The sequence below is a fragment of the Temnothorax americanus genome, unplaced genomic scaffold (genome assembly GCF_048541705.1).
Source record: "Temnothorax americanus isolate GAGA-0224 unplaced genomic scaffold, ASM4854170v1 Scaffold137, whole genome shotgun sequence".
NCBI classification, from domain to species: domain Eukaryota; kingdom Metazoa; phylum Arthropoda; class Insecta; order Hymenoptera; family Formicidae; genus Temnothorax; species Temnothorax americanus.
The window spans coordinates 1-144179 of NW_027509272.1; the positions used below are offsets into that span (position 1 = coordinate 1).

The window sequence follows — 144179 nt, forward strand, 5'->3', positions numbered from 1 at the left end:
AAAATGAGAGCTTTGAAATGAATTGTCGGTAATTTGGACGGCTTTAGCATCCCCTTAACTGTCAAAATTTCCATCGAAATAACAGCTTTTTAGGGAAACAATCTTTCATGGTATTCTGTTTTGTTAAACGGAAGAATTTACTATATCTGTCAAGATATAATTTTTCAATTAATTTCAGATTATGTATACATCTACATGTATACAATACATATATAGACTGAGAGCTGGCTACATAAAAATGCAAGGTATAAGGTACATGAAATATTTATAGCTAGAGAGGTTTTTTTTTTTTTTTTATTGAAATATAAGAAATATGACCATGGGAGGAGCCCATATGGTCTGTTTACATGGGTTGAATCACAGATTAAGTGTTGGGTACTTATCTTAAGGTCGTATCACACGCACACCTCAATAGAGGTGCTCCAATCCTAATCTACATTTATTTAAAGCTACAGGTCTATTCAAAATAGCTATCTCGAGAGGGAGTGTCGTTATGACACCCACGCGGCCGCGCGCAAAGCCCTACAAGTATTAGGAGGAAGATCCTCCTTGAAACCTAACCTAAAACTTATAAATTTTATAATTCGACACGCCATTCGAATCTTTATGTGAGAAAATTAAGAATCGCACAACAAATAAATAAATAAATATGAAATTTTCTATCGTGTTGCACTTTAAAATTAAAATTAAAATTAAAATTAAAATTTAAGACTTAAGCTTACAATTCTCGTAAAATTACGCCCAGATAACAGTGGTAATCAGTTGAGCGTTAACTAATTTAAACAAACAAAATAAAATTGTCTTAAAGATAAGACAGAGCACACCTCGATTGCATCTATTCGTACAAATCCTTCAATCATCTTTAGGTATAATTATCTGTTAAATTCTAATAAGAGAGTCCTTAATCATATAAAGATCGGCAATGAACATATAAACTTTTCCAAAATGAATGCCACTCTCGGTGAGGGGAGCTGAAGTAAAAACTCCAACGAGTAGGGGCCATAACCGAATAGTCCAGATAAAGCCTTTATCAGGGTTTCACGCTGATCATCATATTTAAAGCAAGTCCAGAAAACGTGTTCTGGAGTCTCCAACTCTCCACAGTATGGACAGTCCGGGGAATCCACCATGAGGAATCTAAACAAACTATCATGCAGGGACGAGTGTCCACATCTCAAGCGGTTAATAGAAGTAAATGCCCTTCTCTTAATGATAAATTCATCAAACCATGCCTTTTTAAAGTCAACGTTATTCTGATCATAGAAGAATGAGAAGAACCTAGACCCTCTGAAGATCCTTTCCTCAAAACACCATTCTATTGATTCTTTGTTAATTTCATTTTTCCATAAGCGCTTTAACTCTTTATGAGGAATTTCTTTGAAATCTCCATTTGGGCCATTATAGGCTGCCTTGGCGGCCCCATCTGCAAGTTCATTCCCCCTAATGCCCACATGCGATGGGATCCAAACAAGATTAATATTCCAGTTCCTTTTTACAAATTTAACCAAAAGGTTTCTTATTTCTAAGATCAAGAAAGAGATCTGGGAAGACTTAAAGCAAGAAGAGATAGCCAGTAAGTTAGATAGTGAGTCCGAGAAAATAAAAGCCTCAGACCATTCATGTTCCTCACAGATCTGAAGGGCTTTTAGAATAGCCATTGATTCCACCGTAAAGGAGGAAAGGAAACCAAAGGAGGATGCGCTGAATAATACCTCACCGGACTGCGAAACGACCGAAAAACCAGAGGAATTTACCTCCCTCATGTTAGTAGATCCATCCGTGAAAATAGCTTGATTAGAGAGCAAGACCTGACCAAAAATCTCATTAAATTTAGCCATGGGAACAGAATCCTTTTTTAATTAAATCACCAGAGACCCTGTCTACCTCTATGTGGGCGAACAGAGCTTCAAAGTTCTCAGGATAGCAAATCGGATGTTTCCTCTGAGGGATATATTCCATATATTCTTTAAAAGAGGAAAGAGCCTCCAAGAAGGGGTCACTCATGCGTTTACCGTGCTCGATCAGTCTGCTGTTGCTTAAGTGTATTAATCTTTCCTTCAGGGGATGTGATACACTGGACCAAACTCTAAAGAGAAAACCCAATGCCAGATATTTGAATCTAAAATAAAGGGAGGGTTCACGAAGTTCTGCAAGCATAACATTAAGGGGAGTTGAACATCTGTAACCCATAACCAATCTAATTGCTCTCATCTGAATTTTGTCCACCTTCGTAGACAGGTCCCTGGAGACAGAACCCATAAGGAAACCTGCATATTCAAGTCTAGAACGGATTAACGCCCTATAAACCTTCCTAAGGACGTATGGGTCAGAGCCCCACCACTTCCTACCTAAACATTTAAGAGTTCTGATTGAGTTTGCACATCTCTTTTCTAGCTTCAGCATATGAAACTTCCAATTTAAATTTTTATGAAAGGAGACTCCTAGAAAAAGTACCACATCAGATGGGTGAATTAAAGTACCAGAAACGTTCAAAGGGGTGCTCATTTTCATTCTAGTCTTATTAAAGATACAAAACTGTGTCTCTAATGGAGATAATACCAACCCAATTTCTTTTAATTTCTTCTCAATATATTTAATGGCCTGTTCTAAATTCTTTATTTCAATAGCCAGCGACGGGGAGGTTGAGTAAAGACAAATATCATCTGCGTACTGAAGCATATGCACATCTCCGTGACTCATATTATCTATTTCAGTAACATATATTGTGTACAGTATCGGGCTCATTACACTACCCTGCGGAAGACCCCGATAAGCGAACCTCCTTTCATCCAACTCATGAAAGCTACATGAAACCCTTCTAAAAGAGATCAGATTATAAATAAATGTTTTGCTCTGTGGGGGGAGACCCAGAGTAGCCAACTTATCAATGAGAATATCTGGGAGGACGGAGTCATAAGCTGACTTCACATCTAAAAACGCAGCTGGAGTAGCCCTTTTCTCTTCAAATCCTATCAAAATGTCCGTGTATAAAATTGTTAAGTTGTCAACAGCTTCTCTGTTGACAGCTTCTCTGTCTTCTAAACCCATATTGCGAATCCGGGATAAGTTTATTCATTTCCAACCACCAAAGAAGTCTATTCGTCACTAATCTTTCCATGACTTTACATAAACACGATGAGAGTGATATAGGTCGAAATTTAACATTGGTTCCTTGTTTTGGAATAAAGAAAACCAAGTAATCTCTCCATTCCTCCGGAAAACTGCCCTCCTTGTAAAGGAGATTGTAAATTTTTAAAAGAAAAGCCTTGCCCAACGGGGAAAATTTCTTAATAATTCTATAATCGATTCCATCCAGTCCAGGCCTGGAACCTAAATTTACCGATTCCAAAGCCCAATCAAGTTCCTCAGGCAAAAAGGGCAAGTCCAGGAAAGGATCCGTTCCCGGAGAACTCAAGGATTCGTCTGGTCGAGGAGTGGGAGCCCACGGGGGGAAGAGTTCTTCAATTTGATTACGGACATTGTCGATTTTCTCTGCAGGAATTGCTCTACCTGTCTCCGTCCTATTCCATCTCGAGTCAAACTTCTTCATGGTGTCCCAAACCATTTTGGGGTTCGTATCTCTTTTGAGGGATTCTGCGAAACCCCTAAAAGCCTCAAGTTTAATCCTCCTTAACCCTTTCCTTGTTACCTCACACTGATATCTATAGGCCTCATAATCTACAGCTCTACCCGTTTCCATAAAAATCTGTAATTTTAACTTTCTTTCCGCTATCCATGCATCGCATTCCTCGTTCCACCAAATACACGGAGGACGAGGAGGAGAGGGAGGGGGGCTCCGAGGATTCCCCGGGGTAGCCTCCCCCACTGCCCCCTCCACAATTGCCAAGAACGAAGAATACAAGACCGAGGGGCTAAGCAGATCCGACGACATCAAGATTCTAAGATCTTTGTCCATAATAAAGCTAAACTGATTCCAATCTGTGTGTTTATTGTATAATTTGGTTCGCTTACGTGGAAAAGAGGAGGGGCCTCTGTTCATTGATGACGTAATCAAAACCGGATAATGATCCGATCCCCAGGCGTCATCTAAAGTCTGACATCTCAGTCTAGGAGCAATGGAAGCATGACAGAACGCCAAATCAATGGTTGAAGGGACGCACGAAGCGTTGCCCAAGAAGGACGGGGCACCGTCACTTACTAGGACGAGTTCAGTATCCTCAATCGCAGACGACAGTGGCCTACCCGATTGACAGAGGAACGAAGACCCCCACACCGGGCTGTGAGAGTTGAAATCACCTACGAACATACATCTACTACGACCATTATTGTTATCAAATTGAGTGAAAAATCTTACCCACTCGTTTTCAGAAATTTGACCACTCTGAGGGGGTCTATAGCAAGATATAATAATAAGATTAAAATCGGACAAAAAAACTTCAATTGCACATGCTTCTATTCTACCTGCGCAATCCTCCAGCACAGAAATCTCTCTGTATTTAAGGGCATGACTAACCAAAATAGCCACCCCTCCGCCTCTACCTATAACCCTATCCCGTCTTATCGTATCGAACCCTCTCAACATGAAATTAAATTGTGGTTTAAGCCATGTTTCCGAAATTGCTGCGCAATCGAATAATGTACTCTGCCTTTCCAATTCTTGAAAACGCTGTAACAAGGAATGTGCATTCCAATGTATCAACCTAAATTTATCCATTTCGAAATATGGAATGAGAAAAAACCAGAAAGAGTAAATTAAGAAAAAGTAAAAAAAAATGTAAAAGAAGAAGATTTACCTATTCAGTAAAAATATAAAAATAAAGAAGTTTTTAAAATTAAGAAAAAAATGCAAAGCTCTAAGGCAAAGCAAACTGGTTAAGCTACTAAGCTATTAAAGATTCTGTAGTTATAATAATACCAGAGAGCGTTAACGCGTAAAAATGTAAAAAGAATAAAAAAAAAAAAACTTTTGACAAAACTCTATTCTTTTATGTTCTCCTCGTGGAGCTTCATGGTTCTCTCTAATCTAGTCACCAGTTGGTCCAGTTGCTTCATGGTAGACGCCTTTTCCATTATTTCCAAGAGTTTGGATGAGATCTCCGGAGCCATCTTCCCAAGGCTAGCAGCAAATGTTCTTCCTCTCGAACTGGATTGTAGACTTGTCGAAAAGTTAGACGCAGACGTGCCACCCCTCGGCGGAAGAAGAGGGAAGTTTCTTGAAGAAAACGCTGGCGGACGCCGATCCTCATATAACGGGCAATTTTTATTTTCCCTTTTCTGAACTAAGGCCCTTGCCTCCATAAAGGGAAGATTATCAACGGCCATAACTTTTGCAATCTCGAGATTCTTTATATATTTAAGGCATTTTCTATCACTAGTAGCGTGTTCTTCCTCGTAGTTGATACATTTCTTTGGTTCGGAGCAAGGTTTCTCCTTGGAGCTAACATGGTTCTCACTGCCACATTGCAGACATCTGGGATTCCTTTCGCAAAATTTAGATAGATGACCACCAAATAGGCCGCAGTTGAAACAGAGTCGTACCGACCTTTGAAACGGTGATGTATGAGCAATTGTTTTATAGATCTTTACATGGTCCGGTAATTCTTCACCCAATTTCTGGACACAGACCGCCTCCGAGTCCGACCAAATACCAGTGGTGCGATCCCTCCTCTTCAGCCTGAAGAGGTCCGAGATTAGGATATCCTGATTCTCTTCCTCGATTACAGTCTTTAGCTCAGTCAAGGATATGTCGAGAGGAATACTTCTTATAACAAATTGACGAGTTAATTTGTATTTCGGAATGTATGTTATAAATCCTTCATCCTTAATGAACTTGTTCCTCAAAGCCATATTAGCCGCGGCCTTTGACGGAAATGTAACCCTCCACGTGTTGAATGAAGAAGGCGCAACGCTATCATATTTTACGTTCGCTGACCTGAGTTTTTTAGCCATTGTAATCATTGAGAAACGTTTCCTGGGTTGATCCTTAGTCGAAGGGATGCGGAACAAAACTATAAAGGGGGCTTTTGTGTAAGCTCCATATAAAGTAGTCGACTCAGTTGACCCGGACTTGCTGTCCTGATTCTTAATTGGTGGGATAACCTCTCTTTTCGTATTTGACTTACTCGTAGTCGTCGGGGCTTGTTTACCTGATTTCTTCGCGGTGGAAGACATAGTACTCAAGACGACTTGTCTCTTCTTGCTGCTCTTATTATTCACCATGGATCCTGCAGCCTCCTCCTCTTCAGTGGAAGAGGGAAGGGGACGCTTTCTTGATTCATCTTCAAACTCCATATTATCCGTCATTTCACCCTGATAATTCTTTGGTTGCGATAAAAAAGCTTGAAAATCTTCTCTAGCATCTTCAAAAGTAGGCGAAACGAGGGACGGGGGGTTGCCCCCAGCCGACATGTCGGCCGAAAGAGGTTAACGCCCCTCTCGTCAAGAAATATTCCTCACACGCAATGGACCGAACAGTAGCCCCACACAAAAAGACTCCCGGCAGACAGCGGACGCGCCTGTGCTCACACAGGGCGCACAAAAATGACTCAACTATCCGCAAATTATAATCACTCACAATTTTAGGCGGGAGATAACTCGCCACCGTGCGCACGCCACGATGGCGAAACCGGAAGTCCGCTAGAGAGGTTCCATTAGCACTCCCAAACACTGAGTGACCAGTCTACCTGCGCACTTAGGCTGAAATCCCATGGTGCGGAATGCAAGTGCGGAATAGAGAATGCGTCATAGACACAGCCAATCAGAGCTATGCCGCAGTGATATGATTTTTCCTGCATGCGTTCGTGGCGCAGTTGCGTTAAAGATTTGCGTCATAGAGCCATAACCTTAGAGTTCTCATTCATTAAAACTTTAATAGACTCTTCAACCATCATTATTTTGGTTTCCGTATTCACACACAACAGTTTTAGCCAAAAACGTCAACAATACTGTATAGCGTGTATGATTGAGACCAACAGTACTGTGCCGAGGTTGTATCACGCATTCCGCATTCCGCAAGTCTTTGACCGTACTGTTCACATGGTGCAGAAAAATGATCAAAAATGCGTCAATGCAGTTCAAAAATTTAAAAATATTGTTTTTAACTTTTTTATATTCAATATAAAATTTTATTTAATGTTATATTAATAATTATTATTGCTATTACAAAGATTATTTTTTATAAAAACGTTTGAATTATTTTAATAAAATGTTTATTATATCAATTATTTTCATTCCGGATGCGTCATTGCTCGTCTATGACGCACCATGTGCACAGGGCGGGAGACATTTGCAGAATGCGTTGACGCGGCATAGCTCTGATTGGCTGTGTCTATGACGCATTCTCTATTCCGCACTTCCATTCCGCACCATGGGATTTCAGCCTTAGGAAGATTAAAGGCTGATTTATAGAGGCCGTAACCGTTGATTTAAGCCGTAATCTTTAAGAAATTGACCAATTACAGTCGAATGTGAGAAGAACAATCGACCGTGATTGGTCAATTTCTTAAAAATTTCGGCTTAAATCAACAGTTACGGCCTCTATAAATCAGCCTTAAAGGATGTATTAATACCTATACCTTCCCAGCCAAAAGTACAGTAATCTGAGAAATCCAATATACATATATCGGTTGTATGCATACTTTAACGGCTTACTACTATTTAATATCATAACAAGGACATTAATGTTACTGATTTAAGTGATTTTAACAAGTTTTTATGATTATTAACAGCGTATTTGTAAATATTCTTAATAGAGGCTCAAAACTTTTGCCTGGGAATCTTCCCTGAATCTAACTGCTAGAAATAAAAATCATACACATGTATAATGTGGATAAAGACAGAAAGTAACGGTTAAATATGATCAAAAATATCACGCAATAGTATAAAATATTATTCTAAAATAAAAATAATACGCTAAATACGAGAATAAAAAATATAAATATCGAGCAAATAACACAAGAAGACGTGGAAACACCGCTCGATTTTAACTGTTGGCTGCACTGAACGCCCGACTGCTATCACATGAAGCTCAAGACGTCGTTGTAGACGATCCACTTTCCCTTGTGATTTTCCATTTCGGATCTCTGAGACATCGCTACTCGACTTTAACTTCACCCAGTCGCGTCCCATTTCGTCACCCATCCATTGCGGGGTTAACAGCCCTTAAATCGGCGTTGGCCGCGATTTCTTCAAACGAATCGTGTCGCGATAATTGCTGCACTATATATTCACGTAAAGAACCTTAAAAGTAAGTAACCTTAAAAAAAAGAATAAATATCGTGTTTTTAAATATACTTGTACTTTTTAAATAATTTGTTTGCGTGTCAAAATAGTAGACAGTAGACACCCATACAGCACACGATATCCTGAGTATCATCCCATTTTGATACTGATCATACTACGATCATCCGTATCAGCCTAGGGTCATCCTGAGAATATCGCTTTTCAGGATATCCGCGTACGTATATGCACAGGATTGACGCAGGATATAAAACTAATACGTACGTGTTTATTCGTGCTCGTATATTCTCAGGATTGACTCAGGAAGTGCTACTGATACGTATACCCAGGTAGCAAAATGATATCTAAAAGATATCTAAAAGTTAACCGAAAAAGGACTAGGATGACTTTTTAGTTGGCTAAAAAGATTCCTCTTTGACAACAAAATTGTGTCTCATGATTACTTAAACGGTACGTAATGGATATCCGTACGCTAACTGTCGATGTCCATATGCTAACTGTTTAGGCAACTTATAGCGTTTACCAAATTAGCAACATATGGTCAACCTGTATCAGTTGCCAATAGGTCAACGTAAAGTTACCGAATTGCTATACCAAAATGCTGTACAGAAATGACTGTCATTCAACAGATGTCTTATAGATGTCCAAAAGATTAACGAAATGGCATCTAAACGGCACTAATAAATGATGTCCAAAAGATATCTTATTTATGGTATATATAGGACAGGGACAGGTGAACAATAAATGATAAAAGTTTATTGTTATCTGAAATCTGGATGTACACAATATAAAGTTAATTGTATTATCTAAAATTATGAGTACACAGTTAACAATCAACTAGTATATTTTATAACATAAAGTTGATATAATTATAATTAATATAATATATATTATATCAACTTTATATTATATTATAAAATATACCAGTTGATTGTAACCTGTGTACTAAATAATTTTAGAAAATACAATTAACTTTACATTGTGTACATCCATATTTCAGATAACAATAAACTTTTATCATATAGTATATAATACAATTAATATAAATCCATATTTCACACTATTATTTATATATATATTATATATATATATATATATATATATATATATATTTGGAACTTGATAAATATTACTTATTAAACATCCTTACATCTAGAAGCTTAATATTATTTCGCGTGGTAAATTATCGTATCGCATTTTATTCAACTAATGAGCAACATGGACATTTAGAGTAAACTTATCGCTATGAGCAGTGTTACGTGATGTGGGCGCTAACATTCGTATAACTGGACGGGCTACGGAGTAAAATGTCATTATCTCAGGCCAAATTAAGCCGCCTTCAATTCTACGACAATAATCGGACTCTTCTTAAAGTATTAATTCACTCTATTAATAAACAGAATTTGTGATGCCGTTAATCGTCAGTGACAATCATTAATAGAATCTATTAATATCTATTAATCATTAATATTATTAATATCTATCAATGTATTAATTAATTATAATTTATTTATTATTAATCACTAATCAATGTATCGTCATTAATACGCCAACAATATAATCTTAATAATAATTTATTATTATTAATAAAATCTGCGATAAACATAAATTTATATTAATTATATAACTCATTAGAAAATCTGACAATTTTTACGAATGTTAGCTCGCGTTATTATTATATTCGTGAAATAAACGATTAATTCTTAGCTAATTGGACACTATCGTGCTGACGAAGTTACGACAAAGTTACAAGTATCAAATCGCCGTGTAGTGTGAACGAGTTGTACCTATGGCAGAGATAAAGCTTGTTTATTAGCAAAGATTTGAAGCATACTTCCATTTATCGACTTTTCGTTGATGTAACAACGAGCAAAGATGAATTCGAATATATATATATCTACCAAATACAATGCTGAATCCATATCACTGATGTTGAAGATTTTGACGTTCACGACGTTTATTTTCTGCTTTTTTTCGATCGCCCCCACGGCGAAGCCACTCGGCAATTCGGTCTTCGACAGTTTTGATTTTTGTCCCTTCAAATGTGTTACGTACAACATCTGAAAAAGTAGACTATGAGACGTGGTAACTTTTTTACGGCGAAGAACTTAACAAAAGTGTTATATGCCATGTACATACCAATTATGACATATGGAAACGTGAACTTGGAGATTTTTGGTTTGTTCTCAGCTCCAAGGGTCCAAACGACTTGTTGAGTCAAATCATCCGTCATAACTACTTCCATTGCATATTTCACTGCTTTTTGAACTGATTTTCCGCCGATGTCTTGAATTTTTTTCATCTAGAAAATATCAACAATTTAAGAAACTTAATTAAATATTGACGAAAGGATGTATCAGCACAGTTTCACAATACTCGTATACGTACAAATTGATCTCGCATTTGTCCATTGTCTTTGAGATCACGATCGAATCTTTGTAATTCGTTAATATCAGTGAATGGCATCTGGGGGAGAAGTGCATAATGATGACGATCTATACGCTCCACTGGGTTATCATTTCTTCGCCCTACTTCTAGCAACTCATTTAGTTTTTGTAGAATGCAATTCTCAAAATCCTTTCGTTCCTGTCTACAACCATCTGAAAAATAATATATCGATATTAATGTTAATTTGGAGAATCACAGAAATTTCCGTGTCAAAATTACGCTGCAGCAATACATTATACTTTCTTAACTGTTCCTTCAGTGCCCTCTCTAAGCCATAATGAACATAAGTGCCTCCAGCGAGAGCCTGTATATATCAGTTCTGTTTGGCGTGTCACATAATGTCCTAGCATCAGACGGAAGCCCAGGTTGACCAAAGTTCTTTAACCCTCTCAAAAGATCGTTCACAACGGATTGAGGTATTTTGTTTTGGATTGCCCAATGAGCAAGAAAATCTTGAAGATTAGTTATACTAGTGGGACGAGTGATAGTCGATTGAGCCTGATTCTCTAACTGGATATCTGTATTAGTCAGTGTCGGTCTTTCATTAATTAGCAAATTGAGATCTTCTGCGTCATCAAAGCGTTCAAAGAAATCATCAATTTGATGACAAACGTCACCAGGAATATTAGAAGCACGAGCTGTTGGCGGTGAGCATGAGGGAGGACGAGTAGGACTAGACGCAGCATTATTTGCTGCATTTGCCAGGTAAGCGAGATCTGCTTGCACAAGGGCGCGGATTCGTCGCTTTTGCTGTTGTTGTGAGAGCTTAAGGAACGGTTTCATCCGTCTCAACGGAGGTCCCATAATGGCATAATCTATAATTTATCGCAATTAACCCTTCAACTTCAACTATTAAATATAATAAAACACGGAATAGATAAGTATTACTGTATATACTCACAACTTTTTCCAGATGTAGAGAAAAATATTATAAAAATAGTGTACGTCCCTTTACTTTATTTATTACTGCGTGTATAACTCGGTATAACCTGAAAAGTACACGTGTATTTTATATAGTCACGCTTTATGATATATGCATGTATATATATACTAAAAATATAAAAAAAAGCGAAAGTATATACTTACACGTTATTAATTACACACTTTTTATCAATTTGTCTCTTTCGTGATGGAATAAAATATCGCATATACGTACGCGCGGCGCAATAAAATCTCGACTTATTCTAGATATTTCCATAATCAAGAAGACGTCGTAAAAATGATAACTTTCCTACATCGTTTTAATGACGTCAATAATGCCACTACAACATGATATCTAACTGGTAACATCTTTTGGACTACAACAGAAGGCAGAAACAGCGCTACCGATAGATACCTTTTGGACAACTTTTATGAAGATACTTTTGGATAACATTAAATTGATGATATTTCGATGCCTTAAAACAGTCATCTATCGGATAAAGTAAAATGGTGACTTTAGGATAACAGGTTTTCCTCTCCATTAAGATATCATAAAAAAGACATCATTCGGATAACAGTAAACGAGATATCGATTTAAAGGCATCCATTGGTCATCTTATGGTAAAATCATAAAGGCAACCTTAAAACGACAACTTATAGATACCTTTTTGAAATTAATGCTACCTGGGTATGCACAGGATTGATACGCTTTTATCCACGCATCTTAATTACGAAATAAACAATTAGATATATATGTTTTATTATCTTTATTGTAAGATTACGATATTATCTTTATTAATATATAAAATAATTAATAATTAATGTAATAAAATACAATTAAAAAATTTATTAATACAATTAATTATTAATTTAATTATTAATAATAAATTAATAATTAATAATTTATTATTTTATCTTTTTAAAATAATGTTACTTGATCGCGTTTACAATAATCTCAGCGCCATCTGCTATGTTTTTTGTTTCGGTTTCTTCTTGCTTGGCCATTGTTGGTTATGCTGCTGACTTTTGATCTATGATCCGCTATTCCTGCATAGAGCAGTGTGTTTGCGTACCGGTAGCAACAGTGTGTTTGTGAAATCCAGTGTGAAAAGTTTCGTGGTACGTATAATATACATTTCAGTAATTAGACAATTGGAATTGTAATATGAAATGCGTTCCGTGTCACGCATGATGCGCATAAGGCATATATCCGGCCTTATTATTGTTCACTGATTATTACGAGAATAAAAAATGCATTATGCGCATTATTCGTATGGCCATAACGTTCCTGCTGGGGAACGAGAGCCAATATTGATTGGATTGAATGAGCATTATTTGTGAGACAGAACGTAACCTATATGTCGGGTGCTCGGAAAATCACCGGTTTGCGTAAAGAGGCTTTACCGCATTTTCTATATAACTCGACAATTTTGGTTGTTCCGAAGATCATTGTCAGTACTAAAAATGTATAGTTTACGTTACGTATGTTATAGAATTTTAGTATTGGCAGCAAATTTTGGCCTTTATATTTTGGCAGTGAATGCAGCCTTTAATGTACATTATTAGTACGCATTAATTAATTTCTTATTTTGTTGGAGCACAGATTCCGTGACATCTGTCATTCGTCCAAAGACATTCTTTGGTGTTTAATCCCGGCCTTGTGACTCTTCAAATAGTCTCCAAGTAAGTATCCCGACATTGCAAATATTATACAAATATTTCACAGTTAAAAATTTCGTTTTTTAAATAACTGTAAAATATTTGTATTTAAAATATGATTTTCTGCATTTATGATATTTATGTGTTGATATTGACTCATTGTATAAGTACATATTATATTTTAACAGAAATGAATCGAAAGAGACCAATCTAAGTACAAGGGAATAACATTAAAAGCTGGGTCATTAGCGGATAATTGTTGTGGCTTAACATGTGGTGCCATTGTATCAGTACAAAATATTGCTTTTTGTACAGAACGAAATATTCCAATGATCATAGGTCACGAATTCTTAGATAAAGAAGATCTGTATAATATTCCTTGTCCTTCGTCGCTACTTGGTATTTATATCGTGTGCTCACAGTCCAATTTAAAATCGTGGCCATTACATAACATTATAAACAAATATGTAAAATTACCTTATGAAGATGAAAAATATGCAGTTTTTCCATTAATTCATATGGAAACATAAATTGTATGTTTATTGACACAGAATGACCGAAAAGACGTGTTATGCGGTCGTAGAGTTTATGGATGGTCTACAAGTTATCCCTACAAATTGGTTAAGTCAAGATCTACGAAGTGCCCTTTGGCCTAATTTCACAAATAACAAGAGTTATGATAAAGCAATCAAGCAGATGATAGATCCGGAATCAACGTGGGCGAGCCATTCTATAAAAAATATATTTGGGACATTTGGTAAGCGACGTTATATGTCTTTAGTGAATGTATTATTTTTGTATATGTTGCTATTCCTTAACAATATAGTTTAACAATACAATTTTATTTTAATTATATTATTTTGTTGCAGTTTCTTACGTAAGAGCAATGAAGAAGTTAAAAGAGGCCGAAGATACATCTGATTTGAACTCTGGCACCGAAAAAGAAAAATTCTTGAAAAAATCAAGAAAAGTTAGAGCCGCAAAACCTATTGATTCGAGTAACGACGAAGAAGAAGAATCTGATGACAGTTTTGTTTCGGAGCTCCCAACTTTTCCTAAAAAACGTTGTCACGAGATAACACAATGTATGTCGAAAAATAAAGTGGGCAGGCCACGAAAAGGTAAGAGAATTAATACATATCATTATAATTCACTGCTGTGTTTCTATTAAAAGTATTAATAGAAACACAGCTAGTGAATTGTAATAATACAGTGAAAAGAAATATTTCAATAACATAATTTTATATTTGTATTATAGACATTAACTACATTGGTGTTGAAGATAACGCCAATAAAGAGAACAACGATCAAAATGTTGCATCGTATGACATAACAAAAAAAAAATTCTCGTAACAATTATAACGCCAATAAAGAAAAAAGTGCATCAAAATATTGCATCGTATACAACGAAAAAGAAGATTTAAAAAAGCGTAAAGCTTATCGCAGATAAATTGTCAATTGATATTATTGACAAAAAACAGGAAAACATGGATACGACAAAAGATTTTCCATTGAAAAATCAAACCGAATTGGATACTTTAGAAGATAAGCTACAAAATGATGAAGGTTATCGAAATGAACTGGTAGGTCAACGTTCATATTACTGTAACAAATATATATTTATAAATATTTTTTTACTGAAAAATCTAAATCGATAACGGTCTCTTTATTTTAGAAGATCGTACACCCACGGTAATCGATTCTGTCCCTCAGACAATTTTCCAAACTGAAAAGTCGCTATTTTTTTACATACTTACAGTTCATGATTAACGTAACGAGCAATAAGCTCTAGTCGTTACTTTAATCATGAACTACAAGCATGTAGAAAGATAATGGTGACTTCTCAGTTTGGAAAATTGTCTGAGGGACAGAATCGATTACCGTGGATGTACACTAACAATAGCTGTTAGAAAATAATATTGTGGTATTACAGTTATATTTCTTATTTATATAATTACAACATATTAATGCAAATTGGAATTTATTTTAGATTAAACAATTGTGTCGCGCAAGGAGTGGCAATATGAGAACTTTTTGCATTCGATTAATGAGACGCATATTTTCAAATGAACTAGCTACAAAATATAGTTGGCTTGGAACCAAAAAAAAAGAAATTTTTTCAACTTTGCATATATGCAAAGTTATTATGAGTAAGTTCAATATTTAAAAGCAATCTTCATTGTTTTATTATTGTTAAATCTGTAACTTATGACTTATACAATATTTTTGTAATATTATAAATATGTATAACATTTGTTACAATACTATAACCATATTACTTTGAAATTGTCAAGAAATTTTACAGAAGTAATACAAATATCTTATTTTTTAGGTGTGATTCGAAAATCACATTCAGATGTTTCCGACGATCAAATTGCAGCGCCAATTAAAATATGGTTAGCTCATGCTCCTGAGCGTTTCAACAGACAAAAGATAAACAATAACCAAGAAGATAACCAAGAAGAGAACAGAGAAGAGAACCGAGAAGAAAATCAAGATGAAGAAAATTGATCCTGAAAGGAAAAAATACCAGATTTGTATCAGTGGGATCAGTGCATTACTGCAATAGCCGGACCAAAGATAATATATAGCAATAAAGGCTAATGAAATACATTTAAAGATAGAAATGTTTTTATATAACGTTCTTATATATAAAATAAATCTATTTGTTAATTGCATATTTAGAGTCCTTTAATCTAACCTTTAAATAAAATTTCATGGATACTTGAAATTTTATTGGGTTAGATTAGGTACACGTATTTTTGAATAAAATTACACATTCTCGTGAAATTTTATTGAAAGATATACAGGAGACAGAAATGCCTCATACGAAGTTGCACGCATATAGAAGCATATTTAGTGTGTGTTCCATCTCTTTTTGTAATGCTCGATATTATGCATTGTAAAAGAAGGCCGGAACACGCGTACCGAGTATACTCCAATTTTCTGTGCAACTTTGAGTGATAAGGCATTCCTCTTTCCCGCGTGTATGTACACGTACCTAACCTAATCCAACACATATGAGCACGCGCACGCAATGATGCGTAAATGTATGCGTGTATACATGAGCTACTGAGCCTTGACCGTTCCCATCCTCTGCGCATACTGCGAGATATCCTCAGGATTTACTATTGATCAAATCATGCGGGACATAGGAACTTGCCCAGCATTTCCCATAGTATATCGCAGTCGGGATCTCGTAAATCCCCAGGATATACGGAACTTACTGTTGCGATATCCTCAGTATAAGCTCAGGATGTCCCTGTGCTGTATGGGCATATAAAATATTCTTTATGTTATTGAGAATATTTGACAAATTATTCGAGTAAAGTGTACAAATAAATGTTATTTACTTGTACGGCATATCCTCTATCATATTTTCTTGATTTAACCAGACTGACTTCAAAGCAAAAAAACCTTTTGGGTAAACTCGGGTTAGATGGCCATACAGGAAAGATGGCCACCTATGTCCATTCGATGTTTCATGACGAGCTAGATTGAAAGAACATATAGGTTGGCCATCTTACCCGAGTTTACCCTATAGGGTTTAAGGCATGTAGTTTAAGGGTTAATATGCATGCTCGCGTGCGCATGAAAGGCACAATCGCACAACTGGTAATACTGACCCATCAGGGGCACATCTGCGCGCCACGTGGTGAGAGCTGTTGTTTGGTCCCCTCGTTCCCCGTTGATCAGAGAAATGGATGTCAGGCAGCACGTGGTTAACGACGGCCGAAAGATGATTTCTCGGCACCGTCGTCCACGTTCCCTCGTCCGATTTCTACCCTTTGCCGTCACTTTTGATGGTTCATGTACGCAATTTATTCGACGATAAGATGTGCCTGAGATTGACATGTAACATTTAAGCTGCACTAGTGCAGCTTAAATATAAAAAAATATAAATATTAATATAAATAAATATTTATATTAAATATTTAAATATTTAAATAATCTTACTAACCTCGCGCAACTGGCGTTGATCGATTAGCTCGATCCTCCTCCTTACGACGGCGACGAGGGGCGAATGGCGAGGCGCGGACAGGCGTGAGACCGCGCGAGCGGAAGCGTCCCGTTGAGATATATAGGCTGCAGTCCATTTAATGCTATAAATGCTTGGAATTCTCTTCTCTTTTCTTTCAGTGAAGAAAGAAGAAGACAAAGAACGCTTCGAAGCATTTGTAACATATCAAATGGATCGCAGCCATAATCGACCGGCCGGTCGCGCGCGGACACGCGAGATTTTTAAAATTCACACCGCCAGACGGATAGGCAGGCTCGATGAGGATAAGCCAGGAAGGCGTGGATGGCCCGTGAAGGCAGAAATGGGTACACGGGAACTATTATTTAAGCACTCGGATACAGAACACGCGGAGCACGCAAAATGTTACCGCGAGGACATTCGGATCACGAAGGACGACAAATGACAATCCAGCCGCTGCTGTCGAGCGTCGAGCGAGTCACGTTGGCGGGCGAACAATGAAAGCATGCGGGGTCGCTTAGGCGTGATTATCACACCGTGCATGCACGAACGCATCATGCTCGCTTCACGAAGTGATTTTGGCATACGTACCCGAATTTATACGTATTTGTAACGTTTTTGCCATTTTATCTGATATTTAAATATTATTTTTATATGTAGTGCGATCTTTTACGATCAATATTATAATTCATCATCAATTATATATTAATCGTAAAAGATCGCACTATGTCATCATGTGTGTGTACAATATGCCATCACGTGTGTGTAATCACTATCCCATCACGTGTGCGTAATCACTGTACCATCACACGTGTAATCACACGTGATGGCATAGTGCGACCTTTTATACGCGCACGTATGCCAAAATCACTTCGTGAAGCGAGCATGATGCGTTCGTGCATGCACGGTGTGCTAATCACGCCGTGAAGGTAATATGACCCCGCACGAATTGTTATCTGGGAAGACGCTGCGCTCAAGCCACATCGTGCAAACGCTACGCTAGAAACGAATATATCAATATAAGTATGTCGAATATAAAATTGGGAGACATATCGGAGGTGAATCGTGAAAACTTACATGTTAAGTGCGTCAAAAGAATAAGATAATGAATTTCTGAGAGTCGCAATGTAAAATCTAAAAATAAAGACTTACCCATTTTCTCCACCAGCTCCGTTCCGTGCCATATTCAAAGTCACAATGATACACGCATTATACACAATGACAAATTACAATAAGTGTGTTCCGAAAGTAAGGACGTATGACCAACAATCATAAACATATTCCAAAATACTACAAAAACAGATCAGACTCTATTACATGTTATACCGACTCAATAACTCGATCGTACATTGCGGACAAATTCTCCGTATTCTTCTGGAGGTTGACAGTGCATTTGTTCTTTTTAATGAAAAACATTTCAGAAATCTGTTTTTTTCTGAAATGTCTTTCCTTATGTAAAATTTTCGGATTCTGCCAATCAAAATCGTGGTTTTGTGTAAGACGATGTTTAGTTACAACCGAATGATTATCGACATGCTTTTTGACATCGCTCCGATGTTCCTTTATGCGTGTCTCTAAAATATCTCCCCGGAGGACATATGTAATAAGACACGCAAATAGTCTCTCTCCCTTTCTCTCTCTCTCTTTCTCTCTCACCCCTCTCTAAAATGCTATAAATTGAAAAGTATTACTTTTTTATCGACTAAAGTTCAATTCCGTCGTATACAATTTTTTAAGATTCACTCAATTATTTCCTAAAAAATTGGCAAAATTTTGTAACCGATTTCCAAAAAAATACCGCTTCCCAAAAAGATCCAATAATTTATTCCATTATTTTTTATAAACGTTTGCCGCGAATGCAACACGGGAAGGAAGAATTCTTCGTAAACAATTGCGAGCAGCTGCCCAGACAGCACACAATATCCTATGGATGTCCATGTTATGTCCAGAATGCCTATTACTACGTTTACGCGAGCGTTACTTCTGTAGTAACTTACGATATTCACCCGTTTACGCGGAGTAAATTATCGTAAGTTACTACAAAATCCCGTTTACGCGAAAGAAAATCCCGTTTACGCAAAGGAATTATCATAAGTTACTACAGAAGTAACGCTCGCGTAAACGTAGTATATATGCAAGTTTGTCTGGATAGACCTTAAAGATTGTTACTACGTTTACGCGAGCTTTACTTCTGTAGTAACTTACGATAATTCCTTCGCGTAAACGGGATTTTGTAGTAACTTGCGATAATTTACTCCGCGTAAACAAGTGATATATCGTAAGTTACTACAGGGCTGCGTTCCAAAATGCATTTTAGTTAACTAAAATGCTATAGTGTACGTGACGTAAATTATAGATTTTAGTTACCCAGATACTACGTTTACGCAAGCTTTACTTCTGTAGTAACTTACGATAATTCCTTTGCGTAAACGGGATTTTTCTTCGCGTAAACGGGATTTTGTAGTAACTTGCGATAATTTACTCCGCGTAAACGATTGATATATCGTAACTTACTACAGAAGTGAATCTCGCGTAAACGTAGTAAGAGTGAATTTTGGAACGCAACTAATACTACGTTTACGCGAGCGTTACTTCTGTAGTAACTTACGATATATCACTTGTTTACGCGGAGTAAATTATCGTAAGTTACTACAAAATCCCGTTTACGCGAAGGAATTATCATAAGTTACTACAGAAGTAACGCTCGCGTAAACGTAGTACCAGAAGTAACGCTCGCGTAAACGTAGTATGTGAGCCGTGAACTACAAATAACTATTCCCAAATTTTAGCCAAATTAATTAACGAATCTCATTAAACTTATGCTCGTTTTCATCAGTAAGATTAGCCGCAACCCGGTACAAAGCCAGATTTTCCACTTTGGGGGCTCTTAAAAATTTATATAATAAATAAAATACGGAGTTAAAGTGCAGTTTAAAGTACACTTATACTACGTTTACGCGAGCGTTACTTTTGGGTAAATCTGAAGAATAGTGGCCTCCTCACCGATTTCGCTCAACTTGGATCGACGCGTTTTTGCACGAAACGAATGAATCTGGCAGAAATAGTGTCGCTCTGCCCCGCGAAGCGTGATATCAACGGTTAAAGTTGACAGGAATCAGGTTATGATTCCTGTCATACCGACGAGATATAGCGACTACGACCATGCCCTGCGGCCACACGCGCATGCTCAGTGGTCGCACGCGCATATAAAACTGCGCCAATTTTAAATGAATCAATCGTGCAGAATAATTATGTGTGGGAAGCACACACACACACACACACACACACGGGGGGTGCGAGGGAGGGGGCTTTCGGCCTCCTCTCTTCCGCACCCACCTCGCCGCTAGGCAGCGTGGACCTCGCTTTACAAGATAAAGTACATGTTAAGTTGTAAAGCGAAATTATAAAGTACATGCATGGGGGGGGGGTGCAGGGGAGAAAAGCCTTCCTGTTCACGTGCGCTCACGCATGTAAGCCCCCTTGCACCCCTCCATGCATGTGCTTTATAATTTCGCTTTGCAACTTAGAATGTACTTTAAGTTGTAAAGCGAAGTCAACGCTGCCTACCTAGTCCAATCAAATTAGACAAAAAAAAGGCTTTTGCTCGGAAGTGAAGCGGTATCAATGAAACCTTTTTAGGGTTGTTGGGGGGATGTAGAAGAGCTTATTTCTGAGTTGTCGGGCTAATCGAACCGATGGGTTTTTAAGGCGGGGAGGGGGAATGAAAAATTTTGTTTTTTTGCAATAACTCGGCGAATTTTGACCGTACATGATTTACTAAAGCCTCATTTTGTAGCTCTTTTAAAGCCCTACAATTCATTTTCTGAAGACCCTAACTTAAAATCAATATTTGTCGAGTTCTAGCGAGTCTCGAGCGCACTCGACTCGACACGCGCCGTCGCATGGCCGATCGTCATCGCGGCGGCGCGCCGCGCGTTAAACGCGCGACTTCCAGAGGCTTCCCTGGGCTCAATTTTTAACGAATCTGAAGGACTGACCCCTCGTTTTGTAGGTCTTTTTAAGCCCTACAACTTTGTCAGTGGCGGCACATTTCTATCTATTAATGGAAACGAGATAAACGCAAAAAACCGCGACAAAATATATTTTTTCCCACTTTCACCGGCTAGAACTCGACAAATATTGATTTTAAGTTAGAGTCTTCAGGAAATGAATTGTAGGGCTTTAAAAGAGCTACAAAATGAAAGGTTAGTAAATCATGTACGATCAAAATTCGCCGAGTTATTGCAAAAAAACAAAATTTTTCATTCCCCCTCTCCCCCCTTAAAAACCCATCGGTCCGATTAACCCGACAACTCAGAAATAAGCTCTTCTACATCTCCCCAACAACCCTAAAAAGGTTTCATTGATACCGCTTCACTTCCGAGCAAAAGCCTTTTCTTTTGTTTAATTTGACTGGACTACGGGAAAAAAAAAGATTGATGTTGTAAATAATATATTACAAGAAGAAACATTTTGTCATCTTCTTTGATTTTATGACAATAAAAACTTCTCGCATGTTCTCTTTCTCATGTGTGTACAAAATATTCTTTGATTCAATAAAATATCGATTCTGTACGTTACTATATTTTCGACAGTAAATTTCACATGAAAGAATTACATGATTATTTTAATCTGTCCTTTCTTGTAATTGCCCACTTATGTATCTAGTAGATATATTGTTATCCGAACTTCCAAACGAATGACTCATTCGTCCACCATTGATCGAAGATAATAGATTCTAATTTAGACTAATATATCATCGACCTCCGCTCGATTGATCTCCCGTGTGCTAAAATACAAAATCGAATCGCTTGAATGAAGAAGGAAAAGGGCACTTGCGTTCTCGCGAATAAACGTCTAAAACTATAAAAAATCTAAGAGAACAATCGAACTTGGAAATGCTTATTGAATTTTCACGCAGGACACCTCCCAGAGACGCGAAATTCTCACTTCTCGTTTGAATTTTGTAATTCGGAATATATACGGAAACGTTGCCGCGGAAACGAGATGAAGGACGAGGATTAAGAAAAGGCGCCCTTTTTCTTCGCGTGAGGGTTCTAGCGAACCGTCGCTTATATCGCGAGGAGATTAAATTAGAAAGCGAAAGAGGATTGGGCAATGTACCTACACTTTCGTTTGTCCCTTTAGCCGATGACTGCTTGATTACATATTAGATCGTTTATGTTCGTAATAAAAATTTCCATAAGTTCTGAGCTGCTTGAAGCTGTACGTGTCAACAGCTTTAACTCTTAGCGGCCGCTTTCGTTTCGTAATCATCTTTACATTAAAATAAATATATTTTTATATCCATCTAATTATTTATTTTAATGGAAAGATATATAAATTAAATCCTGAAAATTAGTATTGCGATAAAAATTGATCGAAACAATGAAACTAAATTTAAAGAAAATGAATATATTAATCTAATAAGCAGATCGATAATTATGGAATTGACAAAAAATCGACGTTTATGTAAAATAAGCTTAAAATCGAAGCCTACACCGCGAAGAGCTAAAGTTTTTTCTTTTCTTATTTTACAGAAGCTTGATTATATCACGTAGAACACTCTTCGCCAATAGAGGGTGTGTCGCAGACACTCCTCCAAGTCGAATTTAGTTTAATTCGCTTTTTTGTAGAGCATTCGCTATGGCTTCTAATTAGAGATAACGATCTCTCTCGCGTGTGGTTGCCCTTTCCCTTTCAAGTCTCCGCGAGATAATCGTCTTATCATCAACTAACGTTACATTCCTGTAAAACAAAACAGAACAGCTGGACCGGATCGAGGAGGGCATGGACCAGATTAACGCCGACATGAAAGAGGCCGAAAAAAATCTTACCGGAATGGAGAAGTGCTGCGGCCTTTGCGTTCTTCCCTGTAACAAGTACGACACAACTATTTTAGCATTTTTTCTTCTTTTTGTGCTGTCGCTCTTCTTCCTTTAAAAAAAAAAATCGAAAAAAATTCTCTGCATACTTCATCGTCCCATTAAATTTACTATTATTATAATAAGCTACACGATTAGACCGCACACACACGTGTGCTAAGAGATAATTAAATTTAATGCGCCTCATCCATATTTAAGAGATTAACTTAAAAGATAAGTTGAATATAATTGAAGACATGTTGACCAATCACACACACACACACACACACACACACACACACACGCACGCACGCACGCACGCACGCACGCACGCACGCACGCACGCACGCACGCACGCACGCACGCACTCACGCACGCACTCACTCACGTACTCTCGCACGCACGCACGCACGCATGCACACACTCACGCACGCACACACGCACGCACGCACGCACGCACGCACGCACGCACGCACGCACGCACGCACGCACGCACGCACGCACGCACGCACGCACGCACGCACGCACGCACGCACGCACGCACGCACGCAGCCACGCAGGCCGGCCCGCACCCCGGCACGCACGCACGCACGCACCGCACGCACGCACGCACGCACTCACGCACGCACGCCCGCGCACGCACGCACGCAGCCACGCCCGCACGCGCACGCAGCACGCACGCACGCGCACCAGCACGCCACGCACGCACGCACGCACGCACACGCGCACAAGCACACACAACACAACACACACACGCACACACACACCAGCACACGCACACACACACGCGCGCGCATCACACACACACACACACACACACACACACACACACACACACACACACACACACACACACACGCACACACGCACACACACACACACGGAATATTAAATTATAAAAAATTGTTTAAATTTAACTCGTATATTACTTATAAACTGTAATGAAATTATATCATATTGTTATATAGCTGTTAGGTATAAGTTCCGAATTTTATATCAGAACTAAATTTTTACGAAAATTGCAAGTCAAAATAACGAAAAAAAGCGCATTAAAATTATTAAAATAAATAATGAATTATTTATCTCTGTAGAACCAGTTGCAAAGTGCAATTTATAAATTAACTAGCGCAAATTTGCAGAATTAGTTAAATTAATTTTATTGAACGTGACTACTCATTTCCGATTTTTAAATCGATCTTCCCCGCTGTCTATTGAACGTTAGTTCTTAAACTTTCTTCCCGAAACTGACTTAATTGCGTCGCTCACGCGCGACAATCTTGCGCGCACAGAGGCGCCAGCTTTAAAGAAGATGAGGGCACGTGGAAGGGCAACGATGACGGCAAGGTCGTGAACAACCAGCCGCAGCGGGTGATGGACGACCGCAACGGTCTCGGGCCGCAGACCGGCTATATCGCCAAGATCACGAACGACGCGCGCGAGAGTGAGATGGAGGATAACATGGGCCAGGTGACCACGATGATCGGCAACCTGAGGAACATACCGATGGACATGGACAACGAGCTCGCGAATCAGAATCAGTATTACGACATGATTCATAAAAACCGCAAGGTGAGTAATAAAAATCATTCTGGCATATCAACATCCAGTTATCGCCGCTATCACCCTCACCCTTGTGATCCCCGTAGGCGGAGACCTCCTTCCCAGTGAACACATTTTATGAGAGCAATATGACATGGAAGTTATTACGTGTAATGTCACAATGTTATTCTTGTGATATATAAGAGCTACATAACAATAAAGTAACTTGCAATTTAACATTTGTTATATGCAGGTAACATAACTGTTATACATCTTTTTTGCGTTACAGTTATGTAACAAAAATTGTGTAATTGTTACGTAACACGCTTGTATCAATGTTAGTATAACTACTAATATTCTGGTAATATTAATGGAGTGTAACGGAATAACATATACAATATAAGATATTACTGTTTATTTGCTTACTGCTCACGTTTTTCTATGTGCCCGGGCTCTTAAAACCCTGCATTGTTTTATTTTGCTAGAGCTAATAATGGTCTGCGCTTTTCATCATAAATTTTCAATTGTTTCTAAATATATATTTTTTGTTTGAAATAGGTTATTTAATATTGTGCAGAGGCCTGCTTTTAAGTTTGCCTTAAGGCAAAAATTATAATTTACAAAATACATAATTTATAATTTAATATATAATTTATATTATAAATTATATATTATAATTTAATTTTTATAATTTATATTTTAATAATTTACTAAATTATGTTCAATTCCAACTATAGAATAATTGAGAAACAGAGTGTGTGAGCATTATTACGCAGTTTCGTAGTTAATTAAAATATTATTGACGTCGTAGCGCTAAATACACAAAATTGTTAATATTAATAAAATTAAACATTTTCTAATTTATCATCCGGAATTTAGAGTCTAGAAACATGATAAAATTAATAGTAAATCGATAACAGCGATAATAAACAATTTGCGCATTTTCAGAATAAAACATAGAAACTGCATAATAATAAAGTGATTTGAATGACCCGCGCTCGTAGCGCATCACAAAACTTCTTAGCGCGTGGTGATATTACTATCCGCGCGCCGCGCAATCGGCGCAATCGCGAAAGTTAAGGTTGGCGAGATCAGGGGGTACAAACTCCCATGCTAAAACGAAGGACGGATGTACATTATCGCCATCTGCACTATGACCCGGAAAATGGAACTAAAATCGGTCACGTGATATGGAGTGGGGATAGTTTCTGGTCTTCTTCTTCTTCACATTTCCTTGTCGGATAGTATCGGTTATCGGTTATTATTCGAGAGTTTCGAGACAGTACAAGACCGAGACCGTGTTTGAACGTGTGAAAGCGATACTTTTTTCTGTTAGATTCTTTCGTTTCGTGCAAACCGAGACCGTGTTTGAACGTGTGAGAGCGACACTTTTTTTCTGCCAGATTATTTCGTGCAAAAACGCGTCGATTGAGCATAATTACATCGCCAGGTGAGGCCCCTAAACTAAATAATTACCGAACGTGTTTTATTCTGAAAATTTTCGAGGATTGCTGATCCAGTCAACCGTCTTTGCGTCAATTTTAGTCCGGGTGTTAGCCATAAGAAACAGCGTGCTTTCACGTGCTTTCACGTGCTTTCACGTGCTACCACGTGCTACATCAAACAAGAACGAGCAAGCCAAAGCAAGGTAATTGCATGTTATAATTATACTAACAGAAATATTAGAAGAAGAAATAGATTAACCTAACCTCTGTATATACATACAGGGTGCCCCACAATTGTTGGTACTTTTTTCATATTTAGATAGAGCGAGCCAAACTGAGTCGAAAAGTCATGTACCATTTTGCAATTTTCGCAATAGTTGACGAGTTATTAATGATTAAAAATCGACGTATTAGCCCGCCCTCCGCCAAATCCAAGCGCGCGGCGAGATGCGGCCGCCCCGCGGTCGGCGCGCGGGCAGTTGTTTACTACAAGCGGCGCGTAACGCCGGGCCCCTGTCCTATAAGCGATGATAGTTTCTCGCCTTTTTTAAATAGAAATAAAATTTTCTAACAACATAGAAAATTTTTTTGTGCGTACGTATGTACATATGTGTGCACATGCATACACCAGGAAAATATCAATTCTACTGCTTAAAAAAGCGATTACTCAATTTACCTTTTTTTTTAGTAAGTAACGGTTGTCTTTAAGCAAGAATATTTTCTTGATATTAGTCTTAAAATGTACAAATTTTAGAAAGAGTCTTTATTATGTACTCGAAAGGAGAATTTATACTTCTTCAAAGAACATAATAAAATTTTATCAAAGAAAAGTCAAAATAATAAATAAAATAATATGAGGACCCTCGAGATTAAAATAGGAGAAGGCTATGAGGGTCAGACGCAGATCACAGTGCGTAATATCAGAAATAAGTGATTTATTCGTCGTTTTGATACATTACATCGATCCGTACGTTTCGGCTCAGTTTTGAGCCATCTAGGCTTCAGCGGTATAATAGTTACAGAAATTAAGTTACACGTTCTCCGTACCGTATGGTGAGTTTACTGATTCAAAGTATTAGAAACATAGACCAATTGACCCATATCTGTAAATTTGTTCAATTAATGTTGAGATATTAAAAAGATCCCTTAGGAAACTCACCATTTGGTCTAAAAAACGTGGAATACAGAGCCATGTATACATAATGAATACTCTCTGGCTGAGAAGACTTGACGATCTTTATCGACACGACACATGCACAGCAATGATATGAAAGGTCTTGCAAGAAGAGGCATGTCGTAGGTCAACACACCGGCGAGGATTATAACAAAGCACGATCTGACACCATCTCAAAATGACACGGTTTTCTTGCATCATGCATATGTCACGGTTTTGAGCAAATTGTAATCCATGCTCATGAACTTTGGTCGTTGGCAAATCGGCGTTTTACTATTGGTACATGCAATATTGTGACAGTGTCAAATCGTGCTTTGTTATAATCCTCGCCGGTGTGTTGACCTACGACATGCCTCTTCTAGCAAGACCTTCCATATTATTGTGTGTCGTGTCGACAAGATCGTCAAGTCTTCTCGCAGAGAGTAGATATTCATTATGTACGCATGGCTCTGTATTCCATGTTTTTCAGACCGAATGGTGAGTTTCCTAAAAGATCTTTTTAATATCTCAACATTAATTAAACAAATTTACAGATATGGATCAATTGGTCTATGTTTCTGATACTTTGAATCAGTAAACTCACCATACGGTACGGAGAACGTGTAACTTAACTTCTGTAACTACTGCTGAAGATGGCTCAAAGCTGAGCCGAAACGTACGGATCGATGTAATGTATCAAAACGACGAATAAATCAGTTATTTCTGATATTACGCACTGTGATCTGCGTCTGATCCTCATAGCCTTGACTTCTCCTATCAAAATAATTAGCAAATTGAATTTTTGTTTTAATTTTGTATTCTTAACTGAAGAACTGAATAATTAGAATGTAGAATATTATTTATTTTAAGTAATATTATCAAGAAAACATTTTTTGTAAAGATCATCGTTACTTAAAAGAAGAGAAAACTGAGTAATTGGTTTTCTTAGCACTAAAATGATATTTTTTTACGTGTGCGTATACGGCACGCCATTTTACTATTTAATATCATTATAAAAATTCTATCAAATTAAATCGATACTTAAAGAAAAGAAATTATTATTATGTCTAGACATACTTATAATTTATCGAATTATTATTAAGCTATAATTGAAAATGCAGAATTACAATTATGTCTAGACAAAATATTAATTCTGAATTTATTTTACGTTATGACATAAAAAATTTTTGGGAATTAAAATTATGTACATAATTGTAATTCCCGAATTTTACTTATGTACGCAATTTTAATACTTGAATTTCTATTATGTACAACACAATCGTAATTCTGGAATTACTTTTTTTCTTTTAGTAAGTAACGGGGTTCTTTAAGAAAGAATATTTTCTTGATAATAATCTTAAAATGTATTTATTACAAATTTTAGAAAAAGTCTTTATTATGTACTGGAAAAAAGAATTTATACTCCTTCAAAAAACATTATACTATTTTATCAAAGAAAAGTCAAAATAATAAGCAAATCAAATTTTTGTTTTAATTTTATATTTTTAATTGAATAGTTAAACAATTAGAATTTAGAATATTATTTGTTTTAAGTAAAGAGAGTGATGAGTGTATTTTAAGATTATTATAAAAATGAAATATTCTTTGCGAAGATGCGACCGTTAAAAGAAGGGAAATGGAGTAATTGGTTTTCTTAGCACTGGAATGATATTTTTTGAGCACTTCGAACAGTTCTTGCATTAAAATATTTTTATAAAGTGGATTAAACCTACTGGGGACACTACTTAAAAAAAAATGCGCCATGTTATCTACCGCAAGGTGGTGTGGAAATGATAGCGCTCTATCATTTTTTTGCCACAGAAAAAAAAATTATTTTTTGACTCGCGATCTTATATCGCGATTGCTATTCATGCACAATTCACGCGCAAAAAATATCATTCCAGTACTAAGAAAACCAATTACTCCATTTCCCTTCTTTTAACGGTCATCTTCGCAAAGAATATTTTATTTTTATAATAATCTTAAAATACACTCATCACTCTCTTTACTTAAAACAAATAATATTCTAAATTCTAATTGTTTAACTATTCAATTAAAAATATAAAATTAAAACAAAAATTTGATTTGATTATTATTTTGACTTTTCTTTGATAAAATGGTATAATGTTTTTTGAAGGAGTATAAATTCTTTTTTCCAGTACATGATAAAGACTTTCTCTAAAATTTGTGATGAATACATTTTAAGATTATTATCAAGAAAATATTCTTTCTTAAAGAACCCCGTTACTTACCAAAAGAAAAAAAGTAATTCCAGAATTACGATTGTGTGTACATAATAGAAATTCAAGTATTAAAATTGCGTACATAAGTAAAATTCGGGAATTACAATTATGTACATAATTTTAATTCCCAAAAATTTTTTATGTCATAACGTAAAATAAATTCAGAATTAATATTTTGTTTAGACATAATTGTAATTCTGCATTTTCAATTATAGCTTAATAATAATTCGATAAATTATAAGTATGTCTAGACATAATAATAATTTCTTTTCTTTAAGTATCGATTTAATTTGATAGAATTTTTATAATGATATTAAATAGTAAAATGGCGTGCCGTATACGCACACGTAAAAAAATATCATTTTAGTGCTAAGAAAACCAATTACTCAGTTTTCTCTTCTTTTAAGTAACGATGATCTTTACAAAAAATGTTTTCTTGATAATATTACTTAAAATAAATAATATTCTACATTCTAATTATTCAGTTCTTCAATTAAGAATACAAAATTAAAACAAAAATTCAATTTGCTAATTATTTTGATAGGAGAAGTCAAGGCTATGAGGATCAGACGCAGATCACAGTGCGTAATATCAGAAATAACTGATTTATTCGTCGTTTTGATACATTACATCGATCCGTACGTTTCGGCTCAGCTTTGAGCCATCTTCAGCAGTAGTTACAGAAGTTAAGTTACACGTTCTCCGTACCGTATGGTGAGTTTACTGATTCAAAGTATCAGAAACATAGACCAATTGATCCATATCTGTAAATTTGTTTAATTAATGTTGAGATATTAAAAAGATCTTTTAGGAAACTCACCATTCGGTCTGAAAAACATGGAATACAGAGCCATGCGTACATAATGAATATCTACTCTCTGCGAGAAGACTTGACGATCTTGTCGACACGACACACAATAATATGGAAGGTCTTGCTAGAAGAGGCATGTCGTAGGTCAACACACCGGCGAGGATTATAACAAAGCACGATTTGACACTGTCACAATATTGCATGTACCAATAGTAAAACGCCGATTTGCCAACGACCAAAGTTCATGAGCATGGATTACAATTTGCTCAAAACCGTGACATATGCATGATGCAAGAAAACCGTGTCATTTTGAGACGGTGTCAGATCGTGCTTTGTTATAATCCTCGCCGGTGTGTTGACCTACGACATGCCTCTTCTTGCAAGACCTTTCATATCATTGCTGTGCATGTGTCGTGTCGATAAAGATCGTCAAGTCTTCTCAGCCAGAGAGTATTCATTATGTATACATGGCTCTGTATTCCACGTTTTTTAGACCAAATGGTGAGTTTCCTAAGGGATCTTTTTAATATCTCAACATTAATTGAACAAATTTACAGATATGGGTCAATTGGTCTATGTTTCTAATACTTTGAATCAGTAAACTCACCATACGGTACGGAGAACGTGTAACTTAATTTCTGTAACTATTATACCGCTGAAGCCTAGATGGCTCAAAACTGAGCCGAAACGTACGGATCGATGTAATGTATCAAAACGACGAATAAATCACTTATTTCTGATATTACGCACTGTGATCTGCGTCTAACCCTCATAGCCTTCTCCTATTTTAATCTCGAGGGTCCTCATATTATTTTATTTATTATTTTGACTTTTCTTTGATAAAATTTTATTATGTTCTTTGAAGAAGTATAAATTCTTCTTTCGAGTACATAATAAAGACTCTTTCTAAAATTTGTACATTTTAAGACTAATATCAAGAAAATATTCTTGCTTAAAGACAACCGTTACTTACTAAAAAAAAAGGTAAATTGAGTAATCGCTTTTTTAAGCAGTAGAATTGATATTTTCCTGGTGTATGCATGTGCACACATATGTACATACGTACGCACAAAAAAATTTTCTATGTTGTTAGAAAATTTTATTTCTATTTAAAAAAGGCGAGAAACTATCATCGCTTATAGGACAGGGGCCCGGCGTTACGCGCCGCTTGTAGTAAACAACTGCCCGCGCGCCGACCGCGGGGCGGCCGCATCTCGCCGCGCCCTTGGATTTGGCGGAGGGCGGGCTAATACGTCGATTTTTAATCATTAATAACTCGTCAACTATTGCGAAAATTGCAAAATGGTACATGACTTTTCGACTCAGTTTGGCTCGCTCTATCTAAATATGAAAAAAGTACCAACAATTGTGGGGCACCCTTATAATATTAACACACACATACTTACACACATAATAATATTGTATACAACAATATGTACATGCAACAAATACACATATTTTGGAAAAGGATTAATTTATTTTGTCTGTTATATATATATATATATGTATACATATATATATATATATATATATATACATATATGTATGTATATATATTTTTATGTATATGTATATTGTATATGTATGTTTTTATTTTAATATATTTATTTACAATGTATATATTTATTTTAAGAAAAGCTACAATGGTGTGGAAATGCTGTGTGCCAGGGTGCACATCATCAGCAAATAAAGTTCCTGCTCATATGTTACCACGAGATGAAACAAAGGCTCAGGCATGGTTGAGAGCAATCGGAAGAAGTGATGTAATTGGTAAGTTTTTAAGAATTGATATATGTATTAATAATATAGAATACTTTTTCGTACGTACTTATGTTGCATTTATAAATTGCATATTCCACATGTATAAAAAAATTAAATTAAATTAATATTAGATATGTATTTTTTTCGCCAGTGTATGAATTCAAAATAAAAGTCGTTTCTACTCGACCGGACTGGCCAAAAATTAAGAAATTTATTGCTTACTGTGAGCAATAAATTTCTTAATTTTTGGCCAGTCCGGTTGAGTAAAAAAGACTTTTATTTTATGTATTTTTTTATTTATAATGATTTATAAAAATATATACTACAATGATAGTCTTGTATTGATAATTTTTATATATATTTTATACCATAAGGTATTTCTTATAGTAATATGTTTCGATATGTATTTTTTTATTATAGATGCAACAAAAGAAGCAAAGGACAAATTAAGAATTTGTTCCTTACATTTTTCTGAAAGTATGATAATACCTTATGGGCAGAAGCGGCGTCTTAAGGACACTGCAATGCCTACATTGTATTTGTACTCAGTGGAACAGTTGCAAGTTGTGTTGAGATGCTGACAAGAGCACAATGTAAGTATTTTATACATATATATATATATATATATATATATTTATTATATATATATATATATATATATATATATATATATATATATTTATAATAAAGAGAAAAATAAAGAGAAAAACGTATTTCTTTTAAAAATAAATGTTTATAATAAATTATTTTTACTTTTGCAGGTACTACACAAATTAAGGACCAAACGCTTAAAATTGACTTCGAAGAAGGAATTGCAACTGCGGAAATCGTGAATTTCTTCAATGACTTGTTTGACTCGGTTAATAGCGTTAACATAGTGGATAATAATAATTTACAATCTCCCGTAACGGAAGAAAGTGTCCATCATGAATTCTGGACGAATGCTAAAAATGTATTTCGAAATATGACATTTATAGATAAGGTAACACATAAAATTCAAAAAAATATCCCAAGTTTAAAAAATTGGTTATTCACTATAGATGGATTTCAAAAAATTTGGAACGTACTTAATAAAAAATATGATTTTAAATCTTTGAACACGCGCTTTTGCAATCAGGATCCACTTGAAAATTTGTTTGGCCAAATTAGAAGTCATGGAGTTCGTAATGTAAATCCGACACCTCGACAATTCGAAAATTCATTTATAACTTTATTGGTGAGCAACATGAAATCTTTTAAAATTAAAGGCGGTAATTGCGAAACTGTACATGATAGCTTCATGTTGTTTTCGCTAGAAAAATGCTTGGAAGATAATCTTTCAAATGCTGAGGTGTTTGATGTTAGTTGCGAAAACAATGATGAACCTGATGAACCACATGAATTGATAAGTAATGTAACTGTTCATGAAGAATCAACCGTAGATTTTGCATCAGAATATTTACAAGAAATTATCACTGCTATTTTAAAACAATTCAATTATTGTAAAGAATGTAATACCTGTTTGACATATAGTGAATTTCCAATTTTCATAAAGTACATATTAAGCAGGCTTAATAAATTGTTACAAACGCGAGCTCATCGACGAGGTATATTAAAAATATTGTTAGAGCATTTTGACAATTGGCATGTTAAAATTGATTGGTATGATTGTGTCGAGCATCATAATAATGCGTTTAAAACGATGATACGAATAATTATTAGCAAATTCTTGATTTGGTGGTGCAAAAAAAAAATATACTTATATGTAGTGTTAATGAAGAAGATACAGATTCTAATTGTGTACAGGACATTATAAAAATGAAAAAAAAGCGAGAGATGTTTAGAGAGGAAAAATGTAACAGAAAACGCATGTCAAATGATTATAAACAATATATATCAAACAAAAAAAAAGAAATAAATTTTGTCATTTATTGTATTTACATATAAAATGAAAAAAGCGAGAGATGTTTAGAGAGGAAAAATGTAACAGAAAACGCATGTCAAATAATTATAAGTAATGTATATCGAAAAAAAAGAAATAAATTTTGTCATTTATTGTATTTACCATATGTATTGAAATTCTTTATTACTATAAATAATTTTTAGAACATTTTGTATGTATGTATGTATGTACATATGTACGTATGTACGTATGTACGTATGTACGTATGTACGTATGTACGTATGTACGTATGTACGTATGTACGTATGTACGTATGTACGTATGTACGTATGTACGTATGTAGGTATGTACGTATGTACGTATGTACGTATGTACGTATGTACGTATGTACGTATGTACGTATGTAGGTACGTATGTACGTATGTATGTACGTATGTACGTATGTATGTAGGTATGTACGTATGTATGTAGGTATGTACGTATGTATGTACGTATGTACGTATGTATGTACGTATGTACGTATGTATGTACGTATGTACGTATGTATGTACGTATGTACGTATGTATGTACGTATGTACGTATGTATGTATGTACGTACGTATGTACGTATGTATGTATGTATGTATGTACGTATGTATGTATGTATGTATGTATGTATGTATATATATATATATATATATATATATATATATATAGGTTTGAATGCGCGCTCCTGAATCCCCACTCTTTATCACGTGACCTATTTTAGTTCGCCTTTTCCAGGGTCAGAGAGCAGATGGCGTTGAAAACCGTCCCTGCTTTTCTCAAGAGGGAGTTTGTTGGGCGAGATTTTGAAGGGAAACGAGCTCTGGTCTTTCCTTTCTCAACCTTTGCCGGGTTAACATCGTGTCACCCGTGTACGAATCGTTCAACAGTATTCAACATCCGATGAGAAGGAAAAGTATCCCACCCCACCCGGGAGTGTATGCGCCTGGCCGCAAACGGATCGCAGGTTAGGGCCTAAGCAGAATGGCTGTCTTATAACCTTAGGGCAGTGTTTTATGCCTTAAGTCTTTGTCTTATGTAACGCACAATACTGTGTTAATGTTTCCTGTCTTGTGTAGTATTCGCGACGTGACGCCACGTTTTAAGGAATAAACGTAAAACGTATGTATATGTAAATAACAATTCTATTATGCAATTAATAATGAATATTTTATAAATAGTTATGACATAATACATTTTAAACTTATAAATATGTAATAATAATATTTCATATTTGAAATATATTTCAATAACTGTGAATATAACCTAACTTTTTTGTTCAAAGAAATTTATCTAATGTACTTATAAATAAAATGTTCTACTTAATTAAATATTATTTGATTTAATAGTATTATATATGTTTAAAAATCTTGTTAATTATTTTTGTATAACCTTTAACAAAATCTATATGTATGTACGTATATTATCTAATGTTATATATGTATATCCTTTTATTATTATTTTTTAGTAAAAATGGAAGATCATCACTATTTTGAATTTAATAATACATATTGTACAGACAATGAAGTGTCAAATGAAAATGAGAATAATATTTCTATAGAAGAAAAAGACAGTGATGCTTTTCTAATTGAATTATACAGAGAACGACCATTTCTGTACAATATATATATATATATATATATATATATATATATATATACTGCAGCGTTTTTTTTCTATTTCTATATCGCAGCCTCTACTTGCTAGCATATGACTCGTGCACTCTAATCTTATATCTCTATGTTTTAAACAGACCACGTATATCACAAGTAGGTATTAATTATTTAATTTGACAGATTTAAAAAAAAGCAAAACAGATAATATTATGTTGTTCAAATAATGTACCCGCAATTTGGCGAGAAATGCTTTTATAGAATCTGTTGGTCCGCTCACGATAAAATTAGAGGAACTATTGTAACAAGCTACATCAATATCCGAAGGACATATATTTCTTATAGTTTCAAGATCAAGATTAATTTCAGCCATGGAACCATTAATTATTTTCGATTCATGAACTGCTAAACCGATGAAATATGCTGACAGAATCGTTTCTTCGATTGTTAAACATCTATCGGCATATCCACAGGTTAGTTCACCAATGGAATGACCGATTATAAAATCCGGAACTATACCAATGGATGTTAAAAGATCGACTATTCAAATCTGTAATATAAATATATTATACTATACGTATAAAAGAAATATCTTCCCATTTGTTTTAAATAAAAAAAATTATAAAATAAAAATTTAATCATATTTGATACCTATATACAAAATATATTTATGAAGTTTAAACAAAAAGTTTTCCTTTTTTACCTGCAGTCCAACGAGTGCTAAAAATAAATTAATGATATTGTTGTAAATATTTTTATTATCACTTAATAAAATATCTGTAAGAAATATGCCATAAGATCTCAAAACAATATCACATTTCTGGACTGCCTTGGCAAATACTGGGAATTTCATTAGAGCTCGACCTGCTAAAGTTTTAATAGAAATTTTCAAATCCGTTAGCTTTAATATACAAATATGTATATGCACGCGCGCTTACGAACACACCACACTCACTCATTTTAGACCATTGAGATCCTAGTCCAGAAAATATAAAACAAATTGGTCGCTTCATATATTGATGCCCTATTTTATTAATTGTATCATAAGATTTTTTAGATCCAGTTATCATGTATCCTCTATAAAGGTGTCCTTCTATGTTATCATTATGAATATGGTGTAATAAAGAGATGTATTCTGTATCTATAGTTCGACTTCGTACCTGCACATTCAGTATAAAAAAATATTTAGACGCCCCATCTTTTCGTAAAATAATTTTACATAAAAAAGAAAATTGTTATCATTTTATCTTGCAAGATAAGTATTTCTAATAAAATACTTTCTTATTACTTAATTCACTGAACAAGATATTTTAATTGTTTGGATATTTAATTTTAAAAATTTCTTTGAACAACTGTAAAAAAACATAATTGTTTTTTTTTTAAACAATTATGTTTGCAAAAATATTTTTTAAGCTCTATGTAAGTATATAGTAAGTAAGTTAAGATTGTCTTAATTATCAATTATATTTTTAATATAGGAATATATATAATACAAATAAATAAATTTCTTATTACAAAAATTAAGAAAAAAAACAAGAGTAAAGATAGTAGATATAATAAAGATAGGTAGATATAACAATTTTTGGTAAGTTATCGGCACAATTTTAATTTATAGTTAGTTTATAAATATGTCCACTGTGTGTATCTCGAATTATATACATCTGTAACTGTTAAATCTTACCTGTATCTGTATTCTTTTAAGCTAAAGCTAAAACTTTATTTCATATGTTTAAATTAGTATTAACAGTCAACATATTTCTATGTTAACAAACATTGCTAAAGTTAGAAATTATTGTTAAAAAATAAATAATTAAATTATTGGTTTAATAATCCAGATATTGGTTCTAATAATAATACAATTGAATGAACTACTTATGTGTTTGGCACCCTGTGATAGCACTTTAATTGAAGCAACAGCTTTTTTTTCTCAGTGTGGTTCGAGAGAACTCTCTCATTCTGTTAATTCGAGGATATTTTTATTCTTCTTCTAATAACAGCGGATAAAACTTTTCGAAAGTTCTTAGACTATGTAACAAGTATAAGTTAAAATATTAATTTCTATCTTTACTTTCAAGAAATATCCTTAAGAAATTCTCTTTTATTAACAATAATTATAATTGTGTAATTGCTGTATGGATTACAATAAATAACTATTAATAAAATAAAGAAATATTTTCCCTGATTACAGAAAGAAAAGTTATGTTCAAACATTTTGTTACAAATTTATATAAAAATGTTTATAACTTGCATAAATGAACATTATGTCATCAATCTACCTCAACCGATAACTGTGTTGTTTATTCCGTCTTGTATACACATATTGATTGTAATCTTCTTCTTAACCCTTTAAGGGCCTGTGTACATAATCATGTACATAAAAAAAAAAGTATAGTTTTAAACTTTAACCAACAACAAAGAACTAGAAAAAAAAAACTAAAAAACTCATCAGGGATGTCTTTTAAGACTATCTTATAAATTATATCAAGAGACACGGTAGTGTCTCGCGCCAAGTACACGCGGAGCGAGACCGACCGTGACTCTTTTACGCGACGCGACGGGTTGCGAGTAGTCGAGATGTTGAGATCTCGATAACGAGTGAACGGATCAAGTTCTAAGTAAACTTGATCGACAGCTTGGGGTCCAATTAGGAGGGGGGTTTCTCTCATAATATTCCGCTACGTGCCCTACGAGCGGAGATATTGCGACGCAAAGTCCAAATGTGAAAATTTATTTTTAAGATACTACTTCTAACGCCGACGTCTGATATGATGACGTCATAATCAGAAACGTTACTTTCACTTTTTCGACGCTGGCGGCGCAGGTATCGCCAGTTTCGATATCGCGCGCGTATTTCGAAATTAGGTCGATAGACTTATCGGTCAGGAGGAAGATTTCTATTTAGGTAAAAATTAGGTATATATATAAATAATATATATTGAGTCAACAGAAAAGAAGATTCTCTACGCTTGGCAGAAAGTGCCGCTAGGGAATTTTTAAGTCGATTCTTATGAATCAAGCTTGAATTCGATGTCTAGGTATCCCAGGTTGCCGATGACGAGGTCCAGATAGTGCGCTTCATAGTTTTCGGTGTCCAGGTGTAATAATATGTTGAATTCAATGTCTACGTGTCCCAGGTTGCCGATGACGAGGTCCACATAGTGCGCTCCGTAGTTTTCGGTGTCTACGTGTATTAATACCTTGATTTCGATGTCCACGTGTCCCAGGTTGCCGATAACGGGATCCAGATAGTGCGCTTTATAGTTTTCGGTGTCCAGGTGTAATCGTACGGTGAATTCGATGTCTAGGTGTCTCAGGTTGCCGATGACGAGGTCCACATAGTGCGCTCCGTAGTTTTCGGTGTCTACGTGTATTAATACCTTGAATTCGATGTCCACGTGTCTCAGGTTGCCGATGACGGGATCCAGATAGTGCGCTTCATAGTTTTCGGTGTCCAGGTGTAATCGTACGTTGGATTCGATGTCTAGGTGTCCCAGGTTGCCGATGACGAGGTCCACATAGTGCGCTTCGTAGTTTTCGGTGTCCAGGTGTAATAATACGTTGAATGCGATGTCTAGGTGTTCCAGGTTGCCGATGATGATGTCTAGATAGTGAATTCCGTAGTTTTCGGTGTCTACGTGTATTAATACCTTGAATTCGATGTTTAAGTATCCCAGGTTGCTGATGACGAGGTCCAGATATCGCGCTCCGTAGTTTTCGGTGTCTACGTGTATTAATATTTTGAAATTTATGTCTAGGTGTCCCAGGTTGCTGATGACGAGGTCCAGATAGCGCGCTCTGTAGTTTTCGGTGTCTAGGTGTAATAATACCTCGAATTTGATGTCTACGTGTTCCGGGTTGCCGATGACGAGGTCCACATACTGCGCTTCATAGTTTTTGGTGTCTAGGTGTATTAATAACTTTAAATCTAAATGGGTGCGTTCAGCCGATACTCCGCTAGCCTAGCAATCGTGAGCAGTCGCTCGTTTTCGCTCGTTTCCTCTCCTTTTAATCCATTAGGTCAAAAGAGAGGTAACGAGCGAAAAAGAGCGACTGCTCACGATTGTTAGGCTAGCGGAGTATCGGCTGGACGCACCCAATGTAGGACACGTAGATATCGAACTCGAGGTATTAATACATGTAGACACCGAAAACGCCATACAACTAACACACACGGCACACTACGCTTACAGCCAATCAGAGTTTTCTCCGTGCGCTCCACCTATATTTGTTACTAGCCGGTTGGTAGCGGTAGCAGTTCTCGAGTAACAGTTGTACACGTAACACGCACGCTCTGAATAAAAGTAAAGTTTTACAAAGAATCACGACTCAGAGACAACCCACTTATTCCTCTCCTTCGAGTATACAACACTTGGGGTCCAATTAGGGGGGGGGGGGTTTCTTTCATAATATTCCGCTACGTGCCCTACGAGCGGAGATATTGCGACGCAAAGTCCAAATGTAAAAATTTATTTTTAAGATACTACTTCTAACGCCGACGTCTGATATGATGACGTCATAATCAGAAACGTTACTTTCACTTTTTCGACGCTGGCGGCGCAGGTATCGCCAGTTTCGATATCGCGCGCGTATTTCGAAATTAGGTCGATAGACTTATCGGTCAGGAGGAAGATTTCTATTTAGGTAAATTAGGTATATATATAAATAATATATATTGAGTCAACAGAAAAGAAGATTCTCTACGCTTGGCAGAAAGTGCCGCTAGGGAATTTTTAAGTCGATTCTTATGAATCAAGCTTGAATTTGATGTCTAGGTATCCCAGGTTGCCGATGACGAGGTCCACATAGTGCGCTCCGTAGTTTTCGGTGTCTACGTGTATTAATACCTTGATTTCGATGTCCACGTGTCCCAGGTTGCCGATGACGGGATCCAGATAGTGCGCTTCATAGTTTTCGGTGTCCAGGTGTAATCGTACGTTGAATTCGATGTCTAGGTGTCCCAGGTTGCCTATGACGAGGTCCACATAGTGCGCTTCGTAGTTTTCGGTGTCCAGGTGTAATAATACGTTGAATGCGATGTCTAGGTGTTCCAGGTTGCCGATGATGATGTCTAGATAGTGAGTTCCGTAGTTTTCGGTGTCTACGTGTATTAATACTTTGAATTCGATGTTTAGGTGTCACAGGTTGCCGATGACGAGGTCCACATAGTGCGCTCCGTAGTTTTCGGTGTCTACGTGTATTAATATTTTGAAATTTATGTCTAGGTGTCCCAGGTTGCTGATGACGAGGTCCAGATAGCGCGCTTTGTAGTTTTCGGTGTCTAGGTGTAATAATACCTCGAATTTGATGTCTACGTGTTCCGGGTTGCCGATGACGAAGTCCACATACTGCGCTTCATAGTTTTTGGTGTCTAGGTGTATTAATAACTTTAAATCTAAATGGGTGCGTTCAGCCGATACTCCGCTAGCCTAGCAATCGTGAGCAGTCGCTCGTTTTCGCTCGTTTCCTCTCCTTTTAATCCATTAGGTCAAAAGAAAGGTAACGAGCGAAAACGAGCGACTGCTCACGATTGTTAGGCTAGCGGAGTATCGGCTGAACGCACCCAATGTAGGACACGTAGATATCGAACTCGAGGTATTAATACATGTAGATTACAATTATGTCTAGACATAATAAAAATTGAATGAATTAAAATTATGTCTGACGTAAAAATAATTATCAAAAATATCTATACCTGAAGATATCGGTACATATACAGTTGCGAACAACATTCAGTAAGACACGCAAATAAAAATAAATAAAGAATTTTACAGTTAACGACTTATTAACATTAATCATGCTTTATTGCGATTATGTTTTATGTTGAAATTAAAAAATATATACAAGGTGTACAACTAAAAGGGTTACAGATTATTATTTAAAAAAAACTAAGCAAAATATTAAATTGTTGTTTTCTTTAGAAATAATAGTCCGTAACACTTTTAGCTTCATACCTTGTATTATATACTGTTTATAAGATTATAAGATATATTGTTTATAAGATTAAAATGCGTAACACTACAAAAAGGCGTGATATCCGTGCAAAATTACCTTTCTAAAAAAAGAAAGTACACGCATAGTAGTGTATTATTGTATATGTATTATGTTGTTACCCTGTTATGTTGTTACCTCGAAAAAAAAACAAAGTGGTAGTATTATACCTCCAAATAGCTTTATCCTGTACATACTGTTTATAAAATGCGTAATATACTACAAAAAGGCGTGATATCCGCACAAAATTACCTTTTTTAAAAAAAGGTAAAAAAGGCGCCAAGTACACGTATAGTAGTGTATATGTTGTTACCTAAAAAAAAAGAAAGTGGTAGTATTATACCTCGAAATAACCTAAGTAACAAGTGGTAGATCTTTATATCTCGAAAAATTTCGAAAAAATCTAAGCAGTTAGTATCTTTATTTCCGAAAAATTATAACCCAAGTGATACACGTCACAAAATTATGTTACCTTATCAAAAAGAAGAGTCGCGCTTCAAGTGATCTATTACCATTACAAAAAAGAAATGATATCTCTTTAAATTAGAGCGCCAATTACAGAGAAAACATGTATATTAATTGTTGCACTACTTTGAAAAATTTTTACATTGTGTCAATTAGAAAAGAATGTATGATAACAATTTTATAAGATTAACAAATTTTATTTAAATTTAACGAGGGAATACAAGATATTTAAATACAAAGTTTACATGTGTATTTTTTAATGGTCACAAAGAATTACAGAGGTAACAGTACACAAAATACAAATATTTTATTAAAATATTTAATCCAACGAGAGAATACAATTTGTATTTAAATATAAAGTTTATATATGTATTTTTCAATAGAATAAATGATTTAATCACAAAGAATTACAGAAGTAACAGTACAAAATAAAAATATTTTATTAAAATACATGAATTTTTCTTGTAAAAAAACTTGGCGCTGTTAAACCTCAAAATTTTAAATAAATAAGGACAACAATAAATAAAAATAATTCAGAGAAGAATGCGATGGGAGTAATATTAAATGATTATCAGCGTGGATGTGGGAGTGAATGATATGGGTGTGCGTGACGACGCGGACGGCAGATAATGCGGCTTATAATTAGGTATAGAATAAGTTTATTTATTTATTTAAAATTTCGAGATCTAACAGCGCCAAGTTTTTTTACAAGAAAAATTTATGTATTTTAATAAAATATTTTTATTTTGTACTGTTACCTCTGTGTAATTCTTTGTGATTAAATCTTTTATTCTATTGAAAAATATATACATATATAAACTTTATATTTAAATACAAATTGTATTCCCTCGTTGGATTAAATATTTTAATAAAATATTTGTATTTTGTACTGTTACTTCTGTAATTCTTTGTGACCATTAAAAAATACACATGTAAACTTTGTATTTAAATATCTTGTATTCCCTTGTTAAATTTAAATAAAATTTGTTAATCTTATAAAATTGTTATCATACATTCTTTTCTAATTAACACAATGTAAATATTTTTCAAAGTAGTGCAACAATTATTTTTTGAGGCAATATACATGTTCTCTCTGTAATTGGCGCTCTAATTTAAAGAGATATCATTTCTTTTTTGTAATGGTAATAGATCACTTGAAGCGCGACTCTTCTTTTTGATAAGGTAACATAATTTTGTGACGTGAATCACTTGGGTTATAATTTTTCGGAAATAAAGATACTAACTGCTTAGATTTTTTCGAGATTTTTTGAGATATAAAGATCTACCACTTGTTACTTAGGTTTTTTCGAGGTATAATACTACCACTTTCTTTTTTTTTTAGGTAACAACATATACACTACTATACGTGTACTTGGCGCCTTTTTTTTACCTTTTTTTTAAAAAAGTAATCAAGAGACACGGTAGTGTCTCGCGCCAAGTACACGCGGAGCGAGACCGACCGTGACTCTTTTACGCGACGCGACGGGTTGCGAGTACCCGAGATGTTGAGATCTCGATAACGAGTGAACGGATCAAGTTCTAAGTAGGCTTGATCGATAGCTTGGGGTCCAATTAGGGGGGGGTTTCTCTCATAATATTCCGCTACGTGCCCTACGAGCGGAGATATTGCGACGCAAAGTCCAAATGTGAAAATTTATTTTTAAGATACTCCTCCTCCTCCTCCTCCTCCTCCTCCTCCTAACGCCGCGATCTATCAGAGAAACGTCACTTTCACTTTTTCGACGCTGGCGGCGCAGGTATCGCCAGTTTCGATATCGCGCGCGTATTTCAAAATTAGGTCGATAAACTTATCGGTCAGGAGGAAGATTTCTATTTAAGTAAAAATTAGGTATATATATAATAAATATTGAGTCAACGGAAAAGTAGGTTCTTTATGCTTGGCAGAAAGTGCCGCTAGGGAATTTTTAAGTCGATTCTTATGAATCAAGCTTGAATTTGATGTCTATGTATCCCAGGTTGCCGATGACAAGGTCCAGATAGTGCGCTTTATAGTTTTCGGTGTCCAGGTGTAATAATACGTTGAATTCGATGTCTACGTGTCCCAGGTTGCCGATGACGAGGTCCACATAGTGCGCTCCGTAGTTTTTGGTGTCTACGTGTATTAATATCTTGAATTCGATGTCCACGTGTCCCAGGTTGCCGATGACAGGATCCAGATAATGCGCTTCACAGTTTTCGGTGTCCAGGTGTAATCGTACGTTGAATTCGATGTCTAGGTGTCCCAGGTTGCCGATGACGAGGTCCACATAGTGCGCTCCGTAGTTTTCGGTGTCTACGTGTATTAATACCTTGAATTCGATGTCCACGTGTCCCAGGTTGCCGATGACGAGGTCCACACAGTGCGCTTCGTAGTTTTCGGTGTCCAGGTGTAATAATACGTTGAATTCGATGTCCACGTGTCCCAGGTTGCCGATGACGAGGTCCACACAGTGCGCTTCGTAGTTTTCGGTGTCCAGGTGTAATCGTACGTTGAATTCGATGTCTAGGTGTCCCAGGTTGCCGATGACGAGGTCCACACAGTGCGCTTCGTAGTTTTCGGTGTCTACGTGTATTAATATCTTGAATTCGATGTCCACGTGTCCCAGGTTGCCGATGACAAGATCCAGATAGTGCGCTTCATAGTTTTCGGTGTCCAGGTGTAATCGTACGTTGAATTCGATGTCTAGGTGTCCCAGGTTGCCGATGACGAGGTCCACATAGTGCGCTCCGTAGTTTTCGGTTACCTACGTGTATTAATACCTTGAATTCGATGTCCACGTGTCCCAGGTTGCCGATGACGAGGTCCACACAGTGCGTTTCGTAGTTTTCGGTGTCCAGGTGTAATAATACGTTGAATGCGATGTCAACGTGTCCCAGGTTGCCGATGACGAGGTCCACACAGTGCGCTCCGTAGTTTTTGGTGTCTACGTGTATTAATATCTTGAATTCGATGTCCACGTGTCTCAGGTTGCCGATGACGGGATCCAGATAATGCGCTTCATAGATTTCGGTGTCCAGGTGTAATAATACGTTGAATTCGATGTCTACGTGTCCCAGGTTGCCGATGACGAGGTCCAGATATCGCGCTCCGTAGTTTTCGGTGTCTAGGTGTAATAATACCTCGAATTTGATGTTCACGTGTCCCAGGTTGCCGATGACGGGATCCAGATAGTGCGCTTCATAGTTTCCGGTGTCCAGGTGTAATTGTACGTTGAATTTGATGTCTACGTGTCCCAGGTTGCCGATGACGAGGTCCACATAGTGCGCTCCGTAGTTTTTGGTGTCTACGTGTATTAATATCTTGAATTCGATGTCCACGTGTCCCAGGTTGCCGATGACAAGATCCAGATAGTGCGCTTCATAGTTTTCGGTGTCCAGGTGTAATCGCACGTTGAATTCGATGTCTAGGTGTCCCAGGTTGCCGATGACGAGGTCCACATAGTGCGCTCCGTAGTTTTCGGTTACCTACGTGTATTAATACCTTGAATTCGATGTCCACGTGTCCCAGGTTGCCGATGACGAGGTCCACACAGTGCGTTTCGTAGTTTTCGGTGTCCAGGTGTAATAATACGTTGAATGCGATGTCTACGTGTCCCAGGTTGCCGATGACGAGGTCCACACAGTGCGCTCCGTAGTTTTTGGTGTCTACGTGTATTAATATCTTGAATTCGATGTCCACGTGTCTCAGGTTGCCGATGACGGGATCCAGATAATGCGCTTCATAGATTTCGGTGTCCAGGTGTAATAATACGTTGAATTCGATGTCTACGTGTCCCAGGTTGCCGATGACGAGGTCCAGATATCGCGCTCCGTAGTTTTCGGTGTCTAGGTGTAATAATACCTCGAATTTGATGTTCACGTGTCCCAGGTTGCCGATGACGGGATTCAGATAGTGCGCTTCATAGTTTCCGGTATCCAGGTGTAATCGTACGTTGAATTTGATGTCTACGTGTCCCAGGTTGCCGATAACGAGGTCCACATAGTGCGCTTCGTAGTTTTCGGTGTCCAGGTGTAATAATATGTTGAATTCAATGTTTAGGTCCCAGGTTGCCGATGACAAGGTCCACATATTGCGCTCCGTAATTTTCGGTGTCTACGTGTATTAATACCTTGAAATTTATGTCTAGGTGTTCCAGGTTGCTGATGACGAGGTCCACATAATGCGCTTCATAGTTTTTGGTGTCTAGGTGTATTAATAACTTTAAATCTGAATGGGTGCGTTCAGCCGATACCCCGCTAGCCTAGCAATCGTGAGCAGTTGCTCGTTTTTGCTCGTTTCTTCTCTTTTTAATCCAGTAAGTCAAAAAAGAGGAAACGAGCGAAAACGAGCGACTGCTCACGATTGCTAGGCTAGCAAAGTATCGGCTGAACGCACCCAATGTAGGACACGTAGATATCGAATTCGAGGTATTAATACATGTAGACACCGAAAACTACGAAGCGCACTATGTGGACCTCGTCATCGGCAACTTGGAACACGTGGCCATCAAATTCAAGGTATTAATACACCTGGACACCGAAAACTATAGAGCGCGCTATGTGGACCTCGTCATCGGCAACCTGGGACACCTAAACATTGAATTCAAGCTTGATTCATAAAAATCGACTTAAAATTTCCTTAGCGGCAGAATTAAAATTATGTCATGACATAATAAAAATCGCTGAATTAAAATTATGTCTAGACATAATAAAAATTGGACAAAAATTATGTTTAGACATAATAAAAATTGGATGAATTAAAATTATGTCTGACGTAAAAATAATTATCAAAAATATCGATACCTGAAGATATCGGTACATATACAGTTGCGAACAACATTCAGTAAGACACGCAAATAAAAATAAATAAAGAATTTTACAGTTAACGACTTATTAACATTAATAATGCTTTATTGCAATTATGTTTTATGTTGAAAATGAAAAATATATACAAGGTGTACAACTAAAAGGGTTACAGATTATTATTTTTAAAAAACTGAGCAAAATATTAAATTGTTGTTTTCTTTAGAAATAATAGTCCGTAACACTTTTAGCTTCATACCTTGTATTATATACGGTTTATGAAATTATAAGATATATTGTTTATAAGATTAAGTTGCGTAACACTACAAAAAGGCGTGATATCCGTACAAAATTACCTTTTTAAAAAAAAGGTAAAATGAGCGCCAAGTACACGCATAATAGTGTATATGTATTATGTTGTTACCCTGTTATGTTGTTACCTCGAAAAAAACAAAGTGGTAGTATTATACCTCCAAATAGCTTTATCCTGTACATACTGTTTATACAATGCGTAATATACTACAAAAAGGCGTGATATCCGCACAAAATTACCTTTTTTAAAAAAAGGTAAAAAAAGGCGCCAAGTACACGTATAGTAGTGTATATGTTGTTACCTAAAAAAAAAAAGAAAGTGGTAGTATTATACCTCGAAAAAATCTAAGCAGTAGTATCTTTATTTCCGAAAAATTATAACCCAAGTGATACACGTCACAAAATTATGTTACCTTATCAAAAAGAAGAGTCGCGCTTCAAGTGATCTATTACAATTACAAAAAAGAAATGATATCTCTTTAAGTTAGAGCGCCAATTACAGAGAGAACATGTATATTGCCTCAAAAAATAATTGTTGCACTACATTGAAAAATCTTTACATTGTGTCAATTAGAAAAGAATGTATAATAACAATTTTATAAGATTAAAAAATTTTATTTAAATTTAACAAGGGAATACAAGATATTTAAATACAAAGTTATTTACATGTGTATTTTTTAATGGCCACAAAGAATTACAGAAGTAACAGTACAAAATAAAAATATTTTATTAAAATACATAAATTTTTCTTGTAAAAAAACTTGGCGCTGCTAGACCTCGAAATTTTAAATAAATAAATAAACTTATTCTGTACTTAATTATAAGCCGCATTATCTGCCGTCCGCGTAGTCACGCACACCCATATCACTCACTCCCACATCCACGCTGATAATCATTTAATATTACTCCCATTGTATTCTTCTCTGAATTATTTTTATTTATAACATTTTACTCCAACGGAATTGATGTGAAACTAAATAAATGATTGCAGGTGTATAATTTATAATATCTAATAATAACAATATTGTTGCAGTAATACAAAAGATAAATATAAAACTTAAACCACTTTTAAAATAAATAAAATAAGATAGTATAATATTTGCTTACGTCATCTAAAATGATTTTAACAGCCTTCTCCGTCCGTCCAGATACGATTACAAGTCTGGATAAGTCGTTATTCGATGCTCCATTATTGATTTTTTGTTTAGGATTCGATTTTAATAATATGTGGCAATTAGCTCCTCCAAATCCAAAGGAATTAATACCTACATAACCACCCTCCCATTCTGTTGGTTCAGTAACAATCTTTATTCTTCCTTCGATAATAGCAGTTAACTCTTTTCGCGGACACTTGAAGTGTATAGTAGGCATAATTATACCAGTTTCCATCGCTAACAATATCTTCAAAAAATTAAATTCCTTTGTTAACAGTAATTCTAATTGTGTGATTGTTGTAAATTATTATAATGAATAACCCAGATAGCATAGATGATCGTTATGAAAGGATTTCACGAATCCTTTTTGAGTTCATGACGATCATCTGTGCTATCTGGAAAGTCTAAGAACGATATGAGAAAATTTAAATTGTTACAGTTGCAGTTTAAGCAAATTTTATATTTAAATGTTTTATTACACATATTAACCTTTGCAATTTGGCAAAGGCCACTGGCGGGTTCGGAGTGTCCAAGATTCGATTTTATCGAGCCCATCAACGTGTTTCTTTTAGCACATAAAGTCTGGTCAATAGACGTAATTTCCGCAGGATCACCCACTATGGTACCAGTTGCATGAGCCTCCATGTAAGATAACTCACTAGGTGAGATTCCACATTCTTCGTAAAACTCTTTCAACAACATTTTTTGCACTTTGAATGATGGAAAAGTGATACCTTCTTCTTTAAAGCCATCGCAATTTGTTTTACCGTATACGAAGGTCGCATATATTCTCTTTGCATTTTTTGCTTTTTGCAGATACACCACTGTCATTGCATCGCTACGCATATATCCAGAGCCTGCCTCATCAAAGGGTCTACAATAACCATCAGAAGACAGAACCCCTGAAAGAAATTGATCCTAATAAACCAAATTCTTCCAGTTTTGATTTTATTGCTGCATGCAGAAATATGCGATAAGCATTGGTAAAATAAACATTACGGGCAAAGTAAATTTTATTCATATTTTTATTTTACTTAAGGACGCGAATATAAACATGTATATCTTTCAGTTGTAGAGATACATTACGATATTAATATTAATTATTTTAATTTTGCATCATTAATTAAAACGGAAATATCAGTAATTTAAATACTTTTACTTTGATAAATAAAATTAGACAAATATATAAATATATATTGTCAGTATATTATAAAGTACAGTATTATTCAAGTATATATACCAAGGCGATAAAATCCAAAATTTATGTAAGGATGGAGGCATAGATTGGCGGTAGCAACAATAGCGGCGTCACAGTTTCCAGATCGGATCATATTGTAAGCCTCTGTCATGACAAAATGGCTTGAGCTACATGCATTATCAAGATTAAATGATGGTCCAGTAGTCCCGAGCCAGTAAGAAATTCTGTTTGCCACAAAAGATCTATTGCACCAATATGACATTCCACTGATCTAATTACAACACATAAATTTTTTGTAATGCTTGAAATATTAGAATGTATAATATTAGAATACTATTAATAAGTTGTATCTTTATTTTTTAGACTATTTGTAACTATTTATAAATTGCACAAATTTTTATTTTACGTATTAAGGAGATAGATTTCCAAATTTTTAACAAGAATTTTATAGTTACGGTTCTTTTATGTACATTTTTATTAACATTATATAAATTAATTAGATTATTGAATATATCATACATATGGTTTAAAATAGATAGAATAGCTTTGTGTATCAGCGCAAATTCCTGTAAAAACACCCGTTCTTGTTCCCTGTAATTCTTTAGGATTGACACCTGCATCGATAATTGCTTCGTAAGTATGCTCTAGTATCATTCTCGCCATAGGATCCATCATATGAGCTTCCGTAGCGGGTATATTAAAAAATTCTGGATCAAATTTCTCTACATTGTTAATCTTACCGATTCGATGAGGCATGTTGTACACTGGAAAAAAATACTTAGATCCAAGAAAATATTTTTTTCACATAGTACCAATGGCTTATCTATATCTATACTATTATATAAAATCCTTACGGGTGGTGTATGTTTGAACGTTAATAACTTAAAAACTATTGGACCAAATTTTTACAACAAGTATATGAAATAGGGGTAGAATTTTCTGGAATGTGCTATAGGGTGTGTATTTTTTTGTTAGCGATTTTCTAAAAACCGATTTTTTTTAATTTTTCTAATTTTTACGGGTAAAAGAATTAAAAAAATTGGTATCCAGAAAATAGATAACAAAAAATTATACACCCTATAGCACTCCCCGGAAAATTCTATCCCTATTTTATATGGTTTTAATACAAATTCGGTCCAATAGTTTTTAAGTTAAAAACGTTCAAACATACAAATGTATGAATACTAATGTTTGAACGTTTTTAACTTAAAAACTATATTGGACCGAATTTTGGCCACAAGTATATGAAATAGGGGTAGAATTTTCCGGAGAGTGCTATAGAGTGTGTAGTTTTGACGTAGAACTACGTCTCTATCTATACTATTATATAAAATCCTTACGGGTGGTGTATGTTTGAACGTTAATAACTTAAAAACTATTGAACCGAATTTTTATTAAAACCATATAAAATAGGGGTAGAATTTTCCGGGGAGTGCCACTATGTGTATAGTTTTTTGTTACCAATTTTCTGGAAACCGGTTTTTCTAATTTGTCTAATTTTTTGGGAAATAATTCGCCGAATTTCGAAGAATTATAGATCAAACAGGGGTAGAATTTTACGGGGAGCACCATGATGTGTATAGTTTTTGTTACCAATCTTTCTGGAAACCGGTTTTTTTTAATGTTTTCAATTTTTCGGGAAATTGATTAAATCTCAAAGAATTGTATATGAAGTAGGGGTAGAATTTCCCGGGGAGTGCTATAAAGTGTACTATTTTTTGTTACCGATCTTTTTGGAAACCAGTTTCGAATGACCGAATCTCAAAAAATTGTACATAAAGTAGGGGTTGAATTTTCCGGGAAGTGCTATAAAGTATATAATTTTTTGTTACCGATTTTTTTGGAAACTGGTATCAAAAGTTTGACGAATTTTCCGGAAAATAATTAATCGAATTTTAAAGAATTGAATATAAAACAAGGGTAAAATTTCTCGGGAAGTGCTATAAACTGTATAGTTTTTTGTTACCGATTTTTTTGGAAACCGGTATCTTTTTGGAAATCGGTTACGAAATATTTCCAATTTTTCAGCAAATAATTGAGTGAAAGGGAGAGGGGGAGGGGAAGAAAGAGAGAGAGAGAGAGAGAGAGAGAGAGAGAGAGAGAGAGAGAGGTAAGCCTTAAAATAATAATTAAACATATTGCATAACTCGTCTACGATAAAGAGGATGATAACGTGTTTGTTCGTACTTTTGTTATTTTTCGTGATTAAATATTGCAAAGTTAAAGATGAACAAAAGGAAAAGAAGGAGACAGAGAAAGAAAGAGAGAAAAAGAGAAAGAGAGGCAAGTAAGCTTAAAATAATATAATTAAACTTATATTCTGCGTTACTCGTCTATGATGAAGATGATGATGGCGTGTTTGTTTGTAATTCCTTAATTCTTTGCGATTAGATATTGCAAAGTTAAAGATGAACAAGAGAAAAAGAAAAAGACAGAAAAAGAAAGAGAGAAAAAGAGATAAAAGGAAGAGAGAGAAAGAGAGGCAGGTAAGCCTTAAAATAATAATTAAACTTATATTGTGCGTAACTCGTCTACGATGAAGATAGTATATAATATCGTGTGTGTTCGTAATTTCTTTGTTCTCCATGATTGGGATATGACCAAATTAAAGATGACAACTAAGAGAAAAAGAAGAAAAGTTGAGAGAGACAGAAAGAAAGAAAAAGAAAGAAACATAGAGAACAAGAGAGAACAAGAGACAACAAGAGAGAACAAGAGAGAACAAAAAAGAGAGAGAGAAAGAGAGAGGCGAGGCCGGGGGAGTTAAGAATTTACTTTCGTAATTAAAAAGATAATAGGTATGTTAAAAATTTTGTATATAAAAATTGTACGTATTTTTTTTCGAGGCTTTTAATTAATTATTAAAAGTGTGTTTATATCGTTGCAAAAAACATGAAATTAAGGGGATCCTGCAGCCGTATGATTTACCGACATTATCGTTATTAGATGGATTTTTTAATTGGCTTTATAGAATTGCAAAAATTGTTTACAGAATTAAAGTCCGCACAAAAATCTAGGGTGCAAAACGCGATTTTATATCAAAAGCACCAAAAAATTAAAAATATTACTTATTGGGGCACATACACAGCTGTCACCTGACGACAATATTTGCTTAAAACAAAAATTCTACAGTTTATACGTACATAATGTTTATCATCCACCCTTGGGAAAACATGTAGAAATAATATCGTGTAAGTAGAAGTAAGATTCAATGCGTACAAAAAAACACACCTATAGGCTTTTCTCTGCCCCACCGTCTCTGCCCCACAACGTGACGGCAACCAACTTCCTTAATTACATTATTAAGTCTATTATTAAGTCTATTTTGCGTAGAATATTCATGCACTCAAGATTCTCGTAACGTCCGGTAAACTTTGACGTCTGGGGTCGATATGCTATTTTCAGTCACTTTAATTGTATGTAAATAAACTGTTAAAAACAAATTTATTATAAAGTTGTTTATAATAAATTAAAGTTTATTAGAGTGTTAAGAACATCCTATAGTGGTATGCACTATAAGTGCACGTTATATATATAAACTGCACTTTAACTCGTATTTTGTTTATTATAAATTTTTAAGGGCAAAAATGCAAAGTCGGGCTGTTTAGGGTACTACAGATGAGCTTGCTGATTAAAAATCTCCTAAATTGAATAAGATTCATTCGATATTTTGGCTAAATTCTTCTTATTACGAAAAATATTACGAATAAGAAGAATTTAGCCAAAATATCGAATAAATCTTATTCAATTTACAATATTTTTAATCAGTAAACTCATCTGTAGTGCTCTAAACAGCCCGATTTTGCATTTTTGCCCTTAAAAATTTATAATAAATAAAATACGAGTCAAAGTGCTGTTTATATATATACATATTATATATATATATATATATATATATATATATATATAACGTGCACTTAGTGCATAAAGTGCACTGCCACTATAAGAGCCCCTTAATTCGAAGTTTTAAGCATTTTCAAGCATGCATTTTTAGAATTTATTCAATATTTTTAAAAACATCTTAGTTTGCTAGTTTTTTATAGCAACATTGAATTATAATAAATAACTAAGTAAGGCTTTGTAATGTAAAAGAAAAAACCTTAAACGGGCAATAAGAGCACAAGCGTGACGTAAAACCGCTAAACTTTATTCTCACAAGTCAAAATTAACGAACGAACGTTTCGACCCTTCTTTGGGGTCTTCCTCAGCGTAAATCTTACATATAAAAATTAATACAAAAGTGGTCTGACGTCGCAAACATACATACAGATAGTCTACCACCGTAAACAGCAAATCATCGCTGGTCAGTCAAGTTATGTGTGCACTCCGACACGTTCCAGAATATCGTCGCATAAAAATTTCCTGGTTGGAGCGCTGTCACCCATAGGGGCGGATATCGAGGTCGTGGAGGTTAGAGCGCTCGGAAGCTTGAAATTCGTCCCTTCTTTATGTAAGAGATACGTGGACGATATTGCAATGGCAGTGCCTCTTAATAAATGCACTCACGTATTAGAAACATTCAACTCTTTTCACCCGAGATTGCAATTTACTATGGAAATCAGCGTGGGTGGCAAATTGAATTTTTTAGAGGAATTTTTTAGAAGCTTTACATAAAAGCTTTACAAGCTTTACAAGCTTTACAAGCTTTACAGATTTATCATTAACATTAATGTTAGCGCCATGTGCTATTAAAATCTCAACTACTTCCTGATAACCCCCCTGTGCTGCAAAACATAATGGTGTTAGATTATTAATAGTTGTAGCATCAACTGTAGCTCCTTTTGTTAACAGAATTTCTACTACATTCTTATAACCTTTAGTAGCAGCCAAGTGTAATGGTGCAACATTTTCAGAATCTTTTACATCAACATCGACTTTGTCTAGTAAAATTTCCATAATATCTGTGTTTGCAGCAAGAACTGCTGATGACAAAAATTTGATGCCTTCTTCATTAACTTTAACTCCATTTGATATAAGGATTTCAACGATTTCTTTGTGATTATAATTTATAGCAGAAAGCAATGGTGTCATGTTGTAATTTTTTCTGACATTAACATTGGCTCCATTTGCTGCCAGAATTTTAACGATTTCTGTATGACCTGCTGTCACGGCTATATGTAACGGTGTACTACCGTTATTAGTTATTGCATCAACCTCAGCTTTTTTACTTTGTATTAGAAGATCAACAATGTCTATGTGGCCGCTAAAAGCAGCTAGATGCAACGGTGTACTACCGTTCTTAGTTATTGCATCAACCTTAGCTCCTTTTGTTATTAAAAAATCAACAATGTCTTTGTGGCCTTCCACAGCAGCTAGATGCAATGATGTAATACTGTCAAAAGATTTAGCATCAACCTCAGCTTTATTTTCTATTAGAACATCAATAATGTTTCTGTAGCCTTTCAGAGCAGCTTGATGCAATGGTGTGGTATCGTTACCAGCTTTTGCATTAACCTCAGCTTTATTGTCTATTAGAAGATCAATAATGTTTTTGTGGCCTTCCAGAGCAGCTGTATGTAGTGGAGTTACATTATTATTAGTTTTGGCATTAAAATCTGCTCCTTCTTGTATTAAAAGCTCAGAAACTTCTTTATGACCACTTTTTACTGAGCAGTGTAGTGGTGTAGCGTTATTTTTAGCTTTAGCATCAATTTCAACATTATGGTTAAGTAGAGCAACAACTATTCCTCGATGACCATACAGGGCTGCAAGATGCAACGGAGTCACACCTGTAACAGTGGCAATATTAGCGTCGGCTTTACTTTTCAGTAGAGTCTTAACTGTTTCCTCGTGCCCATTTTTTGCTGCTAAGTGCAAAGATGTACTATTATCGGGTTTGTCAACAGCATTAACATTAGCTCCATTTTTCAATAGAAAATTAACTATTTTCTCGGAACCGTTATCTGCTGCACTGTGTAATGGTGTAGAACCACTTATACCGCTAGCGTTAACATCAGCTCCGTTTTGGATTAAAACACGTACTACTTCCAAATGGCCATTTAATGCGGCTAAATGTAACGGTGTCCAATAATTTTCATTTATAACGTTAACGTTCGCTTTATTTTCAAGCAAGACTTCAACGAACTCTAGATAACCTCTGTGTGCAGCTGCGTGCAACGGGGTTAAGTTACCTATAATTTCATTAAACATTTTATAAGCATTTTCAGTTTTTTTCAATAAAATCTTAGTAACACCTATATGATTATTCATTATTGCATAGTGTAAAGGTAAAAGACCAGTTTTATCTCGGGCAATAGTATGTGCTTTATTATTATTTAATAAAACTACAACAGTATTCTCGTGACCGTTTTGAGCAGCAACATGTAATGACGTTTTGCCACTATTATCTAAATCATCGATATATAAACCTTCCTTTACAAAAAATTCTACAATATTATTCCTTCCATGCTCAGTAGCAATATGTAATGGGCTTTGACCATTAATATTTTTCACATTAACACTTAAATTTTGATCAAGAATAAATTTTATAACTTTAGGACTGGATCCCTTAGCAGCAAAATGTAACGCGGTCCATGAATTAATAGTTCTAGCATTAATATCTGCACCTTTTTTTAGACAATTCTTGAAGTTGTTTGGCTTTCCTTTTTCCAAAGCAGCAAACATTTTTTCCTGATTAGTAATGGTATATAAGTCTTGAGAGTATTTCTCTCTCAAATTGAAAGAATTATCGCTTACTAACTCACCAACTTTTTCTTTGCTTTTTATATCTTCCTCATCAATTTTTTCTTTGCTCTTTTTATTTTCTTCAATAAGTGTTTTAGCGTTCAAAACAATTGCTATTAAAGGATCAAATAACAATACATTAACTAAGGCATTATCATGAGCTAAATGATTACGTAAACATTTTCCAATTAATAAAGGAGTGTTAGCATCTAAAAAGAGTAGATTATTTTGCTTTATTAATATGTACTTTAAGCTATCTAAAATTGACATTATATCCAGAACAAGCATTTCTACTACTGCTTGCAATTTTTTATCACGCTTATACAAAGGTAATTTTTCAATTAATTGGCCACTCAATGCGTTATGGCTTAAAATATTTTCCAGTTCAGATAGTTTTAGTTCAAGCTGGTTATTATATTTTTCTTTTGTTATATTGTAAGTCTTTCTTGCTATAGAAGTAAACGAATCTTTTTTATTCAACTTTTCTCTGAATTCCTTAATCCATTTTACGTCACTTATTTCAAATTCAAGAATATAAAAAAAAATTTCGTAAATTAATTTATCTAGATTGTCATATCGAATTCTTGGCTCAATACTACGATTAATTTTTCCGAACAACTTAGCAATTTCTTTAAGGCTATTAGGGTTTGTTTTTATAGTCATATTTTTTAATATTCTATTAGCAATAAATTTAATTCCACTAATAACGTTATTTTCAATCTTAAATTTTTCACTCAAATTGATTAAGCCTTTTATTAAATTATGTCCTGTGATATAATCAGTTCTGATATTTTCTGATTGAGTTCCTGCACAATTGATTATTTTATTAATTTCATTAAACAGCTTCTTCTCATAATTTGTCTTGTCAGTTATATTGTCGCTTAATTCTTTAATGAGTTTTTCAAGTTTCTCGTATTCCATCATTTTAAAATCTGCCGATATTATTTCATCCAACTTAACATTACTTAATATTTCAGCAATTTCTTTTATATCACTTAAGCTTTTACTATCAGCAATTCTTTTTAGAAGCATCCTAAGCGTTATCATTTTTTTACTATAAAAAATATCAGTAATTACAATATCGATTTTCTTAATATCATTTTGAACACAAAGAAAAAAATTAACATGTGTATTTTTCTCGATTTTTATTCTATTGGAGAGAGAATCAGCATGCGATAGTGAATCACGTAAACTTTTAATTATATTTTTTGTATCTTTTGGTAACGATAATAGCAAAAGCCCACTTGTAGTATTAGATAACTTAGGGGATTCTAAAGTGTTTTTTAAATGCTCACCGATAACCTGTAAAGCCCTTGTAATAATTAACTGTCCTTCCCTCTCTTTAGAATCAGCCGATAACGCCAACTTTATATAATCACTCATTTTTATTAAAGAATAAATATCCTTAATTTGTTTATAATCGTTATACAATTCTTTAAATTGAGAACAACTGTTAATAATCTTTGCAACAATTTCCTCGCGTTTTAAATTTGGAAATTTATTAATGTTCACACTTTCTTTTTCATCTTTAAGTTTTTCTTCTTTAAGTTCTTTTTTTTCATCTTTAAGTTTCTCTGCAACAACTTCCTTGCGATTTTTTTGACGTTTTTTTTGGACGTTTTTTTGGACGTTGTTTTTGGACGTTTTTTAATGTTTTTTAAATTTGGGAGTTTATTAATGTCCACACTTTTGTCTTCTTTTTCAAGTTTCTCTGCAAAGTTTTCTAAGTAATTTAATATTTTGCTTTTATTCAATGTAGCATTATAAAATAGATTAATTTCTTGTCGTTTTGTGCGAGAGAAAACAAAACTGACTAAACAAAATTCCATTTCTTCCCAAGGTAATCTATCATAGGTTGATTTCAACTGCCGCTTTAATATATGAATATTTTTTGCGATAAATTTTGCTATAAATAAAAACCTTTTATCTACTTTTTCCGTGTTTGAGTAATCTGTGCTTAGCATATTAATGTTTTGAAGGGTTAATTCAATTCGTTCTCTGATGTTATTATTATCAAGACAACTTTTTACATTCTGAACTTGTCGAGAAGTAGTGGAGAAGAAACGGAGGTTTACTAACTTATTTTGAACAAAAATTTCCATTTTGTCCGACAATTGTACATCTTTTAACTTTAATTCTTCATAAGCTCTTGAAAGGATTTCATCCAATTTTCCTAAATTATCAGCAAAATAATTATCTGGCCATTTACTAACGAGTGTATCAAGTAGCTCAACATTGCATGAACGTATAGCATAATAAAACGCATTATGACGTGTTTCATCTTCATCATATGGTAATATAGTGTTTCTTCCAATAACAACGGACAGATTATTTAGAATTCTACTATCACTATCAAATAGGTACTCTAAAATTTTTACTTTATTATGTGTTTAGAGGCTAAGATAATTAAATTAGTGCTTCTAACAGGGTGGCTGGCATTATCATAATAATTTCTTAAAGTTATTTGATCTTCTGCATCTGCATTACTAATATTGTCAATTAAATTGCTTAATTCTTTTAATCTATCAATATTATCCTCTGATATTACATTTTCGAGTTCAGTTAGAACTTGTAGATAAAGTTTTTTTGCTCGTTTTTTCATAGTTTTTGTATTCTGTTATAAATTTCTCTTTAGATTTAGAAGTAAGTGATAAAAATTTTGGCTGGTAGAAATCAGTTTATTATTTTTTGTGTGCGTCCTTCTCTCTATATATGTAAACCTCTCTAACAATAAGATGCAATTATTCTAGCAGTAGGATGACAAAATGTATTTAATATGGCAAGGATAAAGAAATATTTTCTTTCTATATGTCTAAATAAGCTAAAAACAATAAAAGCTAATATAACAGGTTTTTAGATAATGGAAGCGATATAGAGAAAGGTCAACCATAGGCACAAGAGTAGATTTGCCAGTAATGTTCTGTTGACCTGCAATATATACTGAGAGATGTAAATTTGTTTTATATTTTTTGAAATGGAAAATTTAAATTATTCAAGTTCGTGTTTTTATAAGCTAATGTTGTGACCGAATCATATTATAAATAATAATTATTGACCATAAATAATAAACACTTGTTTTATGGTTGCCACTTGATATCACCGCTAAGAAGAATTTCTCTAATTGATAATTTTTTCTTCTTTTGTTACAGGTACCGACGTCACGGCAACCGAGTGGGTACTCGCTCCACCAGGATCTAATCCCGAACGAGTATCGACTGTTCTCAGTAATAGGTAAGTATTACCCACAGTAGTTTCCGTTTCCGGTTGGTTAGGTGTGAGTTGGCGATTTGTGCGAGCGAAAAGCGAAGTGCGAGTGTGAGAGATAGAGCGAGTGAGAGAGCGGTGGAGAGTGAGAGGTGAGCTCGGTGAGGGAAAGGGAAGGTAGGAGAGTGGAGGCAGCGCGGAGGATAAGGGAGGAGAGTCCGTGGAGGCGAAGGAGAATTGGGAAGGTTGAGGTTAGAGAGACGAGCGTAGAAGGGGGAAGGATAGAGAGCGCGAGAGTGAAAAGGCTAGGGAATTCTGGGGACTTCGGGATAACGCCGGGAAGTAGTACGGCCGTAGAGTAGAGGATAGATGGCGCATTTTGCGGATAGGTTGGGGAAAGAGAGACGCGGAAGTACGGGGAATATAGATGAGCTTTCCAAGAGGAAAGGAAGTATAGAGGAGATGTTCAAGAGGAAGAGGGATAAAATAGAAAAGGAAGACGGCGCGGGGGGGGAAGAGGACGAAGACTTCTCGAAGAGAAGCAACAGGAGGGGGAGGACGCGGGGAGGGGGGGGGGGGGGGGAGGATATGGATGTGAAGGGGTTGCTGAGAGGAATAAGGGAGGAGATGAGGGAGGGGTTAAGAGGAGTGAGAGAGGAGATTAGAGAGGTGGCGAAGGAGCAAAAAGGAGGCAATGATGGAAGAAGTAAAGAAGATAAAAAGCGAATTGAAAGAGAGAGAGGAGATGTGGAGAAGGGAGAAAGGAGAGCTCCAGAAAAGAATAGAGGACATGGAACGAAAGCTGGAGGGGATGCAGATGGAGGTAAAGGGAGGAGGTCTTGGGGGAGGAAGAGGTAGAGAGGAAAGCGGAGGAGGGCCCGAGGGGAGGAGGGGAGGGGAGAGGCTGATTGGAAGGAGAGGGTGGAAAGGCTGGAAAGGAGGTACGAAGTAAATGAGAGGGGAGAAAGGAGAAGAACATTCTGATAAAAGGAGTGAAGGAAGATGCGGGAGGAATAAAGGGGGGAGTGGCGGAGGTGATGAAAAAGTTAGGCGTGGAGGTGAAGATAGAGGAGATTAGAAAAATAGAGGCGGGGAGAAGAGAGAAAGGGGGGTATGGCAGTGGTGAAAGTGGGAAGTGAAGAAGAGAAGGCGAAAATAATGAGAAATAAGTGGAAACTGAGAGGCGAAAATACGTGGATAGACGAAGACTTGACATGGGAGGAAAGAAGGATAAAATGGAAGATAAACCAAGTGGCATGGAAGGCAAGAGGAGAGGGTAAAAAGGTACGGATAGGGATGGGAAGAGTATGGATAGAGGGGGAATGGTGGGTGTGGGATGAGGTTAGAGGTGTGCTTAGGAATGGGCAGAGAGAGGGTGCTGGGAGGAGGGCAAGGGAAAGGAAAAGAAAATGAAAGAGAGGAGACCAAAGGCAGGGGGAATAGAGGAGGGGATAGGGAACGGGTAGGGGGGAAGAAATAGGAGCAGAAATGGAGAAGGATAAGAGAGAGGACTGGGTGGAAGAGTGGGAGAGGAAGAGGGGAGGGAGGGAGAGAGGGAGAGAGAGAGGGGGGGGAAGTAGATTTATAAGGTGCCTTTTGGAATGTGGCGGGGCTAACCAATAAAGATAAAGAGTTTTGGGAAAAAGCTGGAGGATTGGGACGTATATGGTGTTATGCGAAACGTGGGTTGGACGGTAAGGGGTGGAAGGATAAGAAAAATGCCAAGAGGCTACGTATGGGAAGTGCAGAGAGCAGGGAGGAGAGCCGGAAGGGAAGGGCTATAGGAGGAATGATAAGTAGGGGTGAGGGGCAGGGATCAAAATGGAAAGAGAGAGAGACGAAAAAGATAAGGAAGGGATAGTATCGATAAAGTGAAACTTGGAAAAGAGTGGTGGAGGGTAGTGGGAGTATATATAAAATAAGGAGATGGACCGTAAGTTGGAAAGACCTGAAAGAATGGGTGGAGGAGATTGAGAGGGGAGTGAGAGTGCTGATAGGAGGGGATTTTAACGCAAGGACCGGTAAGGAAGGAGGGTTCGTGGAAGAGGGAGAAGAAGAGATGGGGGAAGGAGAGAGGAGATCGAAGGATGGCAAAGTAAAATGGGGAAGGAAAAAAAGCTGTGTAGATTCCTGGGGGAACGTGGGGTGGGCGATTTTTAACGGAGGAATAAGAGGTGATGAAGAAGGAGAATGGACGTATACAGGGGGAAGAGGGGAGTCGGTGATTGACTACGTGTTAGGGGACAGGAGGACAAGGGAAAGGGTAGAACGGGTGGTGGTAGAAGAGAAGGTCGATTCAGACCATCAGCCAGTGACAGCGTGGGTGGAAGGGTGGGAGGAAGGTATAGATAAGGGGCAGGGGGAAGGAGCGGAAGTAAGAGAGGGGACTGGTCAGAAGAGGGCAGGAATAAATTTAGAGAGTTAATGGGGGACAGGCAAGCTCGAGGAGGGGGAGTGGAGGAAGAGTGGCAGAGGTTGAAGGGGAGGATAAGGGAGGTATTAAAGGAAGTGAATGGAAGGTGCAAAAAAAAGCGGAGGAAGGGGCTGGTGGGATGAGGAATGTAGGGAGGGAAAAAAGAGAGTTGGCAACATGTTAAGGAAATGGAGAAGGGAAGGAGGAGAGGGGGACAGTTACAGGGAAGAAAAACAGCGATACAAGAAGCTATGTGAAAGGAAGAAAAAAAGAGAAGTGGAGAAATGGGAAGAGGAAGTAAAGGAGGTCAGGACGGAGGGGCAGGTATGGAAGGTGGTAAACAGGGAGAGAAAGAGGAGAAGGAGGGTGAATGAGGGAATAAGTATGCAAGAATGGGATGGGTACTTTAAAGAGCTGTTGGGAGGAGTGAATGGAAAGGTGGTGATGGGAACAAGAAGAAGGGAGAGGAGGGAGGAGGAAGAGGAGGAAGAGGAGATAAGGAGAGAAGAGGTGGGGAAGGTAGTGAGGAAGCTTAGAGAGAGAAAAGCGATGGGAAGTGATGGAATTTCAAATGAGGTTTGGAAGTTTGGAGGGGAGGTAGTGAAAGAATGGCTATGGGAAGTGTGCAATAGAGTGTGGAAAGGAGAGGGTTAGCCGAAAGATTGGAGGGAGGGAATTATAGTGTCTATAGGAAAAAAGGGAGAGGGGGAGAGAGTGGGGGACTACAGAGGGGTGACGTTAGCACAAACGGCATACAAAGTGTATGCTGCCGTGCTGGCGGAAAGGTTGAGGAAGAAGGTTGAAGAGAAGGGCTTGCTGCCACCGAGTCAGACAGGGTTTAGAAGAGGGGTTGGGACCACGAACAACATTTACGTACTGAATTACCTGATAAACAGGCAAGTAAATGGAAAGAAAAGGAAGATGGTGGTGATGTTCGTGGACTTAAAAGCAGCTTTTGACTCGGTGGACAGGAGGATTCTAGTGGAAGCCATGAGAAAAAGGGGAGTAAGGGAGGGCTTGGTGGAGAGGTGTAAAGAACTGCTGGGGGAGACGATATGCAGAGTAAGGGTGGGAAAGGAGATGGGAGAGAGATTTTGGACAGGAAGGGGAGTCAGACAAGGGTGTCCGTTAAGTCCAATTCTGTTCACCTTGCTGCTGGCGGACATTGACGATGAACTGAAAAAAGGGGGCTGGGGTGGAATAAAGCTGGGAGGGAGAAAGATATATACACTGGCTTATGCTGACGATATAGCGATGTTGGCGGAGAATGAGGAAGATATGAAAGGAATGATGGGAAAACTGGAGGGGTATTTGGACAGAAAGGGATTGGTATTGAACAGTGGAAAAACGAAGGTAATGAGATGCAGGAAAGGGAGAGGAAGATAGAAAAAGGTGAGTTGGAGGTGGAAGGGTAGGATAATTGAGGAGGTGAGAAAATTCTGCTACTTGGGATATGTAGTAAAATGTAATGGGAGGCAGGATACCCACAGTAGTTATTTCTTCACACTAGAGAACTGTTAATAGTTCACACTTTTAGATATTAACACGACACCCGCAATAGCAGTGCGGTGCGAAAGGAGAAGAAGTTCGGACGACTTGTACTCTTGTACACCGTATTCACTTAAAAAAAAGTATTGTGAGTTATCTGTTACTTGCTCGTACTGTCACCACACTGGCATGCGCACACTCAAACGTTTCGTATGACTCACGTAATACTAATCGGAAGTGTTTCACAATGTCGCGTAATATCGTAATGTCAACGCAATATTGTAACGAATACCCGTAATTAATTCGATATAAGTCGGTAATGATGATTACACGTTGTGTAAAAAATCTCGCACCTCGGTACTAATTGCTTTTCCCGGCAAGTGATCTTTATTCGTTACGACGCGACGCGACGTTCTCCTGGCAATAGACCTATATTGAATTTAATTACAAAGTTAATTCGCTTTCCAATTAACGTATTAAGACGTAATAGCGTGTCACTCGGGGCTGTTTCAGCGTTACGCGCTGTTGCAAGACACTGCATCTAACAATAAATAAGAATTACGCCCGCTTGCTGTGACTGCTCCCGGGCAAATAACTTTTATTATTTAATTGCTTATTCACAATTACTTTTACACCTTACTAACTCACATACGTAATACGCGCGGTTGCGGCTAAAGTGCCAGAATTATAGTTATACGAATGCCTTATGACTCGTCCGCACGCTACGACGTTGCATCAGCAAGTGATAAGAATTTCACGAGAACACAAACATCAAAGTAAAGTCGACTAACATCCGTTATACGCTTGACACTTGATTCGGCAAACTTTGAGAAGTGGAGAAGGACAGACATATGATCTGCTGTCTCCTTCTCTCTCGAGCTATAGAAGTGTATGATTTCGAATCTCGAGAATCTCAAGTCTCGAGTTGATAAAAGTTGACGAGTCACGACGTTATTTATTTTTAATTTATTAATTTTTTTTCTACCAGAGTTTGATATATTTCCAAATATGCTGTTATAAAATTGAAATTTATAAATATAAAAGCTATAAATATAATTAAATAAATATTTATGAATATAAAAATTGAAATTTAAAAATGTAATGTACAAAAATCCACTCTTGGCCAATACGCTTAAAAAAATAAACACATTAATCTGTGGAGGACAGGAAGCTTATTTTTAGGCTCTATGGGGGTCGCTTATTTTTTATGATATAACACTTCAACACATATAGAAGTTATAAATAAAAATCATAAAAAGTCATGAATAAACTTGCCTATCCTGTAAAGATTAAACAAATTAATTTTAGCATATTTAAATTTGCATAATAATAATAAATATTAACCGTTGAGGAAAAATTATACTTTTCAGTTTTTTTTACTCTTATTTAATTTATTTTATATTTATGTATTATATATATAGAGAGAGAGAGTATAACTTACATGTATCGTTGCTCAACAGAATTGTAGACCGATAACACGCTCCAATCGCTATGTATTCCCCGCGACCTATCGTCTGATATTTGACTTCAGATATAAAAGCTGTGAACAGAGAATCTTTATTTGATATTGATACATTTTTTAGTAGCTAATCACATTAAATTGCTACTTAGCCGCTATTTTCTGAAAATACCGCATAGATGCATGCAATAGTAGTATAAATAGTTGTACATGATTAAATAGCAGTACAAAATGGCGTACGACACCCCCTTACGGTCGTACGTCGTGGAAAACATGAAATAGTCGTTCCGGTACGACTATAGTCGTACGTCTGGCAACACTGCTGACTTCTCTCCAACCTTGCCCAATACCGATGAGTTAGCAACCCTGTTCCGTGGGAAATGGTGTGAAAAACCTCTATGAAGTTGGCCGGACAACTTCAACGTATCGAACATCGAACTTTCATTAATTGGAATCGATTGGTGGTCGTTTGGTGGCTTGGTGGTCTTTGGTAGTCTAGTCCGATCGTTTGGTGGTTAGTCGTTTTCCTGTAAAATAAAAATGAAATTTCCGGCGTGAAGTTAGCGGACAATTTTTATTTTTCAACCAATTTAACTTTTTTATAGCTCATTCGACGCGGAATCGTTTGGTGGTCACGAATATCATCATAAAAACGTTTGGTGGTCAACCGTTTTCCCAGAAAAAAGGAAAAACCGTATGCTCACGCCATTGGTCGTATGACTTTATTAGTCAGAAAAATTGTATTTGTCACCCAAATTGACTTTGATAGGGCTCAATCGACGCGGAATCGTTTGGTGGTCACGAATATCGTAATTAAAACGTTTGGTGGTCAACGGTTTTCCTAAGAAATAGAAAAAACCGTACTCTCACGCCATTGGTCGAATGACTCCGTAACGTTGGCTCGGTAATTTGATGGATAAACATTATTTATCAATCAAATTGACTTTCATACGGCTCAATCGACGCGGAATCGTTTGGTGGTCACGAGTATCGTCATTAAAACGTTTGGTGGTCAATAGTTTTCTTAAGAAATAGATAAAACCGTACTCTCACGCCATTGGTCGTACGACTCCGTGACGTTAGCTCGGTAATTTGATGGATAAACATTATTTATCAATCAAATTGACTTTCATACGGCTTAATCAACGTGAAATCGTTTGGTGGTCACGAATATCATCATAAAAACGTTTGGTGGTCAACCGTTTTCCTAGAAAATAGAAAAAACCGTATGCGCATAATGCCGCCGCGGACATATCACCTTTGTGCCACTATTCGGAACAATTGTATTTATCACCCAAATTGACTTTGATAGGACTCAATCGATGCGGAATCGTTTGGTGGTCACGAATATCGGAATTAAAACGTTTGGTGGTCAATGGTTTTTCTAAGAAATAGAAAAAACCGTACTCTCACGCCATTGGTCGCATGACTCCGTGACGTTGGCTCGATAATTTGATAGATAAACATTATTTATCAATCAAAATGACTTTCATACGGCTCAATCGACGCGGAATCGTTTGGTGGTCACGAATTATGGTCCGGCATTATGCGCATACGGTTTTTTCTATTTTCTGAGAAAACGGTTGACCATCAAACGTTTTACTGATTATATTCGTGACCACCAAACAATTCCGCGTCGAACGAGTTGTATGAAAGTCAATTTGATTGATAATAAATAATGTTTATCCATCAAATTACCGAGCTAACGTCACGGAGTCGTACGACCAATGGCGTGAGAGTACGGTTTTATCTATTTCTTAGGAAAAACGATTGACCACCAAACGTTTTAATGACGATATTCGTGACCATCAAACGATTCCGCGTCGATTGAGCCCTATCAAAGTCAATTTGGGTGATAAATACAATTGTTCCGACTAGTGGCACAGGAGGTGATATGTCCGGCATTATGCGCATACGGTTTTTTCTATTTTCTAGGAAAACGGTTGACCACCAAACGTTTTTATGATGATATTCGTGACCACCAAACGATTCCGCGTCGAATGAGTTATCAAAAAGTTAAATTGGTTGAAAAATAAAAATTGTCCGACTAAGTTCACACCGAAAATTTCATTTTTATTTTACAAGAAAACGACTAACCACCAAACGATCGGACTAGAATACCAAAGACCACCAAACGACCACCAATCGATTCCAATTAATGAAAGTTCGATACGTTGAAGTTGTCCGGCCAACTTCATAGAGGTACGTGAAAAATCAATAGTGCGCGCGTCAGTGTTCAGTGTAACCGTACGTTCGTAGTGTTGGTACCATTCGTACGGTCGCTCTCGTATTTTAGCCCTTGATTGGAAAATTACGCGAACGAACTGCAGCGGATTCTTGACCTGTACCGTATACAGCACCCTACACCCTACCCATGAAATCCCTTATGAATTGTAAGCGTTATTCACACGGCAAATATTTATCAAGACATTTACAGATAGAGGTAGTGTCGTCTATTACCACGCAATAAAGTAGAAGGTGAGTTTTTTGTTTACACCTATGCACATGCATCATACACGTCGCAAATCCGGTGTTCACGAAGCGTATTATTGTTGCGATTACCAATCCAAGTCGTTGTGATAAATGTCGATAAAGAATAATGTCGATTTTAAAACGATGAATCGTTAACGTATTAAAAATGTATGCATGTATCGAAAAAGCATATATGTGTATCTTCCTCTTTTTGTTGAATTGTTTTTTTTCTTTCATTATAGAGGAGAAAGTATGGTAATATGAAACCCCACTTTGATTTTAGGCGATTTCTTGTAAACTACAAGCTCAATTCTTTCGTTTCTGATATGCTTAGGTTCCTGCTTATTCTATTGGCAATCCATTTTTAACATTCGATTTATAATTCTCCACTTACAAGAAAATATTATCGAAAAATGAGCAATTAAGTCATAATTCGCATCGTAATATGCTGGTAATATGGACCCCACTATTTTTTTGGATGCGTAAAATAAAAAAATTCACAAAACGCTTTTCAAAAAAATAATGTATTTAAAAAAATAAAAAAGTTATTGTAAAAGAAATACATATTAAAAAATGAAAACAAATTATATAATAAAAAAATAATTTAAAGAGAAAATTCATTTTCTTTCGTCTATCGACATAAATCACGCATGTATTCTTCTTTCTCTGCTCTTGCACATTCATTGTGAGTCCAGAAAGTACATTGGCCTAGTTTACACCGGACCGTTTGATACACGTACCAAGTACTATATCCGTATTAAATCCGCATCAAATCTCGGGTTATCCCGGTGTAAACCGAGATTTGATACGAATTTGATACGGATATAGTACTTGGTACGCGTATCAAACGGTAGGTGTAAACTAGGTCATTGAATCCACAGACATTGACCTCGCACCTTGGAGGTCCATAATACAAACGTTTACCATCTTGAAAAACAATAGCACATAGTGCAGTTACAGCAAAATGAAAAGAACTAAATATTCTTAAACACGTGGAAATGTTAGATAACATCATACTTTAAATGTCTGACTATAAACGTTAGCTGTTAATCACATATATATAGTTACAAATAAACAAAGTTTTACCTACCTTTTAAACGTTCGGAAATCGACAAAAAAGAAATATGTTTTTTACTTTATTATTATTGCCAACTAATGAATCTGTCATTCTTACGACCCAAAGGGCAACTTAATAAACAAGTTTCAGCTGTCACTTATAGAGTGGAACTCAAAGTTTTTAAGATATTTGAGGGGTTCCATTATCAGCAAGATTTCATATTATCACCTTCTCCTCTATTGTGCAAACAAATTAAATAAAATTTACCCTCATTCTTTTTCACTAGATAAAGAACTTTGAAAGTAAAACGCGATATTTCATCCATTTAGGCGATTTGGTATATATATACCTCCAGTTCATATAATAAAGTGTTCTCGATATAAACGTTAATGTAAAACACGATCTTTTTCACGCCTGCCAATGACACATAAATTGCTGTATCTAAATCTTTTTTCTTCTTTTTAAATGTTTTCATGATCTATTCTTGAAGAATTATATATGTTCCATCAACATCTAGAAAATAGTTCAATGGAATTTTATGCAGCATTTTCTTACAACCAATATATTGAATTATTATATAGTTATAATTAATTATTATAAGTGTTATATTATTATATATAGGTATAATTAATTTTATATAATTTATATATAATTTTTCCGAAGTTCTCTAAAAAAAATTGTACTCCCCTGGTGAAAAAATTTCTCACATTCCTCATATTTTCTCAGAAATTTTGCAAGAATTGGGACTTATGAAAAATTCTGAAAAAATATATAAAATTTCTCAGATACTTTCAGAAATAATTGGATGAAGATTTTCGGAATATTTCAGTATCCGTATGTATGAAAATTTCTGATACGTTGAACAGATTTTCTCATATTTATTCAGATTTCTACAAAGATATATTAACGAAAATTATTCTTATTTTATCTGAGTTTTTCTGAAAAACGTTCCAATTCGTATAAAAAATCTGAAAAATTCTGAATATTCTGAGAAAATCTGACCATTTTTATAGTAATTCTGAATCAATTTTTTTATCAGGGTCTGAAAAAATTGAAAGGAAAAATATATATTAATAAAATTAAAATATAAAAAAATATGTAGTATATAAAAATCAAATGGTGTATGTTGTATTATTAAATTTTTTTTACTGTGAAATAAAAGAGATCGCATAATTGGGACAGTTACAGGATAAGGCGTTCCTGAAGATGATGGACGGAGTCGGATTGGGATACTCATATCACCTCCCATCCGCCGGTTGGAATCTCAAAATCAGAAATGCATTGTCGCAGTTCAGTGATCTTTTTAGCGAATTTAACAAGTATATCGCACCGGCTTATCATCATGACCGCTGCGAAAGGTACGTGAATTTCTCTGGAAGATCATTCAAAAAACAGAGATAATGAAAAAGCCGCAAGATTTTAAGTAAAAACTGCTTCATTAAATATTTTATTAAAAGCATCATATCTCAATTCTAATTTGTTTCTTTTTCTTTTATTAATAAATATATAGGAGCCATAAGAAAAAAAGCAAACGGATTTCTTTCAATTAATCTGACATAATATTCATAACATTTATTTTTATATCATAGAATGTTGATATGCCTTTTTCCGTTACTAATATAATTCACTCCAATTTGCATATATATTTGCATATATATGATACGTGTGTGCGTGCGTGTGTGTTATTAATTTAACTCTCATGTATTTATCATACAGATCTGTACAAATGCGCTTATACTCGATGCACAAGAGGGAATTTGTCATGGTGTTTGTTGCTTTTTTTGCGTGTTTCGGATTAGCGATTTTTATTGGCCTAGCCGGTGAGTATCAGCAATAATTTTCTAATTATTTTGAAGTAAAAAAATTCAAATGTCAACAACACTAGTGCTATTAACCTCAAACATATTAAAATATATCATTGCATTAACGCTTTTATAAAGGACCACCTATAACGTCGACCAGCGAACAGAAAGCGCATTTAAACGGCAGCGAGATGGCCACTGGTCCATTCATCATGAAGACACCTCTATTGTCTACATATAGCCAGCAATTATGGGTCATTGCTAAGCTATCGACATCGAATAATGACGGTAACGTGCATCTGTGAAATTGGCACGACAGTCTATGAATTTAAAAATAATATATTGTATACAACTAGTGGGAAAAGTGGTCGATTCTGAATGAGTGTGAAGTTGGTCGCACTCGCTTCGCTCGTGCGACCATCACACTCATTTGGGCTCGACCACTTTTCTTCCCACGAGTTGTTCATTCATACCATTTTATGTAACGCGTGCATGGAAAGTGGCCCATTGCGCACGCTACGCGTGCGTGATAGACCACTTTCCACGCACTTGCAACATAAAATAGGGTATGCAAGTGCTGTAAGATGAAAATTCCCGGGTGCGGAGTTGACGCGTGTCCAATTCTCAACTTCCCCTCCGTTCCCGCACTTGTTATACAATAGTTATTTGTGTAACAAGTGCGGGAAGTTGAGAATTGTTGGAAATTAATCTAAATTTTTTTTACCGTTAAACAATTTTTAAAAATTACGTCCAGCATATATGACACTTAGTGAAAAAGTTTTTTACTTTTTTTTTTAATTTGTAGAATGTGCCACGTTTACAGACGTCAAAAACATTCTGATCGTTAGAACTAATAGCAAGAACCATTTACGAAATTTAAAGTTTGTTAGAAAGCAGAATAATTACTCGACATTTATCTTTTTACGTATGACACTATGATCATTTGGCAATTAAAAATAATCCTTTTTGTACGAATACTACGAATGTATATAAAAAAAATAGATTAAATGCAAATTTCTTAATTTTTTAACAAAGTTATCTTTATGACTACGATTGTGATAACAAAAGTCTAGATATATTTTTTGTATTTCAGTCTACATTAGATCATAATCTATTTTTTTACATACTTTACAACTTATTCTTGAATATTAATATACTTATGGGTGATGATTTGTAGATGAGAGATACGACAAAGGGTTTCAAGTTAGTGTTTCCATAGACGGTATCACTGCTGATCGCAAGCCCGTGTCCGTACTACCCCCGGAAGCTGGACATAATCGGTAAAAATGCAATAGAAATGCTCTTGTGTTCTCTCGATAATTAAAGTTGAACGAAACAAAATTAATTCTATAAAAAAAATTTTTATTTTAATACATCTATTGTTTTAACAACATACAATGAATTATTACTATTAAGAAAACCGGAGTTTATATCACATTGTTGAAATGCATAAATTAATACAGATAAATTTCTTATGATTGAGTAATATGTGAAATAATGACCATTATTTTTCAGAACCAGACATTTGAAATGTGAAAGGCAATCCTGCGAGGAACTAGTCGTCGCCCACCTCGGATTCCTTGATTATAGCTACTACATAATCACCGCCCGCTTCCATGGACTTGAAAGCTTCCATCAGCGATACACTATACGAGAACTCACATTCTACGTCAGTAAGCACTGCATGAAATGATCATACTCGTTTGGACAAGACATTTCCGAGTACCTCATCTTTTTTTTTACGTTTCTCCTATTTTTTCCTGTTCACAGTTTAAGAACTACAATCCGGCGTTCACGCAGATCGAAATATGGTTCCGACTGATCTTCTTATTGACCACGTTCGGAGTGATGGTAATTCACTGTTACAATGGCATAAAAGATAGACGAGTTAAAACAAGTCGAAGACTATTTGTTTCTGCGAAATTGTGCCGACGATATAAATGATGATCGACGTTAAAGATTGGTTTTGAAACAATGCGCAATTTTATCTTTCTATTATATTACTTTGCAAGTAAATATAACGCAAAACTAAAAGAAATTCAGTTAACTCTTTATTGCATCGTGTTGTTTTTGAGTAACAAACTGAACAATAAATATATTTTGCATTAACTAAATTTGACATTTAAAACATTCAAAAAGACACTATATATATTATATATATATATATATATATATATATATAATAGTGCGCACCTGAGGTAAATCTGTTAATACAAAATGGCTTTTATAGTAACAATTAATTTAAAATTTAAATGCAGCTATTGAACCTTTAAACATTTGTCTACAAGTATGTGAACTCATACTTGATAATAATTTTGTTGTTAAATATTTATTGAGCGATATTTAGGACGATGCTAAGTCGAGCAAAAATTAAAGAGGCGGGTAATAGTGCGCAGTTTGAAAATTGCCAAAATTTGTGTCTGCAGCGGATAAATTTTGAACTTTTCTACTTAAATTATTAGTTTTAAGTATAGTTAATGTGAGTGATGATAAATAATTGAAAATTAAATGCAAAACTTTAAAAATAGAGGAATATTTAAAAAAAAATTTTTTGCGAGTAGAACTGACTCATTAATTCGACTGAATTGACTAATTAATATTTGACACATAAATATATATAAATTTAAATATAAATAAACTATATATATAAAATTGACATAAATAAAGCCGTGCATTATTCTCCGATTTGTCATTCCGATACAATTTTGTCAATTACTCGCAAACCGCAAATGAAATTATGGGACCAACGTGGCAAAAGGTTTTTAAGGGATCGTATTTCACTGTTATACCAATTACAGTAGCAAATAAAAATTGCCCACTTACGAGCTTAACTCCTGTCGCTTCAAAATAATAAGAAAACGGGTGCGTTTTCTTTTTTGCTTCCTTCGTTCAAACGAAGCTTTAAGCTGGGATAAAATGTATATTTTTTATCTAGACGTGACGTAAGCTTTGAAAATTTGTCACTTACATGTCGTCAGCTATCTTCACAGTCTCAAACTTGAGGTGCGCACTATTATCTACTGCGTCGGATTCCCCTACTTTCTTTTATATAATATGACTGAAACATTCTCATTTTTTAATTAATGATCAAGAGAGAAGTTTATCATTTAGCTAATCTCCGATCTCGATGATCAGAAACTCGTAACTTCGCAAAATAAAATATTGATTGCTTTTTAACTCGGCCCGTTTTTTTTTCGCGGATATTTAAATAATGTTCTAGAAATCGAAAGAAAAATTGTATCGCTTTCAGTGCTGGTTTGGCCATTCGCTTAGAAAGTATCCGCTGCATGATTGGTCAATAGAACAAAAGTGGATCTCTATACTTCTTCCATTACTGATTCTGTACAATAGTAAGTTTTCGAGATTCTGACATTTTTCACCAATACGCATTTTCGTGATTTTCGACATTTTATTGATGAGCTTACTTTATTGAACAGATCCGCTGTTCCCCATGACCTTCTTGGTAAACTCTTGGGTACCCGGTATGCTGGATGCAATTCTGCAAACAACTTTCCTATGTGCTATCCTCATGTTCTGGCTCTGTGTCTATCATGGTCTTAGACAGGTACTCTGATATCGTCAAAAACTGAGAAACATTAATTGATAATCCTGATGCGCAAGGCTATAGAGAATTAAATTAATTAGTTAATTCATACATTATTTACATATCCCGGGAAAAAATATTCATATCTGACAATATATGAACATATATAAACATATATGATATATATATGATCATATATAAATGAAATATGAACAGATATAAATTTTACATGCCCATGTATAGAGCATATATAATCATATATGGTTATCTATCGCCATATATGATCACATCGTACATTATACATGACACAAGATCTGATCATATATGGCGATAGATAACCATATATGATTATATATGCTTTATACATGGGCATGTAAAACTTATATCTGTTCATATCTCATTTGTTGATATACTGTCAGATATGAATATTTTTCCCGGACTTTTATATCCGCGAATAAAATGTCCGGGAAAAATATTCATATCTGACAGTATATCAACATATATAAATGAGATATGAACAGATATAAGTTTTACATACCCATATATAGAGCATATATAATCATATATGGAACTATATAGTCATATAAGATTATATATGATCAGATCAGATGTCGCATCTCAAAAGTATTCGATAGATGGCATTCGCGGGGACCTGTTTCTCGTATTTAAAATTTGACAAACAGTGTTATAAGAACGGTATCAAAAGACACGACACTAGCTGTTTCGCACTATGGAGCGGCACAATTTTTGTATTAGTTGTATCGTGGAGTCTACCTTTATAATAAAGTGGCACACTTTTAAAAAATAACTTTTGAAAATATATAACAATTTTTTGAAACTTACTCAAAAATATATGTCCATACCTGATAAATATATAGTTCGTACCTGATCATACCTGATCAGATATTAACATATACAATAATACCAGATCATATATCCTCAGATCTGGCCAATTTCCATATCTGACCATATATGGCCATTCATATATGATCATATATGATCAGATATGAATATTTTTTCCCGGGATGTTAATAGATTAATAATTCGTAAGTTTGCGAGTCACGTTTTTATTAAGGAAGTAAAATATGAGTTTATAGTATAGCTTCATATATTTCTACTATTACTTTTAAACATATTCAGTGATAATTTAAAAATCATTATACCTCAATAGAAAAATTGCGCAAATATTGTATAATAATTGTATCATTTAATTGAGAGAAATTTTACAGTTATTGTGCTAAGATAATTCCTCATAACGCAGCGTTCTTGCTGGCATTAAATTTCTGAATAATATTTGCACAAAAATTAAGAAATTTAATTTTATGTTTAATTAAATTTTACACAATTGGTTCGACATTTAGAAGCAAAATATCACTTCAGCACACTTCAGCAAACACCGATAACAGTTACATATAGAACATTCATTATATTTTACGTACGAGAAAGGATGTCATCTATCGGCGACCTAGCAAACACAGAATATGCTACGTAATACAGAAATAACACATAATACAATTCAAATATATTTTTCAATTATTTTGCAATTTTATATATATATATATATATATATATATATATATATGTATATTTCGTAATTTCTTTCCAAATTTAATTTTGCGATTATTCCGCTAAGACAGTTCGTTCATATCGCTGCTGTCTTGCTGAAATACTATTTAGAAATAAATTGTGTAAATATTTATCAATATTTGCACAAAGATCTAAATTTCTATTAGTGTTGCTGCAAATATTGAGGCATAATTGCAGCATTCCCAATTTCATCTAGATTTAGTCATATGATGATGTTATGAATATTTTTCTATTGGTAAGCTTAAATATACAATTAGAGTACACTTCATTTCAAAATAAAAATCTTATATTCTGTTAGCTTACATTTTTATAATGTATTATATTAATTATGCTTATCGATCATTATGATCATACACATATACGTACACATGCGCGCGTGTGCGCGCGCACACACATTCTAATTGATAATTTGTTTATTTTATTTAGAACGAGAGACGGCTTATCACGTTTTATCTGCCTAAGCTCTTAGTTGTGGGTATGTTATGGGGTGCGGCATTGACTCTCGCCACATGGCTTCGTTGCACCGAGTTGGAGGATCCCACTTATAATTATGTTCTCGATACATCGAATTACTACGTAAGTTGAACTTGTGCTTATTAATACAGATTATTACAATAGAATATTCATTCATTTATAGGCTATTACAAGGAATGTTAATGTTACGAAGAATATAGGACGATTATATTAGTCTATTAATTATATCTAAAAAATGACTTGTTATTTTCTTCATCCTTTTTTTAAGAAACACATATAGGTCGTGGTCGAAATCTTTTATGTTTTCAAAACTTCAGGGGTTAATTTATAATGCAATACGCAATACGCCACGTTTTTCCTCATGATCTCAACAACTCCGACAATTCGAATTGTAAGGCCAATCGCATATTTTAAGATGTGAATCGAAGTAAAGTCAGGTGGGACACATCTGTAACTGAGGCGTTCCCAAACTGCACTGATAGAAACAATCGCACAGGAAGGAATGCGGCAATATATAACAGCGGTTCCGGATAATGAATCGAACATCAATCGTGGAAACGACCGCGGACAGTCGATCCAGGACGAGTCGCAATAACCGGCTTGCCAGGGCCAGTTGTACACCTGAAGAACGCTGGATTTAAATGCAACTTTTCTGAGCACTCAAAGAACATCGGCACGCCCCAGTCGCATTTGTAGAACTGAATTGTTATAAAATTACGTTCTTTATATATGTATATGAGAAAATACTAGTGTCACCCAGTTTTTTATACTATTAAGAAGGAAAAGTAAACTAAACTTATAGAAAATCAGGACATTAATAATTAGTATAATCGAAAATGAAAAAGTTCAATTATCGATTCCATACAATTTACTTGCTTCTTCTTTTCCGCGAAGAAACTTACCAAGCTGCAGTTAGTCAAATGAGGCAGCAACACCTGATGTTCGTGATGCGCGAGTCTAGCCTCAGGGTCGTCTTAAATTCGTGTACCTGGTAACCTCGATTGCGGTTCTCGTACGTCGTCAGATCTTCCGGCGGGCACAAGAGTTGCATTGTGCCTAGCTTACTTGCAGTGGCTTTGGTTCGCTGTATTTCGCAATGTTTTGTCGCACGTTCACCGGATAGTCGACAATCGTGTACAATCCGCTGATCCTTAGCGAAGCTTGTAGTATAATAATGTCGATCGCTAATTGAGTCGAAACAGCTATTTATTCGTTGATACAAGTGATTCATTTCGTTAATGAAGCAATCGAACGGAACAGCAATATAAGCCATTTTCTTCATTTAATTCTCTACAGAGGAAAAGAGAATATATTATACTTATTGACAAATATACATGACCATTTTTTGTCTCACAAATTTTATAAATTTATCAAAAATTTCTAAAATTCTCAATTTATAAATTTGTCTCACAAATTTTATAAATTTATCAAAAATTTCTAAAATTCTCAATTTATAAATTTATCAAAAATTTCTAAAATTAACTTGAAGTATTATGTATCTAAATCTTGCATAAATTATAAAACAGGTAAATTTTTATTTCTATTAACTCTTGTCAAGATTAAGGCTCACGCACAATGAGAGGAATAAAAAACAAGGACCGTCAAGACACGGTCTTGAAAAAAAGATGTGACTATGAATTCTCTCTATGTTTAATTCCTTGTTCCTTATTCCTTTCATTGTGCATATAAGCCCTTATAATTTTACTCGATTAGAATATATACCTTTATTTACTCTTGTACCAATCTTTTCTCGAAGAAAAGTTAAAAGTTATTAGTACTAACCGACGTGTCTCATGTTCACAGATCAGTAAACCAAAGATAATTTGCGTGTAGCTATTGTAGGAACGTCTTAAATCTATCGTTTCCGCACGTTCGTTGCAACTCTTTTTTTTTTGCACACACAGATTCAATTGCGATCCGCGAATGATATAGATAATTTCTCAACAGCTAGTGCTTCTGTTATGCTGTACTTGAAGATTACCAGTTCTCGATCTTAATTTGGCGTCGTATCGAAAGTGGTATAGAGATTGAAACTAGTCTCTACCAAAGAAGAGTAGCAAAAAGATGTGACATTGCGATAGAGAAACGATCAATATATGCGATTATTTATAAGATATATAAGAACTAGATATATAAGAGACATATTAAATATCTGTACTTGTTAACACACTGTATACACAGACATCTGTTTCTAGGGCTTCAAGGTATTCTTCTTCACGGTGGGTGGTTTCTACATCGCATATCTATTGCTTCTTATATTAAAAGCATACAGCGAACTACGATCTATGCCATACTTTGGTAAATATATTTTTTAATCCGTGCTTAAGGCCGTTATTTAATAAAAATATATTTAATTATAATTTTGTATAATCTATATCTTGAATTTTATTTTATAAATGAACAATTTATATAGACATAAGAAATATTTGAAAATTAAGCATTAAATCACAGTTTTATCAAGAAAAATATCTTGTAGTGAATACCTTATAATTTAAATTGAAACCAATAGATGGCATTCGATGTGATCTGTTTCTCGCATTTAAAATTTGACAAACAGTGTTATAAGAATGCCATCAAAAGACACGAAACTGTCTCGCGCTATTCTCGCGCGACGCTGTCTCGGAGCGACACAATTTTTGTATCAGTATAAGGGTTTTTTTCCCGGGTTATATCTCTGAGTAAAGATTTACAATTACAACTTGATGATAAGCGTGCGGCTTACTTTGCAGATTTACGTCTGCGGTTTTTGACCCTGCTTGCTGCAGTGGTCGCCGGCGTTTGCAGTTTGGTCACCGCACGTCAATTCGGAGCCGGTGTATTGGAGGACAGCTTCGCTTCTCGTCTTTCTACTTATTACCGCACGTCCGCGCAATTCATGGCTCTTTATGGTCTTCTCAATTTTTATTTATACACCATGGCATACGTTTATGCGCCTGCGCTTCAACAGGTCTATGGGCAACGTGAGTGTGTCTCCGAAAACAATTATTATACTCCATAATTTTTGATATAACACTTACTCATTTACAGCGATAAACTTGAAGAGCAATAATCTTACAAAATATAAAAAGGTAGTAAGAATCAGAAACAACTTAAAAAAGTAAAAAGATTTCTTGCATAATTTATTGAAAAAAAATACGAAGGAAGATTCTCCTGTACATGTTAATATATAATTTATGAAAATAATACTTGTAATATTTTCTATTGTTATTGAACCATGGAAACCCCGACAATAATTTATAATCACCCTATATATTCTATTATTTATGTGTCTAGAACATAATTTCTTTGTTACATTTATTGCAGACTCATCGATAACGAAAGATAGCCCTGCGTTTTCGATGTTCAATGATTCTGAGGAGGAAATAATATACGGATCGGACGAGGATAGTCGGCGACTACTAACTCGTACTCCACGAAACGCAGAGGACAGTGACTGAGGGCCTTAAGAAAAACAATTTTATACTTTGTGCTAATCGAAACATATAGATCGTTAAATGGAAAAAAAAACATGAGAAAACTTTTGATTCATGTTTCTACTGTGATTCGCAGTCATACTGCCATCACATTAAAAGTTGAAAAAACTAATTAACTAAAAATTCGTGTAAGTAGTTTGTTGAAGAATCAAATGTTAATTGTAAACGAAGACTTTGTATCATGTTTACGCAAGCTTCAAGAAAGATGCATACTGTACATAAATTACAAATATATACTGATAAGGTGAATTTATGTATTGCATTGTGTAGAGTAGGTAGTCCAACAATGAACCATGTAAATTTCAGAGGCTTATATCTCTCTCAATTATTGAGTTGGAGATCTATGTTTTTGCATACAGTTTATGAATTTAGTTGGCTACATACTGTATAAGATGACTTATAAGTTATTTTTAAAGTTTAGTCACAATTTCGATTTTTTTAAAACAATGTCAAATAGTTTATTGTGTACAGGGGTGTGTACACACACACAATAAACCTAGCCATTTTTAACAATAAACTACATGTTTTATACTGTGAATTGTTAGTGTGATTTTAATTAATTTTACTATGTTTTAAAATGTTTATTTAGGAAAGAGATAATTATAACACAGATAACATGTAGTAAAAAACAAAATGGTTCATTGTAGACCATATAACATTTTTTACGATAATCTAAAAAAATGCGGTAAAATAAAGCAATAGAAAAAAGTTGCTTACAGAATTATAATAAAGCTAAATATACACACAAAATTATAGAATAATGAAAAAAATAATAGATATAACAACAACAACATGAAAAATACGTAAAACTTACGAAAAAAACTTGGTTCGACAAAAAATTACAAAATGTGGCCTCAAACGGCCGTCCTTCGACCCGTGTGAAGTTAGCCCCCCAACTTAAAAAAAAAACAATTTTTTTTAGCTCATTTGATTGCTCATCGTTTGCATATGTATGCACATTTTGAATTTTCGTTTGCACATTTCTAGTAAAAAAGTTATTAACAAAACAATTTTGGGGGGGCCAACTTCACATTAGCCCCCCAACTACGAGCAAATTAGATCCAAATAGTCTTAATCGATAGATTTTCGTTTGCACATTTCGAAACAGGTCGATTTTTTCGTTTGCACACCCTTGGTTAAACAGTTATTAACAATTAAAGTTTCGAAAACGGTCAATGTCAGTAGATAAGTTTGATACACGTATACTGTGTTTAAAATGGCATTAATCGATAGATTTTCGTTTGCACATTTCGAAACAGATCGATTTTTCGTTTGCACACTCTTGGTTTAAAAGTTATTAACAATTAAAATTTGGAAAACGGTCAATGTCAGTAGATAAGTTCGATACACGTATACTGTGTTTAAAATGGCATTAATCGATAGATTTTCGTTTGCACATTTCGAAACAGATCGATTTTTTGTTTGCACACCCTTGGTTTAAAAGTTATTAACAATTAAAATTTCGAAAACGGTCAATGTCAGTAGATATGTTCGATACACGGATACTGTGTTTAAAATGGTATTAATCGATAAATTTTCGTTTGCACATTTCGAAACAGGTCGATTTTTCGTTTGCACACCCTTGGTTTAAAAGTTATTAACAATTAAAGTTTCGAAAACGATCAAAAATCAACCTGTTTCGAAATGTGCAAACGAAAATCTATCGATTAATGCCATTTTAAACACAGTATACGTGTATCGAACTTATCTACTGACATTGACCGTTTTTGAAATTTTAATTGTTAATAACTTTTAAACCAAGGGTGTGCAAACGAAAAATCGACCTGTTTCGAAATGTGCAAACGAAAATCTATCGATTAAGACTATTTGGATCTTATTTGCTCGTAGTTGGGGGGCTAATGTGAAGTTGGCCCCCCCAAAATTGTTTTGTTAATAACTTTTTTACTAGAAGTGTGCAAACGAAAATTCAAAATGTGCATACATGTGCAAACGATGAGCAATCAAATGAGCTAAAAAAAATTAATTTTTTTTTTAAGTTGGGGGGCTAACTTCACACGGGTCGTCCTTCGCGCGATTTGTCGGCCGATTGGGGAGCCGAAGAAGGGTCAAATGCGAGTCGTTGCATGATAACAAGCACAATCTAGCAACATTACATTTATGAAATATCGCAAAAGTATACTACTGGTTCATGGATGAACTACCTAACCCTATAGAAGCAATGTAAGAACTGAAAGAGGAAGATATGAACGGAAATATGATAGAAAGAAATAGAAAAAATAGGAAAAAGAACGAATTTTATAAATTTTTAAAATGATAGCTAATTTGGAGAATAACGTAGGAACAAATTTCTGTTTATCTCTTTCGACTTATCTACTTTTACGGCAAAATTAGGGTGACGAAAAGTTATTAAAATACAAATGAATAAGACAACAACAAAATATGATGAAGTTTCGTTTCACAATATTGAACTTTGTGCATTTATTTATTTACAATTTTAAAATTATATTTGAAATTGTATTCATTTATTTTAACGTTATTATAACATTTATATTGTTTACTGTAAATTTGAAATATATTTTTTGCGATGTACTGTTACGTACGGAAATTTTATATTTCCGACGACGCACGTTAAAAGTCTTGAAGGCTTAGACGACGCACGCTAGGCTCGGAATTCCGAGGAAACGGCCGGGGTTAGTGTAAATGTTTAGATTATCTTATCGGAGTCCGTTGAAGGGCTGGGGGCCAGATGGGCCCGAAACTACGCTTCTAGAATGTTCTAGAAGCTTCTAGAATACCTCCCCCCTTAAGACGCGTAAGAAAAAGGCGGGAATCTCGCGCGGGAGATTCCGGTCTTTTTCGGGTATAAATAGGGCGGAAAAACGCCGCGGAAAGCAGATAAGTTTTAACTTCGGTCTTGACTAGACGTAATTCTTAGACTCTCTCCTAACCCTATTCGATTCCCTACGTTCCGCTATACGCTAAGTTCGAGCATTCGCGCTCAATTCTGGGACTTAGTCCCTACACTATCATACCTCATAAAACCGCGCTTCACGCACAAGTTGTATCGAGATTTATATAGAATAAAGGTAAGATAAGTTAACAAGAAACAAGTGTAAAAATCTGGAATCTCATTTCGTAATCAAAAATCGATCACGTCCAAGACTCGACTCGCAGTTGTCGCTGACAAAGTGTGGCGATCTGTGCTGGGGCGCTGACGAAGAGTGTGGCGATCCAGTGCTTTCGCTGCCGAAAGCGTGGCGATTACGGGGTTGATTCTTGGAGGTCGTAATAATCACTGTCACTTCTGGGATTCCGACTCGCAGTTTCCGCTGACAAAGCGTGGCGATCTGTGCTGGGGCGCTGACGAAGAGTGTGGCGATCCAGTACTTTCGCTGCCGAAAGCGTGGCGATTACGGAGTTGGTTCCCAGAAACAGACAATAATCTTGACAAATTCCCGAAAGTGAATTTGACCTCTACGCTGACGATCTGAGCGCTGACGAACAGTGTGGCGAGCAGAGGGTGTGGCGGATTGGTTTTGAGCGCTGCCGAAGAGTGTGGCGAGCTTAAAATTCATTTTCGTGAACGCGGCTGAATGACGAAGAAAGGAGGTAGGCGCGTTCGTATTAAACAAATCAGATTCCAGATTAAGCAAGCAGTCATTTCTAATCAAGATCCTCTCCCCTTCCTCCAACAATTGCAACAATTAGAAAACGCACCCCCCTTTAAACCTATTCCTGTCAATTTTGACGTTGATTATCCTAATTATAACCAAATAAATAAAGCTGATCCTCGTTACCATACGTATAAACTCAGATATCTTTTCGGTCCCGAATAATAAAAATAATAATAATATCCTTCACACGACTTGTCCAAATCCCTGGTAAATTGCTTAAATGCATTGACCAAAAAACGGACGAACTATAACAGTCAGAACGTGACAGTACTTTATACGCGACGTACATGTGCGTATTAAAAGAAAAATTAAATAAACATTGATAGGAGCAAAACTATTATAATGTGTTAAATACTCATAAGATATTATCATAGTTTTATACGAAATGTACTTAACTGTTTGATATACATATATGGCATATTTAACACAAATAGTAGCTAGAGCATCTTTACATATTTACATTACCAATAAAATGTTATTAGGCAAAAAAACATGCGCATAAAAACATGGACATAAATGCGTGTTTTATACCTGGAAATCAGTTACATTTAAACATCTATACATTTAAAGATCTATAAGGAAAACAAATTTTAGAGAACTTGCAATATTAGAATCACAGCTATTTCACTAACAATAACAATTTGCAATGATTTTGTATCGACTTTTAGTTTTCTCAATTATGACAAATTTATTTCGCAAGCCAATATTTAAAAACGTAATATTTTGCGTAAACAATAGCTATTTCTTATCATTGCTCATGTGTCTAAACAACACTTACTATAAACTTAATAAAGAAATCTTACAACTCATTAAAATGTTTATTATCATCAAACTCTGTCTACGTTTAATATTTAAGCCAATACTCTATCGCATCCGTTTCATCTTATCCAGCTTTTTTATTTTCGCGATCTTGTTTCTTCCGAATCCCATATCACGAAGCAAAATTCGAAATTTTACAAAGGCAGAATAAAAACAAGTAGAAATTTTATATAAGAGTTTAATATTTAAAAAAAATCATAAAGCTAGTAAAACTTCAGATTAAGGGCGATTGAATTCAAGCACCTCACCGATTTCAATGACTTTGATATATGTTGTCAAGGTCATGACCCCGAGTGACCTTCAGAAGGTTTTAGCTGTCGCTCGTTATTCGTTAAAAAGTTATTAACAAAAGAAGTTTGAAAAATATAGCAGTTATTTGGAGTATTGGAAGGCATAAACGACTAATATGTATGTGGAAATAATACATGTATGAACGCTTGTGTCTAGTTTAATAATAGTGGAGCCCCCCCGCACCGTTTATAAGTAGAGGTGGTATTAAACAAGATAAGTTAGTCGATCATCTGTGCGTGAATATTTGTGGCGATATACAATAAACGAGCTCGTAAAGCACGCCACAAACCCATGTGACAACTCGTTTCGCGTGGAAAGTATATCCGTGGAGGCAGTAGATTCCGCCCCCGTGCGGTAACATGCTGGGTTCGTGGCGTGCTTTATGAGATCGATTATTGTATATGGCCACAAAATATTCACACAGATGATCGACTAACTTATCTTATTTAATACCACCTCTACTTAAACGAGCTCGTAAAGAACGCTACGAATTCATGTGACAACTCGTCTCGCGTGAAAAGTGTATGCGCGTGAACTATTTCGACATTACATATTATAGATATTTATGCCTTCCAATACTCAAAATAACTGCTATATTTTTCAAACTTTTTTTGTTAATAACTTTTTAACGAATAACGAGCGACGGCTAAAACCTTCTGAAGGTCACTCGGGGTCATGACCTTGACAACATATAGGTCTGAAATCGGTGAGGTCGCCCTTAATCTGAATACCATAAAGCCTTCCGAAGAAATAATTTCTACATCATTCTGTGTTATATTGAATATACATATGTGTTATATTTGAATTAAATTTTATGAATTTTAAAAATAATAATTGTTTGTTGTGCGGCTGACACCTTATCGGAAGGCTCGCACGCCAGGGCGGAATGACTCTCATAAACTTATTATTAATGAAGCAGTTTTATTAGTTAAAAGAGTTAAGGCGAGCGGTACGACGCGTGCCAAATTAGAGAAATCCGCAAAGACGTTTGCGATCGTACGCTGCGACGGCTTAAACTTAGAGACGTGTATCGCTCGGGATTCGGTGACGAACTCTGCTCGAGCGCGGTGAGCATGAGCGGATAAGCGAATTTTGGCAATCACGCAAGTATATAGTGCGTGACCTGTAACGACTTGCGATTGGGCCGGCGCGTTAATTGAGACAAAGCTACATAAAGTAATAAAAGAGGGGAGATCGAGATCTTACAGGGGAAAACGATCAACGAAAACTTTGAATTTTGAGCAATACACCCAGCAAAACAGGTACGTCGCATCTGCGTCGAATCTACGTAATACGTGGATGGAGATTCATCCGCGAGTTATCCACGTAGATTCAAACAAAACAAATTTAGTTATAAAATAGTAATAAAATTTCAATAAAAATAATTTTTTTTATGCCGGGTAAATATCGGAAATCAGTGTCCTCTAGTATTAAGAGGTTTTTTTTGAGTGAATAATTCAATACTAACAATAAGCACCAGTAGTTGGTGTAATAAATTACTACCAGTAATCCAGTAATTTATTACTGTGTACTTTTAGTACTTTTTTCTGTAAGGGACGTGAAACTTTCACGTAAATTCCACGTCGAATCGATGATCTCATCCACGTGGATCCGACTACCGTTTTTAAGCGGATGATCCACTCGATTGTCTACGTGAATTCTACGTTGCTGGTCCACATGAAAGAAACGTAGATTCCACGTTCCTGTTTTACTGGTATTCCCAAACAATAACTAATTATACAGGGTGTTTCCTAAGTAAGTACAAACTTGAAGGGGATATTCCTTGGCTTATTTTCTTTTCCTTGGCTTAAGAAGAAAAGGTTCTATAAACATGTATCCTAAACTGCTTTGTTTTCAAAATACTGGGTGTCAAAATTATAGAAAAAACAAAAATTTTGAAAATCTGGAAAACGTTTAATGGCCAGTCATATTAGACTAATTTAGGGGGTTAACCTTCCAATTAATCCATGTCATTTTGTTAGACAAAGACAGATATAGAAAAAACAAAGTTAGAAATGTTGACATATTATCGACATCGAGGAAGTTCGGCCGTCACTCCAGCATTCCCTTAAGGTGGTTCGAAAGTAAACTAAAAGACTAGCCATATAAATAAAACTTTGGGAGGTTGTTCTTTAACATATAATAAATCATCTCTTAAAATTTGAGACCCTGTTGCCATGTAAATTATTGCAAACAAGCAATATAAAAAATCACTTTTTAACATAGCTCTTATGGGAGGTTATTGAATTTTTACCGGAAATGATATGATATCTTTTAAGAAAAACTAGAGATGTTAATAAAAGACTGATCACTGAAAGATGAAATCACAAGCTTTCCAATGGTATGTGAAAGGTTGTGTGTTGCCATGGATTTTTAAGAAATATTTGATCGAGAAAGTGATGATGCATGCGTATCACAGAAGTAAAATGTCTATCCTGCGAACAAGCAGCTGCTCTGCGAACGAGCAGCTGTTTGACTAATAAAAACATCACATTTGTATTAGAGTATATAAAACGTAGTAACACAATATTTTTATATTTTGAATTCATCTTTCAATGTATTATCAGCTGAATAATTTTGTATTTACATTTTCCTGCAAGGAAAAAAGTGCTTGGAATTTCAGAGCTCTTGTTTTAGCTACTGATGCAATTAGATTTTCTCAAGCTAAAACAACTTTTTTTTCGCAAATTGACCTTTTCTTTTTCCTCTCGTATGACGAGCAGGATACTTTGGAGGCATTTTGTTTTGCTTAGAGGCTTTATTTGTCTTGCTATATGTAGTATGTACATACAAGCATGGGGGGTTTTTCAGTCGCTCTCGGGTGAGAGCTATTTAGTGTCTTGCACCATCGGTGATTGATACATGGCCTCTCAATCTAATTGTAATTCATTCACACTATCACCGTGACACACACGTTCATAATCTTTTTGATCCTTTTTACGAATCTTAAACCTTGCAGATTGTGAATCCTTTCCGATTCCCAATCGTGCAGATCATTAATCCATAAGAATCTTAATTGGAAAAAACTTCTCAACGAAGCATATATGGGACGAAGGCCGGGTCGGATTCGAACCACGGACCTTGGTGTTACTAATCATTCGCGTAGGCACTGAGCCACGCGTCATCCCCTCATACAAGCATGGACACGCTAAGAGGTTATAGACGCCAGCTGAGAAACGGCGAGTCGGCTGCTAGATCTACACTATATACACAGTACTTGCGCACTGACGCAAAAGAAGATGGGTCTTGCAATCAAGACAACATTAATCAATCGACCTTTTATAATTATTATAAATTTATAAACTACTTATAAAAATCAATGGGAACATTATCAATATTAATAATTTTTATTTAGATAAGATGTGTAGGAAAAATCATAATGTATTTTATCAAGTTTTATGTGAGTTGTATTATTGACTAACGATGTCACTTTAGAGCCACCTTAAGGCTCCTGGTCCCTGAGCCGAGAACTCTGCGTTGACGGTGGCGATGAACCGTCGCGGCATAAATAAGAACTCTCTCCAATGGAGAATTCTGTCCTTTATGACATGTTGACAACCTATTTTGTCGTGCATGCTATTTCTTTATTATTTGCTCTGTACTTGTGCTCTAACGTTTAACGTATTCGTGAAACTCGTAAAATTGGCCGAAAAGTAAGATTTGCATGCGGAAAAAACGTTTTCACCTTCTTTCGACAGTCGTTAAACGGCTGTTTTTCCCGTATGTTTAGGCTTCGTTTTATGGCTGTTTGTTTATTGTCGAGGGAAAAGGGTAGTTTTCGGCCAATTTTGGAAGTGTTTTGAAACGATCTATAGTGATGTTTTATTGAAATGTTTTTTTATTTGAAAATGGCATGCACAACAAAATTGGGTGTTTTCCTCGCCTCGATAGTAAGAATCCAATATGGCCGCGGTGACTATCCAGGAGCCTTAATCTGCATTGGTAGAAATGGATATTAATGATAAGAAAAAGTTTTAAAATAAATTTTGCTTATTTAAAAGTTATTGTTCTTTGCATTTTTTATAAAAAAAAGATCACTATAAATATTAATTATTACTTATCATTTTTACTATTAACTATTACCAGAGAGAAGACTATTACTTATTATTTTTAAGGACTAAATAGAATTAACAAAAATAACAAAGTTTTAATACACAAAAATAATCTATATTTTATTGTTATTCCTTATTTTTCTAATTAAATTACTCAATATTTTTTTCAGATTTATTTCTCAGACGAGATGTGGAAAAAAACACGGGGAGGTAAACGCCGCTTGAAATCTACAGCAGTTCCAACTATTTTTGGTGATCGTCTGATACCAGTAATGGAGGATTCACATTGCGTCCGATCACGTCCGATGTTCGACGTACGACGATCCGACATCCAATAACAGAATTTATTATTAGAGACAAAAATTTCCTATTGGATGTCGGATCGTCGTACGTCGAACATCGGACGCAGTGTGAATCCTCCGTAAATACATCTGAAGAAGATGATGAATCAAGGAATATTCCTGCTCATGAAAATTTTAATGAAACATTGCAAGAAGCACAGGAAGAAATACCCGTAAATAATGGTAAGATCTCATTACATTACAGTAATACATTTATTAGTGGTAATATAAAAATAATTAAACTGATTTGTTCCAATTTGAAACAGGTAAAAACGTGGATTATTCCCGCGGAATTTGATCACGCCGAGGCGGAGTCGAGGCACTTGATTTACAAAGCGGACACCGATGCGGATCACAAGCTGAGGAAGAACGAGATTTTGGAGAAATACGACATCTTCGTCGGATCTCAGGCGACGGACTTCGGAGAGGCGTTAGCGAGGCACGATGAGTTTTAACGAGGTGCAATCTCATAAGAAAAAGAAATTACTAACGAACAAATTATTTATAATACTTAAAGCTACTTAAGATCTAGTTCATCTACGAAAAAGAATATTTATCTACTTGCCTTAATAAATAGGTGTTATATATCAGTGGGTATTCACATAATTGATACAGTAGATAGAAGGAGTGCATGAAATGCTATAACTGCCAAAAATTGTGACTGAAGGATATAATATCGAAGTGTGTGCCTGTAAATCTAAAAACAACTCTATTACTACGTTTACGCGAGCGTTACTTCTGCACTAATTTACGATAATTGACTCGTTTACGCGGAGTAAATTATCGTAAGTTACTACAAAATTCCGTTTACACGAAGGACAATCCCGTTTACGCAAAGGAATTATCGTAAATTACTACAGAAGTAACGCTCGCGTAAACGTAGTATATGCCCTGCAACTCAACAGTAAGAGAAATACACATTCACTGTTAATTATTTTTGTAGCTACAGTCGTTTCGCTGTTTATGTATAAAATTTTCGAAATTCCTTGACACTTTCGGCTTATTCTATTTCTTCGATATAAATAATTGTACAAATTATGTATATTTGATATTTATTACAATTTACGTGTGCAACTATTAATCAAGCGTATATCTTTTTGCAATTTTGTAGAACGCGCAATATGTATTTAAATTACATACAGAGACCAGTAAATCATGTAATATATAACGCAATTGAATAAATAAATACTCATGTATATGGAAATATGAGGAGAGAAAAAGATAATATAAACCCTGAAATAACAATAACATATACGTAACAAAATTGACTAATTGTAAGAATAATTCAATGTTATATTCAATTCAAAATATAATATGTTTCTTCAGAAGAGAAATATTTCATCATTTAATTCACATATTCAAAGAATGTTTGACCTTAATATATATTATTACGTATGGAAGTATTACAAATTAGAATTTTGTACATCTTACATTTCAAAGGAAAAAAAAGTTCATTAACGAAGAATACGATAAAGTTACGTATGGCATTCTAGCTGCGTAGAAAATTAAGACTTATTCGCACATATGAAGCAACGAATTAATTGTAATGTCTTTCTTGCCGTGATTGGCAGCATATACTGATTTGATAACTTCCTTGTCAATATTTGGAAACATTTCTGCGATCTGCAGAAATGTTGTTAAATGTTGTTATCATCACTTGTTTTGACAGTTTGTGTATCAATAGGTTAAGTTATTACTATAATGTAATAGGAATTGTACAATTAAGCTAAATAACACGCGCGTAGCGCGCGTCGATTATGTCTAATTATATAAAATATACACATTTGCATCGAAACACGTTTGAATTTTGCCGCTGAATATACCACTTCCGGTTTTGAGACATATGGCGACGATTAGTCCGATCCTTCTCTGGGTTGCGTTCCAAAATTCACTCTGGGTAACTAAAATCTATAGTTTACGTCACGTACACTATAGCATTTTAGTTAACTAGAGTGAATTTTGGAACGCAGCCCTGGAGGATCCCTACTGTCGCGTATACCCCCGCCACGCCGACACGCCACCGCGGGCGTATATAAACCGAGCGATATTGCTAGTTGCTAGGTTTTAGATTCCGCCGTGAGCCAGCAACCGATCCGACCGATTCTCCGCTGCTCACAGATCCCGAAATCCCATAGTCGAACAACCAGGAGGTAAAGAGTGTTCTCTGCCTCTGCCGAGTGAAGCATCTAGGCGGTTGACTCAAACTTCCATACGAACACCTGTGACACCGGAGTGAACCAGGGTAAGAGAGTTCTTCTCTTGCTCGCCAAGGGTCTTGGCCACCCGGTGCCGCCTCCCGCCTACACGAATCGGTGCGCCAGGAGATAGAGAGTACTTCTCTATCTCCGCTAAAAGTCTTAGCCGCTCGATATCGCGTCCCCTCGCGATCCAGCGCCTTACGCGCTCACTGCCGCCGCTATCCAAGCCTGCGACATCGCGTCGCCCGCGCCGAAATCGTACACCGTGCTTTAGCGAGCCCGCGCGCCCGCCGATCCACGAAACTCCGCGATCTCCGTGGGTCGTCGCTTTACCGGCGTCCGCAAACTCCGCGATATCTGTACGTCACTGCCCTTGTAACCGCGTCCGCGATCCATTACACGTACCCAGCGACTCCGCGATATCTGTATATCACCACTATTATAACCGCGTCCACGATCTACCACACGTATCCAGCGACTCCGCGATCACTGCATACCGCCGCTATTATAGCAGCGACCGCGATCTTTGGTACATATCCACCGCTCTCGCGAGCACCTCTATATGTATTCACGCATAATTGAATAAACCTTACCTTGTTTTGTTATATTTTAACCGAGTCTTGTGTCTTCCTCCACGCCTACTCCGAACCCTGACCAGCCGCGAGCTAAATCCGCGCTTCGGAAGCTAGGTTGTTTTATGAAGCTAGGTTGTTTTATGGAGCTAGGTTGTTTTATGGAGTATTTATTAATACTCAAAATAACTGCTACATTTCTCAAATTTTTTTGTTAATAACTTTTGAATAAACAACGAGCGCGGGCTAAAACTTTCTGAAGGTCACTCAGAAGGGTGACCTTGACAACATACTAAAATATCAAGGTCATCTAAGGTGACCCTCTCAATGTACACAATTACCCTATTTAGCCTTTTGGGTGGCCGTTCGCCCTGATAACCACCAACGATAGAAAACAATAAAAAATTTCTTATCGTTTTTAATACGGTTAGTGAATCGTTTATTTACGATACTCTATCAGAAATTCACCCTGGTAACCAATCCTTTGCAATTCTGCTGTAAAACTGCACGAAAGTCGTGCACTAACTTTCGGGCAGATCATGCGTTTTCTATTTCCAACTTTGACTATTTTTCTGTTGGCAGAAACTTGTTCTCGTCGTAGTGCAACAGAATTGTGGAAGATATGTGTATGCATTTACATATAGCAAAATAGTGCAAGAAATGTGGCAGATGCTTGCGCAAATCGCAATGCAACATAATCGCGCTAGATTTGTAGCAGTGCCTACTGCTACCCATAGAACACAAAATATTTTTAAAATATTTCTTAGAAAGATTAAAATAATTTACAAAAATATTTTTTATATTTATAACACCGTAGTGGTGTTGGGTAAGCCTTGCGTTGTATTGCTGGCGAAGATTGTCGCGAATGTCATGATTTTGCTTCGCTCTTCGCCGGAGGCCTGCTTATATTAGATCCCAACTGAAATTTACTTGCGAGTTAGTTTTACCATTATGCGCCGCCTAGCGGCATTGTTGCAAACTAGCACATACAGCAGAATTCAACAAGAATTATGGCAGATGCTTGCGTAAGAAGTAGAGCAGCAGAAATACAAATGATTTTGGCAAAAATAAACAAAACAAGGCAAATGAGAGCTTGTTCGCGACGATGGACGGGCGACAGTAATAAAATATTACAAATTCAACAATTTGAATAAAATATATATAATAAAGTAAACGTTTCGGTCCTTGGTTTGGACCCTCCTCAGTACATATAGCTGGTCGAGTGAAATGCAGTGGTCACAAGTAGTCAAAAATGCAGTTATTCCGCTCTCCGATTATGAGAGTGTGGATCTCGTATCCTCAACGTGACTGTTATCTTAATTCCATAAAAAGAAATAAATTAAACAAATATATATAGTCATACCTTAAAAAGTGATCACAAGAGTTACCTGACAGTCAAATTGATAAGATATACGACACCATCTCTCCGCGTAATACAATAAGTATTACGCGGCATTTTTGACTACTTGTGACCACTGCATTTCACTCGACTAGCTATATGTACTGAGGAGGGTCCAAATCAAGGACCGAAACGTTTACTTTATTATATATATTTTATTCAATTTTTGTAATATTTTATTACTGTCGCCCGTCCATCGTCGCGAACGAGCTCTCATTTGCCTTGTTTTGTTTATTTATAGTTATTGAGAGCGTTATCTTTGTTATTTTGGCAGAATATACCGTACATCTGATTTATCAATCAAACATTTTTCGAAATTCGTAACGCCAAAATGAACCGTATAGCCTCTACATCTCACAGCACGAAGCTATAACAGTTTCACAATTTCCACTTAACTTACAGTAATTATTTCTATAAATATTTATAACATAAATTAAAAACTACTTTAATAATATTGATGATAATTATTTACACTTTATTTTAAAATATTTATTATAATCTTTTATTTTCCGGACATTATAATAATATTTACAAAATATTCAACGTATATATTTTCAAAATATTTAAATCTTTTTTATAAATATTTTATAAATATTTTGTGCTGTCTGGGAGTTTAGCGCGCTCGGCTGTTCTTTTTCTGACGGGCAGATGCTTGCACGCTTTTTTCGCATTTCTGTCACTCGGATCTATACGGCAAAAACAACAATTTAAGCGACATTATACACTTGTGAAATTTTGCTGCAAATATGTTTCAAGAGTCTAACACACTCGACTGCTCTTTTACTCACGGGCAGATGCTTGCACGTTCTTTTCACGTTTCTGCCGGTCGAATCTGTACGGCAAAAACAACAATTTAAGCGACATACACTTGTGAAATTTTGCTGCAAATATGTTTCAAGCGTCTAGCACACTCGACTGCTCTTTTTCTCACGGGCAGATGCTTGCACGTTCTTTTCACGTTTCTGCCGGTTGGATCTGTACTCAAAAGATACTTCCATATTGTTTTCACATTTCTGCTACATGTTTACTTTTAACAAATAGTATAAAATTTCACAGTAGCTTCTTACAGCAGACTACTGCAATAGTACAGTAAGTACTCGTTCAATCACAGATATTATGCACTTTTGTCGCAATTCTGGACTGATTTCTTGCGCACTTCTTCGGGACGCATCTGAACTAGCAAACTGGTTACCAGGGCACGTTACAAAATACTTGGGATCCTATTGTAAATGTCTTATCAGCTGCACATAAGTTTCTATCGTTTTTAATATATGGTTATATAGTGAATCGTTTATTTACGACACTCCCTCAGAAACTCACAGTACAAAATACTTGGGATCCTATCGTAAATGTCTTATCAACTGCACATCAGTTTTTATTGTTTTTAATATGGTTAATGAATCGTTTGAATCGGTTTTAGTCAATCCATTTCAATCGTTACAAATCCGTGAATTAAGGAATCAGATTCATACCGATTCATTTATTTCAATCGGTTTTTATCGTTTTGAAGAACGCCGGGAACGGGGCAACTATAACGCCAGGAGTCGGAGGCCGCTGGGCTCGGTGTTCGGTGTTCGGGGCGGCTACTGCCAGGAGGTCCTTATAGGAAGAGATCCCTTCAGTTATGATACTGGATTTATCTGCTTTTCGCCTCGCAGAGAGTCTACTTATACAGGATGAGGAAAAAGTGTGGAATCGGTGAAATATCTCGAAAACAAGACATTTTAATTAAGAAGAAATGTTTTATACATAAGTTGTATATAGGGCTTCAACAAATGCATCAAACGGTGGTACTTATTTGACCTTAAGCGTGTATGGAGGAGCTTTCAAGATCAACTTTAAAATTTTTAATGGAAACTTCTATTTTTTATTTAATATTATTCTTATAGCTGACGTCGAGAGCTTTTCAAAACATTGTCAATAAACTTTTTTTGGTTGAGTACTTTTCGAGATATGTTGACAAAGTTTAAGTACCGTCGGCATTAGCATTAGCCAAGGTGTACCACGTGGAGGTTGCAGCCTCAGTCAGATTTATACCCCGTTGTGTGTGTGTGTGTGTGTGCGCGCGCGCGCGCGCGCGCGCGCGTGTTATATCAACATATCAATGGTTATTGAACTCATTTCATCAGTTATTCTCTGCTTCTCAATTCTTCAACGCTCGCAGGTTTTGCTTTATAAACATGATCTTTTAAGAAACCCCATAAACTCACGCTAGTATAAGCGCCGGCAACACGCTGTTGACAGGGATACGCTAGCCAGCGCCGGCAACACACTGTTGATAGGGATACGCTAGCAAACGTCGCTCGGCATTTCTGGCGATAAGCAGCTGAACTCCACGGTCAGGGGCTTTTTCTCTTTCAAGCTTTTGTAGTTTAATAACCGTTGATATGTTGATATAACACACACACGCACACACGCACGCACGCACGCACGCACGCACGCACGCACACACGCGCACACGCGCACACGCGCACACGCGCACACGCGCACGCGCGCACGCGCGCACGCGCGCACGCACACGCACACGCACACGCACACGCACACGCACACGCACACACACACACACACACACACACAATGAGATGTAAATCCGACCGTGCAACCTCCACGCGGCACTATTTGGCTAATGCTAATGCCGGCGGTACTTGAACTTTGTCAACTCATATCTCGAAAAGTATTCAACCGAAAAAAGTTTCTTGATAATGTTTTAAAAAGCTCTCGATGTCAGCTATAAGAATATTAAATAAAAAGTGTGGTTTTCATTTAAAATTTTAAAGTTGACCTTGAAAGTTCCTCCATACTTACGCTTAAGGTCAAATAAGTATCATTTTGATGCATTTGTTGAAGCCCTACAACTTATGTATAAAACATTTTTTCCTAAAATGTTTTGTTTTCGAAATATTTCACCGGTTCCAGACTTTTTCCTCACCCTGTACATTATGACTGGATGTATTTTAAATACGAGGAGCGCTTTCCATCATGCGCGGCCTAGCGGCATTGTCGCGAACTAATCGCCGATTGGTTGATACGGATTCAATTTATATCATTGATATACAATAGAAAACGAACCGATTTGCTGCCGTAAAGAAGATAAGTTGTATGTCAGAAAATCCTGATAAACGATAGATGTATCGGTTCGGTATAAATATCAATGAAATGTCTATTATTTTATTCTTATATATCCGTATTAATGCATACGGTAAAATTATTACCATAAATAACGATATATACTATATCGTGTATATATAGATTGATTCAGACGGGCAATAATTGTACATATAGAAAATGATTCATAACTATAAAATTTGTATAGTTTTATTTCCTTATTCGGATCTAAAAAGATAAAAACCGATTCGATTTGATTAATGTTTTATCTGTCTTCTAATATGCAACGATAGAACCGATAAGATACGATTAAAAACGATACAGATATAGCCGTTTTTAATCGTTTTCTATCGGAGATGGTTACCAGGGCGCTTTCAAATAAGGCCCTTGCCAAGTGATTTGGATGATTGGGTAGTTTTTGACAGTACTTTAGGCTTCTTGCCCTTATTTCTTGTTTGATTGTAGGCATTTAGAAATACTCATGTACTTCTGCGTTTTTTGTGAACCATGGAGCCTCTGTGCTATGAGTTTTAGTATGCTATTTTGGTATCGTTGTAATATTTCGATATTTGAGTTGCTAGCTGTTCCCCACAGTTCAATGCCGTAGGTCCAGGTTGGCTTTAATACTATATACTATACTATATACTAATAGCTTGTTTTCGAGATTAAGTTTGGATTTTCTGCCAAGTAAGATCATAAGTTCGTTTCTGACTCCCATTGCGTGAACATGTATCGCCGCTGTGGCTCGAGAGAATTGCAATCCGTATTGTAACTCGTCAGCATGATACGCAGTGCTAACTTTTTGACGCCGTCGTTGGACATTCTCTGTCCTCTCATTTTTGATGTTTCTGCCAAAATTTTCATAAGCACTAGTACTGAGAATGTGCCGACGATGGTATTTGTTTTCTCATCAGATTACTTGATTAGGACCCGAATCCTGGGTTGAAACGTCGTGAAGTATATGTATATTTTTGCCAATTGCTGTCGATGGAATATATTATTTTTTTTAAGATCATAAGCTTTCACGTTTTGTTAGCAGCTCATTGCGCTTTGCACGGATGTGTTCGGATGGATATTTAAAAAAAATTTTCATGGCTCATGGCTTCAACACACGATTAATTCGACATAAATTATATAAATTAAAATATAAATAAACTATATATATAAAATCGACATAAATAAAAGCCGCGCGCTATTCCCTGATTTGTTATTCCAGGACAATTTTGTTAATTACTTGCGAACTGCAAATGAAATTATGGGACCAACGCGGCAAAAAATTCCCAAAGGATCGTATTTCACTATGTTATACTAATTACAGTAGCAAATAAAAATTGCCCACTTACAAGCTTAACTCCTGTCGCTTCAAAATGGTAAGGAAACGGGCGCGTTTCCTTTTTCACTTCTTCTGTTTAAACAAAGCTTTGAGCTGGAATAAAATGTATCTATATTACCTAGAATTGACGTAAGCTTTGAAATTTTGTCATTCGTGTCATCAGCTATCGTCACAGTCTCAAACTTGAGGTACGTACTATTACCCACTGCGTCGTATATTCCCCTACTTGTAATGGAAAGTGGAAATAAAGTACACATACTTTGCCATTCAATGTATGGTTTTATATCATAATGTTATTACAGAAATGGTATTCATAATAATTAAAAGTAATAGTAGTTTTATTGGTAAATCACTCGCGCGGGTGCGCCGACCGATTGACTTTATCGCTTTCGAGACGTCGGCGTTCACATCGATCGACGCGCACACACGGTTTCTTTTCCATCTTCCTTTTTTTTGTTCAATTACATTTTCTTTTTGCATCAAATCTCCCCTTTTTTCACCATTATCATTATTATCATCATACATAATGGAAAAAAATGTTACATTTGTACAGCCATCATATACATGTTACATTTAGAATACCGTAAATCCATTATTCACTTTTTTTTGTCTCGTTAATGTGTGTATAGAGAGTGTCATGTTTCCTTTCCTTTTCCTCTCGGCGTGTGTATGTATACCTCAGACGTTATGTATGAGAGTGTGAGGCGTGTGTATGTGTGAATATGCCTACTTAATGAGTGAAAAATGCTATTTAGTCTCAACACAAACTACCAGCACGGCTTTCTGCATCGTATAAGTCGATCGCTAGGAGGTGGATCCCAAAAAGGAATTTCGATGGAATTCGGAATTACATTTTCGCATCTATGTATACGTATGTATGTATGCTCGACATATCGAGAGGGAGAAAATATGAAACGTCATGTACGTACGCAACATACAAATCGACGTTCTCGACCTCCCGCTAACAACGTAGATCGCCCTACGTGCAATTTGTATTAAATCTATCAAATGTGGCGGAGAGAGATAGAAAGATAATAATAAATAAGTTCTAAAAGTAGGCAGATATTTTCCGCTGCGTACAAAAAAAGACAAAACGAAAGCAATACATGTGTGTAATTATTCGTAAACGATTAATCAATACAATAATCACTGCGTCTACTTACTCGTAATACGTAGCCGTTTGCAGCACGAAAACAAATATTTTATCACTATAATCCAATATATGTATAACTTTCCTTAATTGTTTATTTATAACTTCATTTACTTCATTATTTCAATGCACGGCGGACCGCTACCGAGACGATTCTAAGATAATAACTCGATAAAACTCTAAGTCCTCAGTGTCTCATGTGTATATGTGTGTGTGTGTGTGTGTGTGTGTGTGTGTGTGTGTGTGTGTGTGTGTGTGTGTGTGTGTGTGCGTGCGTGCGTGCGTGCGTGTGCGTGCGTGTGTTTTGTCGGTTTGTAAGTGTATAAAATGCAGTTACATTGTCGCGAATTTTTTTTAATCGAAAGAGAGGGAGGCGAGAGAGAGACAAATCAATTAAAATCAAAGATGGCTTACTTCCGCGTAAAAAATTATCATGGCGGACAATTAAATTAACAAAAAAGACAAACGTAGATACACGATAAAACTTGTCCAAGCCGATGGATAAACGTAAAACGAAACCAATTAGACCGGTTCTCATCGAATCCATAATATGTGTCCAGTTCGACGACGTACGTGATGGACTTGCAGCCGATCGTTGCGGAAATTAAAAACGCGAAACTCATAAAATTACGAAATCAAAGTGAAATTATTTTCAAAATCAAATCATCGCGTAGTTTTTTTTTTCGGCTTGCAACGCCGAATAATCTGCAAATTGCAAACGTCTCTATTGTTGCCTCAAAAAACTGGCGCTCTAAAAGCAAGACGTTATAAAAACCGGCAGTTAAAATTAGAAATTTCCATTCAACGTCGCTATTTCGAAAACCACTCGAATAAAATTCACCTATTAGAAGTTAGCCCCCCACTTTTAGAATTAACATATTTTCACGGTTGTGCTGAATTGTGCTAGGTTTGTGCTATATTGTGCTCGAATATTATAACCATAATATAAAAAAAACGAAAAAAATTTTTTTAAACAAATTTTTAGGTCAGCTCCCCACTTTTCGTTTTTTTCAATTTTTTCGATTGTGCTGAGTTGTGCTAAGTTGTGCTAAAATATTATTAAAAAAAATAATAAAAAAAAATTACGATAAAAAAATCATTTTTTGATATAATTTATTTTTTTATCGTAACTCTGTTATTATTTTTTTTAAATAATATTTTAGCACAATGTGTTAGCACAACTTAGCACAACTCAGCACAATCGAAAAAATTGAAAAAAACGAAAAGTGGGGGGTTGACCTAAAAATTCGTTTTTTTAAATTTTCTTTCGTATTTTTCATATTATGGTTATAATATTCGAGCATAATATAGCACAAACCTAGCACAATTTAGCACAACCGTGAAAATATGTTAATTCTAAAAGTGGGGAGCTAACTTCTAATAGGTATAAAATTCACGCTTTTATACAGAGAAAATTATTATCAAGAGAAAATCTTGCTAACAGCGATTTTTACAGACCGGATTAAACTTGGCACTTACGTTCCCGGAAAATCGAAAAACTCTCTTGTATCGTAGTCTCTAGCGATGTCATTATTTGCAACAAACATTAATATAAACGTTAAGTTAAAAAATTAATGTTATTAATATATCACAAACCAGTTGAACCGCCGCTAGTGTAATTGCAAATGTGATATTCATAATACTGTTAAGTATCGTTTTTCTATTTCCTTTTAATTCTATGTGTATTCTCGAGACGATTACAAACACAGATTACAATTGCATAAAAGCATGACAAGTGATAATTTACGCGCCGCTTTCACGCCGTGTCGTCGTCGCGAACCGACCGTGCGGTCTCAAAATAGTTAGCAATTCTATTCCAAAATAAAGTAAAGTGCTAATCAAACAAGGACAGAATGAGCAAAATCGAGAGAAAGATCTCTTGAACAGAAATCGATAGGGAGACGATAACGTCTGTTTAGTGTTATTTTCAAAAAACAACTCAGACAACACGTATGTCCAAAATCGGGACATAAGACGTCTTAAAAAGACAGACGTCTTGCGTACCCGATTTTGGCATGGTCAGTCTTTTTGCTCTGGGAAGTTTGTCGAAACGCGTTTCGGAGATTCTGCGAGCGTGGTCGAGTCGTATCGCCTAGGTGTTTCGCATCAAACAAATCTATGGTTTTTTTGCAGTTTCTTGTTTGTGCACGTAATATGCTTTTTTGTGTTTGTGTGAAGTGGCAAGATAACGAAGACTTCGCCCACTCTAGCGCATCCAATGAGATTGCCTGGAAAAGAAACGCTCTCTCTCGCGCGTGTTCCTTCTTCCTTCCTTCCTTCTTTTCTCTTTCTTTTTGCTTAAGCCAAATCTACAATGTGTTCTTTGCTTCCTGTTTTCTGCTCTTAATCTCTTTGCGACTATCTCGTATTTCGCAATTCCGTCGCGTAACGTGATGTTTCTTAATTTTGTCTCTTCTGAAATTCGTCAATTTTTATCTTGGGCGACAGAGAACAAAAAACATATCGCGTTACGCGACGAAATTGCGAAAACAGGAAGCAAAGAATACATTGTAGACAGGCTTTATAATGGTACAATGACATTTTTCTCTCGTTCTTTTATTTTCTTTTGTTTAATCTACTTGCACTGTCTTGTCTGTTTGTAAAAAACATTGTCGAAAATGATTCTTTTTTTTTATTCTTCAATGGCTATTTTATCGTCTCTACGCGTTCTATACACTAATATACAAGTTATGTGTGTGATCTTGCGTTTTTTTCTCTCTTAAATCCGTATGCTTGTCCGTCCCACTTATCTAATTATCTGCTAACATAGAATACACTTCTTGCAGCTGATTTTTTTTCTTTTATTTCCCTCTGCATCTATCGTGTGTATCTCATTGTCAGACAGTATCACCGGCCCGTATATATGGTCGTGCACCCTGTGCAAGGCGTACCTCTTTCGGCGAAGATTTCTTCGCCGATGTCAAATAAAATGCTTTACGCGAAGAAAATTTGATCCAAATCACGGGATTTCACAATTCCGGCATTACCGAGGGTAATGTTTCGAGGTATCCGTGTTCTTTTTTTTCTCGCGAGATAACGCCATGCTCAGGGGTCCTTACGCATTCTTATAAGAGCCGGTAATCGATACGAACAGTGTTACGCGTTACATATATGACATATATCAGACAAATATATATATGAGATATTTATATATATATTTAATATATACGCGTTCTTTTTTTTTTTTTTGTATATATACGAAATATATATATATACTTGGTTTAGCCCTGCGATTCCGTATTGGTGTGTTCGTGTTATTCGCGAGTGTCTCGGCGTAGGGGGGAGAAGAGCGGTGGAAGTGCATAACCCGTGAAAATGATGAGAATAGCGCGCTACTGTACATCAGTCTTAATATCAGGGCGCACCATTCCCGTTGGTTTGCTTGCTTATCCCTCTTTGCGGTTTTACGTATCGTCGGCCTCAAGGCAAAAAAAGCCCCCGAAGTCATCAATCACCTATCCCCTCTGAACGTAATTATTCGTTTACAGAGCGAGAGCAGAGGCGTCGTCCCAAGATTTTTGCAAATTCATTACATGTGACCGAAGTTTTCTAACTGAAGTTGCATAAAAACCAATTCCAATAATCCTATTTCATCTCTTCCACTAATATATTTTATAAGAAAACCATTAAGGCTCCTGGGTAGTCACCGCGGCCATATTGGATTCTTACTATCGAGGCGAGGAAAACACCCAATTTTGTTGTGCATGCCATTTTCAAATAAAAAAACATTTCAATAAAACATCACTATAGATCGTTTCAAAACACTTCCAAAATTGGCCGAAAACTACCCTTTTCCCTCGACAATAAACAAACAGCCATAAAACGAAGCCTAAACATATGGGAAAAACAGCCGTTTAACGACTATCGAAAGAAGGTGAAAACGTTTCTTCCGCATGCAAATCTTACTTTTCGGCCAATTTTACAAGTTTCACGAATACGTTAAACGTTAGAGCACAAGCACAGAGCAAATAATAATGAAATAGCACGCACAACAAAATAGGTTGTCAACATGTCACAAGACAGAATTCTCCATTGGAGAGAGTGAGAGGAGAGAGTGGCGTCGCCACCGTCAACGCAGAGTTCTCGGCTCAGGGACCAGGAGCCTTAAGTGTTAAGTGACGATTACGCCAATCGAAGAAATGCAGGATACATAGACAGAAAGATTAAATTTTGATGTTGAACTTTCAGGTGCCGACGAGCGTTAAAGCCGACGATATTCGCGAAAGGTTGGGGAGGCCTCTCGTTCGAGCAAACAACTGTTCATGTACCAGCGCCGTGGCAGTTGAATCCGGTGGGCGTGAGGTGAATACATGGGCAATCGAAGAATGTCCACATGTCGATTTGTTTCCCAACTGTCTCAAAATTGCACAATCGTCTTTTGCAAGTATGCACGTGTATGGTACCGTGTATGTGTATTAAGTGTTGGTGCCTTTGTGGGTCCATAGGTACGATGTTGGGTATGGGTATACGTGTGTGTGTGTGTGTGTGTGTGTGTGTGTGTGTGTGTGTGTGTGTGTGTGTGTGTGTGTGTGTGTGTGTGTGTGTGTGTGTGTGTGTGTGTGTGCGTGCGTGCGCGCGCGTGCGCGCCTGCTGTTTTATGTACTTGCATGTTTTGTCTGTATATGTCTGCAAAGTGGGAGGTCGCAGATCCTTCATACATATATGATACAATTAGCGTGTAGTATTAAAATCATATACAATTGTTACAATATTTAAATAGTACTTATTACATATATATATATATATATATATATATATATATATATATCATACCGATAAGGCTTAGATATACATATACATATATATATATATATATATATATATATATATATATATATATATGTATGTATACATATATTTATATATATGTATAATCAATATTTATAGTGTTGCTTAATCTGCTTATATCTTAATGCTTTAAATGTCCCGGTGAGAAAGGGCCTGCCGGTCGTTTTATGAGTCGATTCTCGAGGAATAGGAGAAAAAGCGGGTAAAAAGATTCGAGAGATTGAGAATGAAGAAGGAAGTGAAGATAGCGGAAAAAGAAAGGTCTATCCTGAAGTACAAATGTTCGAAGAAATAACCGAGTGCTTTTACATAATAGTTTTGTCACAGAAATGCTGCAGCTTTTTATGCGATATCGTCGTAAGTGAAACGAATTTAATATTTCATTGATAAAAAAAAAGAATATTGTATGCGCATTGTCAAAAAGCTGAAGATTACGAGACTCAGAATGTTTTCTCACGTCTCTCTATCTCTCTTAATAAATCTCAAAATTAGTTTTAAATTCGTATTTTCGAAGTTTTAAATCAAAGCTTGATGATATGTAAAATATGTAAGATTCGTAAAATTTGCGCCTTTTCCTAATTATTGTTTTTACCAGTTTTTTTATCGGTGAACATAAATTAAGAATTCGTTACATACGATGATATTTCATGGATACAATTTTTCTATTTTTTCGCTCAGGCATACTTCCGCTCTTCGAAGTGCGCCATTACGGAACGCGCGTGGCACTTAAAAAAAACTCCCATTTTGCGAAAACCTCCGCATAACATCACATCAAAAGAGCAGCAAAGATGTCCGAGACGTTATGCGGGGAAATCGAGATATATTAGTCAAGTACTTCTCCCTTTGCTTCTCTTTCGCAAATGAAATATACATCGAGTTTACAGATGTTACGAGTTTACGGTGTTCGAGACTGCTATCGCAAGCAACAAACAACAACAATGTCGTCGTCAATTTACGCTCGCTAAAAAAAAAGAAAGAAAATATAATTTTTACGAGGCTGATCATACTTCGAGACTGTCTGGATCAACGTGATTCGTAAATTTTGCTTCCGAGAAGAGGGTACAGCTGACGAAAAATAATAAAAATCGTATAAAGATCGAATAAAGATCAAGTGATTTCACCGGTCACCGTTCCTTTTCTTTTTTTTCCGCACTCCATTTCTTTACACGCAATAAACGCATTTACTCAGGCAGCGTCTCATCAGTAATATCGCATTTTTTTACGCTATATAAAAAATTTACACTATTTATAATTAAAAATCAATAAGAAGAGTTCTTTACTTTTTTTCGTCTGGTACAAGGGAAAGGCTTAAATAGATATATGACGACAGACTGCTAGATTAATGCGATTTCTATCCCTAAACGTTCATACCAAATTCTCAAGATATTTTATCTAGGGTGGAAAAGGAAGGGGAGGGGAAGAGAGAAAGAGAGAGAAAGAGGAGAAACGTGATAAAGATTAATGAGAAATGTACTTGGAACATGTTATACCATATTTATAAATGTGTGTGTTATGTGTGCCGAGCTTATACATGCACATATGTATATATGTATATGTATATATTTATATATGCGTGTACACATACGTATATATATATGTATATACGTGCGGATTTATAACATATGCATATACACACATATATTTACATATGCCTTAGCGCGATTAGTAATAGCGGAATTGAATAATCAAATAGGGGAGGAAAGGGAGACCGTTAATCAAACAATATCCAATAGCATAGTAATAATAATACAATATCATAATAATATAATGATAATAGTAATAAAAATACGATAAGTAAATCGATAATCTTACGTTAGCTGATAAGACATGAGATATTTTGCGTTCGACTTACGCTTCGTGCCGTTTTTCTTTTTTTCGCAACGTTTTTCTCGCTTAATTTATACCTCTCGCTTCCTTTACACGCGATTTCGTCAGGTATGATCGATGGATCTATTACAGATGAGAGGCGCGGTGTTTCTTGTTCTTTTTACGACTTTTAATTTACAGATGATCGCGCGATTTATCATTACGGATGAAGGAACTATTTTTTTTTCTTCTCGTCACAGTTTCCTTAAACATATGAGCACGTTTTACACGTCTCTCACGTTTACATAATTCGTCTCTTTTTCTTTTTTTTAAGCGGTTTTTACAGGTCCGGCGTCCTGTCGACTGAAGATGAGGTGGCAGTTGGAATGTCTGTCTATATTCACGAGAGGTCTATCAACCGTACTTTTTGCATCTTTATAGCGTGTTACTGTATATGTGTGTGTGCATGTAAATATGTGTGATACATCGAGCAAACGTGCAACCTCAGCAATTTTCGGAAGGGTCGCCCACTGTAAAGAAGAAACGAGAGTTGAGCGTCCCACGGAATTTACGCATCGTAAGTGACATCAAACGGTGAAATACCGCGTTTACTTTTGTCGCATAATCGTCCGTCACTCACCCTCTTAACAACGTTTTGACAATAAAGTAATCTTTATTTCGAACAAAACGAGAGAAAAAGAGAGTGAAAAAGAGAGCGCGCGAGAGAGAGAGAGAGATGACGGAGGGGGAAAGACAGAGAGAGAGAGAGAGAGAGAGAGAGAGAGAGAGAGAGAGAGAGAGAGAGAGGGAGGGAGGGAGAGAGAAGTACTTAAGAATTTGTCAATTTCGTTAATAAATCGTTATTTACAATATCTTACAAAGAAAGCTGCTACGTTCTTCCCTCTTCTTTACTTTTACTTTTTATACAGAGTCGTGCGACAGACAGGCGTTTAATCTAGTTTGCTGGCGAGTTTTGTGAGTTCTTTCATCCTTTTTTCCTCTTCGATTTCTACATGTTCAATAATCTACCTTGAAATGAAATATATCACACATTGTACACTGGAGGGCGGCTGATAATCGGTGAGAGAAAGAAACATAAAAGTTATGTATATAAAAATTTGTCCGAAATGAAAAGGATCTCTTACGTTAGGTGGCATTTATAAACGCGATCCCAATGAAAATGGCTGAGTGGTTCTTTGTCCTCCAATGATCTATAATACAATTGAAATGTTCAAAGTGTGGCGTGTGTCTAAATGTATATATATGTATATCCGAAGAGATAATGATAAGGAAATGGCGCGAACAGATTATAGATACACATGCATTATGCACGATCTTCTGATATTTCTGTTCCTCGAGAACACATTTATATCATTTATACAATGTACAATAGTCTTCGGCCTTTACGTTCTAAGAATGGTAGCTGCAAATTATTCAAAGGAGGGACAGGGGGATCTCTCTCTCTCTCTCTCTCTCTCTCTCTCTCTCTCTCTCTCTCTTTCTGTGTGTGCGTGCGTGCGTGCGTGTGTGTGTGTGTGTGTGTGTGTGTGTGTGTGTAATTTCTTTTTACCTAGTGCAAGTCCATGTGTGAAAGATGTTTATATCTTACAATTGGATAGATACTTCGGAAAAATGTCAAATTGTATGAGTTTGGTAGAGGAGAGGAAAAAGGAGGAGCTATAGTTGGGACAGCAGCGTTTAGAACGTAAATCATAAAATTTAATATACGTAGTAATTATTATATAATACATAATATTCACAGACTCCGTCAAAAATAAGGGGAAATGTTCCCGTGAGAAATAAAATATTCACTGAATTTATCGGTCCTCGCGTATTTCGGATATTCGTACCTATACACATTTGTTATTTATTTATATCACAATTTATACAAAATTCGAGGATCTCATGAGGGCTCGAGCAATACGGGATGGTGGAAATGAGAAAGAGAGGGAGAAAGAGAGTGAAGAAAAGACGTATTCCTTACTCCAGAAGTTACGAACATAAAAAGTGAACAAAAAAAAAAACACGGTAGCACAAATAGCTTATCTTGTTACCTTTTTCACTTTGCCTGCTTTTATCTGTCTTCACTTTCTTCTGTGTGTGTCACGCAATCATAGAAAATCAATGCAAACAAGAATTAAAAAAAAAAACTAAACTTTTTCTCATTTGGAAACTTTCAAAAGTTAAAAAAAATAAAGGAAAAAGAAAAGGAAAAAACAAATAACGAAATAATCACTCTTTGTGAACGTTCCAAGTAGTCTCAGGGGGACAAATCGATGATCAGGTCAGAGGTCCAGGTTCAGGGGTCAATGCCTGATTTTTCATTCCCATGTCAAACGCTATGCTACATTTAAACAACATATCTATAACTCCTAAAACTTCTACATCTCAAGTTTTATCTTATTCTCTCGTCTGCTCACCCGTTGATCGAGCGCATACCGCACGTTTAAAAATAATACTAAAGCAGCAATTGTGTGTAAAAGAGAGGAAGCGGCGCGGTATACGCGAGATCGGGAACGTCACACATTACGCGTAGCGTGTTGTCTGTATATATGTGTGTAATGTGTGCGTGCGCGCGCGCGCGCACATGTATGTAATGTACGTATAATGTGTTACAACCCTCGTACAATTCGATATAAATGCATGCAGCACTAAGACCTAACTGTCTTTAAAACTGTTCGTGATTTTGTCGCGTCGTCCTCGTAGAAGCTTGCTGTTAACGTCCTCGCCGAGTACAATTCTCGCACATCGTAATGCTCTGTTTTGTTCATTCTTGCCGAAGGATAGAGCTCTTATTTCTTTCTCTTTTTGTGTGCTGAATCGAGGGGACGGTAACGTACCTAATAAATCCAGCGTAACTGCTCTGCACAATAATTCAATAATCGAGCGATCCTCTTACGGACCTGCATGAAATTAAATTTTATACGGCACAAGACCAGCCAATGGCTTAGCTCAGCATGTGCCGATTGGTCGTGAAACGTACCTGAAACTCGTCGAGCCAATCGTGAGAAACATCGTTTGCAAATCAGAAATCATAGTGCAACTTCTACTTGGTATGCTCGATATACTTTTAATGCGAATATCTCTATGCACGTGATACTCCCTCACGCAAGGATACGTATTGCAAAACGATAGAAAAATGCACTACAACGTATCTATCCTCATTTCTACGGACTGCTTTTTTTTGTGGGTTCTCGTTAAAACTTCGCTATAACGTGATCTCGCGTTGCCCGGGTTCCGAAGAAACTGGTTACTGTACAAATATCGTCAACTCCACGATTGCAAAAATAAGAAAAATCGTTACATTTCTCACGAGAAACAATCGTCCAAGAATTTTTTTGCCTCTTTTTCATTTGCTTTCGAAGGACACGGGGCAAAACGAGAAAAGAAACAAACGTGGGAAATTCGTCATTCCCGTCGATAGATAGAACAGATCTCGCTAAGGTAAAAGATAGGATAGTACTTAACGCGACGTGCGGATATTGCAGTTCTTCTTGCCTCTTTATTTGCGGATTTCTCTTTTCCTTTTCCGCGGCGGGAGACAATCCCATATACGCGCGTTTATAAAACCTGCGTTGACTGCTGGCTCGATGTTGAGACCGAACCGGACGCGGCAGATGCAGGCGGTCCGATCGGGCCGAGATCGCCGCCTCCGCTGCTCGTTGACGTACCAGCAGACGTCGCTCCTACTCCCATTGCCGAAGCGGTCTTCATGAAGAACTTCTCCAGTTTAACGATAATGTGCTTGCCATAGGTGTACTTGCGCAAGCTTCCCAAATGCGGCCGAATCTTATGCATCAGCACCTTGCGTTGTGCCGGCTCCGCGACGTCAATCATCTTCTGAACGACGTAATTGGCATACTGATCCTTCATCATCACGTTCAGCGCACTGCGCGATAAGAGAAAAAAAATAAACAACCATTAGGCTTTCGAGAACATTCGATTTAAATCCCCTAAAAATGCATTCAATACGAAAGCGCACTCACTTGTCGTTGAAGCCGCAAACTTCTTCAATCAGTACAGCGCGTTCCTGTCTTGTAGCATGAGTCACGCATTTTTCAACGACATTGCTCGCAAACTTGTGCTGGGAAAGAGCGAGTACTTTGCCTCTAACGCTGCTGATTAATTGCGCTTTATCTTCTGGCTTACCGTGCTCTATGAAAAATATAAGTAAATATCATTATTCATATTGACATATTCAGTCAAACCTCGCCAACTCGAACCTCAAAGGAACAGAAAATAATTCGAGTTATCAAGTATTTCTAGTTATCAAGATTTCAAGTTGTAAGTGTGAAAAAACGTCGACTTATAAAGGTTTTGAAATTATACATATAAATAACTAAAAGTTACCGTAAAAAAAACAACAGAGTAAAGATTTTAATAACTTTAATCATTTTTAAAGAAGTAAATTCATATATGTATTTATAAAGATGCATATAGAGAAGCTCATGTAAAATCTTTTTACTTTGAGTTATAGAGATTTTATTGATCAAAATTCGCGATACAGAGGTCAATTTATAATATTAACCTCTATATCTCCAAACAATTCGAGTTATAGAGATAAACTAAGGTATAATTGGTACGCCGGAAAAATACTTCGAGTTAATCTCCTCTTTTTCTTCGACTTATAGAGGGTTTTTCAAAGGAATGAAAAAAATTCGAATTATAAAGGTTTTCGAGTTAATGAGATTCAACTGCAATAAGATTTGAGTTAAATTAATAGTAATATAAATAGTATATAGTAATGTTCATTTTCATGAATAGTAATAGCGATACGTAATAATAAGAATATTTAGAAGATAAAGATAATACAAATACCATATTACTTTTACTAATAATAATACAATTATATCGTCAATCATCAATAAATAGTGTATTAAAATCTTTAAATTGGTTTCATCTGAAAAATCTTTAATTCTGATCACATTGATATTAAAAAAATGATATTTACCAAGCACATGTTGAATGACGTAATTGCCATATTGATCCTGAATTAGTTGGTCAGTTGAATTGTGCAACTCTTGTAGGATTCCTTGAGTTTGTTCAGGAGTACAATGCTCGAGGATACGTTGGATCACTCGGCAGCCATACGGATGAGTACTCAGAGAGTATACCTGTCCCGCAAAAGCTCCTATCACGAACTGCAATGCTCGCGGTTCAACGCACTCGATGCATTTTTGTACAACGTGATTCCCGTTTTGATCCTTAACGCACTTCAACACATGCCCATCCAGTTCCCGCACGATTTCCTGTTGCTGTTCCGGTCCGATCGACTCGAGAGCCTTCTGTATAACTCTGCAGCCATACATTTGCAGTGCCAGTGGTAAAACATGTCCGCGAACCTGATATAAATAAAAAAAATTATAATACGAAGAAACACTCATAAGATACCTTTAATATAATTATTTGATAAAATATCAGACTACTCGTGCGTAATCACGGTGATCAGATGACACGCAAAATTTTTCCTCATATTTAATATAGCGAGAGTCGTGGTTAAAAGTAATAATAGCAATATAGTAATAATATCAAGTAAATCTATTGACAATCTAAGACTGGTTACATTCCAAGAATGTATATAGAAATTTACAGAAAAAAATATTCTGCACGAAATATAGATACCAATAGAAAAATAAGAATTAAGATTACAAATAAAAAACTATTCACAACGATTCAATATATATATATATATATATATATATATATATATATATATATATATATAGAATCGTTGTGAATAGTTTATTTATATATATATATAAAATCAAAGATAATTAAAAAGATCACTATCAATGCGTTTTTGTTCATGCTCTGACATATGGCCTACGGATCAATATCAAACTATCAAGAATTATTAAATTACAGTGAGTTAGTTCCAATAAATTCTCCTGAATAAAATAATTTTTCGGTACTGGAATTTACCTTTTGGGCGAGAGTCGATTTCTGTTCCTGTGTGCCGTATTCGAAGAACTTCTGAATAACGTAATTGCCGAAGACATCTGTCATAAGGGAATATGCAGAGGAAAGGATCTCTTGAAACACGAGCTGTTTCTCGCTAGCCGAAGCTCGTTCCAATTTCTGCTGAATAAATCGCGAACCATGCTGATCTTGACTGAACTCGACTATGTGATTAGCCAAATCGCGTAACTGAAGACTCGGGAAACTGAAGAGAAAAGAACACGTATAATTTATTAGCGCATTGAGCAACTGCGCACTGGAATAAAGCTACTGATTACGATATACCACGTCAAAAATAAGAGATCATATGTAATATATTCTCGCAATATGCATCATGTTCTTTTATCGCACACTATTTGCGCTTAGAATTTGAAGACTGCTGAAGACTCCTTTATCTTCTTAAATTAACAAGTATCTTAATTAATTATAGAAATATGTTTTTCAGAGAAAACAGAGGAGATACGTGTGGATAAAATTTCATTCAGCAAGATAAAAAACAAAAAGCAAGACAAAAAGAACCTTGTCACAACAGATTTACCGGACGGATTTCTATTCTACTCACAAACGATGACATTTAAGAGAATTAATTTATTTTTATAATAGTGCAAAAAAATGTATGATTTCGTTGCCGAGCTCATAATTTAAATAACCGTAAGAAATCCCATCAATTTTACCGATTATTTCGAAAATCTTCCAATAGGCGGGATCGTCCTCCGGAATTTTTATCGCTGATATTAGCAGCACCTCCACGGCCAGGCTTGCCTACGAGATTGGGAAACAGAGAACTACTAGAGCCAAACACTCCATTGGCTGTTAGGGTGGGTACCGCGCTGGCGCGGAACTTGGCTTCGGCACCAGGAGCTGCTGATACTCGACTGGCTCCTCCGACAAGACCACCCACCAGAGATCCCCCTAAAGTCGGCGGTGGTGTTAATGACAGGCCCAAGGGACTCGGTGACGCGGTAACTGTACCTGCATGACAAATCAAAGCGCTTAATGACAGATTCTTTAATCAATTTGGAGTCGATTCGTTCTCGAATATCAAAAGTCGTCGTCATTTGCGGACGCGACCTTCGATTTCAAATATCACATATCTTTATAAATAAAAACAAAATTTTACTACAGCGATATCTCGTTTAAATTAAATAAATGAGATTAATTATTTCGACTACTGAGAAGCTTAGAAGTTCCAATGCACATAAGTCTCTTATTATTAATTACTATTATAATTAATTAACAAAATGCCACTGATTATTGGACATATTCGTTAAACAAAAATCAACTCCAAATTTTCTGAAATTACATGAAGAATAAGATGAGCACTCGTATCTAGTTATGCTCGATCTGTATCTGTACCTGTGTCTGTATATTCTTTGCAGGGAGTACCTGCATTTGTAGCTAAATACACTCTGTCCCAGGTACCTGTATCTAGAGAAAAGAGTACTTCTTATCTCACTGATCGTGAATGATGCGCTGTACAATTTTTGTACAGAAGCAATGTACACTGTATAGAGGCTAAGTCTAATCCCGTGGGGGAGGGGTATTATGTTAAAATCGCTACGGATTACAGTGACGTAGGTACACTGTGTGCGCGCTCTCTGACAAAACAGTCATCCTTGCGGGCGCTTACTCATTCCCAATTAAGACGTTTTCAAGCATTAGGATGTAACATAATTTATACGTCGGGATCGGTTTAGAGAGAAGGCTAGTGTTGTTATCATAGCTGAGTTATGTATACAAAAGGCATGTGTACAAATAGATTACGATATATTATTAAGACACAATGTACAACATAGATACGCGAGCGTCTATGGCGATTCCGAGATGCCTCATAGCCGTCGTGTACAGGCGTCTAAAACGGAACACTTGAATCCTCGAAAGTATCCTCGCTACACGTTGAACATACGGGGAAATGAGACGATAAGAAAAGCCGACAAAAAACGAGGCTATTTCAACTTTCATTATCATTTACACCTCTCCATACGTTTTCTGCGCAACGCGGACATTCGACGCAACGTATCATTCTAGACGCCCTACACCCCGTATATCAGAGTACATTTCACACACAACAAAACGGTCCTTACCGAGGGCGCCGTAACTCTGAGGCCATTTCGCCCGGCTATATTCCAAGCTTGGACTGAAGGCTGAAGTATTTCTATCAAAGGAATCTCGTCTGCCGGTTGAAGACGCACCGAGGCCTAAACCTGCACACAAGACGGACACCGTCATCTTTACACAAGATGCTCGAGGGCAACTGGTATCGAGCATATACAAGAGACGAGACGATCAAAAGAATTGCGATAATCAACAAATCGACACAAACGCTCTACTGAGAAAGGCACGTCGCTGAAAGAGAGTTGGCTATATTCAACACGAAAGTACAAATCAATTAGGTTGTATAAAGCATGCAAACACCTTACGTTATTTTTCATTCTTTTTTTTTGTACATAAAAATCCGTTACACACCACCAATATAGAGAGCCAAAAGAAATTTCTCCAGCCCCAGGAAAAAAGCACTCGAGTTGATAAGCTCAATATTTCAAAGAATGTCTCTTTTTCCATAACGAGATAAAGTAAAATATACATATTTCTATATACAGTACTTTAACACACAGGGGATTGACCCATGTCTTTCTACCGTACTATGCAACTACCGAACAATTACAACGTACGCAGTAATCTATTTTTTCCCCGTTTCTTTTTCTTTAATTTGATCAGTTACTAGGCAGGTTTTTCATACGCGGGATCATATTTATTTTACATTTCCTTAGCACTTTAAAAATTATCGTTATTAAGTCGCTAATATGTACAAGATAACTACAGAACGTCAAGAGCTCATTTCTAATTCATATCCTTAAAAACCGCAAATTACACATATATACATGTTATGAATTCACGGAAGGTTCCGTAAGTATCTGGTTTTCAGGAATACAGATACAACATTAAGTTTTTCGCCTAATAAAATCCGCGGGTTTAAGGAATCAAGAAACCGCCGTTTTCCTGGAGAATAAAGAGAATTCGCCGAGAGCAAGGTGCCCGAAGAGAAGGAGAGGGAGAGGAGGATTGGGATGAGGAGGAAGAGGAGAATAAGGACGTGGATAAGGATGAAGAATAAAGTGGGATGGAGGAGAAGGATCGAGCACGATCGGGGGTCATATACCTGTATTCTGCAGTTGGGCAGGCGAGCCCAATGCTCCGAGCGGGGAGCCGCCGTATCCTAGAGCCGCTAAACCCGCGGCAAGTCCAGAACCTTGCTGCTGCGCCTGTTGCACCGCAACTGCCTGAGCTTGCGCGACCACCGCTGCTGCGCTGCACGCCGCCAGACCTGCACCAAAAGCCCGCAACCCACACGCGCTTTCTTAGTCGTCGTAAGTGTTGATTAGCGTATGTTACCGAGCCTTACACCGTCTATGAGAAGCCTAGCAGTCTACATATCGCAATCGCGTATCCGCGAACGTGGGCATCGTATAGGAAAGCTCGGAAGAAGTCGAATTTTGGGCCAAAACATCGATTCTGCGCCGCGATCGTATCGTAGACAATTTCCGAGAAAAGATATGTGCACAATCGTAAGCAGTTAGTTGTATCATTCATATCTTTAAAATAATTAAAGTAAAGTAGTAAATATAAAATAGTATTGATTAAACATAGAAAATTTAATAAGGATATTTAATAATTTATTAAAGATATTTAAAAAACACGTTTTTAAGTTCGTATTCCAACGGTTGGACTCTTTGTGTAGCGGTATTTATTTTTCCACGTTATAATTACCGTTCCTGATAAAATTTATATGACTTTTTTATGACACTGTATCTGATTTTACATCATAATGCTACACCAACTTCTCATTTATCTATGTTTCTGCATTTACTACAAAGAAAATTTGTAAAAATTCTAAAAGAAATTGTATCATAGTTCTATAATGTAATAATTCACCGGAAATTTAACCCTCCGTCTATATACGTGGGTCTATGGCGTCCGAGCCAAAATTATATCTGCTCGTAACTGTAAAACTTGCAAGCCTGCCAGATAATAGAGGAAAGTTCCCGGGTGGAGTTCCAAAAACGGCCGACCTCCGATTTCGATGAAACTTTGTGAAAAGCTTCGTTTTGGGTTAAAATACATCTTAATTCAAGCAGTTAAGTATCACGCTGGGAGTTTGTTTAGTTTTATTATGCGGGGAAAGAGGCTCCGCCGTGACGGAGCCCCTCCCCCGCCTATTTGTGTACTGTTTATACACATGTATTGAAGGCACGCTATGTGTCTTCTATTGGCATAAAAGGCATAAATGATTAATATATATGTCGAAATAGTTCACGCATACACTTTTCACGCGAGACAAGTTGTCACATGGGTTCGTGGCGTGCTTTACAAGCTCGTTTATATATATACATACTAGCTTCTGACCTTGATTATTTACATTCTGTAGTATTCGGTCTATTTGGCGTGTTTGTGCTCATATTCTATCAGTCATCTTTTATCAATCATTGTTGCAAGACTGATACGACTTAAAATGAAGCTTTTTTTCAATATTATGGCAAGAACCTATTGCTTCCACGCATATACTTTTCACGCGAACCGAGGTTCACCCCCATCTCCCCTGCTTTCGGGGGAAGCGCGGTAGCCCATCCCTCGCTTACGTGTGTACTGTTTATACACACACAATTGAAGTATTATTTAAAAATTCATATTTACTTTTCACGCGTAAAAAGTTCACGCCATGTACTTTGTAAGGCACACTATGTGTCTAGTTTAAAAGATGTGCAGCCCCCGCAGGGGGGCGGAACCTACTGCCTCCACGCATACACTTTTCACGCAAACCGAGGTTCACCCCCACGTCCCCCACTCCCCATCGCTTGCGGGGGAAGGCTATAACATCCCGTAGAATTATAAAGGTCTTCGTATATTTTTTATCATTTTATCTTAAAAAATGGCTTTATCATAAAAGTCGCCAAAATTCCTTTTAAGGGCTTTTATTTTAATCCAAAACAAAGCTTTTCACAAAGTTTCATCAAAATCGGAGGGCGGCCGTTTTCGGAACTTTATCCAAGTCCCCTATTATGAGATAAGCTCCTAATATGCGATAGCGAGGTTTCGGACTTTCTTCTATTAAATAAACGATGTTCATCAAAACAGACAGACATTTTGTGAATTTTTTCAGATTTTTCTAAATTCTTTAAAGTAGGGAAAAATAGCATCAAATTTGAGAGACCCACGTATACTCCGAGGGTGCAAACAAAAACGTATAGACGGAAGGTTAAATTTAATCACTCGAAATCCGACGATTCTTTAGATGCGACAAACTAGTAAAATTATCTTCTCTCTGCTATTGTGCACGGTACCCTTTTTTTGTGGACGAGCATAGGCATTGTCCTCTTTTGTTACCCTATCGTCGCGCATACGCTTATCTACGACACACAGAATCGTGCCATCAATGATATGTATATCCTCTCGTTTTTTTCTGGTTGCAATGTTACATTGTGTCGAGTGTAATTTACGCGTATTTACATGGAGCAGACAAGTCAACCATGAACAGCAAAGTGATATCACTAACAGACATTAACGATAATGGCACACGTTAACGTATTATAATCGGACAACCGTCATATAATTTCGTTTCGTAGCACACAGACATGCATTACACACGTATTACACGACAAGGGAAGAAGGAACGAGGGATAGTCTTTACAAGATGTTACACACAGTATGATTTTATAAGACTTCTTACAGGTGTGTTTACAAAAAGAACGGTGGTAGTACGGCAGAACGGATTTCCGTTAGACTCACCTAGGCATTCGCCGGGTGTAGCGTTGCTATGCGATGTCGGGGTCGGTTGAGAATATAGGTTCGGTGGTGGTGGTGCCGGTGGACCTGGTGGTGGTTGAGACGGGGCTCTGTTCACGAGAACTGGTGCAGGACTAACTAATCTCATGGGGGTCGCCGCCGAACTTAGTCCGCGCACGCCTCCCATAACGATGGAACCGTTCTGATCGTAATAAGCCGGTATCACCTGATACTGACCCTGTACCTGCGAAAAGATTAATTGCGATACCGTAATAAACCATGCTAACCAAAATGTTGATCAATCATTCAAAATCAATCAATAATAGAGAACTTGGAGAAACTAGAAAATAAAAATTAAGAAGATTGAATTTAAATAGCTTCTTGTAGCTCTCGTAAAAAGAAGTACGTGTCTTCAGAGTTCTATCTTCAGCCATGTAAGGTTTGAGCTCAATTTCTTTGAGCTGAAATGTTCGACTGTTTATGCAAGCTCCGTGTGAATCACCGAGCGTTCTGTCGCGTTCATTTGTATCGCTACCTATAAATACAATAAACGTAACTCGCTCCAAATTGAACGTCTACGTTTACAAGTCGGGAACATCACAGCCGCGCGTTTCTACCTTCTCCTCTACTTGTCACAGTAGTAAAATATCTAGAAAGACAATGTGGCAATCTCTAATTGGTACAACGAACGCAGCTCCACGTCTTATATCAAGCAAAAACAATCATCGGCCACTCACGGAAACGGGCGAGCGAGAAAATAGCTTTCACAGAATTAGAAACACATCTAATTCGCGCTAATTCGTGAGTTATCTATCTATATCCCGCTATCAAGCCTAAATTTAGCCCCTTTATTTAACGATCATGTATCCTCGCGGTACTCACAGTACCTATTATATATACGCGTGATTCGATTTATTTCGAAAAATGCGCAACGTGTGCACCTTCGTAACCTCGGAAATTTAAAAACAAACTCCATAAAGAGATCTCCTAAAAAAAATGGCAGAATTCCCATTTCTTGAATTTTTTGAACAGTTAAAGATAAATTTAGCTAGATGTTCTCCGAAAAGATGTTCCTCGGAACCAAATCACGGCAAAGAGACGTCTTCCATTTTTATTTGCAAACGCGTGATCAAGAAAATTGTCATTTCTTCTGCTTTCTTCTATTTTTTACGGATCTTGACGACTAATGCCGGAGGCTGACTCACCGTTTGTGCCAAATTGTTGGCGGTATCCTGCGCGGCGGCGGCCGCGGCCGCTGCCGAAGAGGGGGTGAGCGGTCGCCGAGGTGGCGGTGGCGCAGCCGCCTGGGGTGGTGCCTGCGGCAGCAATCCGGCCGGATAGACCCAGGGCCCGACACCATAGTACTGCGGTACGACGGGGGGTGCGCCAGCTATCAGCGCCCCTACATAAGGCTCTTGGCCGCTGATAACGGTGTAAGGAGCCGTAGGAAAGTTCTGTTGCTGTTGCTGCTGCTGTTGCTGTTGCGCTTGGGACGCGGCTAGGTACTGCTGCTGCTGCTGCTGCTGCTGCTGCTGCTGCTGCTGCAGAAGTTGTAGCTGCTGCGGAGTCGCGCCTTGCGGCTGACTGCGGAACAATTGCTGAAAGAAGAAAAACAAAAAGGATTAATTATAACGCGAAAAAAAGGTTTCTTCTTTTAATAACGCTATAACGTTCGTAACGAAAGTAATTTGTTCTTGAAAATTAATAAAATTTTTTGCAGTAGTTTCAATTTTCGCAGATACCTCGATATTTGAGTGGCGATACGTGCAATTACGATTTCTGCTAGTTTCATATTGAGAATATGAAGTTAAATGAATGAGGTTCGCAGATTATCAAGAAATAATTTTCCATTAAAACCGCAACGACGATATAGCGCTGTTGATTGCCTCAGAATAGAGTTCGGAAGACTTGTTACCGTTACATTTGGGATAGAGAAGAATCTATTGTCAGTTGAAAGCAGAACAGACATAAGGATCGCCAATTGAAACATTCCATCTAAATGGCCAATAATTGCAGAGTATATCATATTAATTTGTTAAATTCTAAATGCGAGTTTCGAAACGTTAGACAAGCGTCCAAGACAAGCGTCAGTGGATCGGGAAATTAAAAAACCTTAGCAATGTATAAAGATCTTATCCCAAGAGGAAGTACTCCGTTGGACATTACACAAGCAAAAAATCTTCATTGTTATTATTCAAGACATCAACGTGAAAAATGTTACGTGTTACATGTTATATATAATGTTTTCTTTTTCTATTATTATTCAAATTGTTCGCCTTTGCACGTCTTTACATCGTATCTTCAAAGTTAGCACATCCATTAAGAAGAAAGATTAAAAAGACAATTAATAAAAACTCAATATGGATGTTATATCGACGATAGAAGATGAAACCAAAGGCAAGAACATCTTTACAAGAACTTCTTTGGTTTTTTTTCCACGACGACCTAGCGATATATCGAGCTTTCCTACTAGGGGACCGTATCAAGGAGGAACCATGTAATGTTTAAATCGCGCCAACGGCCGAGACGACCTTTCGGCTTCAAGGTTCGATGACGGCATCGTATTATCGAGATAATCGTACAGACCAGGGTTTTCAGCACGAGTATCAAGGACGGAGGCAAGTGATGGTGCCACTATTGCCGTCTGGAAATGGCGCAAAAGACAACGCGGCGTTAAAGCCAAAGAAGACGACTAAGATCACTTCTATCTCCATCTCCACCTCCACCTCCACCTCCACTTCTAGTCCAGTCAAATTAGACAAAAAAAAGGCTTTTGCTCGGAAGTGAAGCGGTATCAATAAAACCTTTTTAGGGTTGTTGGGGAGATGTAGAAAAGCTTATTTCTGAGTTGTCGGGTTAATCAGACCGATGGGTTTTTAAGGGGGGGAGGGAGAATGAAAAATTTCGTTTTTTCGCAATAACTTGGCGAATTTTGACCGTACATAATTTACTAACCCCTCATTTTGTAGCTCTTTTAAAGCCCTACAATTCATTTCCTGAAGACCCTAACTTAAAATCAATATTTGTCGAGTTCTAGCCGGTGAAAGTGGGAAAAAATGTATTTTGTCGCGGTTTTTTGCGTTTATCTCGTTTCCATTAATAGATAGAAATGTGCCGCCACTGACAAAATTGTAGGGCTTAAAGAGACCTACAAAACGAGAGGTCAGTCGTTCAGATTCGTTAAAAATTGAGCCCAGGGAAGCCTCTGGAAGTCGCGCTTTTAACGCGTGACCGATCGTCGCCGGCGGCGGCGCGCCAAGATCGGCCAATTCATACCGTTTAATTTTATTAATAGCTTTTTTCATTATCTTTTTCATGTCTTTTATTTCACAATAAATGTATCATTTCATGATATTAAATAGAATTTAAACGCAAAAAACCGCGACAAAATACATTTTTTCCCACTTTCACCGGCTAGAACTCGACAAATATTGATTTTAAGTTAGGGTCTTCAGGAAATGAATTGTAGAGCTTTAAAAGAGCTACAAAATGAGGGGTTAGTAAATCATGTACGGTCAAAATTCGCCGAGTTATTGCGAAAAAACAAAATTTTTCATTTCCCTTCCCCCCCTTAAAAACCCATCGGTCCGATTAACCCGACAACTCAGAAATAAGCTCTTCTACATCCCCCCAACAACCCTAAAAAGGTTTTATTGATACCGCTTCACTTCCGAGCTCAAATGTCTAATTTGACTGGACTATTCCTCCTCTTCTTCCTTCGCCTTCTCCTCCGGTTGGTGGTCGACCTGGGTCGACGACCCCCCGCGGACGTTCACCGACATGCGTTCCGCCTCTTCTTCTGCGTTCCCCGGACCGCGCCGGTAAGGTGAGATCGTGCCGTAGACTTTTTAATTGACCGACAAACGTGCCATGATTCGACACGACGCGGCGCAAAATAGCAACAAAATTATATGTACATACGATGGAAATGCCAAAAGTATAACGCAAAAAGAGATAATTCCACTCTCGTCCGATAAACGTACGTATTCAAAAAAATAAGGCTTTTCTCTTATTGGCCGCGTTCAGGCAACACGACTGTTGAGTGAGCGCTCATTATGATTGGTTCTTACACTTAGATCCAGAGAAGAACCAAAAGTAAGAACCAATCATATTAAAGAATCACTGACCGCTCACTCAACAGTTGTGTTTCCTGAATGCGGCCATTTACTTTTTCGCGCGATTTCCGATCGAAATAAACGCGAGCGTTTTTATATAAACGTGACATTCTAATATCTCTTCCGCGTAAATTAAAATCTGTAAATCTTTTTTTTCTTTTACACAAAAAAAAATGAAGATAAATTTAGAATATCGCGGCTCCGCAGCTGAGACTTATAAACTTTAATAGAAATGATTGGCAAATGAATTTTTTTCCTTGATGTTATCGGTCACCCAGCATATTACGATACGAGTTACAGGGCAATCGATAAATTTAATAACATTATCCAAGCCCGAGTTCCTGCGACCTTAAAAGTTACGAGAGTACGAGAGCTCGGAAATAAATAGAAACATCGACCAAACGGCTGATTTCTTGTGGAAAACTTAAACCATTCACGACACGCTCCAATCCTAAGAGGCAACGATGCGTTTCGGGTATTAACCTCTTCCGGAAACGGCTCGAGCTTGACTCAAGGCCATAGTTACACTTGACCGTTGCTCCTTGCACGAAAGAAGTTTATTTTCCGCTGGACATCGCATAATGATTAATATAGCTGAGTTTCTTCAATTTATTAACATGTCCCACCGTTCGAAAAATAATCTGAACATTTATATGTATATCTTGGAGCAATCACTAAATTACTTCATAATTATAGTTCAGTAATCAGTAGCGTATCTAACGTATAGTTTATTTATTTTACACGAAACGTGTTTTTATAAGAGAAAGAAAAAAAAAGATAAGTCGCAGATAGCACGGTTCTTCTATCAGTTCTACACCGATGCATTTTAATGCAATAACAAAAATTTCATTCCAAAGAAAAAAGTAGTATAATAAAGAACATTACCATTGCAAGGTGCGTACGTGAGATGCGAGCAGCTCATTAAGGTCGAATATCGTGTTCAAGAGATATTTTTTTCCCGAACGCTGAACCGTTAGTCAAAGAGGCCTTGTCATTGATCAAGACTCGAACTGATACAGGACGCCGAAGGGAACGGTCTCATTAAAACGCTAATAGTATATCCCATTCCGTAGTGAGTCTGTGTTTATCTCACACCTAAGTTGTTCAATAAAATCATTACCTTATCGTCGACCAAACACACGGCGAGCTCGAGACAATTAAATCGTTATTTCTTCTTCGCATCGTTGCGCATATCTGATTATAGCAATTACTATTCGTTTGTTGCAATTTGTCGCCGAGCATCATATTTATGCCGAGCTCTTCGAAACTCCAGTCTTACCGATTATCTTTTTTTTATTATCATTTTAGTATCATTTGATGTCTTACTTTTGTGAAAAGACTTTGAAAATACTGCGGGATCACTCAGCGTCAAGTAAAACCTCAATTAGTCTTGTATGAATCATTATAGCCATCGTCGCTCTCGAGAATAAAAGAACCGAAACAAACGAAAAATTACGGTGCGTTCGCGTAAAAATGGCGCAGTGTCAAACAGAAGAAAAAAAGAAAGAGGAATTGGATAAAGCACGTCATATCAGGAAAAGACAGTCGCTCTCGAACGGGGAGGCAAAAAATGGCGCGGTACCGTGTGGGTGAGAAAGGGGGTGAGTTACACTCCTGGAAATGTGAGTCGTTGTTAAATATGTAAGGCTTCCACCGGCAGCTTGCAAATCGTCGGCCGATGATATGGAGTCTGATTTCCTGGCTGTTAAAAATATCCGCCGCGATTACACCGTCGTGCTTTTCGAGAACACTTCGACTGAAATAAACACCGTACTCCTGATTAGAACCATGCGATATGTTACGAAAGTTCACCTGGAGCCCTCAAGAATTGAAAGTATTATAAAAATATTTTATCACACCTAGAATAAAGTCTCACACCAAATTTCTTCAGAGACGTGTATAAAGACAAGAAGTGCTTAGATTGAAGAATTCAATTCATGCCAGTATGGTATAAAGTTCGAGAATATAACACATTCGATGATTATTGTAAGACTAAAAAAATGGTGACATATCTTTGATAAGAAAAGAAATGTTAAATAAAATCTTTTGTTTACATTAAAAAATTAAAGAGTAAATTGTGATTGAAATGTTAAATCAATAAATAGGGCAACAGAAATATTAAGATTTATTGATTTTTGTGTGAATAAAAAATATCTCTATTTTTATACAAGAGTTATACACGTAACACGTGAGTTTAATGCTTGTAATATACGTTTATTACATTATTCCACTTCTTTGAATAATTTAAGATATCGTAATTAAAAAACATATATTGTCTATTGCGAATAACAAATCAAACGCTTGTCACTGCAAAGCTTTTACCGAGTAACAATACATAGAAAGTGTACATCATTAATTTTAATAGAGAAGTTGCCGCGAGAAACTTTCTAAGTAAAAGAATCAAAAAGCATACCTAACTGATTACGTAATCAGAGAAAGGGAAATATATATAAATATAAATTTTCTTCTTATCAAGGTATTATTGTCCCACAGTAAATGAATAGAGTGCCAACTTTTCTCCTATACTCATCAGTATCCGGATAGACTTTCACTGATCTGCGATAGCCTACTTCGTATCTTTGTTTAATTACTATTTGCACTCTCTTTTAGCTAGCACAAGGAATCGTATTATAGCACGTAGCACGCGTCGGCGCGTTTCCGCGATTTTTTTATTGTGTGGCATACAATCGTGCACTTTCTTTTGTCGATCGAAATGTTATATTACAGAACATTTTTAAGCCTCAAAACTAAAGCAAAAATCTATTTTAAAATACGAAATTTTTAGTCGATGTTTTTAATCCTGTCTTATCATTACGTCCTCTTTTATTATTTTTTTTATTTGCACAGAATGAGCAATACAACTAATTGATTTGAATAAGCCGCTGTTTTGAATGTATGAATTTTTGTTAGCAGCGCTTTGGCAGTTGTAGAGAGCACACGTGGAAAATTAATTATGGAACGTTACCCGGTATAACAGCGCGTATGCATTGTAAAAACGTTTTATCAAAATAATTCGTCAACGACTGTGACTTTACGCAAGTTACGTCAAGATTTCGGAATAATGTGCCGAATATCAATACAATTCGTTACGTAGTAACAAAATGTGAACAAGTCAGTGATGGTGTCAGCGATAGTGATGGTGTCTGGTCGATAGTGCCCCACCTGTTCGCACACCAAAAAACTTTGAAAGAGTTCGTGAAAATATTGCCGAAAACCCCGAGACCTCTACCAGACGTCGTTCCCAGGAATTGGGCATTATTTTTACACATTATCTTGAAAAATGATTTACAATTGCGTCCATACTTGTCAAACAGTCAAAGTCCAAATGGACATTTTGAAGAAAATGTTCCCAGGGTGGTTAATTTCCTGTCTTGGCGATATCATCTGGCCGCCGAGATCGCCTGACTTAACAGCACTAAATTATGGGAATAACTTAAAGATAATGTGTATGCCAACAAACTAAGCACGATTGAGTAGCTAAAGGGCACTATTCTGAAACTATTATAAACATGCCTCCTCCCGAGATCTACCAAAATGTGATAAAAAATGTGATCGAGAAAGCTCGAGTTTGTGCGACATTAAAAGGCGGCGCACATCTGTAAGACATTATATATTCCACGCGTAATTTTCAAGTTTTAACAGACGATTTAGATTAAAAAATCTGTTGCTCTTTATTTCATCTAAAAGTTAATAAAAACACAAATCAGTTATGTATATTGCCCATCCTCTACAATTGCTTGTTACCAAACGCAAACAATTTTTATTTTCTTGCAAAGGCGTCAGGCGCGAGTCGGCAGGTTCAACGAAAGGCTTTTGATTTACCGACTCATAAAAAAGCGTAGCGTAACGAATGATATAAGAACGATTAGGTAAGAGATATTCCGTTGCTGACGTCCTCGCGAGTCATCCGCGGAAACGAGTTTGAGAGTGACGAAGGTTCGACGACCTTCCTTCTCTCTGCGTGCCACCGTCGTTTGCCTTTCAGAACCGGTGCGTTTTAATATTTATCGTCGGTTCATCACGCGGCAAGTGCATAATTCGGAGAATGTCAAATATTTCGATTCCGATCGGCTATCGATTTGTCCATCTCTCGTCCTACGATCTTTTATCATTATAAAAAAAAACACATTTGTGTGCCGCAATTTCGCGATGCATGCTTCCCATGGCACTTGTCTTTAAACATGGATTTATGAACAGAAATAAGTTCTCCAGAACAGACAAAAAATATCTTATTTAAAATCGTCTGACGTTAACGCCAATGTCACTCGTGATTTTTCTCTCTTTTTTTTTAATATAACATGTTACTAACACTTCGGTGCGCTAATAAATATTTATCGCGTAACCTACTATGTTTCATTCGGAGAATCATTCTACGCTCTATATAATAAAGCATCGCAGCTCAGAGATCGGGGTCATCAACACTGTGCATCCAATGCAGGCATTGTTGCTGATCTCACACGAGTGCACATCCGTCATCGCGTCTTATCGCACTACATTGTCACAATCGCGAAAATTAGCAATAATAACGCGAATGTTCATGAGCAATGGAGACCGCGGCAAAATCGCGCAAAAAAAACTCGGAGAAAAATTCCATCTAGTAAACAATTCCACATTCAAAGCGAACTATTTATGTATTTAAGAAAAATATGTACGAAAAATGATGCGATAATAAAAGAGTTCAACATAAGTCACGTCGTCGGAAAGACAACGTATACCTACTCTTCTCTCGTTTAATGTTTATTTTGTCCTCGAACAAATTTACAATTCTCTCGATTTGAATTGCATTCGACGCCATGCACAAACATGCATAGACCTCTGAAAATCAATAATTTGCGCGCAAAAGATACGGGTAATGTATACAACGAAATCTGGATTCAATTCTAATTCAGCGTTATGGAAAGTTCTGCTGACTAGTTCGCCGTGCATATTACCGCTCGCAGATGCATATAAATGTTTCACCGCCATTCATTCCAAAAACTCCGACCTGGCGGGCGCATGTGTGCATGTATGCATGTATGCATGTGAACGAGAGAAAGAGCGTGTCGCGGAAGAATAGTTTAATGCCTGCGAACAATTTATCTCATTCACAATGTGTCGAACAATCTCTTGCGCATTCTGAGCTACTATAAAAAAATTTTTCCAATAAAGGTAGATTTAAGGTATATTAGAATTTATAAATAAGTTTATTAATTAAAATCGAAATATTTAGAATGATACGATTACGCGTATATGATTGTCGAAGTAATCTACTGCATAATCTACTGCAAAGATAAAATATTGTCATTGCTATCCCATCTCCGGTAGTCTCTCTCTCTATCCCTCCCTCCCTCCCTCTCCCTCTCTCTCTCTCTCTCTCCCTCTCCCCCCCCCTCTCTCTCTCTCTCTCTCTCTCTCTCTCTCTCTCTCTCTCTGTCTCTCTGTGCCATGAGAGTCATACTGCAGTACTCGCGATATATGTACAAAGGTAGAAGTGATGCTGCAAACCCTTAAGTTTATGAATGTAAGACAGAGGCTAATGTACAATGTATGTATTTTTATTTTTAAGATAGTAAAAGGCATAATGCCAAAACATTTAAGTAATAGAATAGAAATAGTAGGAGATGTGAGTGGACGGCAAACGAGGCAGACTGAGAATATTAGAATTCAATATCGCAGAACGAGAAGCGCACAGAAAAGTATATTTTATGAAGGTTTGAATATGTATAACGCCCTGCCGATAAAAATTAAGCAATGCGAAAAAATTGAACCTTTCAAACGTAGGTTAGGGGAATATATTGTACATACCTCATGTAGAGGAATTTAATTTAAGGATATTTTATGTAAAAAATAGCCGAGAAGGCTAATAAAGCTCAATCAATCAATCAATCAATCTCCAGTAACTTTAGAGAGATCATCTCTCTAATCATCTAATCTAATACGAGATCATCTAATACGTGAGAAAATTAAACGGTCCTGATCTAAAAAAAGAATGATCTCGTGGATATCGAGCGATCGTTTGGTCGCTTGAGAAACAGATGAAGCGCGATATATAATTCTCGTGGAAGCTGGAGTATCTGCGTGAAATAAAAGTATAGCGACGACAAACCGCGGCGGAGTCCGTTACTTCACCGCTCCGGAGCACCGTTAGCTCACCTGACTGCGTGTACGGAATATACAGGGTGCCGTAAAGAAAAAGAGGTCCACGGTTCATCGTACGAGATCCGGTTGCCGCTTTACGACGACGTACATCCATACATCGCGCGATTCGTGTCATTCGATTTTCATTGCGAGTATTACGACGCGAAAAATGCGGGTTAGGGAGAACGACATTAATCTGCTCGACTATGCTCGACCTGCTCTTTCCTCTTCCGGATGTGTCGATAGTACTGATTCGCGTTAAACGTGGTCTCAGTCCAGTTCTCTCCGTCGCAACTGTCTCTACGTGCCATTGACCTCCGCTTCGGCAAGTGACAGAATGCCGGATCGGATTGTAAATCCAATAAGCGACAAGTCAATTTTGAGCAACAATTCAACCCTTTGGCTGTTAGGCGAAAAAATGCTTTCAACATCAAAAGAGTTAATAAAATTATAAAAAGGATACTTTCTGACCCGTGTCAAGTTAGCCCCCCAACTTAAAAAGAAATTGTTTTTTTTAGCTCATTTGATTGCTCATTGTTTGCACATGTATGCACATGTATGCACATTTCGAATTTTCGTTTGCACACTTCTAGTAAAAGTTATTAACAAAACAATTTTGGGGGGGCCAACTTCACATTAGCCCCCCAACTACGAGCAAATTAGATCCAAATAGTCTTAATCGATAGATTTTCGTTTGCACATTTTGAAACAGGTCGATTTTTCGTTTGCACACTCTTGGTTAAACAGTTATTAACAATTAAAGTTTCGAAAACGGTCAATGTCAGTAGATAAGTTCGATACACGTATACTGTGTTTAAAATGCCATTAATCGATAGATTTTCGTTTGCACATTTCGAAACAAGTCGATTTTTCGTTTGCACACCCTTGGTTTAAAAGTTATTAACAATTAAAATTTCGAAAACAGTCAATGTCAGTAGATAAGTTCGATACACGTATACTGTGTTTAAAATGGCATTAATCGATAAATTTTCGTTTGCACATTTCGAAACAGGTCGATTTTTCGTTTGTACACCCTTGGTTTAAAAGTTATTAACAATTAAAATTTTGAAAACGGTCAATGTCAGTAGATAAGTTCGATACACGTATACTGTGTTTAAAATGGCATTAATCGATAGATTTTCGTTTGCACATTTCGAAACAGGCCGATTTTTCGTTTGCACACCCTTGGTTTAAAAGTTATTAACAATTAAAGTTTCAAAAACGATAAAAAATCAACCTGTTTCGAAATGTGCAAACGAAAATCTATCGATTAATGCCATTTTAAACACAGTATACGTGTATCGAACTTATCTACTGACATTGACCGTTTTTAAAATTTTAATTGTTAATAACTTTTAAACCAAAAGTGTGCAAACGAAAAATCGACCTGTTTCGAAATGTGCAAACAAAAATCTATCAATTAATGCCATTTTAAACATAGTATACGTGCATCGAACTTATCTACTGACATTGATCGTTTTCGAAATTTTAATTGTTAATAACTTTTGAACCAAGGGTGTGCAAACAAAAAATCGACCTGTTTCGAAATGTGCAAACAAAAATATATCGATTAATGCCATTTTAAACACAGTATACGTGTATCAAACTTATCTACTAACATTGACCATTTTCGAAACTTTAATTGTTAATAACTTTTTAACCAAGGGTAAGCAAACGAAAAATCGACCTGTTTTGAAATGTGCAAACGAAAATCTATCGATTAATGCCATTTTAAACACAGTATACGTGTATCGAACTTATCTACTGACATTGACCGTTTTTGAAATTTTAATTGTTAATAACTTTTAAACCAAGAGTGTGCAAACGAAAAATCGACCTGTTTCGAAATGTGCAAACGAAAATCTATCGATTAATGCCATTTTAAACATAGTATACGTGCATCGAACTTTTATCTACTGACATTGACCGTTTTCAAAATTTTAATTGTTAATAACTTTTAAACCAAGGGTGTGCAAACGAAAAATCGACCTGTTTCAAAATGTGCAAACAAAAATATATCGATTAATGCCATTTTAAACACAGTATACGTGTATCGAACTTATCTACTGACATTGACCGTTTTCGAAACTTTAATTGTTAATAACTTTTTAACCAAGAGTGAGCAAACGAAAAATCGACCTGTTTCAAAATGTGCAAACGAAAATCTATCGATTAATGCCATTTTAAACACAGTATACGTGTATCGAACTTATCTACTGACATTGACCGTTTTTGAAATTTTAATTGTTAATAACTTTTAAACCAAGGGTGTGCAAACGAAAAATCGACCTGTTTCGAAATGTGCAAACGAAAATCTATCGATTAAGACTATTTGGATCTAATTTGCTCGTAGTTGGGGGGCTAATGTGAAGTTGGCCCCCCCAAAATTGTTTTGTTAATAACTTTTTTACTAGAAGTGTGCAAACAAAAATTCAAAATGTGCATACATGTGCAAACGATGAGCAATCAAATGAGCTAAAAAAAATTAATTTTTTTTAAAGTTGGGGGCTAACTTCACACGGGTTACTTTCTGGGAGTTTTTCTGAGTCGCTGAATCTAAATCTGATATAAAAATTTCAACATTTAAAATGGCAGATCCAACAACTCGTCCGATTCGCATATACAAATTTGTATTGAAAGTTTCTCGCTGTTCTCAAATTCAAAAGCAAAATTTTTGAATTAACAAATTTCACTTTTTAAAACGGAATTAGCGGCTTCAAAAATACTTCAAAATTTATTTATGCAAATTGAACCATATTTTAAATTTTTTGTCCATCATATTAAATTTGTCATTAATTCTGGAATTTTTATTTTGAATTTGAAATCAGAGGTTTCAATAACTTTTGAAATCAAATGTTTATGCAAATTAAACAATTTCTTACATTTTCGCAATATTAGATTCGCCATTGAGGATAATGTTATTTCCGGGGCCCCTCAATTTAATAGGTATATTTGATAGATCTTTCACTGAGAAAAAAAATGCTGCAAACCACAATGCGCTACGATGCATAGTTTTCAAGATATCAATTTTTAAATGTAATAATAGCAATATTTATTGTTGTACGGTATTACATGGGTTTGCAATTTACCACGCGTGGAAAGTTCACGCATGTACTTTGCAAGACACACTATGTGTCTAGTTTAACAGTAGTAGAGCTTCCCGCAGGGGGGCGGAACCTACTACCTCCACGCATACACTTTTCACGCGAGACGAGTTGTCACATGAGTTCGTGGCGTGCTTTACGAGCTCGGTTATATATATATATATACATAATGAAACATTATTTATTCTCTATTAATTTCCTGAATACACATATTTATTACTTATTACATTTATTACATTTAAAATTTTTTATTATTACATTTAAAAATCGATATCTCGAAAACTATATGCATCGTAGCGCATTGTGGTTTGCGGCATTTTTTTTCTCAGCGAAAGATGTATCAAATACACCTATCAAATTAAGGGGCCCCGGAAATAACATTCTTCCTCGCCATTTTAAATTTCACTATTTTTATTTCAGAATTGATTCAGTGACCTCAAAAACATAAAAATATAGTATCCCGTTCTAATTGCTCTAGGTATGAGTATCTTTTTTTAATGTGCGGATATTTCCGTCATTGACAGTCAAAGAATTAACACTGTTGTTTTTCTTTCTTTTAATTTTTAAAATGTAATATGTAATGACATTCTATGGAATACAGAATTTTGTTTATTTCACAAGGCTTCAATTATAATGCTTGTACAATGCCATCATTATCACAATTACAATCAGAATTATTGTATCATTGTGCTCAATTTATCCTAATCGACATGATTGAGCTCCTAGGAATCAGAAACAATTGACGATGCTTTGCATTGAGAACGGATAACAAATCTGACACAAACGAACGTACTGACTATACATACCCGAAAGTGTTATCTTCAGACCATACGAAGCCTCATAACGAAAGTAACGAGGACAGACATTCGCGTTGCACTTATCGCGACGAAAAGAAGTCAAGGGTCAAGGCAATTCTAAAATGATGAACTGTATATCAAATGCAAAATCCGCCTTAGAACTTTTTCTCTGCTGCAAATGGATTTACCCAAAAAATAAATGAGAATTGTTAAGAAATTCTACGGGGTAAACTAAAATGCTTGCGTGTGTGTGTGCGCGCGCGCGCGCGCGTGTGTGTGTGTGTGTGTGCGTGGCATTATCAAATCAATCATGTCGTTTAAATACAAAAACAGTCTGCCACACGAGATAAGTAAAAACCGATGTAATTCATCAGGTTTAAAAATATATGTAAAAATACGTTCATAAATATGTTCACAAAAAAGAGCAGGTCTGACTTTTATTAAATGAGATAGTCAAGAGAGCCGAAACAAGATTTGGCCGAGTCTCGAACATCGAGCATTCGTTACTGTGTATATCGATCGAAGTATTGTCGACAGTGCTACGATCGTATTACGACCAATAAAAAGCCAATCCGATCGCATTTTTGAAGCGCGCAATCCTCTGCACGAAACGTGAGAGTCGAGTGAACATCACGAGATTTGTGACAAGCCATCACCCCATTCGGCATAGTTTTCACGAAGGCATAAATTGTATATAACGTGACGGTTCGTTTTTGCAAAAGTTTGATTAAATCCTAATGGATAAAATTTCATTATTCTCTATATTAATAGTTTATTGAATAACATCAAATTTAATTTATGTGTAACGTAATTTTCATTTGTATAACTTGTTTCATTCACTTTCAAGTAATTTTGTAATTTTTGTCGAAATTATATATTCCACGTAATACCTATCGCTAAGGCATTCAAGATTGTACATTCTCGCGATACAAAAAATCGAGTCACTCTCTTCATCACGCTATTACATAAATTTACGCTATCGCAAATCGACCGCGCATCATCGTTTCCCCGGGGAATATCCCGTTCTCATGCCCGCCCAGGAATATCGCCGCGAAACATGATGGAGCACGATTTGCGAAACGTCTATCGCGGCGCGTTCCAGATTACGTGTCGCCGGCAGCGGCGGAACGGCGGCAACTTTCTAAGTGCACAGGTTGCGACGAGAGCACCGATCTCGTTTCTTTCTCGCGAATACCGGTCGTTAATCGCTCCGCGCGCGGGCGATAGACGGAGAATCGCTGCTTGCCGCCAATGCTCCACGCCGGAAACCGGTTCCTTCACCACTACGAACCGATTGATTTGACCCGAGCGCAAACATCCCTCCCGCCGTCCCGTCCTCCGCCCCGACGGTTGTACCGTTTTACCGGACCTCGGATGACTCGAGAACTCCCAGCGCAGCGGCGGAAAGTTTAACGAAAAGTACCGGCAAAAAATCGGCAAATGACAGCGAGTTGTTCGTATATCGATGACAAACGAAAACAAGCCTGATAATTGTTAACGTTATTAGTATGTTATAAGACCCCACTTATAGAGATTTTAAAGATATAAGTAAGATATAAGTAGAGGGAATAAAACATACGGAGAGTAAATTATAGACAAAACACCGTCATAAAGACATGTAAGATAATGAAAATATCAATACGCGAACGTTTAATGGCATATACTTGGCGTAATCTTATTAGATATAGGTATAACCTAAAACTTATCTTTTTTTCCTTCTTTCTGACGCAACCTGTTTTTCTTTGCAGTACCAAATCACGGTGAAAACTACAACGAACCGATTTGCTCCAACGAGGTTTTTCATCGTCACGGATCGATATCGAGAGAGGCGCAAACGTTCTCTTTTGTAATAGTTGCCCCGGCTTGAACGTTCCGATTAAGCCAGTCAATTCGAGAAATAATAGCAGGAAAAATTTTTGTGTGTAGTAATCTCGTAGCTGCTATAACATACGTGTGAATTTGCAACGAATACGTTCGTATCTTTTCAGGGGGCCTTTTACTTTTCCCGCTGAACCAGTCCGAAAGTACAGGCTCGCGTCTGCAGCATCGAGATTTCCGTCAGCGACGAAATTCTATGCGAACATATCTCAAACGGTATCGTGCGACTCGTTTAAAAATAGCGGAAAGCGCCAAGCTTGAGTACGACAGATCCGACGCCAATAATGGTCAGAAACATGAAGCAACGAACAATTGACGGCTCCGATGGTGGAGAGCAGAACGGCTAAGGAAAAGAAAAATTCGCGAAAAAAGGACAATCGTGAGGAAGTAAGGGAAGGAACGTTCGCAAGGTATGTCCGCGCCATTAACAAGCGTGCGGTGGACACATCGAGACTCTAGGAACAATGGCTATTGTCGCCGTTTATATCATCCACGCAGCTATCCCCGTTATACAAAGACGCTAGCCTAGTTGCAAAATTCAATTATAATAAACCGACCGTCCTCGCGTGCGCCCTCATCTACCCCCCGTGACGGGGTAAGTGAAAAGGAAGAAGAGGAAGGAAAGATAGGAAGCGCGGTATCCGTGCAGGGTGCAGTTCGCGTGATAAGGGTCGCATTGCCACACCTTGATACTAGATACCCTTCTTCGCGGTAGCTTTTAGCCAAATGACGCGGATTTTATTATTGGATGGTGCCCTTACAAGGGTGCGGCCGAGTTATACCGTCATCCCCCTGGCATTAATGCGCCTCCACTGTCGCTCGACCTCGCCTTTCTCGCGCCCTCTCCTACCTCCCGCCGCCCTCCCGATGAGCGTTACAGCCAAGTCTGACAAATGAACTCTACACGCGAGCCCGTTGAAACGATTCATAGATTGACCGGTGTGGATGACCTGGGATCGACTGTAATAATGTCTGACAAAGCTTTGAAGTAAAAATTTCCCGCAAATTTTATTATAAAAAAAAAGTTGTTAATAGAAAATCTAAAAAAGGAATTAAAAACCACACTTTCTTTTTAACGTTTTTAAAAAGCAAGATCTCTACTTGCCATTATCCTCTCTCTCTCAACGGATAATCAGGTTAAATAATTAAAGAATTCAAATTCGTAAAATAAAAGGTATGTAAAGATTTTTATACATATAAGATTTTAAGAATATCCTTTAGAAATTCTGAGATCACTAAAAATATATATCTCACATCAATTATCGTCGAAGAATGTAGAAGATCACTTTCGCGTGCATCGAAATCGCGATTATATCGCAATAGTACATTAAGACCCTACGCTGCAATTGCACTCTCGAAGCGTTATTTTACGAAAATTTCTCTGTGCGCGTACAGACACGCAACGCATTTCGCTGCGTAAGAACACCGATTACTTAAGAGCATTCTCGTGAGAATCCGTCGGACGGGAGAAAATAAACGTACGACGAATTTCCTAAAGTTCTCACGGCGAGACAACACGCTTCATGGGTCCTCTTCATCGGATCCATTTAATGAAAATAAACGCGTGGAAAATTGCGCAGAAAAGCGTGTCGGTAAGCGAGTGCCGCGCCAGGCGTTCCATTCGTAAAACGCCGACGATTTTCGACTCGGCTGATGAATGAAGAAATTGGAAAGTTCAAATCTCTCACGAGCTCAATGAACGAGATGAAGTAATAAAAGAGATGCAAAAAAAGAAAGGTAGGAAATGCCAGCGAGAAAGCGTGTAATCGTTCGTCGAACACTTTTCTTGCCGTCAACGAAACCGTAAGTCGTAACCTAAAATAGTTTGTCGTTATAAAATAATTCATTTCTTGTGTATTTTTAAAATTTTAACGTTTTTTCTTACTTGTCTAGAAATCGTGCAATTGAAGTACTCGAAAAGTTGAACAACGCGTAAATACGCATTTCCAACACGATTTAGGGTGGAAGAGCCTATATATCTAATTTTCCAAGAAAAATGCTGCTTATCTCAAGATTCGCAATAAACGAGTGTTAACTATTTCTAGTTTCTAGTGATGTTATACGCGTGCGAAGGCGGGGGACAGACCAATTAATTTTATTAAAGGGACGAGAGAAAGAGAGAGCCGTAAGGCATGAGCAAGTGGAGTAATGTTATATATCACGCATCTCACAACGACACGACGTCGATTTTATTAGGCCGTTATCGTACAACGACGGTCTCGCGTTCACCACCACCAACATCCTCGTCGGCACTTCATTGCAAAGACAGACAATACGCTCCCGTCCTTGCGAGCTTTTACTACGCGTATACAAGGTGTATCTCAAACAAACCTATGAAAAAAACTAACCACATAGTGCGAGAGCCCACCGCAAAAATTTGGGTCCATCGCTTTTATGGATAACGTTACTTGCAAAAGGTAGTTTATAAGTAGTATTATCATAAACGATTGTCAGCCAAACTCGTACCCCCTGCGTTATGAGCAATAAAAATTTATTAACAATTGGATTTCTAAGCGATTTGGGTCCATCGCTTTTATGGACGAAACTTGTTTCATTCGAAAGTGCATCAAATTCCCTTTCAGAAAATACCCGGCTGATTTGCCCTGGCCCCTGCAAAACCCAGGCTGATCATGATTTTTGACTCAACGCGCGAGTCAGATCGAGCGTGGCGTTTGAAATGCGCGCCGTAAACAAGGACAGAGCGTCACGCTTTTATTTATACTTTGGATACTATCTAATATCATAAATTTTTAAAGATCATAATTGTTGTTATTGTTATTATTTAACGTTTATGATATTATAATATTGTGTAGGGATTAAGAATATTTTTGATTTTCTTTATCATTCATATTATTATATTTTATATGTTAATTATATACTTTTATCATTTATCATAGTTAAAAATATTATATTTCCAGATAAAAAGTATGATACTGTCAGAGAACGTAATGTAAATTGGAATTTTGTCGAATATTTCCAAGTTTTTTACATTTTTTTATAATTATATTTTTATAATCCTGTCGGTATGTGCACATTTTTGTGGTTCTCTTCCGTGCTATGTCCACGATTTTTTTATTCTCTTTGGAAATAAAACCAAAAAATCATGAATCTAACGGAAGAAAACCAAAAAATTGTGAACATAACATAAAAGAGAACCCAAAAATCGTTGACATTACCACAAAATAGTAGACACAGCACGGAAGAGAACCAAAAACGTGCACATACCGACAGGATTTGGGTATAGCCAAATCGCGAGCACCTAACCTTATCCAGAATGACAGAAAATTCACCGGCATGTTTACGTTTAGCAACTGCCGTTACGTGGCTCAACACGGAGGCGAGTACTGCTACCAACCCCATAAAAGTAAAACGTTTCCAAGTTTCAATCGTATTTAATATAATCGACGGAAAATTATTAAAAAATCGATAGCTTATATAATTGTCAAGGGAGCTACCAGTAAGAATCATTATTTCATTCTATCAACGGCAAAACATATATTCATGCCATTTTTATATTGAAATAATTAGCAATACCACAAGTTTTCAAGTTGGCATTGGCAAAAAAGTGTTTCGTTTTTAGCTAATTAAAATATAAAGATGCATAATATGATACTTTTACTATACGTTTTATGCAATAGCAGCGTATGGAGAATAAAAATGATACCTAATACAGATTTTTTAATGACCTAATAAAAAACATTTTTCTAAACCGTCAATTGACTCAACTGGATCGCTTCAACCTCCTTAATTCCTATCGAGACCTCGCGCTACAAAATCCCAAGCGGGAGATAGCGTTGTTACACGCTACCACCCCCGTTCGTCAATTTATGCTCGGAAAAATAAATGATTTTATACGCGCGTCTATCGTCACGGCGCGCGGTGGAATATAAAAATATAAACAAGATAATAAAGAAAGACAGAGAGATGAACCGTTACCGTTATAAGCGGAAGATATTGACGTAGTCGGTGCCAGAAAATAGAGGCCGTCCTAGAAGAAAAGGCTATCCCGGCCGCGCGCGGTATGTGCTAAATGCGGCTGTTGGGGGTTGATTTTAATACCCCTCTCTCGGTAGAGAAAGACAAGTTGTGGTGGATGTGACCTTTATGAAATGCTACAACCTTTGTAGATCCTGATTGCACTTCTTCACGCACACGGACACACATGTCTGTGGACACGTCGCACACATTCGCTACACATACGAATACGACAATGCGTGTTCGTTTGTGAAACGTAAATGTATTCTAATCGTACTTTGCGTATCCATCACGTCGGTAAAACGAACCCGCACAGACGCTGTCTTACGGATGTTCCTACGGATATACGGGACATTGTTTTGCAGTTACATCAGCGCACTATACTGAGCGATTCGTTATTAGCGGTACCTAACCGGAAAAAAACTTCCCTTACCAAATAAATCAATCTAAAATAATTAATTTTTTTTTACTCAAAATTTTACCTCCAAAAAATTGGAAAATAATAACGTCCTTTCTTATAACGTCCGTTTTCTGCTCTCTCTATTAAAAAATTCTCTCATCAAGTGTTTTTTTTTTCTTATAGGAATACAACCGAGATTATTTTCATAATTGAGAAATATATGCTTCCGTCCAGCAATTTCAATTATTTTATTTCATTATTTATAAAACAGCTTATTGTTAAAAAAATTCCAAATATCTTCGACGTGAAATATTCATTGCGGAAAATCTACAATTTGAACTGTACGAGGCTACACTTTTCCCTCCGTATAGTCGCAAAGAAAAACGTTAACGGGAATCTATTATTGCATAGCATGGATAAGCATCGTTTACATTTTTCACTTCGTCCTCTATCACCTCCCCGTCGCGATTGATATTACCTTTCGATACACCCCGTATATATAGGGCGTACGTATATCACGCTCGAGGCGTTAGCGCACATCATGAGAGAAAGAAGGCGAGCACACCCGCATACGTGTATACGGGTGCACGTACGCTCTCTCTCTCTCCCTCCCTCTCCCCCCCCTCTCTCTCTCTCTCTCTCTCTCTCTCCCCCTCCCCCCCCCTCTCTCTCTCTCTCTCTCTCTCTCTCTCTGTGTGTGTGTGTGTGTGTGTGTGTGTGTGTGTGTGTGTGTGTGTGTGTGTGTGTGAGTGAGTGCGTGCGTGTGCGCGGGCGTGTGCGTGTGCGTGTGCGTGCGCGTGTGTGTGCGTGTGTGTGTGTGTGTGTGTGTGTGTACATAGACACATACTAGTACCAAAAACCAACTCAAGTTCCTTGTAGAACCTAGAGAACTAGCAGCGAGACCGGTAGAGACTGATGTGTGCTTGTTAAAACTCTCCGCTCCGCTCCGCGCGTAGCCTAATAGCTCTTGTTGCAAATATCTCAAATAATATGAGATATTTCAAAAAATTCATGAGAACATTTTTTGTAGATATTTGTCTGTTCTACAACTTTGATCTCGACAAAAATTTCAAAATCCATCGTATTTGTAGAGAAAAACAAATTTGTTTATAAATTGTTAATAAAAAACATACTTAGGGATAGCGGAAAATGGCGGAATTTGAATATATTGTTCAGTATATTTTTCTGAACACAATAACGTAATAAAACCTTGTGTTGCAATTTTTTCTAGGTACCCCCCCTTTTTTCCGTATTTTGACTGGACTATAACTTAGTCCGGAGAGGCAAGGTGAAACTCTCGGTAGATTCGATTGCACCGCAAGTACAGACTGACAATGAGTGGGTTCATTCTCGTCAGCGCCGACAGATCCGCGAAAATGTCTATGATTTCAATCACAATCAAAAACGCGAGGTTTCGTATTGACAGTGCCGGATGTTAATCGAATCTACCATCTTCAGATCACTCCATACTTTGAACTACCATCCGAACATATCACTCCATACTTTGAAAGGCTTCATTGGCTGAAGATAAGCTCAAGGCGGAATTATTTTATTGGCAACTTAACTTTCTCCATCTTGCATTCTAAGATTCCCTGTGTCCTATATAATAAATTTGAATATAGATGCAACATGACTCAGCGTGATACTCGAGCTCTGGGTGACGTTCTCACTTTGCCTCTGTGTCGTACAAAGTTTTATAGACGGTCGTTTAGCTATAGAGCGGCTAAACTTTGGAACGGTCTTCCGCCTGATCTGCGTAATTCAGAGTCGTTAATTATTTTTAAACACAAATTATAATAATTACTTATTAAGCAATGACTCTAGTCTTTAAATCCTTAATGCTTGCGAACGCGCGTGTAATAGCACGCACACACATGTAATTTAGTTTTTAGTCATGTATTTTATTGTATGTTATGGCTTTTGCGCTTAAGAAGATTTATCCTGAAGCGCATAATAAATATAGCGATCTATCTATCCTCTTGAATCAGCACGAGAAAACATCGGAATAACAGATAGAATTATTTGATAATAATTGAAAGATCGAGCGATCTATGTCCGTTCGATATTATCGATTCAACGCGAATTTACGTCGCTTCACGTAAGTTCTGTACGCGACTTGTATCGTCGTGCGTGAGAGAGAGAAATAACTCGGCGATGCTAGCAGGAAACGGAGAACATGTCGACCCGATGATCGCCGTCGAGCAACGGTACTTTGTTGGTTATAAATGTTGGCTGACCGTTAAGTCGACTCTTTTCGCGTCTCCCCTACGCCGCCGCCGTGCCGTGCCGAAACGTTTCGCCTCTTTTCATACTTTCCGCGCAGCCAAGTCTTCGAACTAAAAATCGTCAGTAAATCAATCAAGGAAACAAAAATTCTGATTTCGTAGATCGAAGTCAGATGTGATAACACGCATAACCGTATACGAATGAGTAATTAATAATTAATAATACATGAAACATCAGTCTGTGAACAAATGCTTGACGAGTTCTTAAATGAGGATTATGTCACATTATTCTTTGACAAAATTGTGTTGAAATTCAGTAATTTCCTGAACGCCTCACAAGTAAAATTAGTCACGTAGAAAATGTACAAACATATTATTATATATATCTCGTGTTTTTATGCACAAAGAAAAAACAAAGCATTAAAAAAGTCTGAATTATTTTGTATTCTTCACTTGTATTATGCATTATTCCAAATGTAATATTAATCACCTCTCGTTTACTATATTTTACACAATGTTGAAGCTAAGTACAAGACCTACAATTACGTAGTACATAAAACTAATTAAACAGTGTATTCACATTTCAATTATTTTTAAAACGTTACTTGAATCTCTCTCCTCGACCTCAATAACAAAAAAAGTCACAAAAATTTCTTATGTCTGCCCTTTCTCTTCCTGCGTCATTCAAAAATTATGGGTCCGTTCCGTTTCACGCATATGCGCGCATTTATCTATAGCATACGTAACGTTTACTATAGACAATGCGCGCATCATGCGTGAAACAGAACGGACCCTATGTAGTATCTATTTCTAAAATGTTGAATTATACGCTGTGATAACCTGGTTATAAGCTGTTTATAAGCCAGCCTTTGACAGCCTCGCTTTTGTAGGACACGGTATTCCGGGTTGCGAGTGGCAAATGCGCGATTCAGGTGACGAAATCCCGCTTGTCCCCGAGCGTAGTTTCCTCTCGTTGCAGTGAAACCTTGCTCTTGATACATACCACCTGACGCAATAACGCGTGCACGAGAATGACGTTGAGCGAAATGTGGAGCGGCGCGGTGTCGCGCGCGCAAAGAAAAGCGATCGAATTTCACGTGCAACGGGCAGTTTACGTTTCTCTGCTGCATCGAAATCGCGAACGGCGATCAGTGGCTACAAACCTTGATATGAATTACCGATCGTACTACGATTATTCAGCCAGCGTTAGATACCTTGGCGACAAACCCCATAGTTATAGCGTCGAAACCGAAATTACTAACCGAAGAGCTAACAAATTTCGAAAATGCGCGGTAGAACGAAAAGACAAAAGAGAATGCTAAGAAATAATCATAGAACGTATTCTTGTATAAAACAATTTTGAAGTATAATAGTCACATCACATATAATTAAAATTAAATTAAAATATCTCTATTTTTTTTTAATTTGCCAAGCAAGAAGAAAAAAGTACTGAGAATGTTACGTATACAAAAAACGTTGTAAAAATCGCAGAAAACAATAATATTTAAAATGCGATACTTATTATTATACATTTATTTGTTATTTAAGTATCATTTTGCATAATTCTTCTGCAATAAAAAAATAGTTTCCGATTCATAAAATTCACTTTAGACTTTCAAGTTAAAAATAAACCTTCCAATTATAATCATATTTATGCATCTTAATTGCTCCCAACTTTCTGTTTCGATTGTCGTTGAAGAAATGCCGAATGAAATCTCGAAAAGACAAAAAGAAAACATCGTTTTCGGCATTTCGCGCAAAGGCGCTAAAGTTCTTGACTACAATCCCGACCACCAACGTTGTGATTATCGCCCAGTTCGCGCACGAGCTAACTCGGGCGATCGTTATGAATTATCGTTGCAACGCGTCGTGATGCCGCGATAGGCCGGCAATCTCTCCCTCCGTTTTACGCCCCTGTCGTTTGTTGTCATGTGTGACGCCGGACGCGTGGTGGCATGGTCGCGCGATTGACATTTATTATTTATGCGAATGGCGCTCGTCGCGCATGCCGCGACTCTTCCCGGATCGAAGAAAAAGCTCGCCCGCGCTCTCGACACGGCTCTACTCTTCCCTTCGTAAATTGTAAAGTGGCGGAAGAGGCGGTTTCCGGAGAAAAAGAGAGGCGGCCGGTCGTCGGCGGAAATTCATCACGATAAGTATAATCGTGGCTCGCGTCGTAGCATGGCGGAGAAATGCGTCGCGCTTTGCGTGAGGGAATGATATTCAGAGGCTCGACTCAAATGACGTGTAATTCGGCATAGAATTCTAATATCTGCAACTTTACGCGCCGAAGGTAGTAATTACGGAGAGCCCTCGCGTTACGTTAATGGCGAATTATAATTTCGTATGCGAATGTATAATTAAACAGTCCTCTCGCGGTTTATCGCGATGTTAATCCATATTTAATTTTGTCTCTTAATTTTCTGAAATAATTCTCATTCCTACGTAATATTTCGCCTATTAGCGCGACGTTGCGTTTGAGTAGATAATAAATCCACTCGCAGCTGGTCTTTCTCTCGAATACTCTAAATTGCCATTTATTTAGAAACCTTTTCTGTTGATTAACATCCTTGCACCTCGGTCGCGTGCTCGCAATAACATAACGCTTCTCAAATTTTTCATGCAAATTTTAACGGCCTGTCCTGTCCTTGAGAAACCAACGCAAAAATAAAAGAGCGTGTTAAAAAGAAAAATTAAAACCGCTACGATTTCGCCGGGATTGATATTTCATACGCACGTGCAGATATGTTATCCACAAATCGTCAAACTAAGTCGTACAATATTAAGACATTTTATATATTATTATATCTCTGGCAAATAAAAGGAAAGACTCCGAATCGATTCACCGTAATCAAATTTACAGATGCATATCAAAATCAATCAATCAATTATTTCTGCTAGCATTTCTCTCGCTCACAGCCATCTAACACTGGATGATAATAAAGATAATAAAATATGCTTGACGTAATTCTGTACAGTAAAAAAAAAATACGAATAAAACGCGTAAAAATCACATGATTAAAAACGGAAAGATACACATTTATATATACATTTCCTGTTATAAATCGTGCGATTTCACGCTTGTTTGTATTATTAATTTTACGCGACACCTCCGTGACTTTAATCGCAATTGATTCCCAAGATTCGCGAATCGCTCACATGGCAACAAGGGGATCATCTGCGTCGCATGCAACTATGTGTTAAATGACTAACTAGGCGCGCCTGATAGATAACGCGTCCCACTGCATCTCTCCGTGCGTACACGGAGAGAAAAAATAGGGAATAATCCCATAGAGTTACTCTCCTAAATATCACATGGGCGCGAATCGAGCCTAAGGTCCGACTGCGCCAGTAACTGTACCGGTAGCGCCACCGATTTTCTACTGACAAATCATTGCACTAATATTTCCAGCGAGCTAACCTGAATTTTTCAGTATCGCTCATGGAATAGCTTCGGGTCGAAACAACATTACTGCAGCAGCAGCGCGCTGAACGTTTTGCATGCGAGCTGCATCGTGATCAAAATAAATCTTTGCAGTTATACACACACACACACACACACACACACATTCACACACACACACACACACGCACGCGCACGCACGCACGCACGCACGCACGCACGCACGCACGCACGCACGCACGCACGCACGCACGCACGCACGCACGCACGCACGCACGCACGCACGCACGCACGCACGCACGCACGCACACACACACACGTATATTGTTAAACGGTAAGTTATATATTGTTAAACGTTGATTATAGATTAAAACACTAATTTGATCTCACTTTTGTCTTTTTTGGTTATTTTGTATCTAAAACTTATTAACATGTATGCAAGCGTATTGTAGACGAAAGTTATTGAATGTCTATAATGATAAATAAATATTAATTTGCAGAAATAGAATATGCATTGATACAAGCATCACCTCATCCATGATATTATTTATTTTCTAATAACCACAAAATTAATATTCTATTAATAACTTTCGTCTACAATATGCTTGCATGCATGTTAATAAGTTTTAGATACAAAATAACAAAAAAAAACAAAAGTGAGATCAAATTAATGTTTTAATCTATAATCAACGTTTAACAATATATAACTTACCGTTTAACAATATACATATACTAGCTAGTTACCCGGGCTTCGCCCCGGAGAACATGTGTAATAAGACACGCAAATAGTCTCTCCCTCTCTGGAAAATTTCATATCCAATTTCCAAAAAAATACCAGTTTCCAAAAAGATTGGTAACAAAAAACTATACAGTTTATAGCACTCTCCAGAAAATTCTACCCCTGTTTTATATACAATTCTTTAAAATTCGATCAATTATTTCCCGAAAAATTCGTCAAACTTCTGATACCAGATTCTAAAAAGATTGGTAACGAAAAATTATATACTTTATGGCACTTCCCGGGAAATTCAACCCCTACTTTATGTACAATTCTTTGAAATGCGGTTATTTGGAACCGCGGTTTCCAAAAAGATCGGTAACAAAAAACAGTACACCTTACAGCACTTTCCAGGAAATTCTACCCCTACTTCATGTATAATTCTTTAAGATTCAATCAATTATTTCCCGAAAAATTGAAAAAATTATAAAAACTGGTTTCCAAAAAGATCGGTAACAAAAACTATACACTTTATAACACTCCCCGGAAAATTCTACCCCTGTTTCATATGTAATTCTTTGAGATTCGGCCAATTATTTCCCGAAAATTTTGAAAAAATTAGAAAAACCGGTTTCCAGAAAATCGGTAACGAAAAACTATACACATCATGGCACTCCCCGGGAACTTCTACCCCTGTTTCATATACTTTTGGTAAAAATTCGGTCCACTAACGAATGAGTAGTTCGCGGACAGACAGACAAACAGTCGGGTTTTATAGTAGATTTATTTAATTTCAGCTATACAAAGCCATGAAATGGACTTGGTTTACAATATACCTTAAACACACTCATACCAACTTTTTTAAACTTAACGCGTGACACTGTTAATTCCTTATTCCATACTTCTTTAATTTCTTCTAGAAAAACCACCCCTTAAACCCTACACGCCTAAACCCATTATTTGCACGTTAAACTCACAACCTAAACTCATGCAGTAATACTTGAACTAGTCCGCTTCGGCAGTATCAAGCCAAGAAACGGACATTATTCACCTATATACACACACATACCTTCTTACCGCAACGCGCAACAACTAATATTTCCTATATTTCTTTTATTTCT

General features: G+C 36.6%; 8 protein-coding genes and 1 long non-coding RNA gene across 45 annotated transcripts in view; 4 read left to right on the forward strand and 5 right to left on the reverse strand.

The window, feature by feature from the left end:
* Positions 1-7876: 7876 nt before the first annotated feature.
* LOC143894346 (synaptosomal-associated protein 25-like) lies at positions 7877-59293 on the forward strand. Of its 5 annotated transcripts, XR_013256080.1 has the most exons (6): positions 7879-8206; positions 22971-23088; positions 24360-24639; positions 34654-34896; positions 35009-35051; positions 35398-36682. XR_013256080.1 is itself a non-coding variant. In XM_077400540.1 (4 exons), exons 2-4 carry the CDS (start codon positions 22997-22999, stop codon positions 24810-24812), a joined length of 468 nt encoding a protein of 155 aa, XP_077256666.1. In that variant the 5' UTR covers positions 7903-8206; positions 22971-22996; the 3' UTR covers positions 24813-25026. The 5 variants fall into 5 exon arrangements, 2 of the variants coding, with proteins under 2 accessions (XP_077256666.1, XP_077256667.1); XR_013256081.1 differs by lacking the exons at positions 35009-35051; positions 35398-36682 and adding an exon at positions 59275-59293 and having other exon boundaries at positions 7877-8206; XR_013256079.1 differs by having other exon boundaries at positions 7881-8206; positions 34654-35051.
* On the reverse strand, positions 9379-12181 carry LOC143894345 (uncharacterized). Its single transcript, XM_077400539.1, has 7 exons — positions 11734-12181; positions 11549-11636; positions 11265-11462; positions 10588-10799; positions 10339-10501; positions 10101-10259; positions 9379-9986 (listed from the first exon to the last, which is right to left on the reverse strand). The coding sequence occupies exons 3-6, from the start codon at positions 11449-11451 to the stop codon at positions 10123-10125; spliced, it is 699 nt and encodes a 232-aa protein (XP_077256665.1). The 5' UTR covers positions 11452-11462; positions 11549-11636; positions 11734-12181; the 3' UTR covers positions 9379-9986; positions 10101-10122.
* On the forward strand, positions 12288-15905 carry LOC143894350 (uncharacterized). Its single transcript, XM_077400546.1, has 9 exons — positions 12288-12687; positions 13172-13251; positions 13416-13626; positions 13779-13984; positions 14097-14348; positions 14486-14549; positions 14654-14810; positions 15218-15377; positions 15560-15905. Exons 4-9 carry the CDS (start codon positions 13780-13782, stop codon positions 15736-15738), a joined length of 1017 nt encoding a protein of 338 aa, XP_077256672.1. The 5' UTR covers positions 12288-12687; positions 13172-13251; positions 13416-13626; position 13779; the 3' UTR covers positions 15739-15905.
* LOC143894349 (uncharacterized) lies at positions 15602-22984 on the reverse strand. The gene is made up of 5 exons (XR_013256082.1): positions 17798-22984; positions 17189-17313; positions 16581-17108; positions 16455-16494; positions 15602-15740 (listed from the first exon to the last, which is right to left on the reverse strand). It is a non-coding gene; the product is annotated as an uncharacterized LOC143894349 (long non-coding RNA).
* Positions 25811-33419, forward strand: LOC143894347 (THAP domain-containing protein 2-like). 2 transcript variants are annotated; one of them, XM_077400543.1, is made up of 5 exons: positions 25811-26059; positions 26155-26257; positions 31895-32031; positions 32443-32615; positions 32784-33419. In XM_077400543.1, the coding sequence occupies exons 3-4, from the start codon at positions 31905-31907 to the stop codon at positions 32601-32603; spliced, it is 288 nt and encodes a 95-aa protein (XP_077256669.1). In that variant the 5' UTR covers positions 25811-26059; positions 26155-26257; positions 31895-31904; the 3' UTR covers positions 32604-32615; positions 32784-33419. The 2 variants fall into 2 exon arrangements, with proteins under 2 accessions (XP_077256669.1, XP_077256668.1); XM_077400542.1 differs by having other exon boundaries at positions 25815-26257.
* Positions 35706-64791, reverse strand: LOC143894343 (fatty acid synthase-like). 21 transcript variants are annotated; one of them, XM_077400535.1, is made up of 8 exons: positions 64672-64791; positions 49961-50205; positions 49484-49712; positions 48733-49145; positions 48197-48490; positions 36498-36702; positions 36246-36409; positions 35706-36092 (listed from the first exon to the last, which is right to left on the reverse strand). In XM_077400535.1, exons 2-8 carry the CDS (start codon positions 50195-50197, stop codon positions 36087-36089), a joined length of 1548 nt encoding a protein of 515 aa, XP_077256661.1. In that variant the 5' UTR covers positions 50198-50205; positions 64672-64791; the 3' UTR covers positions 35706-36086. The 21 variants fall into 21 exon arrangements, 12 of the variants coding, with proteins under 12 accessions (XP_077256661.1, XP_077256655.1, XP_077256651.1 ...); XM_077400529.1 differs by lacking the exon at positions 64672-64791 and adding an exon at positions 59182-59360; XM_077400525.1 differs by lacking the exon at positions 64672-64791 and adding an exon at positions 58674-59360.
* LOC143894348 (uncharacterized) lies at positions 57634-58509 on the reverse strand (the record flags this gene model as incomplete). The annotated part of the gene is made up of 1 exon (XM_077400545.1): positions 57634-58509. A coding segment is annotated over one exon (876 nt), but the record flags the coding sequence as incomplete, so codon positions are not given.
* A 2137-nt stretch (positions 64792-66928) lies between the features above and the next one.
* Positions 66929-82169, forward strand: LOC143894344 (transmembrane protein 181). Of its 2 annotated transcripts, none has more exons than XM_077400538.1 (13): positions 66929-67167; positions 69407-69576; positions 69935-70038; positions 70159-70308; positions 71198-71300; positions 71536-71689; positions 71791-71871; positions 73271-73370; positions 73458-73585; positions 75578-75727; positions 77821-77923; positions 78355-78585; positions 78929-82169. In XM_077400538.1, the coding sequence occupies exons 2-13, from the start codon at positions 69425-69427 to the stop codon at positions 79060-79062; spliced, it is 1590 nt and encodes a 529-aa protein (XP_077256664.1). In that variant the 5' UTR covers positions 66929-67167; positions 69407-69424; the 3' UTR covers positions 79063-82169. The 2 variants fall into 2 exon arrangements, with proteins under 2 accessions (XP_077256664.1, XP_077256663.1); XM_077400537.1 differs by having other exon boundaries at positions 66930-67167; positions 69401-69576.
* Positions 82170-98191: 16022 nt separating this feature from the next.
* The window catches only part of Pum (pumilio), a 157683-nt gene continuing 111695 nt past the window's right edge, over positions 98192-144179 (reverse strand). For 5 of the 11 annotated variants that reach the window (XM_077400512.1, XM_077400516.1, XM_077400511.1 and 2 more), the window contains 10 exons: positions 117532-117924; positions 116330-116570; positions 113706-113870; positions 112630-112749; positions 111902-111973; positions 111220-111517; positions 110510-110750; positions 109539-109929; positions 108574-108742; positions 98192-108476 (listed from right to left, as the gene is read on the reverse strand). In XM_077400512.1, the coding sequence (XP_077256638.1) occupies positions 108149-108476; positions 108574-108742; positions 109539-109929; positions 110510-110750; positions 111220-111517; positions 111902-111973; positions 112630-112749; positions 113706-113870; positions 116330-116570; positions 117532-117924 (2418 nt within the window). In that variant the 3' untranslated portion in view covers positions 98192-108148. The remainder of the gene's footprint in view (positions 108477-108573; positions 108743-109538; positions 109930-110509; positions 110751-111219; positions 111518-111901; positions 111974-112629; positions 112750-113705; positions 113871-116329; positions 116571-117531; positions 117925-144179) is intronic. The other 6 variants (XR_013256069.1, XM_077400517.1, XM_077400515.1 and 3 more) reach the window with 6 other exon arrangements.

Coding starts and splice junctions, on each gene's coding strand:
- LOC143894345 (XM_077400539.1), bottom strand. CDS start 11,451: ATGGGACCTCCGTTGAGACGGATGAAACCGTTCCTTAAGCTCTCACAA. Junction 10,800..11,264: donor TCGTGCTTCTAATATTCCTG/GTGACGTTTGTC, acceptor ATTATTTTTCAG/ATGGTTGTAGACAGGAACGA. Junction 10,260..10,338: donor GTTTCCATATGTCATAATTG/GTATGTACATGG, acceptor CTACTTTTTCAG/ATGTTGTACGTAACACATTT.
- LOC143894350 (XM_077400546.1), top strand. CDS start 13,780: ATGACCGAAAAGACGTGTTATGCGGTCGTAGAGTTTATGGATGGTCTA. Junction 14,811..15,217: donor AAGGTTATCGAAATGAACTG/GTAGGTCAACGT, acceptor AATTTATTTTAG/ATTAAACAATTGTGTCGCGC. Junction 15,378..15,559: donor TATATGCAAAGTTATTATGA/GTAAGTTCAATA, acceptor CTTATTTTTTAG/GTGTGATTCGAAAATCACAT.
- LOC143894346 (XM_077400540.1), top strand. CDS start 22,997: ATGGACCAGATTAACGCCGACATGAAAGAGGCCGAAAAAAATCTTACC. Junction 23,089..24,359: donor TGCGTTCTTCCCTGTAACAA/GTACGACACAAC, acceptor TTGCGCGCACAG/AGGCGCCAGCTTTAAAGAAG. Junction 24,640..24,716: donor TGATTCATAAAAACCGCAAG/GTGAGTAATAAA, acceptor TGATCCCCGTAG/GCGGAGACCTCCTTCCCAGT.
- LOC143894347 (XM_077400543.1), top strand. CDS start 31,905: ATGGTGTGGAAATGCTGTGTGCCAGGGTGCACATCATCAGCAAATAAA. Junction 32,032..32,442: donor CGGAAGAAGTGATGTAATTG/GTAAGTTTTTAA, acceptor TTTTTATTATAG/ATGCAACAAAAGAAGCAAAG.
- LOC143894343 (XM_077400523.1), bottom strand. CDS start 57,508: ATGAGTGATTATATAAAGTTGGCGTTATCGGCTGATTCTAAAGAGAGG. Junction 49,713..49,960: donor CTATCTATTTTAAACCATAT/GTATGATATATT, acceptor TGTTGTAATTAG/ATCAGTGGAATGTCATATTG. Junction 48,491..48,732: donor GCCTTTGCCAAATTGCAAAG/GTTAATATGTGT, acceptor AATTTTTTGAAG/ATATTGTTAGCGATGGAAAC.
- LOC143894344 (XM_077400538.1), top strand. CDS start 69,425: ATGATGGACGGAGTCGGATTGGGATACTCATATCACCTCCCATCCGCC. Junction 70,039..70,158: donor GATTTTTATTGGCCTAGCCG/GTGAGTATCAGC, acceptor GCTTTTATAAAG/GACCACCTATAACGTCGACC. Junction 77,924..78,354: donor ACGATCTATGCCATACTTTG/GTAAATATATTT, acceptor CTTACTTTGCAG/ATTTACGTCTGCGGTTTTTG.